Source organism: Xiphophorus hellerii, chromosome 18, assembly GCF_003331165.1.
Source record: "Xiphophorus hellerii strain 12219 chromosome 18, Xiphophorus_hellerii-4.1, whole genome shotgun sequence".
NCBI classification, from domain to species: domain Eukaryota; kingdom Metazoa; phylum Chordata; class Actinopteri; order Cyprinodontiformes; family Poeciliidae; genus Xiphophorus; species Xiphophorus hellerii.
In genome coordinates this window covers 2,761,840-2,903,801 of record NC_045689.1, presented here as the reverse complement: position 1 = coordinate 2,903,801, position 141,962 = coordinate 2,761,840, and the positions used below count along the sequence as shown (strand labels likewise).

At 37.5% G+C, this 141,962-nt stretch overlaps 9 protein-coding genes, 1 long non-coding RNA gene and 5 other non-coding genes across 15 annotated transcripts in view; 5 read left to right on the top strand and 10 right to left on the bottom strand.

The window, feature by feature from the left end:
• ppp1r13l (protein phosphatase 1, regulatory subunit 13 like) overlaps window positions 1-12,607 on the top strand; it is a 14,253-nt gene extending 1,646 nt beyond the window's left edge. The window contains 14 exon segments of the mRNA XM_032545636.1: window positions 2,021-2,104; window positions 2,222-2,269; window positions 2,272-2,342; window positions 2,785-2,833; window positions 2,836-3,396; window positions 4,221-4,313; window positions 4,431-4,519; window positions 5,613-5,985; window positions 6,405-6,868; window positions 8,319-8,447; window positions 9,992-10,125; window positions 10,207-10,373; window positions 11,626-11,819; window positions 12,572-12,607. Coding sequence (XP_032401527.1) covers window positions 2,021-2,104; window positions 2,222-2,269; window positions 2,272-2,342; window positions 2,785-2,833; window positions 2,836-3,396; window positions 4,221-4,313; window positions 4,431-4,519; window positions 5,613-5,985; window positions 6,405-6,868; window positions 8,319-8,447; window positions 9,992-10,125; window positions 10,207-10,373; window positions 11,626-11,819; window positions 12,572-12,607 — 2,492 coding nt within the window.
• A 22,500-nt stretch (window positions 12,608-35,107) lies between these two features.
• On the bottom strand, window positions 35,108-36,478 carry LOC116707626 (uncharacterized). The gene is made up of 2 exons (XR_004336533.1): window positions 36,358-36,478; window positions 35,108-36,260 (listed from the first exon to the last, which is right to left on the bottom strand). It is a non-coding gene; the product is annotated as an uncharacterized LOC116707626 (long non-coding RNA).
• Window positions 36,259-46,288, top strand: tmem91 (transmembrane protein 91). Its single transcript, XM_032544986.1, has 3 exons — window positions 36,259-36,805; window positions 43,670-43,816; window positions 45,759-46,288. Exons 1-3 carry the CDS (start codon window positions 36,398-36,400, stop codon window positions 45,912-45,914), a joined length of 711 nt encoding a protein of 236 aa, XP_032400877.1. The 5' UTR covers window positions 36,259-36,397; the 3' UTR covers window positions 45,915-46,288.
• Window positions 46,289-50,934: 4,646 nt separating this feature from the next.
• On the bottom strand, window positions 50,935-54,241 carry exosc5 (exosome component 5). Its single transcript, XM_032544984.1, has 6 exons — window positions 54,079-54,241; window positions 53,444-53,557; window positions 53,232-53,353; window positions 52,793-52,933; window positions 51,175-51,264; window positions 50,935-51,099 (listed from the first exon to the last, which is right to left on the bottom strand). Exons 1-6 carry the CDS (start codon window positions 54,224-54,226, stop codon window positions 51,004-51,006), a joined length of 711 nt encoding a protein of 236 aa, XP_032400875.1. The 5' UTR covers window positions 54,227-54,241; the 3' UTR covers window positions 50,935-51,003.
• Window positions 54,242-59,008: 4,767 nt separating this feature from the next.
• On the top strand, window positions 59,009-59,139 carry LOC116708384 (small nucleolar RNA SNORA18). The gene has a single exon (XR_004336671.1). It is a non-coding gene; the product is annotated as a small nucleolar RNA SNORA18 (small nucleolar RNA).
• Window positions 59,140-59,300: 161 nt separating this feature from the next.
• On the top strand, window positions 59,301-59,438 carry LOC116708382 (small nucleolar RNA SNORA8). The gene has a single exon (XR_004336669.1). It is a non-coding gene; the product is annotated as a small nucleolar RNA SNORA8 (small nucleolar RNA).
• Window positions 59,439-61,998: 2,560 nt separating this feature from the next.
• aamdc (adipogenesis associated, Mth938 domain containing) lies at window positions 61,999-66,427 on the top strand. Its single transcript, XM_032545023.1, has 4 exons — window positions 61,999-62,156; window positions 63,696-63,839; window positions 63,922-64,017; window positions 65,626-66,427. Exons 2-4 carry the CDS (start codon window positions 63,708-63,710, stop codon window positions 65,764-65,766), a joined length of 369 nt encoding a protein of 122 aa, XP_032400914.1. The 5' UTR covers window positions 61,999-62,156; window positions 63,696-63,707; the 3' UTR covers window positions 65,767-66,427.
• Window positions 65,847-83,340, bottom strand: ints4 (integrator complex subunit 4). The gene is made up of 24 exons (XM_032590943.1): window positions 83,216-83,340; window positions 81,770-81,964; window positions 81,556-81,673; window positions 78,912-79,018; window positions 78,713-78,827; window positions 78,313-78,398; window positions 78,167-78,217; window positions 77,596-77,684; window positions 76,288-76,408; window positions 76,134-76,205; window positions 75,879-76,053; window positions 74,449-74,654; window positions 74,235-74,377; window positions 73,108-73,223; window positions 72,254-72,387; window positions 71,127-71,293; window positions 69,763-69,856; window positions 69,587-69,667; window positions 69,384-69,514; window positions 69,255-69,314; window positions 68,966-69,125; window positions 68,743-68,886; window positions 66,796-66,916; window positions 65,847-66,723 (listed from the first exon to the last, which is right to left on the bottom strand). The coding sequence occupies exons 1-24, from the start codon at window positions 83,267-83,269 to the stop codon at window positions 66,533-66,535; spliced, it is 2,931 nt and encodes a 976-aa protein (XP_032446834.1). The 5' UTR covers window positions 83,270-83,340; the 3' UTR covers window positions 65,847-66,532.
• An 807-nt stretch (window positions 83,341-84,147) lies between these two features.
• Window positions 84,148-91,618, bottom strand: LOC116707555 (uncharacterized). The gene is made up of 3 exons (XM_032544944.1): window positions 91,453-91,618; window positions 89,695-90,190; window positions 84,148-85,421 (listed from the first exon to the last, which is right to left on the bottom strand). Exons 1-3 carry the CDS (start codon window positions 91,508-91,510, stop codon window positions 85,079-85,081), a joined length of 897 nt encoding a protein of 298 aa, XP_032400835.1. The 5' UTR covers window positions 91,511-91,618; the 3' UTR covers window positions 84,148-85,078.
• Window positions 91,619-97,739: 6,121 nt separating this feature from the next.
• On the bottom strand, window positions 97,740-104,115 carry kctd14 (potassium channel tetramerization domain containing 14). Its single transcript, XM_032544977.1, has 4 exons — window positions 103,379-104,115; window positions 100,421-100,645; window positions 99,073-99,207; window positions 97,740-98,170 (listed from the first exon to the last, which is right to left on the bottom strand). Exons 1-4 carry the CDS (start codon window positions 103,430-103,432, stop codon window positions 97,859-97,861), a joined length of 726 nt encoding a protein of 241 aa, XP_032400868.1. The 5' UTR covers window positions 103,433-104,115; the 3' UTR covers window positions 97,740-97,858.
• A 1,265-nt stretch (window positions 104,116-105,380) lies between these two features.
• On the bottom strand, window positions 105,381-114,541 carry rps3 (ribosomal protein S3). Its single transcript, XM_032544970.1, has 7 exons — window positions 114,437-114,541; window positions 113,103-113,233; window positions 112,188-112,281; window positions 110,729-110,823; window positions 109,145-109,332; window positions 106,819-107,022; window positions 105,381-105,456 (listed from the first exon to the last, which is right to left on the bottom strand). The coding sequence occupies exons 1-6, from the start codon at window positions 114,464-114,466 to the stop codon at window positions 106,823-106,825; spliced, it is 738 nt and encodes a 245-aa protein (XP_032400861.1). The 5' UTR covers window positions 114,467-114,541; the 3' UTR covers window positions 105,381-105,456; window positions 106,819-106,822.
• LOC116708381 (small nucleolar RNA SNORD15) lies at window positions 105,635-105,784 on the bottom strand. Its single transcript, XR_004336668.1, has one exon. It is a non-coding gene; the product is annotated as a small nucleolar RNA SNORD15 (small nucleolar RNA).
• Window positions 109,788-109,934, bottom strand: LOC116708379 (small nucleolar RNA SNORD15). Its single transcript, XR_004336666.1, has one exon. It is a non-coding gene; the product is annotated as a small nucleolar RNA SNORD15 (small nucleolar RNA).
• LOC116708380 (small nucleolar RNA SNORD15) lies at window positions 110,967-111,116 on the bottom strand. The gene has a single exon (XR_004336667.1). It is a non-coding gene; the product is annotated as a small nucleolar RNA SNORD15 (small nucleolar RNA).
• Window positions 114,542-115,665: 1,124 nt separating the features above from the next.
• Window positions 115,666-120,406, bottom strand: LOC116707586 (ras-related protein Rab-1B-like). The gene is made up of 6 exons (XM_032544997.1): window positions 120,176-120,406; window positions 119,280-119,352; window positions 118,138-118,233; window positions 117,954-118,049; window positions 117,038-117,169; window positions 115,666-116,043 (listed from the first exon to the last, which is right to left on the bottom strand). Exons 1-6 carry the CDS (start codon window positions 120,187-120,189, stop codon window positions 115,810-115,812), a joined length of 645 nt encoding a protein of 214 aa, XP_032400888.1. The 5' UTR covers window positions 120,190-120,406; the 3' UTR covers window positions 115,666-115,809.
• Window positions 120,407-141,962: the final 21,556 nt, after the last annotated feature.

Below are 141,962 nucleotides of genomic sequence, written 5' to 3'. Positions count from 1 at the left end.
TTCAGATTAAATAATCTACAGTGGAACTAGTACTTCTAAAAAAATTATTGAGTATTATTGACTTAAACAAGCTCCTATGTCTTGCTGAAAAGTTATGTGTAAGTTATCAGACTTGAAATAAGACAAAACTAAAACTTTTGCACTAGAAACTAGACCAGAAATACTTGACTGTTGTGTTTTTGCAGTGTGGTCTGTTGGTACTAAGGGGCTGAAAAAGTGCCAAGAAAACCACTACCAGTCTGAATCATTGATACAAGACAGGATGGACCCAAACTTCATGTTGTTTACACCAGATTCTGACCCAACTGTTTAAATTTACCACTTATTTTCCCAACCAACCGTTATCTGATTTCTGATGCCCCAGTTTTCTGTTTGCAGCAGAAAGAGGGAGAGTTCTGCTTATATCCTAGTTGGGTTATTTGTGGTACCATTGCCTGTTCTCTTACGTCAACAAGACTTTTTTTTCTTTATCTGAAGGTGTGTGTATGTGCATGACAATCCCACTAGATATGCAGGTCCTGAAATACTCCCATGATCCAGTCTGGCACTAAAAACAATCCAATGGATCCTTAAATATTCTTTACCATTCCGATGCTTACACTGCAAAAAAAACAACACAAAATCTTACCAGGTATTTTTGGTCTTGTTTCTACTGCAGTTATATTAGTACACTTTAAATAAGACGAAACTAGTTCACAAGTAACTTTTCAGCTAGAAATATCAGCTTGTTTTATGTGAATAATTCCTTAATATTAATAAAACAGTACTAGTTCCACATATAACGAAACATCATAGAACACAATTGTCGAGCTCCATTGTTACACATCAAAATGCTGATTAATGTTGAATTGACTTTTAATCAAAGCAACTCTAAACAGGTGGATTTCTCGTCTTGATTTAAAGGAAGTCGGTGTTTCGGCTGTTTTGCAGTTTTCTGGAAGTTTGTTCCAGATTTGTCGTGCATAGAAGCTGAATGCTGCTTCTCCCATGTTTGGTTCTGGGGATGCAGAGCAGAACCAGAACCAGAGACCTGAGAGGTCTGGAAGGTTGCTATGGCAACACTAGCAGATCTTTAAGCTGTTCAGTGATTTATAAACTAGCAACAGTATTTTAAAGTCTCTTCTCTGAGCTACAGGGAGCCAGTGGAGGGACTTTAGAACTGGGTGATGTGCTCTAACTTCCTGGTTTTAGTCAGAACTCCAGCAGCAGCCATTCTGGATCTGACTGATTTAAAAAAAAATTTTTTTAGGCAGATCTGTTGCAGGTAATCACATGTGACTAAGATGAACACAGGGATGAGTTTCTATAGATCTTGCTGATATATTAGTCCTCTAATCCTGGAAATGTTCTCCGGTGATAGAAGGCCGACTTTGTAACCGTCTTTATGTGACCCTGAATGTTCAGGTCAGAGTTCAGCCTGATCTCTAGTTCCAGCTGTAATAACTGAAAGCTGTTGCGTTGACTCTAGATCGATCCTCTTAGGTGCTTCCTTCATTCAACCTAAACACTTTTCTTTTATTTTCTTTTTCACACGGATCATTTAAGTAGCTAAGCATCAACAGGCTTCCTTCCTCCCAGTCTAGACAAACTCACATGCATGCTTCAGATTGCGTCGTCTGCAGCCATTTGTCATGCGTATGATGAGCTGCACGATGCACCTGTCCTGAAACTGCTAATGACACCGACCAATTATGCATGAGGTTCAGTCAGGACACCTGCGCCGCTGACTAAACTATGAGTCAGGGATGACAAACATACCAGTGAAACCAGCTGCCTCCGTGTTGTTGTGTCTTGTTTTTCACTTTTCAAACTACGAGGCCCTTCAGTTATTTTAGTGAAGTTGCAAGAGGTGACAGATTTGGGAGTGTAAGGCTGTGAAAGAAAAGGAAGGGCTGAACCCTGTAATTAGAAGATTCAGTGCCACCAACGTAAAAGTAACAGAAGGAAACTCGCAGATCAGAAGTTGCAAATTGTCGTTTTTGCAGGAAATTACCTTATTATCCCTTATTATGTGGCTAAATTTCGAGGTTTTGTTTTGCAGAAAGAGCGCCCTGCTGCCTCACAGCCATTGAAGCTCACAGACTTAGTTATGGGAACTTTCTGTGTAAGTTCCCACAAAACCCTTTAAATTCACATTTTTCACCCTTAAACTCAGTGTGTTGTAAACACGGCGGCGACATCCTGCACTAATTGCCTGTTTATTCATCTGGTTCACATTCAGTCCAGACCATCGACGGCGACCTGAACGCATCGCTTGCAGTCGCAGAAGAGTATCCAAGGAATTTAGCTCCCTGATGCAGGAGGCTTCCTCCACCGACCAAAACACTTCGTCTGACTTTAAGGTACGCGCCGTCAGCAAAACCCAGGAAAACAGAACGTTTCTGCAGTTCTGCTGGTACATGTTGTACTGAGAACGTCTTTCCTTCAAGGTTTTTCCATCAGAGAGGTGATTGTTTGCCTCTGGCTACTCTCTTCATACTTCCAGCTGAACTGGTTTGCAGTAAACAAAAGAAAATTACCTTATAAATGTTCCTCAACTTTGCAACCCAGTTTGAAAAAAACACATTTTAAATCAAGTAGCGATCAATAGAAATTTCACAGCGTGAAAATAAATTGATTTATTGCTTATTGCGACAGGCCTAATTGGTCTTTGAGGACAAACTTTAATTATCATGCCATTATCAATATAAATGAACAATATTATCATCTAGCGCAATAACATCTGGGACAGTTTATCGCCCAGAGAAACTGGCCTAATCAAATCTACCATTTCCTTTTCCTTAGACCAGTTCTTCCGTCTCCAGAGACAGACATCTTTCGTCTGGACCTTCCAGCCTCCCAGCTCCACGTATTCGTCGAGCAGCACCAATGGCAGCTCCAGCTCCAGCTCCAGCTCCAAACCGCTCTCTCCAAGCTCCACGTATTACACCAGTGACTCGGTCGTCTCCAGCAGCAGGAACGCTCCGTCACCCCCCGTCCACTCCAACAGCCCCCACTCCTCTCCTAAGATACACCGGGTGGTGCACAACACGCACCGGCGGACCGGATCAGACAGCTACATGTTTACGCCGCAGAGTCCCAAACAGCCGCCCCGCTCGCCCAGGCCCGACTCCCCGTCTTATTTTGAAAGGAGTCCACAAGGCCTGATTAGTCACAGGGAAAGAAGTCAACCCTCGAGCTGGACAGCCGGTTCTTTGGACCTGTCACCTCGCCCGGTTCCACAGCAGATGTCCCAAAACTTGCTGACTTCGTACGACAGCAACCAGAAGGGCCACAGGTCCCCTCAGCCAGATAAAGTCCCCTCCGCAGGGTTCCAGAGATCGTTCTCTCCTCTGTCTTTAAACTCTCAAACATCCAGCACCCTTCCTCGAAATTTTACCCAAGTCAGTCAAACTGGTAAGGAGACAAATTCTCTTTTTAAATGTTTCAGTTTACATCTTTGAATTTCTTTGCCATGTCACCTTTCAATTCAATTCAATTCAGTTTATTTACATATTGATCCCAAAGGGAAATGAAATAAATTAAATGTGCCACCAGTTTGGTTGTATTTCAGATATTTAAAACAAAAAACTAATGAATTACTATTGATATCAGCTGATATGATACCCTTATATCGTATGTTTCTCAGAAAGGCACTTCAAACATGTATTCCTATACATAGCTCTTATGTGATGTCACACTTCCAGGAACTTTGTAATTGACAGCCATCTTGGTAGGCAGTTGCTATGACTACATTAAACAAGCCACTAGTTTAGAACTAGTGCTTACCTCTTTCCCATCTAATTTACAAAACACTATAAGTACACTACAACTATCACTCCGTACACCTGTGTGTAATACTAGGATTTAAATCAGTGATATTACTGTAGTACTTGCTGCCAAACTAGCAAAATTAGCTTAGCTAAAGTAGCTTTTATCTGTACGGACATGTAGCCTATGTTTATGTTACCGCATGTTCTTACTCTGCCAGTCTTTTTAGTAGGTCTCGAAAGCTATGGTTCATCAATGTTATGCGCTGTGCTTGCCAACTAAGACGGTGCAGATCACTTCTAGTTCAGACTTGTGGGAACTATAAATGGATCTTGACAGTAGTATGCTTGATGAATTTCTTAAAGTAGATTAAAAAGTTTCTATCTAGGAAACCCAGCAGATTGTATCGAGTCATTGACTTGCATCATTCATCATTTCTGCATCATTGACTTTCATTTCTGTTTTCACAGAAGAGTCTGTGAAAAGACAAAAAGGTCCAGGCAAGTGGAACGAAACAGATCTGGATGTGTCCTACGAGAGGAAACCTCAACACACCTATGACAGTAGGATGATTTATTTTCCTCTTTTGTTGGATTTTTTATGTTTTACTCAGATTGTTCAGTCTCCCTCTGTGCCAATGTTGCCCCTGTCCTCTTTAACATGAAGTTTTTGTGCTGCAGCGACAGAATGGCGTCGATCACCTGCTCCGAACAGCAACTGGCGGGAATCCAACCTGGATAACCCTGCTCCAGCCTTAAACCCTAAAAAGGTGAGCGGTTATAACTGAAATGTTCTGAAACTTGTTGAACACTTGTTTTCTAGGGCTTTAACCTTTTTAACTCTCCTGCAGTCTTGAGAGAGGAGATTTTTACTTTGTGGAGGGTCACACTAACCCATGTGCGCCTTATGAGAGTTTTTTTTTTGTGTGTGTGGTTACGGGAACTGACAGTCTGACAGGACAGGACATTTGTGTGCTATATGGACTATAGCATACGACATTGCATGGTAGATGCAACCAAAACAAACATGCAAGGCTAGCACTAAACCAGGAAAAATGACTAGTAGTCTTTTGCTAAAGACAGAAGAGAAATCTTACAACCACTAAATCTGACGCTACTCCCAATTTGGTTTCCATTTCGTGCAGAAGGAAGCTGCACTCGGTGTCTTCTTCAGAGGTTTTTGTGTTGTTTCCTTCAGAGGTTCTGGATACAGCACCACCACAGGCGAGGAGGGGAACAGGTTCCCAAAACAGTTCATTTTGGATCATTTGACATAAACTGTATTTCCATTACATACATGTGCTTACAACTTTGTCAGTATTCTGCTAATGTTGAAAAAAACACAATTTTGCAATTGTGTTTTAATTACCTAAGAAATGCAATTAAAATCACAGATGAATACGTTTGTTCATGCAATAAGTCATTAAAAAAACATGTTGCATCGTCATCCTACTACGGCAGTAGCAACATCCGGTCGTTGACCACATGACTCAATGGAAAAAAGGGTTTCTGTTGCAGTTTTGCGAAATGAACTTAATTTGATGCAGACGAAAAACCATCTAATCCTACCGCAAAAACGTTTTGGAAATTGGAGTGTTTCCATTAAGCAAATTTATTTTTGTAATTCCAATTTACGCAATTTTATGATACAGTGCACTGTGAAAGAGAACTGCAGCAGCTGAAAATGTAACAAATTTTGCAATTTTGGTCACCAGTAGAACCGGATCTAACAGATTGTAAGGGATGAAAACATCCTTAGTGGTAATTTTACAACATTCCAAGCTCCAACTTATTTTTGCTTCTGTAGCAGTTTTCAAACATTTCATTGTAACAAGTATTTTTCTTTGTTTATTTTCTTCTCAGGATCCTCGCTCAGTTCCCCACCAGGGTTCCTACAGCTCTTTGCCCCGCGGAGCTCGTATAGCTGTTCCACCAGATGCCTCGTCCTCAGGACACTCCCCTTATGGCCCTCAGCCAATCGTCTCCCGTGTCAACATGCCTCCCTTATCTTCCTTGCCTCGCCAAAGTAGGCGCATACCAATCTCTGTCATCCTGCGCCTGCAAAATCCCCACTATGGACAAATGTCGGCCCTCCAAAATCAGCCAATGGAAGGACAAGGAGACTTTGCACATTACCGCATGCCTGAAGTGGCTCCGAGGAAGTTCTTTCAGTCCCCTGCCTATCCCTCACAGCCTTATCCACCTGAGCTGAGACAACCTGCTGTTTATAGTGACGGTAAAACACCTCTATATGTTGTTTCAGCCCAAGGCCTTTCCTGTGGGTCTCCCTAATATCTCAGTTTTAGAGCTCCTTATTGGTGCGGATTGGAAGTGGAGGCAGCTGGCCAGTGTCTCCAGAAGAACTTAAGATCCAGCTTAAGATGTACCACTGACTCTCACTCGATCTCTCTCTTTTTGTCACTCTCTCCCCTTTTTCCTCTCCTTGTCTTCTCTTATCCAACAGCCATGATTTTTGTTGATTAAATCAAATTTTAAGTCATTCCATGCATTGCTTCCCTTTATTTGTTATGGTTCTAGTGCCAGGCCATAACAAATTGGGGGCTCGTCCAGGATTTGAACTCGGGACCTCCTGCACTGTATGAATTTTGCATTTGCCTTGTCTTTGTGCTATAAATGTGGTTTCTGTGTTTCCAGCACTACATGCAGAGGATGTAGATGCAGAGATACAGCGCCTGGATATTCTCCACAATCCGCCAGCTTTGGAGACTCCTGCCGTGCCAAGGGCTGGTGGAGAGGTCGAACAGGTTGTGACCCCAGCTCCCCGACCCCTCAGCCCCACCAGGTTGCAACCAGTGGTGGCCCCGGAGGTCCAGAACCCTGAAATCCCGGATCGGGAGGAGCTGCTCCGCATCAGGGCTGAAATCCCCCGGGCGCTGAAGAGACGTGGCTCTGTGGACGTTTCTCGGTCCCCGAAGAAAACCTCGCAATACCAGCCAAACCAGTATAAAAACATCATCCACAAGCTATTTCATAGGAAAGAAAACCGCAACAAGGGGGAGAAAGGTAGCGACAGCTCCTCTGATGGGGAGGAACCCGCCATGCCTCCCAATCCTCCACCCACAACCCGGACGCCTCCAGTCATTCCACAGGATGAAAAAGTAAGTACCTGGTGTTGTTTTTGGCACAGTTTAATTCCAGCTCATTAATCACATTTCTATATCAAACAATGATAACAGAAGTGAATACACAACAGTTTTGGGGAAAAAAAGCTATCCACACAAACCCAGCCTCATGTGAAAAAGTAATTGTCCTCCAAACCTAATAACTGTTTATGCTTTCCCTGTTGCAACAACTGCTGTTTGGGATTTTTGAAAGAACTGGCAATCAATCTTTTACCGACCTATGAAGGAAATCCTAGCCCTCTCTTTGTGCAGTTGTTTTAATTCAGCAATCTTGGGCAGTCTTCAAGTCTGAACTGTTTAACGTGACAATGCATCATCTCATACGGATTTAAGTCTTTGGTTAGGCCACTCCAAAACCAAACCATTTTGTTTGTGGGCTTTGTTGAGTAGAAGTGGACTTACTAATGAGCTTCGGATCATTGACATGATTCAGAATGAACGCAAGAGTCCTTCACACCTGGACCATCAAACTATAAACTACATTTGAACACTATGGAGAGCAGATCGTCTAAAAATGTCAGCTGTTTTTGTAGTGGGTGAAGACTGTTTGCACATTTCCGTTTCCTCAAATTCTCTTTTTTTTCCCAAGACAAAAAGCAAATGGCATGTACAACAAACGAACAAATGAGGTGGAGAGAATACAATATTTGAGCAAACAACCAGGGATAATTAAACAAAAGCAAAAACAGACATGAATTGTTTTGAGTCTCCTCATGTTCTCCACCTGTGACGCAGTGCAGCAAATGACATTTATTCTGTACCCAGAATGCATTGGTGTAGAACTACAGGCTGTATTAAACTGTTTAAAAGCTACTGATGTATTTTGCCATCTGACCGTCAATTAGCCAAAGCTAGCAACAGAGTTGGCAATACTCAACAACTATAAAACTGAAACAATGAGTGAAAGGTCCTGAAGCGTACTGGTATTCTGCGTTTTAGCACATTATGGCATAGAGGCTATTAACACGGTTGAATTAAATGCTTTAGCATTAGCTTCTGCTAAATACCATGTTGTTTATAACTTTTTAGCATTTGTGGAGCTACAGTAAAGTTTATGATTAGTGCTGTAGAGTTAGTGCAACTAAAGTTTTAGTTAGCGGTGCTCACCACTAGCTAAGTTAGCTATTGTAGCAGTGTTTCTTGATCCATAGTAATCACTTTGTAACCTTTTGTCCAGACTGATGTGAATTATTTTGTTCCTCATCTGTTCTTTATTTTATGTAGATCAAACCGGTTCTTTTAGATTATTTCTTAATATCTTAGGATAGCTCTTTTCCCCTTCATAAATAAAATTATAATTTCAAAACTGTTTGGATTTTACTTATTATTTAAAATGTCTTAATCTGAAGAGCAAAAAAGGGAAGAAATATGTAGAGGTAAATACTTTTTCATGGTAGTTTCAATGTAAATTTGTTGCTCTTTTCAGTACAACTCCATCCTGAGGAAGCCGGGTCGCAAGAAATCTGGAAGGCGAGCTAGACTTAGCCCACTGGTTCTGCTGCTGGATGGAGCGTTGATGGGAGAAATGGACACAGTGATGCGAGGCGTGAAGGAGGTATTTCTACCCAAAACTCTTCAACGGGCACAGTTTTAGCTTCACCTGGTTCAAGTTCTGTAAGCACCTTCTGCTGTCCAATTATTAAATCAGTTAATCCAGAAAGTAGTGAACAGATTAGCCTTACACTGCACTGATGCTAAGTCAAGCAGAAAGATAATTGGTACTTATATGAAGACTGCACTTACTTACAACTGCAGTCTGGAATTCATAATTATCCTAACAGGCTTTTTTTTTTTTAGACGGTAGGAGGAAACGCTGGTTGAAAACAACCAGACCACAAATGCACAAATGGAGCACGCAATCTCCACAGAGACGAGCCCTGACTGGTCTCTGCAGCGTTGCCCTACATTCAAAATAATTTGCATTTGAATCCAAATTATTGCCCCACAATCAAATCAACTCAGAAAGGTCAGCAGATCATTAGGCGCACCTGAAAACACCCGCTTCTCATATAAAAAAATAAAACAAAGTGCTTTATCATTGTAGTGGCATCACTGCATCTCACACTAACAATTAACAATTGTTTAACTGTTAACAATTAAACAACTGTCGCCAGGGTGTCTCAAGACTCAGGCGACAGGGTGTGGTGCTAAATGAGGTAAAGCAGAATTTGGCTCTGGATTTGGGACTCGAAGAAACTTACAGCATTTGAATTGTGTTGTTCCCCCAATACGACTATTGGGGTTGAAACAAATAATTGGATTAATTGTCAACTAATTTAGCAATCGATTAGAGAGACTCAAAAAGGGGGCCATTTGATGAAAGAACAGACTCAAAGCAGTAGCTAAGACAAAACTATACAAAAAACTTTAATATTTCAGATAAGAAAGTTCTTTATAAATGTGCTACCCCCAGAACTCCTCAGGTGGCATAGATTCACCTGGTTAGAGTTCAGTAAAAATATTAATAATATAAAAAATCTAATGACATTTTTTGCTGTTCAATTATTTATTAGTTAATAAAAAAAAATAGTCTAATGCACTCAAAACGTATTTAAAACGGAAATATAAGAGAAAAATAGATTACTTGCTAATGAACTCTTTGTAATGCTACAGTCAAACGTCTTTGTTACTGAAAAACAGCAACACATTCCTAAGTCTCTTCCAAATACATAAATACTTACAAATATGACATTTTTCCAAGGTACGAGTGTGCACGTGCCTTTTACTTTCCTCCAACTGCCTAAATTCTTGTTGACATGGTTACAGGAGAAATATAGGTCAAAGATAGTTTGCTGCCAAGAGTGCTCACTCGGTCATGTTTCTGAAAATACAATATGACAAAGATCGTTTGAAATACAAATGTTACACTCTGATCAAATTTCAAACCCCCCAAACTCATACCCATTCTTAGCATGAATTTAGTCAAGCAAATAGCTAACCATGAGCTTAATTACAAGCTTACTGATGTAACTTATTTCCACTATAAACTAATTTACAGTGTTTGACTGAATGGCAACATCTTCTAAATGCAAAAAGTCGTGCGAGGATAAAGTTGGGTCCAGCAAGTGAATGGAACATTATGTTGAATCTCTTCTACAGATGAGTGACCCCAGCCAATCAAATGATGAGGGCATCACCGGTTTGCACAATGCCATCTGCGGCGGACATCGCGAAGTCACTGACTTCCTGGTCCGCATTGGAGCGAATGTCAGCGCCCCAGACAGCCATGGCTGGTAAATACTTTCCTCCTCCCCTCTTTGTTTCTCATGCTATCTGCACATCTGAACATTGCTGGTATGTCTTCCGACTCGCAGGACTCCGCTACATTGCGCTGCCTCCTGTAACGACCGTGAAATGTGCGAGTATTTGGTGAGGAACGGAGCTGCCGTCATGGCCTTCACTCACAGAGACGGAGCCACCGCCTCCCAGAAGTGTGATCCTTACCTTGTTGGGTTCGAGGAGTGCGAGAGCTATCTAAGAGGTGAGACAAATACACACACACACTCTTTACAACGGCTCAAAGGCCGTGTCAAAACTCTGAAATGTCGACATTAAACACATTTAAGGTCATATTTCCAATCTAATGGAGATATGGCACAGCAATGAAACTTCCTTGCCACATTGTAATGACAAACTTCAACATGTTTGACTGGAATTTTATGTGAGGTACCAACACAAAGTAGTGCATAATTGGGAAGTGAAACCAGAGAAACCATATAAACCCCCAAATTAACTTTCTTTTGCAGATAAACTGTCAAATTTTCTTTAAGACAGTAATATCACTATGAAGTGACAGTAATATATTGGTACACATAATCTGTGAAAAACAAACTCCTTTGCCTTCTTTCAATGGATTTGTGGTCCTCAAAAAAACGTGTTTCTCTGAACTCAGGTTGCCAGTTTCCTAGCAACCCCAGTGGAGTTCTGCCTGTTACCTAGCAACCCAAGCCGAGCTTAAGCACATTTGGTCAGATGCTTTTACTGCTCTGTACAATGGCTGCTGGAAAAGACAAATGTTGTTTTGTTGAATTACCATCTGGAAACCACTTCTTACATTCTTAGCAGTGTTTTTTATTAAATAAAGTAAAAATAAATAAACTTTATTTGACCTTACTAAATAAAGTTAACAAAGAATAAAAATAAATTGGGTTAATTGAAAGTAAGTACTTGCTTTCAATTAAGTACATTCTTAACTCACTTACTTAGTTACTTACTTGAGAGAAAGTAATTACTTACTTACTTTCAGTTAAGCCAATTTATTTTCAGGAATCCAATTTGCAAAGTTATATGATTAATGGAAACAAATCTCTTGTTGGTTGTGTAGGAGGCTCCACTTCTGTTTTTCAAAGATGTACGGTTGCATGACTGTGCATCTATTTGTAGCCATTTTAAGGTGCGAGTGTAAACATTGAGTCAGTGGGCATGGCCAGCATCAGCTTATCTGGATTTAAAGTGACAAAGGCCCTAAAATGGCTTAATCTGAAGGAAGCTCAAAATAGACATACTGGAGCAGAATAAAATCTCATAATCTAAAAATAATTTTTGTGCAAAACAAATGTAATGAACATGTTTTGTTTAGCCCATTGACCTATCCTAACCTGTTCAAGAAAGCTTAATAGGTCACATTTAAACTAATAATGAAGAGAAAAACATCTGAATACTATTACAGACTATAACTTTTTTTTTTTTCATGGTTGTATTTTTACGTCTCCTTTTTTGCTTTGTCATGCTAGCTAAGGAGGAGTCCATGGGGGTGGACAACAACGGAGTGCTGTACGCTCTGTGGAGCTACCAGGCTCAGACACCTGATGAGCTGAGCTTCAAGGAGGGAGACATGGTCACCATCCTGCAGAAAACGGACGGCTCCGACTGGTGGTGGGCCTCGCTCTGTGGCAGGGAGGGCTTTGTCCCAAACAACTTTTTTGGGGTAAGTTGAAAATCATTTTAAAAAAAAAATTTTTCCCATCTTTTTTTATCATTTTATTATGTAGTTGTTTTTTTTCCACACATGAACTATTGAACAAGACAACTTCTGGAAATTTACCATTTCTTAGCTTCATGAAATGGTAAATGTATTTATTTACATGCCTGTGTGATCTGGAGATGGACTAAAATACGCAGAATATTAAGTACGAGAGCAGAGCCTATTTGGAGACGTTCATGTTGCTTTTATATAAGCAAAAACCAACAGATAGCTCAAGAAAAATATCATTAATAAGGGGTGAGTGATATGGATTTTATCACAATATTTTGTGATACTACTGTGATAATGATCAAAGTGACAAAAAGAGCAGTTTTTTTGGTGAGAGGTAAATGTGCGGTTGTGTATGGCACCGCAATGTTAACCCCACAAACACAAATACTGCTCTTGAAAGACATTCCCATTTGTAATGTATGTTTTTAGGACAACAATCACGTAAAAAAAAAGTATGATTTGTATTAGTAAAACGCACACCTTTGTTGAACAAACACAAGCCTGAGAAAAAAAAAAGTTTTAAGAGTGTTTTAGACATTAATTGGAATTTATGACAACAATAAATTAAAATCTTATAAAAATGTTACAAAATTGATCCTGATAATATATGAAGTGCCTGATTGATTTAGTGAAATCTTGAACTGTAATCATTGTTTTGATTTTAATGCAGAAGTAAAACAAAGGTTTTCCCTTTTTTCTTGCAGCTTTTCCCAAAGGTTCGTCCAAAATCTCTCTGCTAAGGGATCTTCTGGACATGTATGGTGGCGAATCTGCTGCACCACGCCACAATGTTATTTTACTCAAATGTGAGAAAACTGCATTTCTGCAAGACATGGAACTTCTTCTGATGTTCTCGAAGGACACACGGAAAATGTTCGAAGAGGATACGTTGTTATTCATGCATGCCGTCTGGAGAAAATGTTTAATCTCTGCATTCAAGGTGACCACTCTGTCCAACTTTACGAAGGTTACAGAGCTGTCATCCTCCGAGTCGATCTGCTTTAGTCAGACTTCTGACTCACGTCCTGGTTAAAGATCAAACTGAGGCTGTTGGTGTTCAGTCCACTCATCGGTTAGGTCAGCGTAGGTGTCAAGAAACCCACAATAAGTCGGTTTAGACATGGTTCCAGTTTACACCCAAGATGCATCACCAAGTCAAAGAATGGAGTATGATGTTGAAGTTTGAAGTTTCCACATTATCCAGCTGTATATGTCATTTTTAGTAGTTTTGGCATTGGTCAAATATTAGATTAGAGCTACTTTGTGGATTTTTATGACCACATTCATGATAACACTGAATGAATGAGATGTGACTTTACATAGTATTATTAGAACTGATGAGTATTTGCTTAAGTCATTGCACAATGTTCTTTTGGTTGTTTTCATGTTGCCTTTAAATATGAATCATGTTGGGAAGGGACTGAGTTTACTATGAGTAAAGTGAAAGATTTTCTGATGCATGAGGGGATGCATGTGTGTGTTGGGTGTAATGTTTTTTTTTTTCTTTCTGTGCGCTGTTTTGCCTGTGAAATTTTACTCAAAGTGGAATAACATAACTAAATGTTTAGACGGTAAATATATAAGATCTGTTGTCAGTTTTCTCAATTAAATCATCTGTTACAGTGACACTTATTGGCACCACTAATAAAGATGTGTAAAAGCTTAAAAAATTTTTTTTTTAAATCTTCTGTTGTGCATGTGTCACATTATTTTGAGTTGACTGAGAAATGATTTCTCTAAAATAATGATCAAAGAAATCCAAGTTATGAAACCATGAATAACATCTATCTATAATATGACTTTAAATATAAAAAGAATTAAAACTATAAAGTCACAAAACTGGAGGTAACCAACTCAGTGGAAATTTGTATGGGGCAAGTTAAAAATATTTTTATTTTAGCTCTGCTGAAACCCTCAAATCAAACTTAGTATTTCTATTCTAACATTTTTAGATCTATTGTCGGTTAAGAGTTGAGTAATAATTAAAGAGGAGATATTATCCTTGAACAGGTAAGGATAGATCTATGGGTCATAAAAAACATTTCCACTACATTTTCTGCCTATTTTGAGATTTCAGAATAAGCTGTTTTAGAGCCTCTTGTCACTTTGAATCTAAATAAACTTTCTGGCCATGCCTGCCGCCCCCAACTCAACGTTTATAGTCGCTCGACAAAAATGGCTGAAAACAGACAAGCAAACTGGGCACCTCTGACTCGAGTCAGGGTCAGAAGCAGAATGGTAAGTCAACCTGTTTTTACAGCAGCCACTAAATTACACCGCAAAGCAAACTGACAAAATGTCCTGGAACTTGCTTGCGTTGCTAGGTGACGGACTGGGCCTGGGATGGCAGGGGTTGCTAGGTAACGGGGAAGTGCCAAACTGTTCTTTCCAGACACCAGAAGACATTTACTTCTTGCCAGAAAACCACTAAATCTCTTATATTTTTTTTAGCTTTTTTACTGTTTCTAGAAGCAGTTAGAACCCAAATGGATTTATGAAAATGTACAAAAAGTGAACTTACCTACACATACATACATATATATACAGTATATGTAAATGTTTAAAGGTGTGTGTGTCTTGCCCGGGTGACATGGTCAAGATTCATCGATTTGTTGCTGTTTTGAATCTGTTTTAATGGTTTTAAGGAAGTGACTCACTAGCTGGGATATCTCCTCTTGCATAATCAAAACCAAATATAACTTTGCCAATTAGTTTTCCCAATTCTGTGTGAAGAAATGGAAAATGGAAAAGAGAAATGATAATTTCATTATGAAGAATAATCTGTACTCTTGTAGTTTTAGTGGTTTAATGTTTGTTTTAAATCTCTGCAAAGCACAGGTTATATAAAAGTGCTAAACATAGTTTGGTCTCTCCCAAAGCAAAAACCATCTATGATAGTGTGGGAAGCTTTATTTGTTAACTTGACCTTCATGTTCCAAAGATCTTAGGCCAATGTGCCGTGCTGGACAAACAACACCACTCCATAGCCTCCATAAAGTGGTGTTGTTTGCTGGACAAACAACGCCACTCCATAAAGCCAAATGGACCATTTGTGGACCAAATTGCACAATGGTCCAGTGTGCAATTTCAATTGAAATTTTGCCAAAAAACACTGATAACTGGTCATCTTTGGGCCTTTTATCAGGGTAATGGTCCAAAACGTTTGCTAAATTAACAAATAAATAGGTCACCAGATACAAAAATGTACCTTCTTCCATGACTATCTCGGTCCAATGACCTACAAAGTGTTGACAGCAGGGGAGCCAATAGTGCTGGCAGGGTCATCCACCATGGAGAACTGAAACTGACCAACAAACCAGCAGATGGCACTGTATCATCGTATATAGATTTAGCAGAAACTGACATACCACTCCAGAGAAAATCATAACAGACTTCCATTTATCATCTCTCTGGGGCATCATAACCCATCGCTGTCAACCATTATTTTTAATTATCCGGTTTCTTCTTTGTCTTCTTCTTTGAAGCTCTGTTCACTCCTCTTTTCTGGTTTCTTTTGAGCACCCAGGCTACTGCTGAGACGTGACTAATGAATCACTTAGTAGCACTATTATGCCACAGCGTGCTCAATGGGCAATGAGTCTGTTTTAATCAAAACAGACTCATCAGGTTTGAGTGAAACCTTTTGATCTGCAGTCTTTCTCTGTAGTGCGCTGTTTTATAAAGACACCAGCGTTGCGTCTTCTTCATCCTAATCGCTGTTGAAGATCAGCGTCAGTGTGTGTTAGATTTACAATACACAGAGACAAAAGCATTTATAATTTAGACACAATCTGGAGGAATTATTGTGAATTCAGTCTCTTTGGGAGGAGCAAGTAGGGGGAATCATAAAATAGAAACAAAAGCTACTTAAAAAAGGGACCAAGCAAAACACTGTTATTTTTATCACATTAAGAAAAGCACAAAATCTGACCTTGGAGGTATTTATGCATCCACAGACATAAACATCCAACTATACTAAGACTCTTGAAAATCATCTTATAATCTCCCAGACTGCTTTTAGGATTGACCAAACATGTTTTCTAAGACAACATGTGTCAAACAGTTTGTAAAATGTAAATTATATCTAAAGTTAAAAGTTATTTTGATTTTCCTGAGAATAAAGTCCGTATACATATTTTGCACTTTGGTTTTGTGTTGTGAATAAATAAAGAGCACAAACTAAAGACAAAAGAACATCTAAGAGGGCTTAACAGTTGATAAAGTATGTAACCATTTATAACCTGAAATCAGTTCTCGTCACTGGCAATCAAAAGGTAAAACATAGCAAAGGAGAAATGAAGTAAAATTTGTATTTAGCCTCATATTCCCAAACTTTACCGCTAACATGACTGAGATTTACAACACCTCCCTTCAAACATGGCAGCCACTTGACCTGCAGGTCATCAAACTTGTATGTTTCTGTCCATTAAGTATAGAACAGATGTCTCTCTCTGTTATACGTGTTTAGATCAGTCCCGTCAGACCTGCAGCGCTAAAGCATCTCATGATGTGATCTCAGCAAAAGCAACGCTTCATTATTTAAAGACAACAAACAAGGATGTGTTTCTGTGGGCTTTGATGCTGGTCATGATGCAGAAGCTGGTCACTTCTGCTTTCCAACAGTTCAAACATGAACTCGACGTATTTCTTCGAGGAAGAAGCACTGTCGCCCAGGAACAAGTCGGCTCTGCATCAAGGACACATCCAAAGATCCGGGAGAAAAACTGGCAGTGGGAATACGAGGCCTGCAAAAAATGTTGACTCCACTTATGTTTGTGTCTTTTCCCTTTTCTGTTCCTGCCACTCTTTCACTCCTGCTCCTGCGGTGTGATGAATAATAGAGGAGTGCTTGTCCTCCCTCGCTCCCCTAGTTAATCAGAGCTCGGCTGGCTGCCCTCCTCACTTTAATAAATCATTCAGGCCTTCAGGACAAGTGCATCAGAGCAGGCGAAGCCAGGGCCATGCTGGTAACAGCTCTGCCATTTTCTCTCACAACATCCAGAATACAATTCCCACTTCACCACCAACCAGCTTTCATCCCGTCCTTCCTCGTTTCACCCCTTCTTCTCCTCTACGCCTCCTTTCCTCTTTGCCCTTTCTGCCTCGACGGATTCCTGTCTGGGATGACGTCACTTTAACACGTCCCCAGTGAACGCTGCAGCATCGGGTTACTAAAGGAATGTTTTAAAAAGCAGTTAAGGGATAAGAGAGAGTTCGGATTTATCACTCCATTTTCTGCTTGTCAAGTGAAATCTGATGGTGTGAAAAATTGTCTTTTTAAAGGCAGAAGCAACAATTTATAGTCCAAAATATCTTTTGAATGTTTTCCCCCCCACAAATTATGTTTCATAGTGTATTCAGATTCTGTGCAAAATCCCTAAGATAGCTTATTACAACAGCATATTACGGGGTAGTGTATTTCATTGGCATTTATTGTAATTGAGCCACACAAAGTGGTACCAGACTAGTCCAGACCGACCAAGACCAAAATCCAGATCTATCAAGACCCAACGCAGGACTAGACCTTCCAAGACCTAAGCAAGACGCACCAAGACCAGGACTGGACCAACCCAGACCAAAATCCAGATCTACCAAGACAAGTCAGGCAGAAACTGACTTCTCCTTTTTTCTATCTGCAATAGCCATAATACAGCATCATGATTTTTTAATAAATTAAATTGGGTTTTTAAGAGAGGGAACAACAACTATTAATCAATACTGGATGTTAAAGATTTGTTTTGCATCAGCAAAATATTTTTTTTTAAATTATACACTAAATGATATTACTACTTATATTTCCACATCAACAATTTAGTGATGGATATCTGATCAACAACATCCTCAACCCCAATAGAGAGATAAAAAAATGTAGGAGGTGACGGATCGATGGTCAGTTGGTTGGATTGGATGGATGGATAAATGATCAATAGATGGATAAACGGATGGATGATGGCTGGATGGATAAATGGATGGATTAATAAACAGATGGATGGATCTGGATGGAATGTCCATCTGCCATTAAATGAATGGATAAATGGCAGATGGATGGCTAAAAGAATGGATGGATGGATGGATGGATGGATGGATGGATGGATGGATGGATGGATGGATGGATGGATGGATGGATGGATGGTAATAAACAGTATCAGATCTTCCTGTTATCTTCTACCTATCTCTCTGTGTTCTGGAGGATCTCAGTCTTCTTTCTCATTGAGTCGTTCACTTACTCTTATCTGACTCTATTACCCCTATACCCCCCACCATCCGGTGTATCCATACCCTCTTCCCCATCTCCCTCCTGCTCCTCGGCAGAAAGATATTAATCACTTTAATTGCCAATAAGCCCGAGGATCCCCGTTCCATCCTCCGTCTCTTGTCCCTTCTCCCACAGTCTCCATCTTTGTCTCTTTCTCATTTCGTCCCCACTCTCCGTCTAATCCCCTTAACCGGCCTCTTAAGCACTTATTTCATTGCCGTCATCAGAATCTCCCAGAAATTCTTCATCAGTCCTCCCCCCACACACACACATATATCTCTATGAGTGTGTTACTGTGTGTCTTAACCTCATCGGTGTGTGTTCCCTGTTCTCCATGCCTGCTTTGGTATTTACAGGCTGTCTGCTCTGATTAGTGGCTCTCCCTGCGTCCCTTTCGAAGGTTTATAACAAGGTGCTGTTTCAGGTCGCCGCGAGGTCAATGAATAAAAGACGGGAAGGAGAGCAAATATGTTGCCAACTTTGCTGCAATGACGGAAAATAAATTACGGGCCACCAGAGAAAGTGAAGGAGAGAGAGAACAATGGGTTGTGGAGTGCAGAGGAGGGTTGTGAAATGGGGAAATTTTGTTATACAGACATTCCTGTGTTGTGGTAGTGCTCTTATTGAATGTTTTATCCATGATGCACATCAGTGGATGTGAAACATTAAGGATTTTTTCAAAAAGGAAGAGATGGAGCTTCAAAGCTCATGATAATCCTTTAGTATCTCCAGTACCTGGAGGTTGGGGTGTTGTACTCTTAAGTTCAAGCATAAAAGCCTGATAAAGATCATCAGATGGCAAAGGTGTCCATACAGACCTTTTGTATGTTATTGTTTACATACAGAAATTTTGCGCATGCGCACAATGCTGGGGGGCAAAATTCCTTTACATGCAGTGCATTACAGCCGCGCTGCCACAGTAAAACGATCCCATTAGCTAAATGAAACCTGGAGATGTAGATATTATTAATTCAGTGCAGCGCCCCACAGCAAAAGGGAAAAATAATGCAGAAAAATCTTTAAACAATAACTCAAAACCTCTCGCATTCTTCTTTTTTCTTGCTCTCTGTTGTTGGCTACGCTGCAGACTCGTTGCCATAGCAACAAACAACCGCACCACTAAATGTATCGGGATTCAACACCAAAAACACTCAAACCTTTCCCACACAAAGAACAGAACATTCAGTCTGTTACAGTTTTATGTTTTTAGCCTTGATTGATGTTTATGTTGCTCTTATTAATAAGTGATCGCTGTGGTAGATTAGCTACCTAAGCTAACACAGCGGTGGTAGATTAGCTACCTAAGCTAACACAGCGGTGGTAGATTAGCTACCTAAGCTAACACAGCGGTGGTTGATTAGCTACCTAAGCTAACACAGCGGTGGTTGATTAGCTCATTTTAGCACCTGCTCTGCTGATATGTTAGAGTTGGTGGTTTTTTTAAATTTTATTTTGTAACTGAACCAAAACACACCAAATTTCACATCACATCTACATGTTACGGTTGCCAAAAGTCAAGCTAGCATAACTGACCTCTTTTTCTTAAAACCTTTTCCTGACCTTGTTATCCATTTGTCACAGTGTTGACAACATCAAAGCACTGCGTCCCTTTGTCTTTCATATATCAGTCATGCATTTAAGATTTAGTGATCTATGTTAACTTACAAACAATGTCGATATGTTCTGCATTACTTTTATGGTCAATGACTGACAGAAACTCGACAATTCATTCACAAATAAATATTCTATGTCCACACAAACATAAAATAAAATTGCATACCTCGTGGCCTCTGGGGGTTATAAACAGGTGTTGCAGTAAATCTTCCTTTTACAGCACGTTTCTCCAAATCTCTATCACAATGACTAAAAGAAAAAATGCTGCCCTCTACCGAGTGTGGCGTGTGACTGAAAATATCGATCTAACCCAAACAACTAATTAAACATCGGTTCCGCCCTGGAAACTTTTGCAGAACCTTTAAATATGCATTTTAAAACAATAACATATATATCTACATATTACAATCAGACTCATGACATTCTTGAAAAAAAATCTAAGTTTGGAAAGTCGTAAATTTCCGACTAAAATTAAAATATTTTTAATTTTTGAAACTTAGAAATTTCCAAGTTTTTTTCTCCAGGTTTAATCTCAAAATTTCAGAGTTGTTTCTTTTAAATTTTGGACTTTTAGAGCTCAGATACAGTATGTCCTAATTTTTTCCAGAACATTTCTGAGATTAATCTCAAAATTTCTGATTTTTTTCTCTCTATCTACAATGGCCCTAATACACCATCATAGCAATCTCCACTCTTCTAATAAATAATAAATACATATTCTATTCTCATTCACTTTCTGTCTCCAGCTTCTTTGTTGAGCAACAAACACCCAATTTTTTGTTGTTGTTTTAAAACCATAATGAAACAAATTTTAAAACCTTTAGCTGAGGATATAGAGAAGTCCATCTTTCAATGATTACATATCACATCTATTCAATTTCTCTTGATCATACCTTAATAATTAATATAAGTAATTTCCCTGCTGGGATGAATAAAGTACTTCTATTCTATTCTATATATTCCCATTTTATGCATGTATTTATGTGGTAAGGAGTATTATTCATGCTAGCATGTCCATGTTTATGTGGGTCTTTTTCCCTTTCAGTGTTCCTCCTTTGCTTTTCTTTTTCTCGTGTAAGACAAATAATTTAGCCTTCTCTGTGAAGCAGAGAGATGAAACAGGCATTCATGAAAAGAAATAAAACAGTCATGAGCCCTAGGTTTACCCGGTGCATTGTCTTATTTCCGTAGAGGCGCACACACAAATCAGGCCTCATCAGCTGTGTGCAGGCAAGTCACAAGATTGAACAGCCGCATTTGCATTTTGCTTAGAGTGCTTGGCACACAAACAGAATCTCTTGTTAGCGAGTAACAAGAATAATAGATGACATCCTGCTAAAACATCGACACATCCCTTAGAGCCAGAGAGCTGTTTCACGGCATCAAAAACAACAGCGGGCACCAAGGATGCCTCAGCACGTGTAATTGGTGTCTGAGATGAATACATGAATGTTTTATTTCATATAAACACTTTTTAAAAAAAAGAAGGCAGTATGTTTTTGAGCGCTGAAGTGATAGTACCGCCACACGTCAGAGAGTATTGGCTTAGCAATGCTTTCCAAACTGAGCTACTTAACACCTCAGGCTCTCTGGTAATACCACACTCCTCCTCCTCTCCCTCCCTCGGCCTTCCTCACGGGGTGGGGGGTGCTGAGTTGGTCGTCCATGAAGGTTGCTGCCTCAAGGAAAATCACAAACCTGCTAAAAATACCAGCTGAAGCTCTATGTCGCTTCTCAAAAACAATACTATTCATTGAAAAAGTTGGACGGTCTCTGCCAGATGGGCTATTGTCTCATTTCATTGCTCATTGAGTTTTCGCCTGGAAGTCGTCTTAACACCCTGTTAGCTGATTATTCACAAATCTCCTTGTGAGGAAAGACGAGGATGTAAGAAGATAAGAGCCTTACTCTCTCCAGGTGAAGTCCCTCAACACCAAACACAGGATTCGTCTTGTTTGCTCGAGAAGTTGGAGAGTCCAGTGGATTTTATTCAAGTTTCAAGTTTATTTGGATAGCACACTTCAGCAACAAGGCAGTTCAAAGTGTTTTACAGGTAGATCCATTTATCACCAACTTAAACAATTTGCATAATTTATTTGCCTATCCATCCATCCATTCATCCATTCACTGTCTTCTACTTCCCAAACAAACCAAACTTTCCAGGCAAACGAACTAGAGTTTGATTAAAATGGACATAAGAGGGATGGTGTGAATGCACTCCATCGCTAAGGTTTTTTCACACCTGATATTCTGGTGGATTCGGTTTGATTGGCGACCAAAATTGCAACATTTGTTATATTTTCAGCTAGTGTGGTTCTCTTTCACAGTTTGTGTGAAACAAATCAAACCTTTTGAAAAACCTGTTCCCCTTCTCGCCTGTGGGGGCGCTGCACCAAGAACCACTGAAGGAAATGACACAAAAACACTGAAGAAAACGCTGAGCGAAAACGTAAACAAAAATGGAGAAGCGTCAGATTTTAGGATTTCTCTTTTGTCTTCGGCAAAAGTCTGCGAGCCAGACCAGACGCTAAACTCCCGCGTTCATTTTGGTTGTTTTTACCCAGAATGCCCTACGCTGTAGTCCACTTCCTGCTTTTGGAGCGATCTCCAGTCAGCGTGGTATTCACTCGAATGGGATCAGAGTTCAGTTCAGAATTCAACTGCGCATTCACACCTCACCAAACAAACCGTACTTTCTAGACAAATGTAAATAAATTAAGGATACATAAAAATATTAGTAGGTTTTCCCATTTTGTGTTAAAATTGAGGATTTAACATCTTAAAAATCTATTTCAGGTTGTGATAAAAGAGAAGAAACATTTCCCTCTTGCATTTTGTTTTCGTTAGACAATGTTCTGAAGATCATTTTTGGCCGGATGAAAACAAAGCATATGCTGATCTCACCCGATGCAATATCATTAGTGTCCTCTTTTTATTCCTCCCACCAAATCAATCCTCCTATCTTCCTCCCATCCCCCCATCGTTCAGCGTCAAACGGATGATTGGAGAGAGGAGGAGAAAAGGCTAAAGAAAGAAAAGAAAAAGATGGAAAACAGGCAGATGTACTCAGACTGAAACGCGGCGTAGTGATCTCATGATGTGATGAACTCAGAGGCCAAAGACAAACAGACCTCCGGTTAGGCAGCTTTGTGTCTCAGCCGACCAGATCCAACAAACCAAACAACAACCACAAAAAACAAACAGTTAAACCGTTTCTGCGGGAGGGATTGCAGCTAAGAGCACCTCATCAAATACTCGGCGTAAGCCTCTGTGGATTTCAGATTGCTGGTGTCCACCGACGCCTGAGCTTTATCCTCCGCTAAAGGAGGCGAAAGAAGCACCGGCCTGAAGCGGCGAGGGCTATTTCTGCGCCTTAAAGATCTTAACGTGGCCTGACCTTTGAGACTGAAGGCACGGGGCGAGGTGGACATGAAAGGGCTGACGCAGAGCGCAGTCATCCCTGCAGGGGGGGGGACACAGAAAGAGAGCAGAGAAAGTCAGCTTTCGTTTAGACACACCGCCTTCTTAATCTGTTTTTACTCTAGATATCATATTTATCCAAAACGCAGCAGACCACACATCTCTCTGCTGCTACTGCTAACAGTAAAGGTGACCTATTGTGTCTCTTTGAACGTGTTAGCATAAGTATTTGCTATACAAAACATGTTCATTACAATTTTTTTGCACAAAATCATTCTTAGATAATGAGATTAGAAGTGCAGCGATTGCAGTTTTCTGGCCAATCGCCGATTATGATCTATAAAAATCCTAACATACCGATTCCAATTTTAGCTGATACCAATTAATTTTGTCTGAAATGTCACTAAATATAGCAAGAAAGTCACTTAGTCGGCAACAGTGGGGTCACTATTAACTGCATACATGGAGACATGACCTGGTGGGCTGGTGTGCTAATCAAAGATCTCTAATGGGAGAAAAAAGAGGTCACTGGTTGATTTTTAGACCTTTGCTGAGGTAGACCTTTGTAACTGACAGCCATCTGGATATGGAGTTGCTATGACAACAGCAAACAAGGGAAGCTTAATACTAGCTCTCTCCTTGTTCCTAACTGATAAACAATAGATGTTACAACTACTACTTTATTACAATTTTTGAGTACTCTACCCACCTCTGTGTAATACTAAGATAAATATCTGTGATATTTACTGTAGTACTTACTGCCAAACTAGCAAAATTAGCTTAGCTAATGTAGCTTTTATATGCTAACTAACACGGACATGTAGCTTATGTGTTTGTTACTGCATGTACTTATTCTGCCAGTCACCTGTTCTTTGTTATTCACATGAAGAGTTCGTACGTCCTTTAAAAAACCGTTTAAACATCGATTTCTATGGATTTCAGGTTGTGATGCTCCTCCATGGACCTTACCAAGCTCCGTCCACAACCGACCCGCGTGACCGCAAGTCTCACAAACAAAGCCTGGCGGCGCATTGTTTCTATGTAAACATGACTGATTAGTGCATAATTTCTACCGGATTTTCACAATATATCAGCTACTAAATGGACAGAGGAACTAGCAAGTTCATGTCATCATCTGGGAGCAGGTTACTGGTTTCTCAGTCACAAGCTGGTTGCAAACCTGAGGCCAGCAGGTGTCAGTCAGTTATGGTAGATCTGAACTTTGACCTCAATATGAGAAGCTACAGACTGATAGGAGGAACCAAAGAGCTCTGTAAAGGTAAAGGCAAATCTTCTGAAGTTGGGATATAATTAATTTAATTTCACATAATTACCGCGGTAGAAGCCATTTGTTTGATAAAATTTTATGAAATATATTTGTTCTATTTGATGTTTGTTGTGAATGACGTAAACTCACAAACGAACGAGGTAATTAGTCCAACGTTTAGAAACTACAGCGGCTGTAATGCGCCACAGCAAAGGTAAACAAAGGTAAAATAACCTGAACAGGTGATCAACTCAAAACCACTCCTACCTTTTTACTCTTTCTCTCTCTCTGTAGTTTAAGCACACCTGTTACCGTGGCAACCGCCTGCGCCCCGCAAGACGAGCAAAGATTACGTTAAAAACATAACATTCAGTTCGTTACGATATCAAGTTTCCAGGCTTGATATTTATTTCTCGATTATTAATCAGCGCTTCCCTGAACACAGCGATGGTTGACTGACTAGCTGTACTTGGTGCTAACGTGGCTAACACGAGTAACAGTTTAGTCCAAAGCCTTTTCTGCTAAAATAAAACCTTTAGTGTATGTCAGATACAGACACGTTGCATATTGATCTGTTTAGCTAACGTAAGACTGTGTAGCAGACAGGCTTCAAGGTGTAGAAGTTGGATCAGTTCTGCCTTTATGCTGTACTTAGCTAACGGGAAGCTAAGTGCGTTTGTGAGACGGCCACGCACGTGACCACGTAGAATGGGCATCAGCCAATGAAAAGCGGCCTCTGTGGTAAGGTCCATGGTATTCGCACTCTTCGTGTTCACTAAGTAGAGAACTACGTCATCGTATGAGATTGGAGGCAGCTTGTTCACGTCTGACATGTTTAAATTCTCTGTATTTATACGAGTCGATCCTGACAGCAGTGGTTTTGTTTATATATATTTCTTTCGCACATTAAGTGTCTCCACATATTTCTTATTTATTTTTTGCTGGCCTTGAAGGCATGAGTCCGCTATGAATTGTTCTGCGCATGCCCACTAAAATGGGACTGATCATTTGTGGGCAGTTGAACAACTTATTGGCAAAAAACGGCAGTTTTTTTAGTTGTTTTTTTAATATAATTGCTCGGGCTGTTTTTAGGAGCGATAGAAACCCAAATGGAAGTAACAAAAACATGCAAAATGTCCCTTTAAACATTCTTACCGTCTTAACCCAAATCCAAATCTAAACCCAAAATCAAGCCCTGACCTCCATAATCCTCTTAGAGAAGCAAGAAAAGGCAAAATATCCTCAGTTTGCGTGTTTGCTATCATTAGTGGGACCGTTTAGTGATTAAAATACAACAAAAGCCCCATAAGGCGGTGAATGGCGGGCTTTAGGACCCAGGGCGTCCAACAGTAAAGAGGAGGAGACAGAGGAAAAGTCGGAGTGACAGGAGAAAGCTGACACAGTAACCGCAGCATTAAGGAACCACCTCTCCTTTCTGCGAAGAGGAGGAGGGATACAGCGCACCGGAGATGTTCATCTGGGGACGGAGAGCCTCCGACAAAGGACGGGTGAGCAGGTGTGACATCTCCATCATCCAAGCAGCCGAGGAGATGCCGATAAGTTTGACTTCCAGCTGCTCATTCGAGGCTCCCGCACCAACACGTGTACCTGTCCCGCACATAGACAGTTAAACTAAACGCATATTCAATACGAGGAAGGACATCTTTCACTCCTGTGGATGGTTTCAGCTGGGACCCGAAGGTGAGAACATTTATGCTGATTTACACCTAAAAGCTAAATTTAAAGAAATGGCATTCATGTTATTTAAGGATTTTTTTTTCAGCTTTGTATTTTACATTATTTTTTCTCCTACAACCTTCAAATAATCTGCAGCTTTTTAATTTTTTTTATTTATTTTTTGCTGTAGCAGTTTTTTTCCCCCCCTATTAAAAGCAAACAAGAAAGCAGAGCTGCAGATCATCCCCCTCATACTGCAAAGCTCCATTGTTTACTGGTCCACTTAATGGTTTACAACCAGCCTGGTGTGCAGTTTTAATAATTTGTAATCAGATAAAGGCAGAAAGCATTCCTATTAATCCCCAGGTGATAATTCAGGAGGTTTTTAAATCTTCAAGGCTTCATGCAGGGGGGGGGGGGAAATGGGAAAATGCAGCTTAAATAAAGGGACACGCAGTGTGTTTCTCTTGCCAGGAGTCCTGATTAAAAGCAGGGGCTTTCTCTGCCGTGGGTGGACACGCAGCAATCCACTCAGTCTGTGAGGAAAACAACAGGAAAAAAAACACAATAATTAAAGGAAAGAAGCTTTATAATCAGGTGAGATTAGAAATCATTAGGGGGTTTAAAAACTAGATGCAAACAAACAAGATAAAGGGAAAACTAAATAAGAGAAGGTACATAAAACTAAACAAAAAGGCGTAGTAATAAGCATAAAAATTATTATTTTATTTATTTATATATATATATATATATAATTTAGGGAATTAATTTGCTAAATTATCCTTATCCTACCTTTTTTTAATTATTTGGAGATGTTTTCCAAACTGCTTTTTTACTTTAGCAGCTTCATTAAGAGAATCACAGATTAAGAGTTTTATAGATTTAAAAATAAACATTTAATTTACAACAGAGGTGTCCAAACTTTTTGCCACATGGGCTAAAAAAACACAAGAAGTCAGAAAAGGCAACTCTAAAAGACGTTGAAACTGAATAAGACCAAATGGTAGTGGTAGCATCATGCTGTGGGGCTTTTCTGATGCTAACATGTGAAGAAAAGCTAGGCTAAGACCTTTGGACACCCTTGATTTACATTTTAAGTTAACAGACCTTAAAGTTTGCAATCAAAAGCAACAATTGTTTTTGTAACAAACGTCAAATAAATAATAAAAAAAGTTGGTATATTTTTTGGTAAAGAAAAAAAACATGAGCACTTTTCCTTTAATTGAAGCTGTTGAAACGTGCGGCACGTTCAGGTTGTTGTGCTGCAGTTTGGATGATGTGAACAGTCAGGATGACATCTGTGCAGCTACTGCAGGAATCGCTGTGGCAGTTTGGCGATGCTTGTCAGCTAACCTGACACTTTCACAGCTTTATTCACTCAGAAAAAAGTGTTTGTTTGCTTTTACAAGCAACAAACAAGCCGGATTCGCAGTCTTTATCACGGCTGTTGACAGTTTGAGACTTGATAATTATACTTCACCTCAAAGACCAAATGAAAACACACGCTCCATGGACATAAATAGCATTATTTTAGGCTTTTGTTGTTGATTTATTTGAACTACTATTTATTCTGCAGCAAATTCAGTGAATTTAAAATTTTATTTTCTCTAATTTGTCCAGAATCAGCTGTTTTATTTATTCTAAAAGCAGTTCTGATGCTTGTTTGGTATCAAACACTCAATAGTGTCCCATTTTTAACAATTTATTTATGGTGTAGTTCAGAAGTTAAAAACATTTTATATGTTTGTGTGGATAGTAATCATGTTGTTTTTTTTTTACACATTAATGTTGCATAACAATGTGCTACTTTGAGTATTTGATGCATGTCTTTTAATCATTTATGCTAGTTTTATGTATTTATTGTTAGTGACTTAGAAGTATTATTTATCATCTTTGTTGTATTGCAGCCTATTCTCTTCTAAGACAAATTTCCCTCCTGGCAGACTAATAAAACTATCTTCGCTTAGCTTACCTGATGTTAGCTTAGCTCTACTTATCTTAGCTTAGCTTAATTTCGCAATGTACCTGAGCTATTAGCAGTAATAAAGCCACGCAGAACAGGTCGGATTCTTTTCGAATGGGATCCAGGCCACTTTAGTATCCGATACGTATCCGATTCTAATGTGACCCAACGTCCAGGTCGCATTCATTCAAACTGAACGTCACTGTTACGCGACAAATGTCACTATTCTGTATCCTGATACGCGGCAAGGAGGAAGAAAAACAACAACCATGACGGATGATAATGAGGATTAAGTTGTTACTATGCTGCTCCGGTCGGAACTTGAAATGTGTAAGCTAAGCTCCACTGTTAGCCTCCATGTTTACTTCCTCAAACCCTGAGCACTTCTTCTTCTTTATGGCGGTTGGCAGAACGCTGAGAACGCTGACGCTACTGCGCCCTCTACTGCACATGCGGGACATTTTCAGGTCGTTTGCCCGTTCACACTGCAGAACACACAGGTCTCATATATTTGGAAATGTGAACGGCCACGGAAAAAAAATCTGATTTGACAAAAAAATCGGAATTGGGTCACTTCAGGCTGCAGTGTGAACACAACCTAATTGATTCCACCAACATAGCTTAGCTAGAGTTCAGTGAACTTATTGAATAATCATGTTTGTTGTGATATTATTATTTGTGATATGATTATTTGTCCAGCCTTATGTAAATTTTTGGTTCAATCCACAGTTTCTTTTTTCACAAAAAACCTTAATATTCCACAAAAACCAGAGTTTAGTGATACCTGGGAGTCCTTTCTGTTCAGTTTTTGGTGTAAACGGAAGTAACTGCTTCTCAATGTGTACAGGTATGAAACAACGCCGTATTTGCCAAACATTGAGGGCTGCGCCAGGGATGTTCAGTATGAACTTGGTTGTTGTTACACCTGTAGGGTCCTTTAGTGAGATGCTTTCAGTTCCTCCAAACTGCAGCAACACGTCTTCTAACACCACATTAGAGCTGAGCTGGCCTTTCTACTGGCATCCAATCTTTTCCAGGATTCAATTTAATGTTGAAATGCTTAATTTCTAATAATCCAGGAATCAGCCAATCCCTTTTCATGCTTATCCTTTGGCCAAAGCTTTAAAAATGACATAAGATGTTTTTTAGGTCCACGAAGAGAACGCGCTGCGAAGGCCTATTGTAATTATAGTGTTTATTTTCTTTTTTTGTTCTAATCCACACTCTTGCTTTTTGTCTTGTTGATGATGAAAAACAGTAAATCAGGTTTTTTATTAGGTATATAAACAAGATTGTAGTTGACTTGAAATTTGAGGTACCTAAACTATTAGGAGGTGTTTGCAGTTTATTGTCTCATAATAACAAAAATGGCTTAAAACAAAAAGAAGCTAAATAGTTGTATTTCCTTCCTGCTATTTATAGGTTTCTTTACACCATTTTGGGTGTAAAGTTTCAATCTGATGAGAAGAAGCTCAAAAATACCTAGCTAGTTAGCATGTGTATATTGGCAACTAGTTAGCGTTAGCCTCAACCACCTGGAGTCACAGAAAGCAACAAAGACGTTTGTGTGAGAGTCAAACTTTTGCCTGGCAGAAAAGTCCCATGACAAGATTAGATAGTCCAGTCACGACCAAATTTAAGACCTGTAATTAACGTAATTAAAGCCAACTTGCATTTCCTTAAGACATTTTAAGGCCTTAACTATTGTTACATGAATTTAAGACTTTTTAAGTTTATGCCAACTATCTGGATTAGCCGATACCTGGTGGAACTTCTCTCCAACGCTCCTTAAAAAAGTTGTAAATGGCTTAGTGGTTAAACGTTCTGAAAGCAGAATGTTGGAAAGAGCAGGAGCTTCTTAAAGAGACAGAAGCCCAATTTCAAATTAGGTTTTGTTTATGTTTGATATGTACAGCCTGTTTGTAACAACTGAAGGTAAAATAGTCACTTGATTGTGCTATAAGTTGGAGCGAAGGACGTTCATTTATCTTTTCATTTATCATTTACTCTGATTAATATTTTGTAATGCTGAGAATTTTGATTTATTGTTGTCAAAACTATCCGTATTGTCGGGATTGATAGTTTTAATATTTTCTCAACTGTTTGTTCAGTGAAAGCATCAATAAATACCATTAAATTTAAAAATATAAATAAATACAAATAATACTTCTTTATGTGGCTGGTGTCCTAAAGAAGCGTATTACAAATGGGAATGATTTTCAAGAGCAGTTGCTGTCGCAGCCATATAGTTACCTTAAAAAGTAAGTAGTTATTGTTGTCACTTTTATTGTTATCATAATACTATGAACATGGAAAATACAAAATACACGTCCTTTATTTATATATCAGTTGGCTCGGAACCCATGATAACTGCATACAGTTCAAGTTAAATTTTATCAAATTTATCAATGTATTCATTTTTCATTTTTATTCATGAATGTAGCACTTTTTGCCTTCCATACAAGCCAGTACATCTATAAATTTCATCCCTGGAGAGAATTTCAACACACACACACACACACACACACTCCACAAACAGCATAAGACCGTGAGCTGCAGCCAGTTCCTTCACACTGTATACTCTGTGTCTAACATACAAAACAACACGCTCCCTGCAGAGAGATGCTGGAACCATGTGCAACATATTGCAGATGGATGATTTCTTACTCCTCTGGCTTTTCTGCACATGAGCACCAGCTGTGTGTTTTTGGTTTGAGTTGGAAGTGCTTGAGAGTAAATGATGCAAGGCTGCAAATGACTGTAGCGTCTGATTCTACTATAATCTGGAAACAGAATGAGCTGCGTGTCAGAGGTCAGATTGGGTGTACGCCGCGGATTGATTAGAATTTTTGCACAGCGGGGTTCAAATAGTCAGCGCTGAGTGTGACTGTGTTTATCTGTTTTTATTTTTAACCATGCAGAGGAAATAACCGATCGTCTGCGGCTGTAAAATGACAGAAACCTCCTTACCAGGAGGTTCAGTGTTTATCGAGCCAAGCAGAGGAACTGCACTGAAATGGCAAATTAGCCTCAGCTTCATTTCTCCTGCAGTGAGCGCTCCACTTGACGGTGAATGTGTTTCCATAGGAACATGGTGTTACTTTGAGCTCTCGATGTTCCTGCCTGTTTCTTTCTTTCTTTCTTTTTTTTTGCTTATCTTTTCTGTTTGGTTTCCTTCGCACTCGTCAAGCAGAGGCAGAAAGAGAAAAGGGTTGGGAAATGAAATCAATAGGGCCATTTAATAAGCAGCAGGGCAACTCAGATTTTTTCCTCCTACTTTCCAAAAAAAATAAAAAAATTTAAAAAACCCAGCTTGGGTCTCCTCAGCCTGACATCTCTGTTAGTCAAGATGTCTTTTTATTAGAGCCTGCGAGGCGTGTGCAGCTCCTGCTTTTATCTGCATCCGCTCGATTTGTATCAGCCGAGGCTTTACAGCAGATAACTTCCAGGATGATTAGTTGGCGTGTTGCGCTGAGAGAGAGAGAGAAAAGACTGCAGAGTTGCTGAAAATCCTCATGAGAGACAGCAGTGTCACTGAAGATGTCAGGGAGATTTCTCTGCATTTCATTAAAGAAGTTTATTTCGGTGGATTATGTAGGAATAACTGTGTGTTTGAGAAAACTCCAAAACACGTTTTCAAACAATTAATCAATTTACGATTAACTATCAATTAGTTGTTTAGCTTAAAAGTTGTCCCAATTGATTAATAATTTCCGCTTAGTACAATAGCGTGTTAGGGAGATTGTAGATAGAGGAAAAGGGAGTACCCTCTGGCAAAAAAAGTCAGAAATTTGAAGATCAATCTGAGAAAAGTTCTAGAAAAACAAGGAAATTTCTGAGCTCCAGAAGTTGAAAAATCGCAAGAAAAAAAACCCCTGAAATTTTTAGATTAATGTCAGAAATTCTCTAGAAAAAAAAACGTTCCAGAAATTTCCTAAAGTCGAAAAACTCTGAAGTAAAATTTCTCCAAATCAATTTCTTTCAGTATAAAATTTATGTAACTTTAACAAAAACTGCCAGTGTTTGTCTGGTGAATTTATGGTTAAAACAATCTTGTTCTTGATTCACAGAAGTTATTCAGAATTTTTACTCTAGCAAGAGTAGCAATACTTCATAATAAAACCATTATGCAAAATCATTAGCAAAATTAAAAAGTGCAGCATAGTAAAAATACTCCTAAAAGGTTGTTTTATTCCAAAATGTTGCTCCAGTAAATGTAATTGAGTTTCTAACCAACTCGGAATCCAGCAAGTTATGAAAAATTTGGCCCTTTATGTACCCAAATTTTATTGTAGATTCAAAACTTGAATCTACAATAAAATGTATTGGGCCAATTTAGGCCAATTGTAGATAGAAATATAGAGTACATTTCTGCCAAAAACTCAGAAAGTTCGTAAATGGTCTGAAAAAATTCCTAGAAAACTTGGAAATTTTCTAGAAAGTTTTTCGAAAAAATGTTTTCAACATTTGAAAATCCATCCATCCATTTTCTAACACCCTGGTCCCTTGTGGGGTCAGGAGGAGCTGCTGCCTCTCCAGCTACGTTCCGGGTGAGAGGCGGGGTCACCTGGACAGGTCACCTGGACAGGTCACCTGGACAGGTCGCCAGTCTGTCGCAGGGCAACACAGAGACACACAGGACACACAACCATGCACACACACACTCACACCTAGGGAGAATTTAGAGAGACCAATTAACCTGACAGTCATGTTTCTGGACTGTGGGAGGAAGCCGGAGTACCCGGGGAGAACCCACCATGCACAGGGGGAACATGCAGACTCCATGCAGAAAGACCCCGGCCAGGAATCGAACCCAGGACCAGTTCTACCAACTGCGCCATTGTGCAGCCCCAAATCAGAAATTTAAAAAATAATTCTATAGTTTTTTTTCTACTCCTTTTTTCTTTCTACAATGTCTCCAATACGCTGTTGCAGATTTTGCATGTTTGTTGTATTAAAAGAAAGACATCTAGTTTTCAGTTTTTTGGGGCCTCGATTGCATACATTTATTTTCTGTATAATAAAGAGCAGGATTTGGGTCACTTTCTTTCAAAACTTGCCATATGTAGCCACATTAAGAAGGAATTAAAGCTGATTTGGGTGCAGCTTTTCAGTAAAAGTCTCTGGATAAACTTTTGCAAGTTGGTTATAAAAACACAAATACTTTCCATTGTACATTGTATTTTTATGTTTAAGAAAATTATGTTGCTAACAATTTTTACCCTGATTAAAAATGAAAAAGCCTCCATCTGCATCTTCAGGTTAAATTTGTATCATTTTTGAATTAAACAAAATCAGTCCAAGGGCCACAAATGGCCCCTGTGCCGTACTTTGAACACCTCTGCATGAATCAATAACGTGCATCCCTGCTCCAAATGCATCGTCTATGATTTTCAGGGTTGTCCTTGCAGGCTCCTCTCCACCCAACTGGATGTTTTACAAGCTTGAGTCAGAAATAGAGGCAGGCTGATAATACAGCTGACTGACGTCTTTTTACGGTGGCTGGGCAGAGAAGGAGCGCAGGCGGAGAGGGGTGGGTTGTAATAAAGCTGAGTGCATCTCTCCTGGAATGAGGCTGCAGGAGTCTGCATGCCTCACATGTTATTGTCTCTAAAAGAGAGGCGGACATGTTCGTTGTTGGAAAAGAAAAAAATATCACTCTAGGTGCTTCCCCTGCAGGAGGCGAGCGGAAAATAAAACCACACCGGCTAAAAATACCCAGTTACACCATTTCTTTCCTCCTTCTTCTGTGGTGTGTTGAAGCGCGTTATTGAATCCATCGTGTGAGCTGCTCTGAATACTGACTGATGAGCTATTATGTAGTTTGGTGAAATGACACTTCATTATGCAGATTGGAATGAAAAGACTCTCAAGACACAATGAAGTTTGCTTTTCCGTATTTTCTCATTAGATCGCTCACAGCAGTATTTCTCCTTCACAAGCTGCTGGTTTTTACATCTTTACGACCAGAAGTTCATTCATTAAAGTGTTACAGACTGGAAAACAAGCTAAAACACTTTATTTAAAGATTTAGGTAAACTAAAGTTTGTTTGTGGTGTGAATGCATAATCAAACCAAATTCTGGTCTGCCTATAAACCTCGGTTTGGGTTTGGTTGAAGTGAACTCTGCTGGATGGATATGTGAACGCCAAGCGGACCGAAGACTGCTCCAAAAACAGTAAGTGGACTACAGCGCAGGGCATTCTGGGTAAACACAACCAAAACAAATGCGCTAGTTTAGCGCTAGTTGGAGAAATGACTCGTCTTTTACCGAAGACAGAATGCAGAGACAGTTCAACCGCTAAAATCTGACGTCACTCCATTTTTGTTTACATTTTGTGAAGAAAGAAGTGTCTTCTTCAGACGTTTTTCCATCATTCCCTTCAATGGTTCTTGGTGCAGCATCCCCAGAGGCGAGGAGGGGAACAGGTTTTTAAAAAGGTTTGGTTCATTAGGCTCAGTGCACCAAAAAAAGAACCACAGCAGCTGAAAATGTAACAAATGTTGCAATTTTAGTCCCCAATTTCACAGATATAGGTGTGAAAGCATCCTCTATCTGAAGTCTACAATGTGTTTTATTGGGATTTTTTTGTTTTAAGTCATCTTAAAGTGGTTCATAACTGTGAAACAGAAAGTCTCTGAGAGAGTGAATACTTTGTAGAAGCAACTCTCACTGAATTTACAACTACAAGTCTTTTGGGTGTACATCTCCATTTTTCTCCCATAAATCTTTGCGTTATATCAAAGACTTGGATTGAGAGCATCTGGAAACATACATTTTCAAATTGAATGGCAGATTCCCAATTGGATTCAGGTCTGGACTTTGACTTGACCATTTTGAGTCACTCCACCTGTCCTGCTGGAAGGTGAACCTCCAACCCACTTTCAAATATTTTGCAGCTTTTTAAAATCTGCTAGCAGATTACAGCTGTTTGATTTTAGTGACTGTCTGAAAACCCTTTGTAACCCTACCATTAGTAACCATGGAGACGATGCCGTACCGTCATGTAGCCTAGCATGTATGGAAAAAACTGGTTAGCATCTCGTCTTTTGTACGTTTCTAATGTTGATCCGGTTTAAGGGGAAACGCTGTTTATGACACAGTGACATAAATCATGTGGTGTGAATTCAGACAAAGTCATTAATTTGATCAACACGTCAGGAGGGAGGAAGTATGGCTCTGTTTCTAAGCTAACCGTTTCCAGCTTTTGTAAATACCTCCGTCCAATAGCCCCAACCAGGCGTGTTACATTCACAGACAAATTAGCTCGACTCGAACAAGAAGAAGCCATGAAAAAACTGGCAAAGACAGCTTGGGAAAACAATTTCAGTCGATCAGTTCAATACTCCGGATCCTCACTTAAAAACGTAAAACATGGCGCCTTGAATGATTAAGTGGCGTAGTTGTCCGTAGTTCGGATTCTCACTTCCGACGTCCATCATGGCGCCTGGAAGTGACGTAGTTGCAAAGGGTGAATAGGAATCTAATCCAACTCATTTAGCTGCAGAAATGTTAGAAGTTCATCGAGTTGTGATAAAGTCTTAGAAATATGATACAACATTTCAGATTAAGGGTTTTTCTCAATTTCAGTTTTGTTATTTCATTAGTTTTAGTTAACTATAATAACATTGTCCCACCACTGATGGTAAATTTGTGATTACTTTCATGGGTTGTAATTGCTTCATAGTAAAACTAATTTCTTTATCTGTATCTATTGAAATTTGGTGTTAAAATGTGAAATCTAAATGTTTGTGGTGTTTTTGTCTTCACAGACGTCACCGTGTTTGTTGGGCAGCCGGACGGAGTCTTAAGGAACTGGGTTGTTTTTGTCACTCTGAAGCCATAAATCAAAACCAGACGACTTTTGTTTCCTGAAGAACATCAAGACAATGTTCACCGCTGGATTTTACTTCTGTAGCCTTATTTTTTCACACCTAAATGCTAAAATCTATTCCCAAAACTAATCCTGGTTGTTACGTCTTTATGAAGCGTCAGAAAGTAAAGCTAAGGAAATATTTTTTACTGTTTCTGCTGCAGCTAAAGAGAAACAAGGGCGTCTAATTTATCAATAACCATTATTGCCACTTTTTACTGTTTGAGAACAAAATTTGAGACCAAAGCTTCTCCAATAATCCAACACAACTTTCAGGTGCTGGGATGAATTCGTCATGTGCTTTTTTCCTCTGGACCCGGCGCTGAAACAAGAGAAAAATTAAAGAATAGGATTAAAGGTGGATTATCACAGCAGCTGCCTCTGCATAAGCCCATCGAGCCAGCCGGTTTGTAGATTACGTTTGCCTGTTGATGCGGCCTCTGGAGCGGTTCGTCTTTAATGGAGAACAGAGACGAGCTGGAGCACCCCCTGCTGGAAGAAAACGCCGCCAACAGGCTGCCGTCCGACCAGAACCAGCAGAACCAGGCGCCGGTCGGGCTTTTTAAGGGCATTCTGGTGAAGTGTGAGGAGGACCGAGCGTATCCTCCGCTGGGCTGGAGAGGCTACTGCGGCCATCCTCCGGAGCTGCTGGACGCCTGCGCCCTGCCGCGCAGCCTGGAGTCATTCTACCCGGCCGGGCCGCTCTGGGGCCAAGCGGACCTGCTCAGCAAGGAGTACCTGGAGACCACGTTTGTGGACATCCGGCCCGGTTCGGCCCTGGAGAGGAAGCTGCTGGCCGAGGCGCAGGACTTCCACAGCGCCCCCTACAGCATGGATGACGAGGACGACCTGCTTCCTGACTCTGACGTAAGAAAGAAAAAAACAAGTTTATCTGAAATCTGTAAGAAAATAGTTACGATGAGGAAACCTTCGGCAGTTTGGAGTGTAGCTGACCCCCCAGTCAACTTTTATTTAGCAGATAATTAATTAATGGAAAAGGATTAGGGACACTGAAAAAAAGAAATGAATTATTTTTAAAAAAATTTGACATTTCCCCCAGAATTCTCAGAAAATTCTGACATGTTTCGCAAAATTTTGACTTTTTTCTCAAAGTTGTTTTTTGTTTTCAAAATGTGACTTTTCCCCCCAAGATTCTCACTTTAATGTCAGAATTGTAACTTTAACCTTTTTTTCTCAAAATTTTGTCACCTTTTCAAAAATGTTTTTTTCTCAGAATTATCACGTTCACCTCAGAATTCAGACTTTTTTTTCTGAAAATTAGATTTTCTCATAATTTAGATTTAAATTTAAAAATTCTAACTTTAATTTTAGACCTTTTCTCAAATTGTTTTAATCAAAATTTAGACTTTTTTTCTCAGAATTTAGACTTTTTTCCTCTCATGGATTCTGACTTTCTTCTCAAAGTTCTTTTTTCTAAAATTGACAATTTTGTTTGAATTTTGACTTTAATCTTCAACAATCAGAGCCCTGAGAAAAGGTTAGCATTCGCAGATTAAATAATTCTGACTTTAATGTAATCAGAATTCTGATTACAAAAGTTTTTAATCTTAGCTAATCCTCTTCTATACTAAACAGGTTTTTTAGGGTTTTATCTTTATGTTTGTGTGTCTGATAAATTTGTTTAGTTCCACATTATTTTGCCTGAAATGGTAAATGGACTGAACTTTTCCAGTCATTTTGACCACTCAAAGCCAGTGGCGGCTGGTGCTAAAAAAAACTGAGGGGGGCGCACACAAACAAACAAATGAAAAACAAACAAAACAAATCTTAAAAAATAGCACTATTTGAACATGAATTTTGCCCTCCTTTCCTTCTGCCCTGCAAATTTCTCAATTACATTCTTGTTAAAGTCAGTCATCTCTGTGACTAGTCTTTTCTCCATTGACAACATGGCCAATGCATTCAGCCTGTCCTGAGTCATTGAGTTTCTCAGAAAAGTCTTGATTCTTTTCAGAGTTGAAAAGCACCTTTCAGCTATGCTAAGTTTCCCCCAAAAACTTAGCTTCATTGCATTGTCTAGGTGGCTGCGGCTGTTTTCGTGCCGTTTGCATTTTTCTGAAAGATGTTTTAAGTCTCTTACCCCAGTTGTTGTCCACATTGCCTCCGTGCCAGAACTTTGAAATAGCAAACACGGAAAGCAGTAAAATGCATTGCTTAATCAATCAATCAATCAATCAAATTTTATTTGTATAGCACATTTCAGCAGCAAGACATTTCAAAGTGCTTTACATCATTACAAACACAGAAACACAATGCAACATAGAATCAATATGCAAACGTAAACGTGAATCGACCTAACGAACTGCAGCTGCGCTAATAAGTCGAATCGGGGATTGTCCAATCACACAATGTTTTAAAAAAAATTAGCCAGTACTGACGCTCTACCAGTAATGACACAACAAAATGGGTGTGTCCGGGACGCAGAGCGCTGCGTCCTGTGGAAAACCTTAAACAACCAATTAAAAGTCAGCCTCAGATCACCTGCTTGCCAAAAGTTGATGCGCCTACATACACTCTCATTAGGACGGCGCCCTGCACATAGGAAGTGTGCACAATGTGAGCAATTAGAATTATGTATTTACTATTTTAATAAATTCTAACATGTCTATTGGACACACAGTATGAATAAATACATTTCTAAGTATTTTGCAGTTCAGAATAGAAATCATTTATTATCTAAACAATTTAAAGGGGGCGGCGCCCAAGCGCCCCCTACTGGCCAGCCGCCACTGCTCAAAGCGCTTTACACTAGAGTCACATTCACCTAGTCACACTCACAAACACACATTTATACACCGATACGCAGATCGATAGGCAATTTGGGGTTAAGTGCCTTGCCCAGAGGCACATCGACATGTGGCAGGAGGAATCGAACCTACAACCTTCCGATCGCAAGACGACTACTCTACCAAAGACCCACAGTCGCCCAGCACTGAAACCGCCTCAGTGCTGCCCTCCTCAGGTTGAACGGTGCATAAGCAGTTGAACTCTCCCGTTTTTCTTGTGTTGATGTGAAGAGCGGCCATTTTAAAATGCAAAGTCGGTCCTACATAACTGGTTGTTGCTCCCAGTTTTCCAGTGGGAAATCAGTTTGCGGAGGGCTTTCCAGTTCATTTTTTTTTACAAATTTACCAGTTCAGAGACTAAATAAATAAGAAAGTGGAAAAGAGATAGCGAACTTTGACTGAGTTTGTGTAGAAATAAAGCAACCATTAACATAAAATATACGATTTTAGTCGCTAACAGAAATAAATGTTTTACGGGCATAGCGGACCAAATTTAAGGATACATATTTAGTTTTTCACTGATTTCTGAAAGATGGCATGAAAGCAAGAGACCTTTATGTTCTCTGTAGAGCTACTGGCGGCTGAACAGGAACCTAAAATAGATATATGAGCAATGCATTCAAGGTAGGCAGCAATTCACCTGTTTCTGTCAGAAAGCCAGGTTATATAAAGCTGCTCTGGTGCTTTAGCACAGGTACCAACAGAAAAATAAATATAGTTTCTTTTTAGGAAACTATGAAACCATATGTGTTGGAAGTGTTGAATGCTCCTAGATTAGTTATTTATTTTAAGGGTTGTTTGAGTTTACATTCCCTGAGGTGAAAACTGCAGAAAACTTAAAGTTTTCTCTCATGAATCTGTAAAAAACATATTTATCCTCCGTGTTTGTGTCGTTTAAAACACTTTAATAAAAATTAATGTGCAATTTTAAATGCAATTTAGAATATGCAATATTTTGCCATATTGAGCACCAATCACAGCTAAGATTATTTAGCAGAAATACAGAAAATGTCCAAAAAAGTGAGTTTGCACTGTTTTACTTTTCCTGAGACAAACTTACTGTTCGTACCAAATGTAGTGAATTTTGCAATGTTTGAAAGTTGCAAAGTGAGCTGATGAGAAATATTGATTGTGAGGTCATCGTGGATGCTGAGCAACACAAAATCTCTAAAACGTAAGTGAGAATATGAAACAATACACATTTGGCTGTGATGGTGTAGTTGGGCCATTGGGAGAAAAAGGAGTAAATTTCTCCCAGAAAATTAAGAAAGTTTGAGACCAAACTCAGAAATTTTCAAAGAAAAACTTGGACATATCTGAGCTTGAGGAGTCAAAGATTTGCATGAAAATACTTGGAAATTTTTAGATTAATCTTAGATTTATTTCTAGAAATTTCACAGTTTCAAAAATTTCTAAAACTAAAAGTTGACATTTTTATTTATTCTTCTAGAGATTAATTAAATTGAAAAACAATTTATGAGTTTTTTTCACTAATTTTAAAGTTTTTAAACTGAAATTTCCATGATTTTTTTTCTAAAATAAAATTGAGGTCTTTTCATGCAAGCTGTCAACTTTTGGAGTTCAGAAATTTCCTTATCCATCCATCCATCCATCTTCTTCCGCTTATCCGAGGTCGGGTCGCGGGGGTAGCAGCTTCAGAAGGGAGGCCCAGACTTCCCTCTCCCCGGCCACTTCTTCTAGCTCCTCCGGGGGAATCCCGAGGCGTTCCCAGGCCAGCCGAGAGACATAGTCCCTCCAGCGTGTCCTGGGTCTTCCCCGGGGCCTCCTCCCGGTGGGACATGCCCGGAACACCTCACCAGGGAGGCGTCCAGGAGGCATCCTGACCAGATGCCCAATCAACCTCAACTGGCTCCTCTCGATGTGAAGGAGCAGCGGCTCTACTCTGAGTCCCTCCCGGATGACTGAGCTTCTCACCCTATCTCTAAGGGAGAGCCCAGCCACCCTACGGAGAAAACCCATTTCGGCCGCTTGTATCCGCGATCTCGTTCTTTCGGTCATGACCCAAAGCTCATGACCATAGATGAGGGTGGGAACGTAGATCGACCGGTAAATCGAGAGCTTCGCTTTTTGGCTCAGCTCTCTCTTCACCACGACGGACCGGTGCAGCGCCCGCTTGACAGCAGACGCTGCACCAATCCGCCTGTCGATCTCCCGCTCCCTTCTTCCCTCATTCGTGAACAAGATCCCGAGATACTTGAACTCCTCCACTTGGGGCAGGACACCCCCCTTGACCCGGAGAAGGCACTCTACCCTTTTTCCTTAATTTCCTTATTTTCAGATTAATCTCCAAACTTCAGTTTTTTTCTCGCCAGTTTTCTGAGTTCCAAACATCAAAAATTAGTGATAAAAAATTCTGAAATTTTCAGATTAATCTAAAATAAAAGCTGGAAATTTCAAAAGCTTAACAAGTCAAGAATATTCCGTTTAAAATTATTGTGTACAATTTTGCATCCCTATCCACCTGCTAGCATCACTTCCCCTTGCAGGCATCTGTGTTTAGTGAATGAGCCAGCAGTTCTCTGACAATTCATGCAAGACTCCCATTCACAAGTCAGCAACAAAAAACACAGTTAGCAACTGAAATCACTAGTGCTGAAACGATTAATCGAATTAATCATGATTAATCAATTATTGAAATAATCGTCAACTAATTTAGTAAATAATTAATTGTTGTTTTGAGTTTATAGACTCAAAAAAAAGGCCATTTCCTGAAAGAACAACACACTCAGAACAGTAATTGGCCAAAACTACAAAATGTATATATTTTGCTAAAAACATTGTCTCTAAATATGTTCTGCAGATGATTATTCCTAAAACAAATTATGACGTGTTCACTGCAGGAATGCTGAGTCATTGCATTTTTAGAAATAAAATGTCTACTTTTTTAATTTAAAAAATGTAATTAATAATTGATTTGCATCTTCTAATGTTTAAGAAAAGCTTAAATTGTTATAGAAAAATCTACAGAATAATTTGTTATCCGATTAATCAATGAATCTTCAGAATAATCATTAGTTGCAGCCTTAGAAAATAGAAAATGAGCAGCAGAAGAAGAAATAAAACACTGATTGAGGAAGGAGAGTTGGAAACAATTTTATGATTTTTATATCTAAATAAATAATTGAATGAGCTGATCTTTGTGGGTTTTTTAGTGTATTTATTGTATATTTGAAATATGCCTGTAATAGTCTCCTGAGTTAAATAGCTAATGTTCTTTTTTGGGGCCAGATATCCTAAGCTTATCCCTTTTTCGCTCCTTTTTATTTATTACATGAACTGTTCGTATTTATTGAAGTTCTCTTGTTGCTGTCCTGCTCATTGTTGTCCAGTTTGAACAGAAGTCTCATCATTGCACATGAGCTCCGCCGTAAAATCCTGCGCTGTGCTCAGTCCACTGCAGCAGGAGTTAGGTGCCTCCTGTGCGTGGCCGCAGATGAGGAATTTACATCCCACAGTGGGACGGACTTTCAGGCAGATGGCGATCTGTGAACAGCATCTTGAAAATCCCTAAATGCACCAGCTGTGTGTGGCAACAACGCAAATACCTGGATTAATGTTCAGAACGAACACAAAGCTCCATCAGGCAAATTAAATGAACAAAAAAAAAAAAAAACAGTAACTTGGACCTATAATTGGTTTGATAGAATCTGCAATATATTGTAGGAAGGAAATGATTAATCGAATTATTCAAATTCAATGAATTTTATATAGACCCTGGGTGCAATTAAAGGCGGCACGTAAAGCATACATAAAAGTAAAAAGATACAAAAATAAATACAAGATAAGATAGAATGCAATATGCATGATTATGATTAATCGTGATTAATCGATTACTGAAATGATCGTCAACTAATTTAGTAATCGATTAATCGTTAACTGGAGTATCCATCCAGACTAAAAAAACACCGTATGCTGGAAGAACAACACACTCTGAGCAGTAATTAACAAAAAACTATATAAAATAAATACACATTTTGCCCTTAAAATATAAAAATAACATTTCTTGTCTGTAAATATGTTCTGCAGATGCATCCTTCGCTACAAATAATCACTAAAGAAATGCTGTTTTTTGCACTGTAGGCAATAAAATGTCTATTTTGTTAGTAAAAAAAAAATCTATTTATTTGCATCTTTTATTGCATTTCTAATGTTTAAAAAGCTTAAATGGTTATAGAAAAATCAACAGATTGTCAATTTTGCAGTCCGATTAATTGATTAATCATCAGAATAATCGATTATTACGATAATCAGTAGCAGCTTAGAGCTTGATCACTGTAGCCTGATCAGAACAATGTCTGCCACATGCAGATGCATAAACACAAAGTTGGGCACACTTTGGACATAAATCATCAAATCATATTTTTGCATTTCAGGACTTAATTAATTTGTAGGAGCAACAAAAAGCATTTAATACGATTGGTAATGTGCTTTAAAAGCAGAAGGACATTCACTTGATGTGCAGCTTGTTCATGCAAAAAAATGAACTAAGCAGAGTAGCCTGGTCGGGTCGGGGGAGTCAGATCGAATATGTGGAGCTATGCGCAGACGTATGAGTCACGGTTAGCCTGCAGCCAGTGGAGTTTGTGCACATTCACAGCGTAACCCCATTAAGTCACAAGCTAGGTTTTCCGGTTGCTGTAAAAAAGAAACACGTGAGAATAATAAAAACAGAATATTTTTCCTGCTTTCATGAACTCAGAGTTAAAGCAGATTATCTTGCTGAGCTTTCAAATTTAATAACTTGAAGACTGGATGTAAATTTCTTTAAATAATCTTTTATTTATCTCAGAAATGAAAACCTGGTGTTTCCTCATTCCTGCTGTTCAGATCTGGATCTAAAAGAGAAAAATATCTGCAGAAACTGACCTGAAGTGACCCTGAAAGTTCTCTGTTTGGATCCCAGGACTCGTCTATTGACGACCTCAGCGATACGGACAGCGACGGAAACTTTCCCCTGATGATCCCGCAGGACCACCTGGGTCTGGCCTTTTTCTCCATGCTCTGCTGCTTCTGGCCGCTGGGCATCGCCGCCTTCTACCTTTCTCAAAAGGTACAAGCCTGAACTCACACAGTCCAACATGAGGCACGCCTGCCGCCGCTGCAGGACGCCTGCCGCCGCTGCAGGACGCCTGCCGCCGCTGCAGGACGCCTGCCGCCGCTGCAGGACGCCTGCCGCCGCTGCAGGACGCCTGCCGCCGCGGCAGGACGCCTGCCGCCGCTGCAGGACAATAGTCCCAATGTTTACATCAGCGGTGTCCCAATTTTCTGTCACACGGGCCAAAATCGTCAAGTGGAAAATACTCATGGGCCAAGAAAAAATAAACAACAAATTGAAGTAATAAATTCAAATCTAATTTAACAAATTTCTAGAATTAAATTTTATAGATTACGTCAATTAAATTCAAGTTACATTTATTTATATTTTATTTTTAATAAACTAGATAAATATTAATATGAAATTAATATTTAACTAATATTAATTTAATTAATATTTGATTTAATAAATTGACAAAATTAAAATGTAATTTATTTAAAAATTTTGATTTATTAAATAAATAAATAATATTTGAATGTAAACAATATTCAACATGAATTTATTAAGCATTAATTCAATAATAATATTTTTTAATACAATTTTAATAAATTACATTTTAATTTATTAAATGAAATATTAATTTCAATAAATATTTATTTTTAATATCTAATGAATTTCTTGAAATTAAAATTTAAACAAATTTAACTTCAATTTAATTTATTAATCTATCAAATAAATTATTAATTAAGTCGGTTCTACCCATTATGAAAGTTTGGTTATAAAAAGACGAATATTTTGTATAATTAACATTTTCCACTGTAATAATAATGTGACCCTGATTAAAAATAAAAAGCCTAATAAACAAATTTGCGTCATTCTTGAACGACAGTTGAGGCCACCAAAAAATCAGTTGACGTGCTGCAAATGGCCCACGGCCCTCACTTTGGACTCCCCTGGTTTAAATGTAACAGAGTTTTTATATATTTTGAGACAAACAAAAAAAAACACACATCGTAAAAACTCAAAGCTGAACAGTTTTCTTCAACATCTTGACTTTATTAGAGCAGAAACCAAAGTTAAAAAAACTGTGAAATTATTATTTTGCTGTGATGAAATCAGAATTTATAGTTCAACTTTGTTTTTTTTCCTAATTCCTGCCCTCCGTTTTCAGGAAAAATAACATTTAGCTGCTTATGATTTTTTTCCCATTTCTGATTGAATCCATAAAAATATCAAAGATAACAAAGCTTGATGTCTGGTAAATAATACGACTTAATATTATCACATTAGTTTCATAATACTACAACTTTATTCTTGTTTTATTTCAACTTTATTCTCGTACGAATTTATTCTTGCATTATTTCCACTTCATTTTGCCTTTATTTCTTAATATTAAATTTTTTTTCATACAACTTTATTTTTGTATTAGTTTGACTTTATTCACGTAATATTGCTCCATTATTCCAGCTTTATTCTTTCATTATTTTGACTATATTCTCGTACGACTTTATTCTGGTCATATTATGACTTTACTCTTGTATTATTTCAACTTTATTCTTGTAATACTACAAGTTTCTTCAGAAATAAAATACTAAGCAAAACATCCACTAAACCTTTCAGTGTCAACTGCAGTAAAAAACATTTTCTTATGATTTCTTAAGATTTAATCAGAAAAAGAGAGAAACCTGGGATGGATTTCCGATGTTGTGGATTGTTACCTAAACCAGGGTCAAACTCAGAGACAAGGACTGCAGGGAGAGAAGAGGACAAAAAACCCTGATGAATCCTGAACGCTGTTTATGATTCAGGGATGGAACATAATGTGGGATTAGCGAGTGATTGAACTGAGGGGAGGAGGAAAGCCATGCAGAACAAATACCCCTCTCTCTCGTTTTACTTTATTTTTTATTTTTTTTCCGAACCGCTAATCCTTATCCCACTGTCTTCTGCTTTCCAGACCAACAAGGCATCAGCTCAGGGGGATTTCCAGGGCGCCAACGCGGCGTCCCGCCAGGCCCTGTGGCTCTCCGTTCTCTCCATTGTGTTTGGCATCATAACGTACATCTGCGCCATCGCGGCGCTGATCTCCTACCTGTCTGCAAAGCCGTCATAAGAGCCGCGGCTCGCACATAGACGCAGACACACAGAGACACAAACACTCCATGAACATCAACACATCATCTGCAAAATAACGAATAAACGAAAAGATTTTAACCACGTCTCACTGGAATAGGACGACATGCAGCCCAGAGGACCTTCCTCCACGTTCAGGCTCGTCCTTCTCACTGACTGACAAATTTGTGTCACGCTTGTCATCACATGTGGAGCTTAAATTAAATTTAAAGGTGACCTATTATGCTTCCTAGAACAAGTTATGATTGGGTGTCCAAAACTGGCTAATTTAAATTACAAAAATTAATTACATTTAAATGCAAAAATGAGTTTATTGTGATTTTTCTTTTTCTTCAGTTAACTGCTCAATAAGTATTTTTTTAAATGAAAACCTTAAAAACCCAAAACATAAAATAGGCTACAGATTGTTGCTTTGTTAAAAAAAACAAAAAAAAACTGTTTACACATTTTTGTCTTCAACAGTTGTTTTATATTTTGTTGGCCAAATTTTTATCGTTATTGAACTCTGGTCAGGGGGCCGATCAAAATCATTTCAAGGCCACAAATGGCCCGCCAGCCACACTTTGGACATCCCTGGTTTATGGGCAATACAAAACATATTCATTAAATTTTTTAGCACAAATTCATTCTTAGATAACGAGAATTTGTCTAAAATACTCGTGTTGAGCGCCATTCAGAATGAGCTTTTTTAGGGCTTCTGTCACTTTAAATCCGAATAAATGGTTTATTTAGCCACGCCCACTAAACTCAACGTTTACACTCACACGTAGAAATGGCTGAAAACAGATGCACAATTATACAACATCTTTAAACTTCATACAAACGTATTTTATGAATGGTAAACCAATAGAAAAACACTTTTGCAGTGTGTACAGCGGTAAAGCCATAGATGTATATTACTGGATTGGACATTGCCTGTTAGCCGCTGAAGCTAATGAGGTGAACGTTCAGGCACCATTAATACACATTGAGTCATGTCCATAAAGCCATATTGTTTCAATTGCGGGACGAGCAGGAATCTGTCATAAAAATAACTGTATCTGTCGCCCCTGTTTCTTATCTAATTTCTATAAAATATGTCTTAAATTAAATCTGAGAAGGCTGCTGATGTATAATATGTACTGTCCCTGGATAAAGATCTGGAAACACTTTGGTTTTTGTCAAGATCCAAGAACATAAAAGCAAATTTCTCTTTTGTAATGGTCAATAATGTAGTTTTACATTATTACTGCTGTATGAGACGTAGTTTGTTAGATTTTAACAAACTACGGCTCCTATGGTTTATGAACTATTTTATCCTGTTTATTATTATGAATGTCAGTCATCACATTCTACGAACAAACGAGGACATAAGTCCAGTTTTTGTTGTTTATTGAGCTTTTAGAAATCACAGTGGCTCCTGGTAAAATCAGTGCTGCAGTTCCGTTGGCGTTGCTAGGTAACGGGGCTGGGCTGGGCTGGCGTTGCTAGGTAACGGCGCAGTTTTCTTTTATTGTGACTTAAAAATCTGTAAGTTATTGAAACGGCTCATTTTCCAGACACCAGAAAGCATTAACTTATTGCTAGACAACACAATAAGGTGATTTTTTTTGTTTGTTTGTTTTTTAAGCACTTTGGCAGGTTTTTTTTTAGAAGCATTTGAAACCCAAAATTTTGCATAATAGGTCCTCTTTAAGTAAATGCAGAATTTTCCACAATGTGAATGGATGACAGAAGATGCAGGAAGAGTCAAAGTTTGGAGGCGAATCCTGCTGGACTTTCCACATCCAGCGCCTGCCAGAAGCAAAGTTTCTTCCTTAATATCCCATCATGATTCACCTGTTGTTTACCTGCAGAAAGGACTGCCTTTTGCTGTGTTTTAAAGCCAAGTCTTATCTTTATGATGATAAAAACAGAGTGCCATTATATATGAAACTAAATGGAATCGACATATGAAGTGTGGATATTTTGAAACGCATCTGGAAGTTGGAGTGAAGAAAGTGCTGCTGGGAGGAAAAGTGCCAAAAATATCAAAGTGACCCGACTGAAGAAAATCTTCCTAAAATGTAAATTCACTTATATATTTTTTTCCTGCTAAAAAAGGACTAACCTACAAAGGGAAATGGTTTTGTCAGGCTGAAACCATGAACAAACAACAGCAGTGCACATGTTTAGATGTAAAAAATAATAATAAGGTAAGAAAAAAACTGGAAAAGCTAATGTGACGAGTCATTGTCTGCATGGCACTTTTGTGTTTTACAAACATGTTCATAGCTTTATCCGTTCTGTTATTGGGCCCAAAGTTCTTGAAAGAAAAACTTTGATAAACCCTAAAAAAATCTGACCATATTGGTTTAAGCATAGAAAATATCCCAGTAAAATAAAGGAAACGTTTCACATCACATTTCTGCAATAGGATGGTACCAGTGAAGTTTGGTTAGTAAAAAAAATACAGAAATTAGATCTGAGAATTTATCAGAATCCATAAAACGGATCAAATCAAAACCTGACCACATATTTTTGTCTTGATTTTAATGTTTGACGTCGTGTTTACAAATGCTAGCAAATATTGACGAGTGAAACTTTTATGCCACAGGATTGAAAAAAGACCAAAGACGACAGTTTTACAAACATTTAAAATGTGGTTTTCTAAAACGACTAGCTTAGCATTAATGTCTTCAGTCAGAGGCTGCATGAAGCCGGTGTGATACAGACCACTACAGGAGATCCTTCTTACCCACAGAAATCAACAGCAACGCTTTGAAGAAACTTGCATAATTTGAGCTACAACTTTTAATTTACCTTTGAGGTTAATAACGTATTTGTAAAACTGAAATGAAATGAATATACCAGCTTGTTTAGAACAACTGGTGTCGCAAACTCATCAACCTTAAAATAATGAGAAAAAACAGAATTAAAATTACCTAAATGAAGCTCTGAAATTAATCTGTTATATTAAACTGCAAAAATGTGATTATTTCTCAGGGCTGTTAATTAGGTTTGTTAATATCTTAGATTCGTATTTTTGCTTTGTAATATTTACATCTGCTTCCCAAATGCTGTTTTATACAAAGTAGTTTCGGGATCATTATAGACGGTAATAAAAACAGGAAGAAATTACTGACAAAAAAACTGAAATTCTCTTGAAAAAACAAGAAAATTTATGTGTTTAAAAAATGAAAAATTGGTTGTACAAAAACAGAAATTTCGGAGTTTGAAAAGTTGCAAATTTGCTAGAAAAAAAATTCACTAATTTTCTAGAACAATGAAATTTCAGATTTTGATAATTGCCTAGAAAAAAACTCATGCATTATGAGAATAAACTCAGAAATTTTCTATGAAATTTGCATAGTCACAAATTTGATAGAAAAATCAAGGAGATTTCTGAGTTGAAAAAGTTTAAAATTTGCTAGAAATAACTCACACATTTTGAGAATAATCTCAGAAATTTTCTGGAAAAGGAAAGATGTCCAATTCTAAGTTTGAAAAGTTGCAAATTTGCTAGACAAAAATTCACATTTACAAATTTTCTATAAAAACTTGGAAATTTCTGATTTTGAAAAATCTAAAATTTGCTTGGAAAAACACACATTTTGAGAATAATCTCAGAAATTTTCTAGAAAAAAAACATTGAAATTTCATGAGTTTGAAAAGTTGCAAATTTGTTTGAAAAATTTACAAATTTTCTAGAAAAACTTGGAAATTTCTGAGTTTCTAAATAAAAAAAATTTCGTCTTGTAAAACTACAAATATTTTCCAAGTTTTCTCAAAATTTTCTGAGATTAATCTCAACATTTCTGAATTTTCTGGTGAAAATTTACTCCTTTTATCTTCAATGGCCCTAATACGCTGTTGTAGTTTTATACTTTTTAAATGGTGCTGATAATTTTCTCACTGATGTTACTGACAGGAACCGGTAGGTAAAATCCTTTATCAAGCACTTAAATCACTGGTACCAAATTGTTGCAGAACTGAGTGCTACCAAAAAGCACTCCACACAAAATAAAATAAAAAAGACTGTGAGAGAAAAGCCAAAATTTTCTATTTTCCTGTACAGTTTTTATAGAGTCCACAGCTGACCTAAAGGCATCATAAACACCTTTTTTCTGTTGTTTTAGTTTATTAAGGCTGTTAATGTTGTCACCACACTGTGAGTCTTACCCTCAGCTCCACTGAAGTTCTTCACACGGCATCGCACTCCAACCGACCCAAATCGCCGTTTGTCTCCACACAACATCTACATCTACTAAAAAACAAAAACCGACCAACCCTTTGATGTTTTCGTGTCTTAGAACAAAGAAATAAATGTGCATCGGTTTGACGGAGCAGCTGCCACGGCTCAGGGTTTTACTCATTTTGTGTCGCTTCTTCTAATAATTACAAAAAGAGTGAAAGGGAGTCGATAAATTCATATGGTTTCAGTTGCTTTTTTCTTTTTCTGCTGTTTGCAAAACCCACTGTCACCACCAGGGGGAGCCCGAGAGTCAGGGTTTCCATGACGACGGGCTCACACAGGCGCCATGAAATTACATATATTTTAAAATAAAAGTTCCTCAAATGACTTTTGATTATTTGAAATTGTATTTTTGGTTATTTCATGGGAAATTACTTAATTTAATGATGCATTTAATAATTTATTGATACATTTAATTCATTAACCGAAGATTTGCCTGGTATATTTATTTAATTTTGTGACCCCCTGATACTCCATGCGTTCTCATCTTCTGATTTTATACTACTAAACCACATTAACGCTTTATTTAAACTCCACAAATATTTAAGCCTATAGATGTTGAGGGTGGTGGACAGTGGGCTAATCATTCAAACTGTGCTCGCAGGCCTCAGAAATCCTGGGACCGGCTCTGCTTCCATGTGTGAAATAACTGTGAATATTTAAGTGGAACATCAGTGAATAAATGCACATAACTAAGATCGGCCATTCCTCTACTTATTTCCTACCTAATTACTCAGACAGTGTGCCTGTCTCTGCACCTGAGCTAAAGGAAGACAGCACAGAGTTGGTTGCTAAATATTTTATTACATCACAATATTTATATATATAATTTTTTTTTTTTTAAATCCCGATTGGGTCAAAGGTTCTTGGAGTATCGGCGCCTGACGGAGTCTCTGTAGAACTGGAAGATCTTCTCTGACGCTTTCTGACTGACGGCTACGCACTGCTGCAGCTGTGGAAGACGGAAAGTCCAATCAGAACCGTCAGACGGGCAACAGGCGGGTCAGAAACGAAGAAAATGACCAACCTCATGAACTGAGAACGAGCCTTTGGTTGATGACATCATCACTCTGCGCTCTTTGCTGTCGATGGCGAAAGTCATCAAAGCTCGACTTTCCTGAAGAGAATTTTAAAAACATGAGTTTTGACTTTTGCAGACAAACATGTACAGAACCAGCAACTTTACAATAAACAATTAATCGGATTAATCGATTATTGTATTAATCATGAACTAATTTAACAATCGATTAATCGTTAACTGGAGTTTACAGACTAAAGAAAAGATAAGTTACAGAAAGAATAACACAATCAGAGCAGTAATTCAGCCAAAACTGTACAAAAAAATAAATACATTTTGAATTTAAAATAAAAAAAACTTTTATCTGGCTGGCAGTTTTAATGTGTTGTTGCGTTTTAGGCAATAGTATGTTTATTTTTTATTTAAAAAAGGAACTTAATTATTTATTTGCATCTTTTAAGGTATTTCTAATTTTGTATAAGAGGCTAAATTAAAAATCTTGAGAATGTGTAGATTTTTTTAATCCAATAATCACTGGAATAATCTATTATTAAAATAATCGTAAGTTGCAGCTCTATTTCCAAATCTGTTTTGCATAGGAGGTGTTTTAAACGCCGTGATTCTTATACATCCAGTTTTATCAGTCATTTCTACAGAAAATATCTTAGTTTACTTGAAATAAGACAAAAATAATTTATAAGTAACTTTTCAGCAAGACACAGAAGCTGGTTTTAAGTCAATAATTCCTTATTATTAATTTTAAAAAGTTCTCGTTATGATCTCATAACAGGAAAAATGTCTGGAATTATTCACTTAAAACAAGCTGCTAGTTCTTGCTGAAAAGTTACTTGTAAGTTAGTTTTGTTTTATTTCAAATGTACCGAGACGTTTTCACTAGAAGCTAAACAAAAAATCCAAAGGATTTTGTGTATTTTCAGTGTAACATATCCTGTGTAAACTTGTTGAAATAAGCAATAGATCAATTAATGGCATAATAAATTAAAATGAGATCAATAATTTTCATTGACATTATTTATCATTGACATTTTTTCTTTCCACCAAAAACTGCATGATAAAAGTCTTCAGTCTGATGTTTTGGTATCAACTATCGCTTTATTTAAGAACAGTTTTGTTTACAGAGGCGTCATAATTTATTTTATTTGTTGTTTTGTTTATTTAGTTTGGATATTTAAAACAGCTTCTAGTTCCAGTGTTAAATCTTCATTAGAATTTAAAGTCTATTCATCATTATTGCATTATTTTTAGTTAGTTTATCACTAGACTTTATCTGGCTTTTCTCTTTTGCACATTCAGATATAAACAAACCATTATATTACTTGAAATGGTTTCAAAACAACAATATTATTGTTTGTTTTGAAACAAACAATTATTGTTTGTTTTGGCGTTTTCTTGAGCTTTTAAAAACAATAACTTCTGGGACAATTTATCATCTAGCAAAGTTTGTTATCATGACTGACTCAATCCTGGAGTTAAAGAAGGCTTCTCCAGATTTTTTATTTATGAGAAGTTTAAAGAAGCAAAAGCACAAGAAATCCAGCTCCTCTCCAGGACACGAATAATCTGAGTTTGATTTATTTTTTATTGCTTTTCTGAGCTTCAGATTTACCTTCTCCTGAGATGCAGTCGGGTCTGTGATGATTTCACCGTCTGCGCTGATGGCGCAGGTCACGCCACAAAACAGGCAACTCATAGACAAGCCGGCATCCATCAGAGCCATGCAGGCTGCGTTCAGACAGCAGGACAGGAGCTGAGCATTTAGGTAAGGAATGAGGAACGGCACCAATCAGTCAGAAGGTTTACCAAATCCAAACCAGAGGAGGCTAGAGAACCCAAAAACTGTACTCAACTTAGAGTAGCACTTATTTTTACTCAAGTAAAAGTAGAAATACTTCATAATAAAATTACTCAAAGTGCAGCGTAGTCAAAATACTCCTAAAAACAAATGTTTTCAAAGAAGTTACTGATGTAAATGTAACTGACTAAATGTAACTGGCTGCTTCCCTGCTGTGTTCCAAACCAACAGAACCGTTTTCAGTGAAGGATACAGCGCCGTCGTCGTGCAGCACCTGCAGGACGAGCGTGAGCGACGAGCGAGGATGGAGAGATAAAAGCAGAGACGCCTCACACGTTTCCCGCACACATTGTTCCTGTGATCGCTCCCTCACACCTAGAAGTAAACATGAGTGTGAAGCAGCTGGTTTTTTAATTAAAAATAAATGTCTGTGCTTTTTATATTGACTGTTTTACTGTGACTTACCCGGCAGTCCCACTTTGGGATGAACCAGAACCTCCAGGGTTGCCCGGTCGTAGATTTCCTTGCTGATTTTGACCTCAGCAGGACCGTAGACTCCCGCCATCACACTGGTGTCTCCTGCAGAAACAGGCAGAATAAAGAAAATTAAAAGAAGAAAAAATTATGAATATACAAGTTTTCTCAAAGACTGTGGAAATAGTGCAAAATTATGTTGTAATACTTTGTAGCTTTAGCTTACATAGTGACAGTTGAGTTTAAAACTGCCCTTAGAAACAACTTCTTTCAACAATCCCAGTTTAGGATTCAGTCCAGAAACTAATCTGCAGCGTGTCAGAGATTATAAGGAAGTTTCATCACTGGAAATCTTAATTTTCAACACAAATTTGAGGCATTTGTTATTTGCCTCTGTTATTTTCATTATTCCAAAATTACTGAGTGTTACCGTATACATTTAAACAAGAGTGGTGAAGGCATATTGAAGAGAGAAAGTGAGATTTGCCCATAATCTGAATATTTACAACAGAATTACACTTTATGAACAAAGGCATGGATAGATAGTAACAATTGAATAATCTGTCGACCATTTTGCCTGTTTTTGAGCCTGAACGGGGAATTTTTTTAAAACTAATTATTGTTACCCTGAACGAAGGACGCCGATCCATCAGGACGGGACAGTAAGGTTTGTTCGCACCCGAACTCTCTGAGAGAAACAGTTGAAGAAGGAAAGACTTCCATCATGCCGCCTTCACGGTGGAGACGATGTTTGTCGCAGCTAAATGACGTCATCGTTTTTTCCCTTCAAAAAAGTGCTCTTTTAACTTCAAATGCGATGCTTTTAACATCATTAGTAAAATTAAATTATAATACTAATTACGAAACCCGTGTATTGACATTTATTTAAATCTGTAATTGTTTTTTCACGGATATTTTTGAAAGTTCAGAACGGAAGTTGAACGACTCGTCATTCTTTAATTTGACCACCAGATGGCAGTGTACACAAATTTTATTTTCTAATGAATCTTCGTTATTATTCCGATTCAGATTTTTTTCACAGGCAGATAGATAGAATAATAACAGCAATTATTATTATTATTATTATTTCAAAACTTTTTGCCTATGACTTCCTTTAAACGTCGTATCTATACGTCGAAGCAGTATTTGAACAAGTTTTGTACAACGGGACATGAGAACAAAAAAGGTCAAAACAATATAAAAAGAAAAGAAGAAAACCAAAAAAATGAGTTAAAAAGTTAGATTGTTAGCATTACAAGCACTTTTAATTGTTATAGTTTTTATATTGTTTGAATTTCAGATTGCATCGAGTTACAATTTACCACCAAAAATGTTTTGACACTTTAAAACTTTGCTCGAAACAAAATCTGACTGATAGCAGAAGAGTCTTTTATAAATTTTCAGTGAGCAAAGAAATTTACAGAAAGATTAGGACATATGTGCATCAATTTTATATTTGAAGAAAATATTTGGTTGAATAAATTGTGTGAATATATTTAAGAGAAACTTCTTTGAAATTATTAGTGATTATGAATTTGTGTGAAAGAAACTGCATTTTTACCCAGTCAAGATTCTGCATGAAACCCCCCGCAAAGAAATCAAACTTTCTAGAAATAAAGATCGGTTTTGTTTACCAACTAGGAAACTCCTCCTATTATGTTGTTGCCGAAAAGCGGCTTGAACTGACGTAACGCGCCCTTTAAATACTCCTGTCGCACATCGTGAGGTTCTCTTTTCTCCGTCCGCTGATCTATGGACGTTTCGGTCCAAATACGAGCAATGAGTGAGTATTAATTTACTTTTTAACCCAGATTTAGCGGACCTCACACAGACAGATTTGGACCCGCTGCTGTTAACGGCATGCAGGTTTGATAAACGGCTGAACTGTGTTTCAGACATCTTTGTTTTCCCGCTTTGAATTCTCTTACTTAGCATTAGCGGGCTAGTTAGCTGCTATATAGCTTTAAGCTAGCCTGAGTTTGTCTGATGTTGGGCTTGTTTTGAGGGACTTAATTAGTCAAATGACGCGTAGAGTGGTATGTTTACGAATAATGTTGAATGTTTGATGTTAGCTGTAGTTATCGCGATACTTAAACGGTTATTTTTCGGTTTTTTTCCGAACACGTGGCCCGGCTGGGAATCGAACCCGGATCTTGCGATTTCAAAAATACGCGGTAGTTTTAGCAACACTTTAGGGGACTTTAAAGCAAATTATCGACAACGAACGTTGGATTCGTCTCACGTTACATAGTTGTAAGAATTGGAGAAATAATTTAGCCACTTGAAATCAATATAAAACAAGTGCAGATCAGATTAATGTCAAATTATCTGTTGTAGATTAAATTAATTAAATTGGTGTTCTTACCCATGCAGAATATATTTTTTAAATGTTTTTGATGGATTGACCACAGCTTGCTCTCATTTATCTGGGATTCTCCAGCTCAGTGGACTGATCCCAGAGCAGCAGTGGAGAGAGAAAGTCAGGTTTTGCTTTCATCTCTGCAGTTCTGGTGGCAGAATGGTGACAATGAGGCCTGGCACACTTAAATCTGCAGTAATTCAATAAAACTTCATTTAGGACTGGGCAATCAAATCTATTTTTATCAGGTAAATTGGATTTGACCATTTTATAGCTTCTATTTATTTGGACTTTGAATTCAGGTCGACTCTATGACAAAATAAAGGGATCAGGCTAATTTTTTTAAATGAATGGAGTCATAATGTTACAAGAATACAGTCATAATATCAGGAAACTGAAGTAATTTTATGAAAACGGTAAAAATATTTTTAAGACGTTCTAGTAAAGTTTTCTTTATTCTGCTAATATTCTTATAATACAAAAATTCTCAGTTTTGCCTTAATTCTCTGTTGTATGACCCGCAGAAAGGATGATCGAAATAAATCCACATTTTGAAAATATTTTCTAGCTTTTGTAATTTCTTCTTTAGAATAAGGAGGAAATGGATTAAAATCATATTTGGTATAAAAAACAAACAAACCTGACATTTATCTTGAAGGCAAATCACCCAGCCGTAGTTTGAATATAAAGATGTTGGAAAGTCTCACTATTCTTGCAACATAATATACACAAAGCATGATCGATATTCACTGACTTGATTTATTTTTGTTTCTTTTTTTCCTAAAGGTAAAAGTTCAGAGCTGGACCGTAATGCCAGTGAACCTCCCAGTCACTTACTGGTCCACAGACTGGGGCATCTGGTATGTCAAAGGTTAAATCTGCAAAATCAACACTAAGCCTTTTCCATAAAAAGTAAAAATGTGTTTATCAGGTTCACTTACAGTCGTAAATATAAAAGATCCTTTCAAACTGATCAAAATGGAACAAATTTGGCCTTTAGATGGAGAATTTTAATTTGTAATCAGGGTAAAAGTTACCATCATAATTTTCTTAGTCAGTAAAATGTAAAGTACAACGCAAAGTATTTGTTTTTTATAACCAAGTTTTAAGCAAAGATAAGCTAGAGTTTATTGAGTCTTTTACTGGAAAATTGCACCAAAATCAGCGTTTATTCTTAAACTGCTAAATATAACAAGTGTTTTGAAAGAAAGTGATTCAAATATGTTTCTTTAGTCAAAATACATTTATTCAATAAAGCCCAAAAGAAACTGAAAACTAAACGATTTTTCTTTTAATGCATCGAACATGCAAATTCTGCTACAGCGAATTATTAGGCCATCGTAGAAAAAAAAAGTTTTACATTACTGTTAAGACTTAAAAATTTTGAGTAATCGTATAAATTTTCTAGAAAAAAAAATAGATGTGCTAGAAAAAAAATCTAATTTTTAAATTAACGTCAAGAATTTTCTACCAAAATAACTTTAATTTCTGAATTTTTTTATTTTTATTTAGATCACAAAATTTTAGTTTTTGGCAGAAATTTACTCCTTTTTTTATTATTTATTTACAGGGGCCTGTAAAAATCCCTTTCAAGTTTTGAAAATGTTGTTTTTAAGTTTGGACACCCCTGGATCAGGTCGTTGTTGTGCTGGTTCTGATCATGTTTAGACTCCGGGTCCAGTGGGTTTGCAGCACGGTGTGAGCTCTGGTCCTGTACGGTGGGCCGTGAGGCTCACACAGTGCGCAGAGCAACCTTTTCTCTTGCAACCCGCTGCTGTCAATCATCTGCAGCAGCGTTACTAATGAGAACTAACACCTCTGACCTTTAACCTGTCTGTTTGTTTGACTTAAATGACTAAAAGAAACTAAAGTTTCCTCTCTTGCACAGGTGCTGGGGATGACCTTTAACCCTTAACCTGTCGACCTCGAAGCCCTTAGATGTAATGTAATGGATAAGCCAGCTGGGTAAGTCCTGTTTGTAGGCAGTGGATGAATTTTCCAAGTGATGATGAATGGCGTAAAATGTTCAACTGCTCTGAAGCGTGAGTGAAATCAGCCTGACTGAACCTGAGGCATTGAAAACTAGACGTGGCGTTTACCGCTCTGCGTTCTCATTAATGATCGCTCTGCTTCCTGCAGGTTCAGCCATCGGCCATCTTTAATGAGGTGAGTGAAAAATTATGCGAAATAAAGATTAACGTCATTTCTCTTATAATCTCTGCACTACTTCAGATTATCCAGGCTGTTTAATTTGACACCTCAAAATCCTGAAGTTGATTAAAAAAATCTATTCAGACTGAATTTGGATCAGTGTTTATTTTTGGACTTGAGTGTATTTGTGCTTATAAACCACCTGATTCAGCAATCTGTCCAATGACTTCCTGTTAGTTGATGCGTTATTCCAGAACATGATTTGGGTGGGATAATATTTGGATATTTTAAAATTTTCAAACTGAAGCTTAATATTTTTATTTTAAGCTTTCAGGCAGATCTGAAATTGATCTTCAGCAGATATGTTTCCACCCAGTTCTCACGCGAACTGATTAGAATGTTGCTTAAAATAAAAATGCATTTTCCATCTACTGGTTTGGATAAAATCGAGCGTGATTCTTTTATTATTATTATTTTATTATTATTATTATTTCACAAGGCTGTAATAAACAAGATTCAGAAGTTGCAAACTAACATGGACAGCAAAAACAGTGTCAATCTTTAATTTCACTAACTAAAGGTGTCAAATAAGTTTAAAACATTTTTTGTATTGAACCGATATCAAAAAAATACTTTAAAGTTCAATTCAAAAGTACTTCATTGATCCCAAAGGGAAATTAAATCATCTCAAACTTCTGACCTTTCATTTGACTGTATTTTGTTCAAACACAATTTGGACAAAGTTTATAAGCATCTACAAATTACTGTAATATCAACGTGTCAAATGGTAAACGAAACAAAATTGTGTGAATTTTTCCTAAAGTGCCAATCGGAATATTTTTTTAAGGCAGAGCTGAGGAACTGAAACACAAAAATACAATTTCAGAATGAAATCTGAAACTAAAATATTGATCCGATACCAACTTGGTAAACCACCTTCAGCCAGAAAAAAATCTTCAGAAAAATTGAGGAAGTTGTTTTGAATTTTGCCGTTTTTTTCTAATGTGTATAAAATTTAAAAGCGTTCCTTTTTAGGTCTCGGCGTCTCTGAGGTCTATCCCGACGGGCCCTTCATGTAGGGCCAAGTCGTTGGAAATGCCTCAAAGAGGAAATCTGTGGTTTCGCTTTACCCAGGTGTTCTGCTGTGAGCATTATGGGATACAACTGCAGGACAACAACATGATCACAAGCTTCAGAAAGACGGATTATCGACCAGATTTAACAGAGATGTGTGTTTCAGGTCACAGGTCTGGCAGAAATGACTCGGACAGCGTCAGAATGCAAGATGGCGGCGGGATGATTTGGTAAGTTGGGCTGGAAAACGTTTGTTATGGAAGAAGCACTGCGTGGTATCTGCAGCCAGCTGCTGCATCAGCTGGTTAGTTCAAAGGTCAGTGCTAAAGAAACTCAGCTTCTGGCATCGTTGGTCTTCATGCTGCCTGTGTGTGGAGTCCTGGTATTTCAGCTGAAACAAGCTCATCGCCACAACGGTGAATTAGAGCCATTGTAGATTTTTTTTTTTAGAAATTACATTTCCAGCAAAAAGCTCTGAAGTTTGGAGAATAATCTCCGATTCTTTTTCCTATAAAAAAATTTTATATTCAAAATTCAGGTTTTTTTCTTACAAATTCTCAACTTTTGGAGTTCAGATTTTTTTTTTGTTTTTTGTTTTTTCCTGGAAAATTCTTGCGTTCAGTCAAAAATTTTATTAAAATCTTCAAATGTTGAGATTATTTCAGAAATTTAAGAAAGAAATTGGACACTGAGTTTTGAAGTATTTCTCTGAAAAATTGTTTGCTCAAACTCAGAAATTTCAGGGGATTATTAAGAAAATGTCTTATATTAATCTCAAAACTTGAGTCTTTTTTTTTCTTTACAAATTTCTGACTGTTTGAGCTCAAGATGTTCCAGAAAAAAATACAATTTGAGCTTCAAAAATTTAAAATTTGTGACAAAGTAATTTTGAGATGATCTCAAATGTTCTTGAAAGAATTTGATGGTATTAAAATTTCTAGGTCTTTTTTTTTTGGTGGAAATGTGCTACTCCCTTATAATGGCCCTTTACATCAATATGTTTAATTTTATGTTATTAAATTAATAATTTTGTTTTCCTTCTTGTTTAGCTCTTGGAGCTTGGCATCATCTAATAACTTTTCTGTAAGTATTTTTTTTCTGTCTGTGTTTTTCAGTGTTAAGCAGCACTGCGGTGTCTGCAGCCAGTTGTTTCATCAGCTGGTTTGTTTAAATAGCAGTGCAAGAAAAAAACTCAGCGTCAGGCATCGTTGGTCTCCCAGCTCCCCATGTTGGGAGTCCTGGAATAATGGCTGAAACAACCAAACGCTTGACTAGGAAAACCTGCATGCGAGGGTGCAAATGATCGATTAATAAGTTGATCTAAAGTTGATTTTAATCTTTCAATAAACTGAAGGATTTCATTAAATTAACATTTTGTGTAAAATATTGACTGAATAAACAGGGTTTTCTCAGATTATTAAACTCCATAGTAGCACATCGGTAGTTTTTGACGCTGCTTCGTCACGGACCTGAATGAGCGACATTAAGGTGAAACTTGAGGAGTCGAGTGTTTAATTCTAACAGAAACGCATAAAGGGCATTTTACATCGCATAACGGACTCTGTTCGGACCGTTACCCTTTTCCATTCTGCAATATTCCCGCCGCCATCTTTGTTGTTTTTTTTTAACGGTCGGCTCCGCTTTGAGAATGACCAGCGGCGCCCTCTGCTGGATGACGGCCAAACTACAACCCTGAAAGAATAACTAAGTGGACGTTATTAGTTAATCCATTTGGACTAATAAACCATTGATGGACAATTGTTTGCATCCCTCCTGTATGCTTTCTTTTAATGTTTTGGATAAGATTGTTCAGATATTTGATGTCTTATTTGTTTGTTTTCTCCAGGGTTCAACTGAAGCATATACAGTATGTGTAAAGTGAAATTTGAACAGGGATTCTGTGTCACAGGTGAGTTTCTGAAGTTGCATGTTTGTTACATTCTGTCCAGTTTGGTCATATACCAAGGCTTTCAGGATCCGGTGTTCCTGACTTGCTGTGGACTTGACCAGAAATCAAAAACCATCCCAGTGAGCCTCTGCAGCAGCGTTTGTAGAGGACTCACTGGGGACATGATGCCTGCAAACATGCAGGAAACCATCAGAACTGTAGAAACTCAAATGCTGAAGAGCTGAATTTTTATTTAATATTTTTCAGATGCAGATCAAAGCAGACGTGGAGCAGCTGAGGGGAGTTTCCTCTGATGCATCATCTTCTCCAGATTAAAACTAAATGAATATTTCTTGTATATAAACTTGAATAATTTGTAAGCAGATTTTTCTTTTGTACGAAAATAAATAAAATACCTAAGGATCCTCGAGTCTCATTTATGCATTCATTTCTGTTTTTAGCGGGAATGTAAAGTTAATTTTTATTTTGCTCTACAGTCTGAGTTTCAATTAAATGAATTAAAATAAAAACTTTAACCAATTTCAAAAGTGGCTGTATGACCTCACTAAATTAACTTTTTTTGTTGTTTGCTTAAGATGACTTAAACAATTGAATTGATGCTATATTAATATTCTGAACTGACGTGAATTGTAAAAATGAACGCATATGGAAGTTACCAAGGTGCTAAAAATGAGATATGGTTAAATATTTGAAATAGAGGTGTTACCATTTATATATCTTAACTTTGACATTTTAAATAAGTTAAACTGGGAATAATTTTTAGTTTGAATTTATGTGGTAAATCACTTTAGATTTATGTTAACTGTGCTATGCTAATTAGCTTGTGCTCTGCAACGGTTAAATTACATCATCGGTATGAGGTTAAACTTAACAGTCTTAGGTCCCTCTCTATTACGTTTTAATGATCTAATTAAGCTTAAGAGTTAATAGGATACCTGAGACTCAAGTTGCGACCAAAAGCCGAGACAGTGGCTCAGCTAAATGAACCCTAACGAAATAAAAATAGACATGCCATGTTTTCGGGTCTGTTGCAGTTGTCCCCCCATCCACCAGAGGGCGCAGCCTCCATTTAATAAAAAATATTCCACAAGGGTTGTGTTGGGGGTTTAACTCAATAACAAGATTTACGTGTTGTTTACAACTCAGGACGTCTTCACAGTTTACCTTTAACTCCAACTTCAGAGTCGAACTGTCGCTGTTGGTGTTAAACGGTGAGTTAAAGTTTTATTTACAACAGTTTCGGTTTCCTAGCAACTTTTTAGGCTGTTTGCTGTCATAGAAGAAGGTTGTCTTGTTTTTGCTCCCTAAAATCGCCTGTATTGGAGATCTGCGATATTTATAATCTAAAGAGCTATTTTCCCCCTTAATCCTAAAACAAGTTTACATGAAAATCTACACAACCTTTCGGAAAGATAACTCATGTTAAAAAAAGAGATCTTTTGTAAACTAAACGCTAATTCAGGTAAAACTTAATGATAGATAAACAAATACTGACTTTAGAGTGTTAATATTGCATCTTTTTGCTTTGGATCAATGAAAACATGAGACCCAGATAGACTCAGCTAAGGGAGGAGAGAATCAGTTCACTGTTTTCATTTCATTAATCTGGTTCTCTTGAAATAAATCTCACCTATTTCTGCTGTTTTAGTAATGAAAGGCAGTTATACTTAAATTCACAAAAGATTTTTGGGAGGATAATTTTTCATTTGATAGTATTTCTTCAATAGAAAGTAGTTTTTGCTTTGATATTTCATATAGCAATACTGATAAATTTCACTTTTTATGATATAGAATCTGAACTTTTAAATATTTTATATAATTTCTTAAATGTTTTGGTTAAAAACCATTAAAAAGGAAGCTATGCTAATTCTCATTCTTTTTAAAATATGCCAGCTATTTGGTTGTATAGTTATTGTGCTTAATTGTTTTCTATTGTGAAAGGTAAGTTTTTATGTAATAAGTGGGAAGGTAGGTATTACTTACATGTTCCAAAATAAAACATTTATTTAATAAGGACATCCATTTCAGCCTCATATTAAAAATATTCTAGGAGCTTTTATTGTCATTTTCATGTTCAAATTCTTTGCAGATTTGACATAAAAGCATTTCCTATTCCAGTTTAAATATCAAACCATTATTTAGTTTTATAACATTACAGTTCAAGGTTATTATGAGCCACTTTGGAGAGCCTAAATAGCAAATGTGAGCCTGAGAGGCGGGCAGAGTACTCAGAAATTATACTTAAGTAAGAATAGCACTACTCTTTAACCAAAATATAAAGTTATGTGGAAATTTTGGTTTTGCAAGAGACAAAACTATAAATAACATAATTAGAAAAATAACAAAATCAGACAAAAGAAAAAAATTCCAAATCAGTTTCTTTCCAAATGAAACATTTGAAGTTTAACAAAAACTGCAGGTGTGTGTCTGTCTGGTGAAGTTTTGGTTTAAAAATGTTTGTTTTTCATTCAGTGGGTAGAAAATCCAGAAATCTAACTCAACTAAGAGTAGAAATACTTCATAATGAAATTACTCAAGTTAAAAGTATGGCATAGTAAAAATACTCCTAAAAGTAAATTTTTTCCAACAAGTTACTCAAGTAATTGTAATTAGTTACTACCTAACTCTGGCGACCTCTGACCTAGACAGTTTTAAAAAAGCTCCTAAGAGTGTCTGTACCTTTTCTTTGGTTGAACTGTGTGTTTTCTGTTTGTTAGTTACATTATTGAATACTTGTTATTGTCTTCCAGCCTTGTTGAACTATGACCTCTCCAGAAATTGCCACCCTGTCCTGGGGCCTGATGAAGGTGAAGGGATGCTCCTCCAGCTACAAGGACTGTAAGGTCTGGCCCGGAGGCAGCCGGGCCTGGGACTGGAGGGAGACTGGGACTGATGTGAGTAAAACCAGAATAAATATAAACGCTGTTAGAGATTTTAAAATCTGTTCCTCTGAGGAACATTATGACTTCCTCCTAGCATTACCCAGGAGTGCAACCTGCTGACCTGGAGGAGGTGATGAAGAAGGGAATAGAGCTGCTGGTCATTGGGAGAGGAATGAGTGAAGCTCTACAGGTAAATTATATTCTTTAAAAAGTCAAGTGTAATGTTTGTGCAACACCAGAAATCTCAGTAACAAACTAAACTACAAGAGTTTATTGTGACGGACATTGCTGATCGTTCTGTGGGTACCATATAGTGTTTATGTGTAAGGGTCAGCTTAGTCGACCCCTCAGCCCCTAATCCCCCTCTAGAGGAGGCAGCAGACTAGCAACCACTGAACTGTAAGGGATACAGGATTGCAGAAATCCCAAAAGGGGATTGGTTCAACAATCTCAGCGCATGCTGCATCAGCTCACAGGTCAGATCGACTCGTATGAGGCGGAAGGACAAAGCCATCCGAATCAGGAAGTTTGGATCTACTGTAGGGCTGGAACGATTAATCAATTATTTAAAGAATCATTAACTAATTTAGTAATTGATTAATCGTACACAGAAAAAACAACATATTCCAAACAGCAATTAAGCCAAAACTGTACAAAAAATATTTACATTTTGCAAATAAGATGAAAAGATGTTTATCTGTAACTATGTTCTACCCAGAACTCCTGTAGTAGCATCGTTTTAGCTTTACCTGGTTCAAATTCTGTAATAAATAAACATATAAATCCAAATATTAATAGGTTAATTGAAAAAAAGTCACCAGGTTAGCCCAAAATTGGGCTAACCTAATATTGATGTTAGATGTGTTTTTTTAGCTGCAGATGGATCCTTTGCTGCAATGATCAAGCTTTCACTAAAGGATACTATGTTATGTCATTTTAGGCAATAAAATGTATTTTCATCTTTAAAAAATAAATTGAATTTGTTTGCATTTTTATGCATTTATACATGTGGATAAAATAAGCTTAAATGGTTAAGTGAGAATACATCTTATTTTTCCCCATCAGATTACTCAATTAATCATCGTAATAATCAATAGAATAATTGATTACTAAAATCAGGTATTAGCTAGCCTGAGTCAGCAGTGGTGGGATTGTGATGATTTAGTTACACAGGCTTCTTTCATAATCATAATTTTCAGCCATTGTTTACATCCTGACAGCGTGTCTGGCTTCTTCAACTGCAGAATTATGAAGCGGTTCGCCCGTCAATGACGACTCGAATCCGACGTCATGACGTTCTGGCACAAATTGTGTTTTTTTTTTTGGAAGTGAAAAGGTCGTAATTGGGCTAAATACGTTACTTTCGCTACCTTTTCTAGCTGTATTTAAAATTAAAATTGCCTGAAAAAATTATTTCGATAAAACGATTTCCCAACTGCTAAGCCAAATCAAACTGTAGTCATTGTGACCTACGTTTTGTACTCCTGGCCTGCAGAGGGCAGCATTGAGTTGCCTTGGTAACAGAGCAAGCCGAATAAAGATGGCGGTTCAGCTATAAATACACCGGTCTTGTCTCGTCCATGCTCCAGACGTTACATACAAACATAATCGGACACAAAATCACCCCGTTTTTCATCCAGCCAACATACAATAGTTAGAAAGCCTCTCGGTGTCCCGTTGTGATACTAAATGATGTTGTGATCGGTTCACTGCTGCAATATTTGAGCCACAATCCCATCTGTTCTGTAGCATAATGTACCGTAGTTCCTGTTTAGACGTGCACGTTTTTTCTCCACAGGTTCCTTCTTCGACTCTGGATTTCGTGAAGCAGCAAGGCATTGAAGTCCGAGTCCTCCAGACTCAGAAGGCCGTCGCTGAATACAACAAGCTGGCTGTTCAGGGAGCCAAAGTGGGCGGCGTTTTCCACTCAACCTGCTGATTCCGCCTCCCTGGACGCGATTAAACATGTTTAACGGAGCCCTGTTCCCTGGCCCTAATACTGCATCTCAGACCTGGATAGAAGGTTAAATCAGTTTTTATTTACACCGAGTTTACCGGAGTAAAGTTGGCCCTCCAACCTTCTTCAACGTAAGCAAAATTGGTGCCAAATGGTTGTGCCACTACCATTTTAAAACTATTAATAAATAATTAAAGAAGTCATCAAAGGTCAACTTGCCAGTCCACATTTACAAAATCAAACAAATATGATTTTCAGGGGGGCAAGTTGATCTCTGGTGACTTCTGGAAACTTTTATCTTAAAATCGATAACAGCACAGACGATTGACACCAGTCGTTAAATCTGAAGAAGTGGGAGAACTAACTTAAGTCAGTTAACTCTACTGCACTTAAATACAGTTGAGTTTTGAAGCTCTGAAGATCATTAAACTTTAGCTGAGATGCCTCAAACTTCAAAATCAAAACATGAACTTTTATAGAAATGCATTTCTAACAGCCTTCAGCACCAACAGTGTCTAAAACATTCGAAATGGTGCTTATGTGTTTTATTAAATCAGTGAAATGCTGTGAAACGCTGATATGAAAGTGTATTTCTGCCTGTTTGATTACATGAAAACCAATAAAATCAATATGCTTTCCAAAAGTTTGTGGAGTGAAAAACAAAATTCCATCCAAATAAAAATAATTCCATCTGCGCTTTAAAAATCCAGTCAGATCTGAAGCAGTGTCTCGTAGATTTGGGGTCCGGTTATCTTCGTGCAGGTTTGGGCATGATGTAGACTTTGACAGGCTTGCTGAACGGGATCGTTCCTTCGACGGCGGCCTCTGCTGGTGGGAGGCCGTCGATGCTGTCGCTCCATCCAGACTTGTTGGATGAAGACGGAGAGGATGAAGAGGAGCTGTAGGCCAGCAGGAGGCGCACCTCGACTTGTGAAGGCTCTGGGGAAAGTCAAGGCCATCATGTTAGCTGAAGGTCAGCGTGAGGAGCTTTAAGCGGTTGGTTGTACTGACCCGTCCAGGCGGTGTGAGAGAGGTAAACCTGGGTGATGAGCCGGTGTCTGGTCGGTCCCGGCTTTCTGAAGTCTGCCGGTTTGGGATGGATCACATGACTTTGGCCGTCTGGATACAGGACCTGTGAGTAATGTTTGAAAGAACCGTTAAAGGTTTAAATATGCAAAATCAGACAGAGCCACACTAAAAAAATTGTGCTGAAACTTGACATCAACAAACCTCCAGGTGACCGATTCTATGAGTAGAGCTAAAACAATCAATCGTGATTAAATCGATCATTGAAATAATCGTCAACTAATTTAGTAACTGGAGTATGCAGACTCAAAAATTATACATTTTACATTTTAAAAAATCCTTTGTCTGTAATATGTTTTACCTAGAACTCCTCTAAACGTATAGTTTTAGCTTCATCTGGTTCAAATTTCATAAATAAAAAAAAATCTATTAATCACCTTTTGCTGTCCAAACTGGTTAATGCAAAAATTATTTAACAGATACATAAACTGGTGTTAAGTCAACCAGAAATGGATGAGCTTTTCTCATTAGTGAAAGTATTTTTAGCTGCAGATGATCAACTGTTCACTAAAGAAATGCTTTTATTGCATAAAATGTTTATTTTCTTGTTCAAAAAATGAACTGAATTGTTTACTTGCATCTTTAAAACATTTCATTTAATTTTTTATCCAATTAATTGTCAGAATAGATAGAAATCCTGGTCATCTGTTAAAAAAAATATTTGGAAATATAAAACTTAGTAGATATTTATAAGACAGCCCACATCACATTTTGCAAAGTCAACAAAAACATGTAAGTGATTTTATTAAATATAGCATATTTTCAGAGGGAAAAAAGCCCCATGTTTTCACAAAAAGCATCAAATGTGGCTGCACTTTTTCCTCATTTGCCTGTAACTTGGCGTGAATCACAACTCAAGCTACTAGAATTAGTTTGCCCTCCCGGCGTTTGGCAGGTTTGTAAGTAAGCTGATGCCAGAGTGAGTCAGCGTCTCATCAAGGTCCATTTTAGCTGAAGCTTTTAACACATGCTGCAGAAGAAGTTTGGTGTTAAAGGGGCAGAACTTGTGTTTTCCAGGCACACGGTGGCATATTAGTTGTTATAAAAATGCTATATATATCACATATGACTTAAAAGAAACCTGGCTTTGTAATTTAACAACTTGAAATTGGACCTCTGGCTCTTTAAAAACTCCTGCTCTTTCTGAAATTCCACCTTCAGGAAGTCCTCACAACATGGCTCCTCTATCAACCCCTTAACGGTTTTTACCAGCGTTTCACTGAGAAGTAGCTCCTGTAATGAGCTCAGCTGATTCACAGTTTCACCAGGTGTTTGCTAATTGCTGCTGGCTAGTCTGAAGGAGCTGAGTGAGGAGGAGCTGCGTCTCGAAGGCGGGGCTAGGTCCACCCAAGTGTTTTGCACAGCTGAATGGCTGCCATGGAGATTAAAAGGTTTCTCAAACATGCATGAAAGAATCAAAACAACACTTCAGGGAGTAACATTATAACATGATGTAAAGCTAAAAAAAACTATCCTGTCTTTTAGTTCCTTTAATAGGAACAAGTTGTTTACTATCAACAGGAAACTAGTACTTTACAAAAAGTACTAGTTCCACTGGCAGATTATTTCATGTAAAATGTGGGGAAAATGTCATCAGTGAAATAATCTGCCAGTGGAACTTGTACTTATTTTTTATTTATCAATATCAAGGAATTATTCACTTAAAACAAGCTCCTATATCTTGCTGAAAAGTTACTTGTAAGTTAGTTTTGTCTTATTTTAAGAGAACTAAAATATTTGCACTAGAAACTAGAGAAAAATACTTCTCTAGTTCTTTTTGCAGTGAATCGCTAATATTTGCACCCAGAACATTCTGGTAAAACAAAGTATGAAACAATCAGCAGCATTCTTTAAATTTAAGGTAAAGCTCACCTGAACTTTGACCTTATCCTGGGGATCCTGGACGTGCTCCAGCGTGGCGTCGATGTCCAGCGCCACCACCAGGCCGGACGTGAACCTCAGCGGGTTGTCCGACTCGCCTGTTGGCTCGATGATGGTGGCTGTGGCGCGATGGATCTGTTACACAAATATGAAAACATGTTGATATTAGATCTGCTTTGTGTTGTAGAAACTGTCTGATTGGTTATTATTTTACCTGTTCAGGTAGCCTGAGCTGCAGCAGGCCGCTCTGTCTCAGTGTCGTCTGGAGAATCTTCACCAGCTCCACAGGTTTACAAGACAAGAGCCGCGGCATGATCTCCAAAAGTTTGTCCACAAAGCTGTCCTGGAGGTGGGGTAGCTCTGTCAGGAACATCCTGAGGGAGCAGAAAGGCGGCAAGCCACTGAGTTACTACAGCTAGCAATCTATAATAGCCTCTCAGAAGCTCTAAAAACACAGATTAATGGCTAATTATACAATAAAATACATTAACAGACTAAATTACCTCTGAAAAGACTCGATCTCCTGCAAGAACTTCTCACAGCTGCTGATGAGAAGATCCAACCTAAGGAGAAGTGACAGCTGGGTGAAACCTCTGCACAAACAGCTGAGCGCTGTGTGTTTCTGTACCGACCCTGGTCTGGTTCGGGCCGTCAGGACCAGCTGCAAGGCTTTGGCCTGAAGGCGAACATGGTGTATGGTCGCCACCTCCCTGCTTTCCAAACTGCTGTACAGAAACTCCAGCTTGTAGGTTTCCTCTAAAATCTACAGAAAAACAAACTAATTAACTGTTTTAAGGCTATCATATGTATTTCAATCTTAAGTTTGTGTGTTTACCTGCTGAGCTGCAGCTGTAGCAGTGACGTTTTGTTTCAGGCAGAGAGGGACGGCCATGTTCCACAGCTTCTCCTGCAGGGCCTGAACAAAAAGAAATTATTTTTTAAAGAGTTTTACTCTGAAATTAGTTCTCTTGCAGGAAATCCAGGTAATAATAAAAGTGAAGTGCATGCTACCTTCATGAGCAGCAGCTGACAGCGCAGGTATGTAGCACAGAAATCAGCCGCTCCAGCAAGCTCAGTCTGCAGCTCACCCAGCCGCTGCAGATCTCTGTTGAAATAAAAACGACAAGGTCACAATAATCCATGCACATTATCAATTAATAAGTTCGTTTAATGATTGATTTTATCAACTAAAAATTAACTGATGAGAAGCCATTTTCTTAAAATTTGGGTTTTCTATTGGGACAACCGTCTTTCCGTAACATGACGGGCCTTTCTTGTAATATGATGAATTTTAAAAAAATAAGCACATCATCATATTTTAAAAATATATTTATTTGTTAGCAGGGTTAAATACTGACTCAAATAGAAAATCGTTTGCTGAATAGAAAAAGATACAAATAATCAAATGTGAAACACTTAATACTGCATTCATGCAGAAGTACCGTCTGTGGTTACTCTTGAAAGGAATGTTAACAGTTTTGTCCAGGAAGTCCAATAAGTCCTGACAGCCCTCAAAATCAACCGTTTTTATCGTCATCATGTTTGTTTTCCATCGTGTTAAATTTATTCTGTTGTGCCCTCCGCTCTCTAGCATCACATCATCACCGCGGTAGTAAATCAGCTAATTTTAGCTGGAAAGTTGACTCTGCTCCATCTTGCAGCTCGACTGAATGAGAGGTGATGACACAGGAAACTTATTGAGTGTTTATATTTCACATCAGAGGCGCATAAAATGCCTTTTCCATCATAACCGGACACTGTTTGGATCGTTTTACTTTACGTGATCCCGCCGCCATCTTTGTGTCTGTCTCGACGGCTCCGCTTTAAAGAATGACCAGCTGCTCCCTCTGCTGGATGGCGGCCAGACTACATCTAAGCGGCCGTTATAAATTAATCGAATGGAGCTAATTTGAATCTAAAACTATTAATCTAAGCATTTTTAAGTGAATCTCAAAGATTGTCTATGGGGTAAAATTTAACTCCATTCAAGACTATAGATGATTATTTTGTATGTTTGTTAAAGTCCTCTAAATAACTGAGGTTAATAAATCTTAACTTTGTCCTGTTTAAATGCATCTGTGCAAACAGGAAGTAAAAGCAATAATCTAATCATTGGAACAAAAATTCAGATGAGCTCCTTTACTGACATGTTTCCAAGAACATTTGAGCAACTCCAGACCATAACACTGCCTCACTTTTTATTGGTGCTGCATTTTATGATTCATAAAATCATGAATCTTTAGACATTTCAGCAGTTTCCTCCTCAACAGAGTGATGCTAAGACTTTTTTTTTTCAAAAGCATTTTCAGAGTTTGACCAAATTTTTTAACATTGAACTTTATTCCCTCTTGTCCTACTTCCAGTGCGATGTTTACCGTATTGTGAAGTTCAACAAGTCCTGCGCTCCAGGTGTTTCCAAGTTCTGGATGGTGCTGACCCTGTTGAGACTCTGCTGGAGGAAGAGTTTGGCCGACTCCACCGAACCAGAACCGCATCCTGAGTCCACGGAGTCTAGACTGTAAACCTGCTTCCTGCTGGGCAACTGAAGCAAACAGTTACAGGAAATGGCTCATTTAGTATAAGTTCTAGTTCCACATAGGACTGACACAATCAATCAGATTAGTCATGATTAATCTACAACTAATTTAGTAATCAATTAATCACTAACCAGAGTATACAGACAAAATAAAAAAAACACTTGCTGAAAGAACACCACATCCAGAGCATTAATTAAGCCAAAACTGTACAAAACATACATACATTTTGCATTGAAAATAAAAAAACAAACCTTTTTTCTGTAAATATGTTCTACCCAAAACTCCTCAAGAATCATACTTTTAGCTTCAAAATGTTAAATTAATAAGCATACGTTAAAGGAATCCTGTTATATCATTTTAGGCAATTAAATGTTGATTTGATTATGTTAAAAATTAATTGGATTGTTTTTTCATTTGCATTTTTATGCATTTCTAATCATGTTTTAAAAAACATGAGCACTTAAATGAAAAATCTGCAGAATGTGTTCATTTTGTTTATCTGTTTAGTAAATTAATCATCAATTAGCAATTAATCGATTTTTCTAACGATTAAGTGATTAATCAATTAGTAAAACTTTGCTCCAGTTGCTCAACAGAGTTAAAATATAATCTCTTGAAAAATGCCTGCAAACTGTTTTTTGAGGGTAAAATCCTGTATTTCCTTATTTATTTCCAGTGTGAAACAACAAAACTACTTTAAATTTTCTGCAGGATGTGCTAAACATTATTTGCTAAAAAATTTTAATGAAAATAAGTAAACATTCTGGAAGGTGAGTGTCATTTTCACCTCCGTTATAAAAATAAGATGATTAAATGAGATGTTCTAAGGCAGCTTATTCTTGATTTATGGGAACTAAAGGTTCACACCTACCAAAGTCTTTAAAAAGTTTTAAATAAAACGTAATGCGAGGTGATTTGCATGAAAATAGAGAGAAACTGTTAGGCTGTTTGTCGTCATTTCTCACCCTGAGTGGGGGAACGAGGTGCGACAGGCTGTCCCTCAGGTAGGCGTAGTGCCTGAAGGTGTGGTCGGAGAACAGCGCCGGCATGGTGGGACACGACTTGGCGGCGTTGAACACCAAAACCAGAACCGCGATGTCTGAGATCAATCACATGAGTCAAGAGGGACAAACAGATTTCACTCAGATCGACTCTGCGACATAAACCCTGTGGCATAAAAAACACTGTAACAGCTCTGCAGAGGCAGAAAAATTAAAATATTGAGGAAAGTATTCAAAAACTAAACTTTCTTCTCATAAAAAAGTACATTTTGAATATTACCACACTGGTTTCTGTTCCTCTGTGCTTTTTATTCACATTAAAGGGGCAGAGTTATGCGTTTTCTGAGCCATTTCATATCACATATGACTTAAAAGAAATTTTACTTCCTGTTTTATCACCTAGAAATTAGGCCTCTGTCTCTTTAAGAAACTCTGCCGTCAGAAAGTCCCAACATGGCTCCTTTCTAAATCCTTTAACGTTTTGACCAGCGTGGTACTGAGAAGTAGATTTCATAATGAGCTCAGCTGATGCACAGTCCCACCAGGTGTTTACTAATTTCTGCTGGCTAGTCTGAAGGAGCTGAGTGGGGGAATGCTACTCTGTGAGGCCTGAAGGCGGGGCTAGGTCCATCCAGGTGTTTTGCACTGCTGAATGGTTGCCATGGAGATGAAAGGATTTCTCAAACATGAATGAAAGAATCAAAGAAACACTCCAGGTGTGTTTTTGATAAAGACATTATAACACGATGAAAAGCTAAAAAAAGTCAATTTTACATATAACTGCCCCTTTAAATAAATTTCTGTGGTATGAAAGATACAGGCTGGGTCGTCCATGTCAGGCTCCGGTGTGTCGAAGTACGGGTGAGTGCTGAGCAGCTCAGGAACCAGCGGCAACACCAGTGTTGGGTGGCGAGATCCAAGAAACTTCAAACATCTGTGTGAAGGAAAGCAGATTAAAAACAAATCAAGGACAAAGTTAATGCAAACTTAACTTAAGTTTGTAACAATACTGGATACATAATGGAGTTAATTTAATAATAATTAGTAAATAAACTGCTGGACTATTTTCCAGAAATAATAGGATGCTCTCTGAAACGCTGCAGAATTTACAGGCCATTATTTTACAACAACTTATAAAAATTACTCTGTAAAGATTTACTTTAGCCAAGATTTGAAGGTTACTTTTTTCAAATTTCCAAATTACTTTTGTAGTTAGTTACTGATTCAGGTAAGTTTTATTAAACTGCAATATGTAACTTTTATTAATAAAGATATTGTTACATATTTGTTGAAACTGTTGTGACAGTATGGCATAAGACTGAGAATCTGAGAAAAAATAAATGCATAAAAATAAAAAAATCAAGCAAATCTTCTCTAGAAACAACCAATCTGTGCCAGAGGCCGGGTTTAGTACTGTCAATCACCCATCCTTGTGGTGCTGCTCAACCCCCCCCCCCACAGTCGATCATGAATGCTCAGGCTAGCTAGTATAGCCACCGATAACGCAGAATAAACGGTTTTCCTGTAGCAACAAGTTGCTTCTCTGCCATTAGCACATTTAGCAGCGAGTACATGAGATTGATTGACAGCGCTAAGACCCTCCTGGTTGTTTCAGGTGAGGAGTGGTGCATTTCCTCAGAGGGCAATAGTAGCTCAGGGAGGAGGTGGAGGAGATTGATCTATTCACAGATTATCTGTCTCAGAAACTGTCACAACATGGTGACACTTTTCACAAATACGCCAAAAATAGATTCTTTATAAAAGTTACAGACTGCAGCTTTAAAGGAGTGTCATGTAAAATAAACTTTATAAATAACCTTAAACTTTCTGGAAAGTAACCACAAAATGACTGTTTGCTTCACTAATTTAAGGAAATAGAATATTTTTTACTAAACCTTCCAGTTGTACTGAATGTTTTGGATAAAAATAAGTAATAAAGTCTTACTTCCAGACGGAGTTGCGGTCGGTGGGATATTTGTTGAGGTTCTTCAGCAGCTCCAACAGCGCCAGCTGGATGCACTCCTTGGTGGAGACGTTGGTGTAACAGAGCAGCTCATGGAGAGCTTCCCTGATGTCCCGAGACGAGTCCTGGAGACAAACGTCAACTTTATCAGCATCTTTACTCGCAGCTAAAAACAAAGCGTTCAGGTTGTCCCGACCTCCAGGACGGCCAGCACGGTGTCCAGCTGGTCCTCCCTGAGCGTTATGTGGGTCGAGATTTCTCTCAGCACGTGGATGGACTGCAGCCTGACTTCCTCGATCTCATCGTTAAACATGTCGACCAGGAAATCGAGGCACTTTTCGGCAAAGCTGGGAGACGAGCGGGCGAGCTGGCAGAGAGCCTCCACTGCAGCGATTCGAACCTCTGAGGTGGAAATGAAGAGAAAACACGAGTCTGAGTCAAATGTGTTCCAGCACAAAGCAAAAAGACTCAAAGTGAGAAGAGGATCAGTGAAAAATATTACTGAATTGGCTCCAAAATATTAGAATAAACTGGAGACCGTTCCAAAATCAGGAAGTGGACTACAGCGCAGGGCATTCTGGGTAAATACAACCAAAACAAACACGCTATTGTAGCGCAAGTGGGAGAAATGGCTCGTTGTCTTTTGCTAAAAACAAAACAGAAATCCTATCCCTAAACACTGCATTGTTGCATTTTGTGAAGAAGGAAGTTGAACTCAGTTTCTTCTTCAGAGGTTTATGGTGCAGCGCCACCACAGGCGAGGAGGGGAACAGGTTTTTCAAAAAGTTTGGTTCGTTTGACTCAGTGCAGAGTGAAAGAGAAACGCAGCAGCTGAAAATGTAACAAATGTTGGAATTTTGGACCCCAATCGAAGCGAGTCTACTGGACGATCAGTAGGTGTGAAATCAGTCTTAAAGGAGACCCATTATGTTTCCTTGGACAGGTTAGGACAGGTCTACGGGTTATACGAAACATGTTTATTACATTTTTTGCACAAAATTATTATTAGAGAATTAGATTTTATTCTGCTTAGTTCTGCCTATTTTGAGCTGTTTTAGGGTGTCTTGTCACTTTAAATCCAAATAATCTGCTGCTGGCAATGCCCCAAACTCAAACTTTACACTCACAATTGTAAATGGCTGCAAACAGATGCGTAATTGTACAACCATACATCTTTGAAAAGTAGAAGTGAGGCCTCCTGCACAACCAAAAAGAAAGTAGCAAGAGGTTTCTGGATGGTAGGTTAACAAAAAACACTTGTCTTTTCCAGCAGCCATTGTACAGAGCATACAGGGTAAAACCAGCTGACCAAACATGCTGAAGCTTAGTTTGGGTTGCTAGGTAACAGACTTGTCCGGCTGGGGTTGCTGCATAACACTGCAGTCCCCGCCGAATGCAACTTAATTGGGAAATTTTTGAAAAGGTTCATTATCCAGACACCAAAAAACATTCACTTATTGCCACCAAAAACCGTCTGGGTGTTTTCTTAAGCAGTAGAAACCGAAATGGAAGTACAAAAATGTGCAAAATTAGAATTTTGGATAATAGGCCCCCTTTAAAATTCAAATCTAGAACCAAAAAGGGGCCAAATTTACACACAAAAACACAAACTGATTTGACAGATACCAAACATCTCATCCTCGAGGCCGTGGACGAAAGCACCGCAGGCCCCCGAGGCGATGAGGTTGACAGTGTTGGTGTCCAGTTTCTCTTTGGGGGCATCATCGGCCCACTTCCTGCCAGAGGAGAACTCTCCGGATGCGAAGAGCTCTTTGGCTCGTTCGTGAGCCGTGCGCTTCCTCTGAACACAGAAAGGTCAAAGGAAACAAACACATCAGATTTATTCTGGTGAAAGCAGAAAACAAACCTGAACATACTCACTCTGAGATCCGACATGAGCTTCTTATCCAGAGTTTGCTCCAGAAAGTGATGGCTGACCTGCAGCATGGAGCCCTGGGTCGCCAACATTAAACATCCGCCGTTAAAATTCACGGATCCAACATATGTAATGACTGATTCATTTTGATTTCCTCACCAGGGTTTTAGCAGCCTGCACCCGAACCATCCAGGAACCGTCGCTCACCATGTGACTGATCTTCCCAAATGCATCGTCAACCAGTCGGATCTCCTCATTGGACGATGGGATGGGCACAATGCTGACAAGCAGAGCAGGAAATACATTAAATATTTCCCCTGATTTGAAGAGTTCAACTCAAACTCAATTAAATTTGACAAATCTTCTCATCTGTACCTCAATTTCCCTCCTTTTATTAAATAATCCTTGATTATCTAAAATTTCCACTGCTGTTGATTTAGATCAGTGTCAAACTTATTTTAATTTGCCACATCAAGATCATAAATGTTCTTAAACATATTCTTGTGCCAGAATATATTGAGAGAACTCATTAATAAACTGTTAAAATATTAACACTGAGCAGTCACTTCTTGATTTCATGATAGTTTTTGTAGTGATTCCACAAAATCACTGATTCTGTGGAAAATATTTGACAATTTTCCAAAAAGTATGACTGTCAATATGACTTTTTGGACTATAACTTGACATCAGGGCAGGCTGAGGCAACAGTGTCGTAAAAGTAACAAATACCGCTGGTTGTGACTTAGCAAAACTTAAACCCAATGTTTGCAGATAATTTATAATAAACTCACATTTTTAAAGTACTAACTGACTGACTGCGTTATGCATTAGCGAGAAAAATTACTTGGATCTGTGGATTTCACAAGAATTTTCTAAATCATGAAATATTGGAGGGACTGATGTAATTTGACAATAAATAAATAAAAACTGATTTGATTTCACTGAACAACACTCATCTTGAAGCACACTCCTGTTATTTTGAAGGCTCTTCACCACAAAAGCACAAAATCCTACCAAGTATTTTTGTCTAGTTTTAAAGTGCAAATATGTTAGTACACCTGAAATACGCAGCGTTTCAGCAAAATATAGGCGCTTGTTTTAAGTAAATAACTCCTTAATATTCATGAAAAAGTTAAAGTTTCATTGGCAAATTATTTAATTTATAACACGAGGAAAATGTCTTGTTTTAGGGGAAATAATCTGCTAGTGGAACTAGAACTTTTTTTATTCAATATTAAGGAATTATTTACTTAAAGCTCCCATATGTTGCTGAAAAGTTACTTGTCAGTTTGATTTTTCTTATTTCAAGTGTAATAAGATATTTACAGTAGAAACCAGACCAAAAACACTCCCTCTGGAGTCTACAGGACCACATAAAAAGCTACAAAATGCCAGATTTGGCCCCTGCACCTCGAGTTTGACACCTGTGATTTAGAGCAAGCCTTATGGTTTCGCTGTGATCTTTACCTTTCTGAGTAGAGCTGGCTGAGCACCCAGACCATCTGAACAGCGGCAGAGCGGACCTGTTCATAGTCGTCAGACAGCAACCTGCAGGCCTGGAAACATGAAAAACATCAACATTATCCTTCCACAGCAGCTGATCGATTTTTAAAGTTTCCAATTAAATCTGAGAGAAGAGAGTCAAAGTGCATCACATTTGGATTCAACAGATTCCAACCATTTGTCCTTCATTTTCTTTTATAGTCAATTTTCAAAGATTTCTGTAGGTTTTCTTTCCAGACATTTTATCATTTTCCTTTGTCTAACTTGATGTTTCCTTAAAAACCTGGAGATTTTATTGGTTCCTGCTCCAACTGTTGGACCCAGCCAGTTCGAGTAGCTACACCTTCCTAACAGAGTTTTATAAATCCATCAATCAGCCACCTGTTAACTGCTGAATTAGATGTGTGTCTTATAAATGCGAATTATTAGTTGATTCTAATAAAGCCCTTGTAGTTTTTTTATTGATTGTGCAACAGGACTCATTTAAACGTCTAAATATTGCTGTTTTGTTTATGTTTTGTTTATCCGTGAGCACCTGTTCATAAATGATCTGATGAATCTTCATTCCTCTCTCATGAAGTTGCAGCTGGAAAATAAGTTAAAAAAAAAAACGTAATTAAAAAAAAGCAGTAATTTAACGGTGAAACTGAACAGAGAGTTTATTTCTGTGGCTGGTTGTACCATGGCTTTGAGCGCTGCAGTGCGCACTCTGGGGTCCTGGTCTGAGAAGTAGGTACTGATGATACTCTGGACGTCCCGGACTCCTCCTGCAGATCCACACAGCCGACACTTAAAAACATTTAGCAACAATCCAAACACAAACACGCCCGTAACACTTTCTACGTTACGATTTTCAAGGTTTGTGTCACAGCAGCAGAAATAAAATATACTAAATTTATGATGCTGGTCAGAGTTGCTGCAAATTATTCATGAGAGCATTTTCATACGATTATTTCATTTTTAAAGAATAAAGAGAAAAATTCATCAAGAATTAACATCTGATGTAACGAACTGAATACTCAAAATATGGAGGGATGTATGGTCGGATGTACGGTCGGATGTACGGTCGAATGTTTCAGACCTAGCGATGAGCTCGGTCCCTCGCCGTCTTTGGTCAGAAGCGTTTCCACGGTTCCCAGGAACCCCAGCAGCTGCAGACATTTGTTCCTCACCCCGAAGTTCGTATCGGAGAGAAGCTGAAGAGGAGAAACAGGAAGACGTTCAAGATGGCGCCGCGGCGTCCCCATGGCGACGCCCAGATTTTACCCAGGCGGTCTCACCTTGCAGGCCACCTTGACGAGCCGCCGCCTGACAGCCGGACTCTCTGGCAGCTGGCCTCCGATCGCCAGCAGGGAGTCCAGCAGCTGAGCCAGAACCTGATGGGATTCTGGAGACATTTCAGAAACCGTCATCAGAACTGCAGCTGCAAATAGTTACATTTACTGGAGTAACTGTTTTGGAAAAAGAATTGCTTTTAGGAGTATTTTTACTTTTACTTAAGTAATTTTATTATGAAGTATTTCTACTCTTACTTGAGTTAAATTTCTGGATTTTCTACCCACTGAATGAAAAACAAACATTTTAACCAAAACTTCACCAGACACAGACACACACCTAGGCCTGTTGTGATAAACAATAAATCAATTAAGGGGAAAATCAGGGCAAAAAATCATGTAGTGTGAACTATTGCATCAGGTAGTCGATGTGCCCATCTTCTCCATTTAAATCTAATTATTACTGAAAGGCAACATAATATACAGACTTCATAATCTGCACTCTTTTGGTTGAATGCAGTATTTATTTCCACTTTTACTTTATGTTGTTTAGTTTTTATTCAAGTACATTTTTTATTAATGGAGACTGAGAATCCATTTTATTTTTGTTTTTGGTTGTTTTATTTTGTTTATCAGTTCCAGTGTTAAGTGTTCAAAATAAAGTGTATCTATCTTTGGCAGGAAATCGCATGCATTATTACATCATTTCCATTAAATCAGTGTAAAAAGGTCTTCAAACAATATTATCGTTTATCGCAATAATTTTTGAGACAATTAATCGCTCAGCAATATTTGTTATCGTGACAGGCCTACTCACACCTGCAGTTTCTGTTAAAGTTTCACCAGTTTTTATTGAAAGACTGATTTGGAAAAAAAAGTATATTTTGCCTGATTTTTTTAATTTTGTGATTATGTTATTTTTATGAATTATTTTCATTTGGGTCTTTAAATATGGAAGATGATTAATAACACTGGAAATAAATAATCAGACTTTAAGATCAGATTTTTTACTTTTATCTCAAATTTCTGACTTTAATCTCAAGTTTCTGACTTTAATCTCAGATTTCTGACAATGTTCTCAGAAATTATGACTAATCGACTAAGATCAAAAGTCAGGATTATGGTTAAAAAAAAGTCAATTCTTTTATTCTTTTTTATTCCAGTGGCGCTAATCCTCTTCCATATTTCAAATACCAAACTCTCCACATAACTTTGTATTTTGACCTCCTGATTATGTAATTTTTAAATATTAAATGACTGATGTTTTGATCTAGGGGAGGGGGATATGAGAAAAATCTAATATCCTGATATATTTTTTGCTATATCACGATACACAATATATATCACGATATTCTTAAATGAGCTCCAATGTTATTTTAAACTATAGATCCCTTGCAGCATGATGTCACCCACGCACGTTTCAGCCCCCTATTTCCTGCTAGACTAAAATGTAAGCTCATATAAAAGGGATGCAGTGTTTTGCTATGAACTGTCTACACTATGACTAGATAACAAGGTGAGAAATAAGTTTTAACTAAGAAAAAAAAGCAAGGGAGAGGGAAGTAGGTCAATTATGCTTGACTTTGACAAACTTAACTAATAGATGTGCTGTGGAATAATGTGTGTTTTGGACAGACCATCAGTAAAGCAGGTGTTTAAATTAGCTAATCAACCACCGTTGTGTTAGCTTAGCTAATAGCAGCGGCGACGATCTACCACAGTGATCACTTAATAATAAAAGTAAAATACACATCAAGCCTAAAACCCCCAAACTGTAACGAACTGAATGTTCTGCTCTATGTGGAAAATGTTTGAGAGTTTTTGGTGCTGAATCCTGATACATAAAGTTGCATTGTTGTCAGTTGCTATGGCAACGAGTCTGCATGTATCGTAAAGCCGACACGAGCGAGAGAGAAAAAAAAGGATGAGTAGTTTTGAGTTATTTTTAGCATTGCACAGCACTAAATGAATCATATCTGCGTCTCCAGGTTTCACTTTAACGGACTAGTTCTACCGCGGCAGCACAGCTATGAACGGCATGTGAAAGAATAGTCTGATTAGGCGGTGAAATAAATTTGTGGTACAACCTTTTGTGGCAAGTTTTATAACATGTTTCGCAAATTACCTCATTTTGTTCGACATCCTCCATATAAAATCCAAACCACTGCCAGATTATTGATCCAGCTGTTTCTCTTCGGAACTAGACTAGATCATCTGATTCGTCTTCAGTTACCGTCTCATTCAGCCGCTCGCCTCAAACTCTCGCCGTCACCATGATTGTTTGTTTTCTCCGTGCGCAGCGTGATTTATTAGAAAATTTTCAGGTTGGGAGGGGGGACGAAGTGATGCATTCATAGGGTGTCGGATAAACCATACTCGCAGTGAATTTGACGGTGAAAGTTTATTATTTGAACGACAATTTATACTCGATAGTTGCGATATAGCCATTTGAACTATCGTAAATTGAAAATATCGCAATACATCGAGTATACTTGATACATCGCCCAGTCCTATTTTGATCAGTTACTCAGTAATTTTGGACCCAATATTTTTTTACTCTTACATGAGTAATCTCTTGGAATTTTTACTTTTACTCCAGGTAGAACATGTTGAAGTATTGCTACTCTTACTGGAGTGGAACGGGTCTTACTCTCATTTCCAAGCGTATTAATGACGTCGTCTACGACGCAGTCAGGGCTGAAGCCGTTTGTTTTGGACAGCAAACCCAGAAGAGATGCGATTTTCAGCCTCACTGAGTTATCAGTCTCCTAAACGGGAAACAAAACAGGGAATTATTACCACCAACAACTGTAAACAAATCCAAAACCTTGTGACTATATGTGGATCTGTGGTGTTAGCTTCACCTTGTAGTAATGCTCCAGCAGGATCTGGATCACACCCTCCACGCTCTCCGCCTCCACCGGTTTGCGTGCGAACTCCAGGAGGTACTGCAGCGCGTCGGTGGCGTTGGCGGCTTTGCAGAGGTCGATGTGCAGCGCTGCGGATTTACTGGGCTTGGACAGGCGCAGCTTCTTCACTGGAGCTTCTTCAAGAGGAATCTGCAGGAATTATTATTATTTTTGTTTACTGAATTAATATCTTAACCAACTATATAACATCAAATAACCAAACAAACATATTACAGGATGTAATTATCCACACTGATGCAGAATCTGTAGAAACTAGCCATCAAGCTTGAAATCTGTGTGCTGAACTTTCAGAGCCACATGAAGACAGTTACAAAGTCGGCCTTCTACCACCTGAAGAACATTTCCAGGATTAAAATCCAAAAGTCCCAGCAAGATCTAGAGAAACTCATCCATGCATTTAATTAGTCGCATTGATTACTGCAACAGTGTCTTCACAGGTCTGAATAAAAAGTCAATCAGACTTCTGGTTATAGCCTACGCCGCATCCCCCGAACCAGAAGCAACATTCAGTTTTTATGGTCCTTTGCTGTAGAACAAACGCCCAGAAAACTAAAAAACTGCCGAAACATTGAGTCCCTTTTAAATCACAGCTAAAAAACATTTGTTTAAAGCCAAATTTGATAAACGGTAACATCATGAAGTGTATTCTGTTTTTAAACATGTCATTGTTTCCATTATTTTGCCACTGTAATTTAATGTTTTTTGCTGGTTTGTTATTTTATTTTCCTTCTAATTACGCAAAGCATTTTAAACTCAATCAATATTTCATTTAAACTGATGGAACTCTGGTTATTTTGCAAAGAGTAAAGTGCAAATATGTATGAAGTTGTAGTGATATATACGCCACAAAACCTGCAGGTATAATCCCACAAAATCTGACTCTACGATATTAACTCAGTGGGGCTGAATAGAAATGCAAGTCATGTTTTACAGTTTAATTAGCTAAACATGTGAAAAGTCATGCTTTTTTTTTATTACTTCGCTTCAAAACGTCACATTAAAACGTATCTTCTTATCTGCTTTCAACGACCGATAAATTTAACCTGTCAGAACAGATTATACGCGTTATTTCTGTCAGTTTGTATTTATAAACTACCTGCTAGTTGGCGTTAAGGAAGGCTAACTGGCTCAGTCCGGAACTCAGGGTATAATTGTAACATTATCGACTGAAATCAATTCCAAATATTATATTTGAAACGATTAAAGCGATCCCAACGAGCACAGTAACCGTTATAAACTGGGTTTTGACTGAGTCTGCTTGAATGTTGCTATGCTACATTAGCTAACCAGCTAGTTATTCTGTCGGTATATTTCCCCGTTTTCCGGTTTGTTTTACAACTGAACAAGAAGCGAGAAAAACAAACAACATCTTGTGTTTACCTGAACAACTTTGGAAAATTCCTCATAAACTCGTTTTTTCAAATGTGCTGCCATGTTCCAGCAAAAGCAGCTAGCTGATTTTTCACACCAACAACACAGAATTGTCCCTTTCAGCTTTCCGTAGGAACTCACAATACCAGAGTCAAAGAGAAGGATGGAGAGGAACGTCAATGTGACGTTCACGTTCCTTTTGTAAATTACGCTTTCACTTTATGTACATATTTATGTCGATTTATATCTATTAATAAATTGTTATTTAAAGATTATTTAATGTTTATTGAAAGAAATAGGTGTAGCCATTTTTATCAAGTTTATCAACTTTTCTAACAAATATTTGTTTTAATTAACCAATTCCACACTAAAATTTAAATAACCAAAAATTATGTGGAAGAACTAATAACAAAACCATTGTTCCAATTAAGTATTTATTTATTTCAAATTATTTTATGGCAAATTCTCATTAAATCAGCTAAAATAAAACAAATTAAATGAATCAAACAAGAAAATAACATAATAGTCATTATTTAAAATAATATGTTTAGAGTCTAACTTATTTCAACATTATGATCTACAGGATATGTATTAGTTTAAGCTGTTATAACAGGACATAAATATTATTTAAATACTTGACTCTCAAATATTCTGAGACCTTCACTAAACAGCTGGAGTTACAATGTAATTCAATTATACACAATGTATTGATTTACTGAATTAAACTTGTAATTGATTTTATTTAGAGGTAGAGTAAGAATGCAAATGCACAGCATGGTTTTTATGATTTTTATTATTATTATTACTTTTATTTCTACTTTTTGTTGGTCTGCCACATAAAATCCAGATGAAATACATTAAAGTTTGTGATTGTAGCATAGAAAATATGAAAAAGCTTCTGGAGTATAACTACTTTTGCAAGCCAGTGCAGAGTTTCCCTAGTGGCAACTGACACTGAAAAAAAGATTCACCGTTGTGGACTTTCTCAAACATTAATGCAGGAGCAACAAAGTAGCACTGTCAAGTAAACAGTTTGATATGAGAACCAAGAGGAGGTGACACTAAAGGAGAGTTATTGGAAATGAGAACAGCGTGATTTTAAATAAATTAAAGCTGCATGGAGAAAAAAGAAACCGTGAAATATCTGCAACTCTTTTGCAAGGTTAACATTTTAATAAGAAAGCATTTTCCTCTAAGCTAATCTAACTGAAGCACAGTATGTGTCAAATATCTGCAAAATCTTACCAAGTACTTTTGTTTAGTTTCTGGTGCAAATATTTTATTACACTTGAAATAAGACTAAACAAATGTACAAGTAACTTTTCAGTAAGATATAGGAGTTTGTTTTAAGGGAATAATTCTTGAATGTTTACAAAAAGTACAAATTCTACTGGCAGATTATTTTTACAACGTGGGAAAAATGTCTTGTTATGCGTAGCTGTGTTTAGATTGACCATAAGATTGCGCAAATTGGAATTACAAAAAAATATTCACTTATTGGAAACTTACCAATTTCAAAAATGTTTTTGCTAGAATGAGGTGGTTTTACGGTTGAATCGAAATGTGATCAACAGCCAGATGTTACTACTGGCGGAAAAGACAAAGAAAATTACAGGAAGTGGTAAGAGGATAATGGTGTGACATGTTTCTTAATGACTTATCGTGTGGACAAACTTAAAGAAACATGATTTTAATTGCATTTATTAAACGTAAATTGTGAAATTGTGTTTTTTTCTACAAAAATACTTGATAAGATTGTGTTTTTACAGTGTATCAAGGGATAATTGTTCATTTTCTTCATTTTAGGTGGACTGTCAAACACCCATTCTGCTTTTTACAGTTTCTTTGCAGCAAATGGTTCAGCACAGTCAGTCAGTAAACATCCTGCAGCTCGATGACAGCAGCTGAGGTCGTTGCTCTCTTGTGGTCTGATTTCCATGTGAAGAATCCCACGATGCACACCAGGAGCGGCAGAACCACACACAGAACGATCCGGCTGATGGGCAGCTCTGCGGGACACTCCTCTGTGACCGGCGGCTTCACAGTCTGGTCCGTGTCGGTGTTTTGAAACAGAAAGGAGGATCTGAAGTCCAGAAATGTAACTTTCTTGTTCTCTGTGGTGTCCACCTGACATCTCCACTTCCTGTTGTTGTCCTCCGCTTGCAGCTTAATGAGTAGAGTGACGTTGCACCGAGTGTTTTCAGTCAGCTTGTACCTGCATGGAGACAAAATACATATTTTATATTCTGTATAATAAGGTCTTCAGCATAGTATCTTATCATCCAACACTTCGTCAAAGTCAGTTTCATTCAGGCCATATCAAAAATCTGAAGGTTCTTAAAGGGCCGATTGTGCCAGAATGTATTTAAAAATCCATTAAGCTAAATTATTAAAATATTAATACATTTTGTGATTTCTTCTGTGGTTTTTTTGCAATCAAAATCAGAGATCTTGTGGTGCTAATTTAGAAATGTTTGAAAGGAATTTTATGATATTTTTGTTAATGTATGATGTGTCAAGAGAAACCGAGATCATCCCACTTCCCGGTGCTGGAGATTTAAGTTGAACAGTAATAATAAATAAAGTTATCTTTAAAATTAATCACACAAGTGACATCTAGGCCCAACAGTAGACTTAAACATCAATCAAATAAATCTGGTTGTGTGTGTTGTTTTGTCTCCTGCAAACTTTGCTTTAATTCTATGTCTTTTTTCTATCTAATCATAAGAAAACAGTCAGTCAGAGAAAGTCATGAAACAGGAAAAGCAGGTTTCCTGGAAAAAGAGGAAGTAAGTTTCCAGCCTGCAGATTTATAATAGTTGAGACTATTCCTTATTTTAATGCATGAAAGTTTTAAAGAATTAAATCTAAACATTTTCAGTAATTGGATAAGATTCAAAGTAAAAATACTTACAATATATTAATATTAGTTTACTTATAATAATACTTACATTTGTGGGAACACTTACAAGAAAAACAAGTAACTGTAACTTTGGTATCAAATAATTAGAATCATGGATTATTCTTGGGTTTTTTTTAGAAAACATCTGTAATAACTCACATTAAGATTATAATAAGAGTAACTAATAAGTTATGGTTATAAAATTATAAACAAATGCTAAATCAGAGAAGCTAAAGAAGTTATAAATGTGATTTTGACATTGAACTTGAAATGGTGTAAAAAGGTGTAACTGCAATTAAACATCACTGATATGTTGGAGGTAGATGGTAGGTGAAAGGTGAAAGGTTAAGGGAAAAAGGGGAACTAACAGGAGAGCAGAGATGATCAACGCCTTATTTAGAAACAGATTGTTGAACAACGTAAACGTTTCAGAGAAAAGGTTGTGCAGGCAAGGGACATAGGAGGACCATTGATCAACCCTGAGACATTAGCACAGACATCAGGACATGATGTCTCTTAAGACAGTGATGGATATGACATCATCTGTCCAAGCAGTCAGCCAATTAAACAAGCACAGCAACAGTGCTAGCCAATGCAAACGCAAAGAAAATCTAAAAGGTGTTGTGGACATTCAGTTAATGAGTCACCTTGAAGTTCTTTGATGGGGGCGTGCCGTGGTGGCGTAGGGGTTAGCGCGACCCGTATTTGGAGGCCTTGAGTCGCCGTCGCGGGTTCGACTCCCGGACCCGACGACATTTGCCGCATGTCTTCCCCCCTCTCCTTCCCTGTTTCCTGTCAGCCCACTATCACATAAGGGACACTAGAGCCCACAAAAGACCCCCTGGAGGGGTAAAAAAATAAAAAAAGTTCTTTGATGGCTGTAAAATAGCTCTGATGTTTGATTCTGGAGAGGAAGAGGTGGAAAATGTTTTATAGGTTGCTGGTAGCCCATATGTGAAACATCATCCTTGGGACTCACTGAGTCACTAAAACCAACCTGGTTCAGTAACAAGTGCAAGTTGTAATAAAGAGAACGAGCGACCGTTACCAGGTGAGCTCTGTGAAACTGGTTGGCTGCAGGCTGATCAGTCTGGCTAATTCAGAGGGGGAAGAAGGTTGGGACACCTGGATGGAGGCCGTCAGAAACCAGGCGAATCTTTTCTCAAAACCAGCTTAAACAGAGTTTACTTCAGTTCTGGACAGGATAAATCCCAGCAGATTTAGGAAACTCAATTAACCCGTTAGACAGAGGGCTGGTAGCACATCTTACCCAAACACTTTTTCCACGTCATACGGGTCACGTGAGCAACAGTCGGACTTTACTGTGGGCAAAAACAACAACGGAGACAACAGGAAGTGGTAGGAGGATGATAGTGTTTGTTTTGTTTTGTTTTTCGGACAGTGTGCAGTTCACAGCATCACATAGTTAAAAAAAAGGTTGAGTACTAGTCAGACGTGTTTAATCCATACAGCATTTGTAAAGTTGCCGACTACAATTTCCCCTAAACGCTGCATACGTAACCCCTCCCAGTGTGGCGGCCATTTTATCTGCTGGTCGATAGATGATGAGCGCTGGCGTCGTGGCTGAATTATAAATATATCTCACAAACTGTTTACATGCTTTGCTGCCATAATTTTTAACGACTTATCTCGTGAACAAGCTTGTTTACGTGTGATTTTAATTTCGTTTCTTATTTAATGGAAACATCACAATTACGAAATTGTGGGGAGGTTTTCTCGACATTAGCAGAATATAGACAAAGATTTGCATACACCTATAGTGGAAATGCAATTAGCACTTGATGGCGCATAAAGGAGGTAATATAATCATTTGGATGAGGTTTATCGGAGCAGAGAGCATCTATAACACGGGGAAACGTCGCTCTAGAGTGAAATTAGAGGCATCTGTCCGTCAGCGGAAGCTCGGCCCAAACTGGGTCATCAACAGGAAAATTATGGTTTCACACAAATAAAGACAAGTAGAATAAACCTGTTTATGTAGAGGTGTTGAACAGTGAAGTGAATGCATTACATTAGCAGCACCTGGCAGCTACATTCCCTCTTTTCACACTTTAAACCGCAAAGTACTTCTGATGAAACTGAAACAACTAAATTTCTCTCAACAAGCATTGATCTAGTTCAAGTCCAACCTTGACTGTAGACATTGGTGTGTTAAAATAAATGGTGTCATACCTGCAATACAGAAACGTAATCTAGGTGTACCACAAGGGTCGATACTGGGAACTCTGCTCTTCTGTTTTTATATATAAACCATTTACCTTAAATGTGCTGCCAACCCTATGCAGACGATACAGCAATTTATCTAGCAGCAGATATTCCTTATCAGGCTGCAGAAACATGAACTCAGCATGTTGGTTGTAATAACTACTAAACATTACTATGAATCAAAAGAAAATCAAGGAAATATCCAAGTTCAAATATCTGGGCGTTATTTTAGATTGAGTACTTAAATTTGATGCTTCTGCTAGGAAAATGTCTAAGATTGTCAAGATTAATATAAATTGTTTCTGTCTGATGAGAACCTGTATTTCCACCAAAACAGCTCAAATGACATTTTCATGTATTTCAAACTGCTCTGTCAGTTACAGCTAATCTTCAAAATATATTGTTTAACCATTAATGGCATACAAGCAAACCTTAGCAGTATTTCATCAGAAATCAATATTTTTCTCATTTTTTCTTTTATTAAAACTACATTTAAGCATATGTCTGGTCTTTCCCCTGAAGTAATTAAAAAAACTGGAGACTGGCTGAAAGAACAACATTATGAACATTGAACATTTTATGCTAATTATGTATTTTTATGTATTTTACTTGTGGAATGTAACTTTTAATTTTGCTTTTGTAGATCAAAAAGCCAAAAGTTTAGGAAAATAAGTAAATAAATTAACAAATAAATAAATAAAATCTTAAATAAGCACCAATAATAATTATCTGAGTTTTTCTATAATATTACTATTTATTACTATTATAATAGTTAAAAACTCTTTCTCCAACAAAACATATAATGAAGCTTTTATCCATTCCAAGCTGTCAGTTATTCCACAGAAAATAACTGCCTAATTTTTGTTTTTCACCTTGCCCACATTTCTTTGTTTTATATTATTCTGGTCTAATATTCTAATGATCTAATAAATTAGATTTAGTGTTTTTATTTGCTTTGAATGGAAAATTGTCAGGATTAACAAAAAGAAACTTGTGAAAACATCAGATTATGTGCAATTAATCTAGAGCTGCAACTGAATTATTGTAGTAATTGAGAACTACAGGTAATGCATCAGCAGCTAAAAAGTACTTCAAACATCAACATGTGAAAAACTCTTGCTGTTTAATATAACATGAGTTCATGTAGAGCTGATCTGTTAATTATTGTTTGGATTAACCGATTAATCACTGGAATGCAGAAAGTTTTGGCTTATTTTAAATAAATTAATTCCTTAATATTGATTTTTAAAAAGTATTAGTTCTAGTAGCTGATTGTTTCACCTATAAAAAGACTTTTTCCCATGTTGTTCTTAATCAATATTAACTTAAATCAAGATTATGTATCTTCCTGGAAAGTTACTTGTCAGCCAGTTTGGTCCTGCTCTCGCCTCTGGGCAGCTGCTCTCCGTCCTCATCCAGCCAGTTGACCCTGAACACGTTGGAGTACGGCTTGCAGCTGCCCGCGTCGTAGTAGGTGAAGAGGATGCAGGTGAGGAAGAGGTTCCCTCCAGGCCGGAGCTCCGTGATCGGCGAACCCGAGCGGACGCTCAGCAGCGACAGGTAGACGTCGGTGACCGCCTCCTTGTTCTCCAGACACACGTACGAACCCGCGTCTCCCACGGTGAGGTCGCTGAGGACGAGGGAGCAGTTGGACGTGACTGTGGTTCTGTTGGATTTGTCCGAGTCGCGGTTGACCCGGCCTCCGGTCACCTCCTCGCTGTAACGGACCAGGCCGCCTCTGAAGAAGGTCCAGGTGATGGAGGAGCAGCCGGCTGAGGTCGGTCTGGTGCAGGGCAGCAGGGCGGCGTCTCCGATTCTGCTGTAAACAAACACCGAGTCCTTCACACTCCTCACACCTGGAGGCAAAACGGGGAGCAGCATTACGCCAGGAGTTTCTCCTCTTAAAGGAAGGTAACTTAAGTTAATGATCTTAGAAAATAAAGTACATTAAATTGGAAAATTAATTTACTGAAGTAACTCAATTCATTAAGTGCACTGCAAAAACAGAAAATCTTACTATAGATTTGACAAAAATATCTTGTCCAATATCTTCTGCAAGACATTTGTGCACTTGAAATAAGACAAAACTAACTTAGAAATATGTAGGAGCCAATCATTTCCAATATGTAAGTCAATAATTTCTTAATATTGATTTTAAAAAGTTCTAGTTCCACTGGCAGATTATTTAACTTATAACATGGGAAAATGTATAATTATAAATGAAATAATCTGCCAATTCACCTAGTACTTTAAAAAAAAATCAATATTAAGAAATTATTTACAGAAAACAAGCTTCTATATCTTGCTAAAATGTGACTTGTAAGTAATTTGTAAGATATTTGCAGTAGAAACTAAAACAAAAATACTACCGTAATTAGGATTTTGTGTTTTTGCAGTATGAAACATGTTGAGCACTGAAAAAAAACACAAAATCATAAGTATTTTTGTCTTGCTTCTCCTGCAAATGTACAATTGAGTTTTAGAGCCATATACAGTATGTCACAGTATTTCAAGAATAAAGTCATAATATTGTGACTTTATTCTGTTATTTTGTCTTAGTATGGCCCTAATACTTTGGCATGCAAATATCTTAATACACAAAACTAACTTTTCAGCAAGATTTCAGGAGCTTGTTTTAAGTTAATAATTCCTTAATATTTGTAAGTTCTGGCAGATTATTTCAATGATGACATTTTTCCACGTTATAAGTGACCATATCTGCCATCAAAACATGTATTTTTAACAATATTGAGGCATTATTGGCTTAAAACAAGCTCCTATATCTTGTGGAAGAGTTACTTGTAAGATAGTTTTGTCTTATTTCTAGTGCAATAAGATATTTGCACTAGAAACTAGAGCAACTATACTTGGCAAGAGTTTGTGTTTTTGTAGCGTATATACTGACACACAGATTGGCGCCTTTATTGCTATTAATTATAATAAAAACACAACATTTAATGCTATAATAACATATTACAACAAATATAATAAAAATACATCTGTACATTTAGGGTGTAACAGAAGTTTAGTCCATTTGGAAAACCTTTAAAAACTCTTGAAAACACACCAACCCCAACCATAAGACCTGATCAGATGAGACCAAAATGAAGAATTGTACCTGTTTGGAGCAGACATGTGAGCGGCAGGAGTCGGACAAAGATCTGTAACCCCATCATGTTCCTGATTCCACGTCTGCACCGCCGCTCTAGTCGCTTCTCAGCTACTCTGCAGCAAACACTCTTGAGAAAGCAGTTTTGCACTTCCTGTGTGAACCTGAAGCGAACGGGATGGCAGCATCGTCTGCAGCCTGCCGGCCAGCAGGGCAGCAGCATCCTCTCTGAGACACACACAGACACACACACACACCCCCACACACAGACACACACTCACACACACACACACACACATGTTTTAGCTCAGGGTTTGAGACACACGCTGCAAAAACACAAAATATCACCAAATATTTTCACTCTAGTTTCTGGTTCAGATAGCTTAGTACACTTGAAATGAGACAAAACTAACTTCCAGGTAACTTTTCAGAAAGATATAACAGCTTGTTTTAAGTCGATAATATCTTAATATTCATGAAAAAGTAAAATATTCCACTGCACCGTTACCTAGCAACCCCAGCCAAGCCCAGCCCCGTTACCTAGCAACCAAGAAACTGCAACTATCTTAAGTGAAATTATTTGCCAGTTAATTTAATACTCTATAAAAATCTATACAAAGAAATGACTTACTAAATAGTACTACTGAAAAGTTAGTTGTAAGTTAGTTTTGTCATATTTCAAGTGTACTAACATATTTGCACTAGAAACTAGAAAAATATTGTGTGTTTTTGCAGTGCAGTGAGCAAAGTATCATCTTACTATTCTAAGCAAATCTCTGCCCAGAGTCCATTGAATGCAAATATATTAAAATAAAATCAATAAATGTTTGTCAGCATCAATTTGGCTTTGAAGAAATCATTTTCACACCTTTATTTTTCTTAATTTTACCTTTAATCCTACTCCTCCTAACAGTAGGATAAAGGTAAAATGATACTTTTGATTTGTATATTTGCTTTGTTTTATGTCACATTTAACTGTCAGATGGCCCAACTTATCTTTGGGGATTCAAGATTATCCATAATTTGTATGTTTCTCTTTAAAAATCATTTTTATTTTCTTCCAAATGTACATAAATGTCTGCATATTGAGAGCAAACTCAAATTCCTTGTGTTTGTGAAAAACTGTCCAATAAAACTGATTCTGATTCACGTTTTTAATCACTCTCCTTATTATTGTGTAAAAGTCAGAGGGAAATATTCCACCAGACATTACATCTGATGTTTTCTCCCTTTACTTCTTAGTTTTACCTCCTTCTTTTATTCTTTTAACTTCGAAATAAAAGCAGAACATCGAGTTCTGAAGTTTTTATGCACTGTTGAATTAAACTGAGAAAATTCCCAGTTTGGTATTTGGGAAATAAATACACGTCTCTTCAACTCAACATTCTTAACTTTTGTAACTTTCTGATGTAACAACCACAGGCTTAAATGTGTCTAACTGGAATTTCATAAGAGACAACAACTGTGAAGCAGGAAGATGATAGTTTTTTTTAAACTATATGAATTAAAGTAAATAAACACCAGTAGCAACACATCATCCTGAACTCACCATTCCCACATTGAAACACGGTTGTGGCTCCATTATGCTGTGGGAACACTTTCCTTCGGCATAAACAGGAATTTACTGAAATAAAACCTGTTCAAAAATGTATTTTTAAAGGACTACAACCCGGAATTTACAATCAGAGCAAAATCCAGCAAAAGAATCTGTAGCAAGACTTGAACATTTCTGTTTTCAGACCCTTTTCATTCAGTTTGATTAAACTTGAGCTATTTTACGAAAACAGAAGAAAAGATTTAGTTTCTAGATGAACAAAATCTGGAAATGCAACCCTAAATATCTGCAGCTGTAACTACAGTGAAGGAGCATTTTTTTAAAAATTGATTCAGAAGGGCTGAAAACAAAAGCATGCCACACTTTCCAGTTTTTATTTGTACAAACACCTTTGAATCTTTTTTTTCTTCTTCCACTTTTCAATCATGCACTACTTTGTGGAAGCCCATCACCTTAAATCCCAGGTAAATAACTGAGTGTATTAAACCTTTTGTTATGAATTGTGATATTAATCATATTGCATCTCCTGTACTTTTCCACATCTGACTCGTCTGAAACGTCTTTGTTATCAGTGAAGATTAGATCTTATCAAACAGATTCTATTGATATTGGACAGAATCTAGTTTTATATGTTAGGATGTTCACATTTCTCTAACACACCGGCACTTTACAGTGATCATGACACTTATTTTGAATATTTTACTTTAGTTTATCTGCTTTCTTACAATAAAACAGACAATAAAAGAGAGATATAAGAACTGTTTTCAGCTGTTGACCTTCGGTTGTCTTTGTTATAGCCCAGTGATGTTACAGGATGTTGGTAGAACTGGCATTTATTATACTCAAATAAAAAATAAAAAAATCTTCTGATCTCTTTTGTTGTTGTTACTCAAGTGTCACTTCTGGTCTGAGGTGTGAAATGCTGTCGTTTGCATCTTTTCTGCCTCCATTCTTCCTTTGTTCTAGGAAGCATAATTGTGACACGTTGTGGTGAAAACACTGTATGTAGCCGGCACCACACCTGCTCTGTGGAAACTTGATTTGACCTATAATATTGGGTGTATGGTAAAAAAAAAAAACTATATTCTGCAAAAGCTGACTGTGCTGCATTTGAACTGTATTAATGCTGATTTGCAGGATTTTCCATCATATTTTAGCATCATTTGCATGTTTAGCTTTGACCGTACCATGAGGCATCACCTTTAGCCCTGGGTTGGTGCAAACATTTTTAAAATTATATTTTTAAAAAAAGCATGGTGCCAGATAAAGAAGGATGAGAAAAATCATGATGTGTTTTATAGGTAGGAATTATTCATCAAAATGTAGAATATTTGTAATATTTGTACCCGAGTTGAACTCAAGTATGAGTGGCACTTATTTTTACTCAAGTTAAAGTAAAAAATATTTTGTAAAAACTCTAAAGTACTGAGTAGCTGATCAAATTAGCAATCATTTAATATTAAAAAATTTTAACGTCATCAGACAGACCAAAATATAAAGTTACGTGGAAATTTTGGTATTTTAAGGACCAAAATGACAATAATTTATATTAACACAATCAGGCAAAATAAAATGTTTCCAGATCAGTTTCTTTCAATAAAAAACTGATGAAACTTCAACAGAATCTGCAGGTGTGTGTCTGTGTCTGATGAATTTTTGGTTAAAACATGTTTTGTTTTTCATTCAGTGGGAAGAAAATCTAGAAATTTTTACATGTACTTCAAAATAAAATTACTCAAATAAAAGTAAAACTAAAAAATACTCCTAAAAGTAAATTGTTTTTCAACAAAAGTTACTGAAGTAAATGTAACTAGTTATTACCCAACTCTCTATATATAAACATATAAATATATAAATGTAACCCGTCTGAACGAAGTTCTCATGTAACATTTATTCTTTATCAGAAATTTTGTTAAACTGAACAGGCTAAGTAGCACAAAGCTATCCGCCATCGTTTTTGTTCTTATTTGCCTGTTTAAATGATTCTTTGTATTATTAATTTTAAAGTTTGACTTCTAAAAGTCCAACCAGGGACCGGATCTGCAATGCTTGAGGACCAATAAAAACAAATGTTAATTTTTACAACGTTGTTTTATGTCATGTCACTGCTAAACTAGAAACTAGAATTTGTGTTATTTTAACAGCCAAGTTAGAAGCTTTTTGAGAATCTGAATATTTTCCAACAAGCTTTGGATTCAGAATGCCGTATCGATGGTTTCCATACAAAATGTTTGGATTGAGGTGTTTTTATGACAGCAGATGTGTCAAAAATGTGGGCAGGGGGCCATTTGTGGCCCTTGGACTGATTTTTTATGGCCTCCAAACTGCAGTTTGAGAACGATAAAACCCTGTAACGTCTAGCACAGGCATGAGACGCAGATGGAGACATTTTATTTTTAAATTAACGTAATTTTAAGCACAACACAAAGTATTCGTATGTTTTTATAACCAAGCTTTGAGTATAGAACTATGTCTCTGCTGAAACCTTTACTGAAAAGGCCATTTTGCTGCAACCAAAACAGTTATTTATTTATTTAACAATGACTTTATCAAATGTTTTGAAAAAAGTTAAGCAAATCCTGTTTTTATCACTACAAATAAATTTATTCAATGAAATCCAAACAACTAGATTTATTTTTGTGTTAAACTTGATTTAATACAGCTAATGTGGAAAATCCTTTCAAGTTTTGGATCCATTATGAGAGAAAAAAAGACATTATTTGATGGGCTTTTTTTTTTTCCTGGCTCACAAAAACTTTTGACTTTGCGATTTTTGCCCACATGACAAAACGTTTGGACACCGCTCTCTGAAGAGAAAGTAGTTCCTGCTTTAAAAATGGTATTTATCTGTTTCATGTATTCAAATTAAGTTTGTCAAACTTACTTTACTTATGTGTGTTTAGCTTGACACCTTAATAAAGTTAATATATCTGCTTGGATCAACTTAATTTGATTACATGTAACACATTTACAGAATCTTTTGAGTGAAAATGCTCTTGTTTATTTTTGTTGTTGTTTTTTTACAAACAGTCCAGGATGTTATACTGATGGCATTTTGACTGGAAAGTAAAACTTTCATTATGACACTTATTCTTAATCTTTTAAGTCAAAGTGTGTCTGCATGTTTTGTTAAAACTTGTGCATTCATTATTAACTGTTTCTAAAAAAATTAAATCAGCAGAACAGACACCATGATATATTTATTTCCTCCACTGAAACGTTTGAATCAACTTTACATTCAGACTCTGTGATTTCCCCTTTCACCTAACAGGACATGCTGTCTTGTTCTAGAATAAAGGCGGTGCATTCAAGGCCCCGTTGGACACCAGCAGATTTCTGCCCCCCCCACCTCACCTCATCCTGACAGGATGTGGTTTGGCAGCTTTTAAATGTTACGTGGCCGACGCCGGGGCAGCTGCTCTGCTTACGGTTCATCTTTTGCCTCTTCACACATTTCGGTTCGTCTGTGAGTGAGCTGCGGATTGCCCAGTGTCGGGGGTTTGACGCAGTATTGTCTGCAGGCAGTGAAATCCCCTCAGAAAGCTGTGAAAATGTTCAAAGCGCTGAAATAAACACTTGTGTGACGTCAGCGACACAGTTAGAAGAGGATGATGTAGGCCTGACGTTAAAACGACAGACATGAAACACTTCGCACGAATATTGCCCAACTTAAAAGTGACCTGTTATGCTTCCTTGGAAATTAGGACAAATCTATGGCCTTCACAAAACATGTTCATCACATTTTTGTGCAAAAATATTTTTAGTTGTTTCAGGGCCTCTTGTCACTTTAAAGCCAAATAAGCTGCTTATCTAGCCGCTCTCTTTTGAAAACTCAACATTTACACTTGCACATGAAAATAACTGCACAATTATACAACCGTACATCTTTGAAAAGCAGAAGTGGAGCCTCCTGCGCAACCAACTAGAACGCAGAAAGTCGTTTCTGAATGATAAGTCGACAACAAAACAATTGTCTTGGTCAGTGGTAAACCAGCTGGCCAAATGTGCTGGATCTCAGCTTAGGTTGCTAGGTAACAGCGCAGTTCTGTTGCTATATAACTTCTATAAAGAATATATATTTTTAAATATCTGTTGAAACTGTCACTATATATTGAGAGTATAAGAAAGATTATTTGTCAAAAAAAATCAAGCTACTTTGCTTTCTCCCAGTGCTAACTAGAAACAACCAATCAGAGCAAGGAGGTGGGTCTTAGCGCTGTCAATCATCTTGTTCTCTGCTACAGTACAGCTCCCCATCAGCAGATCTTGTTGTGAATGTTAAGGCTAGTTAGCATAGCCACCGATGATGGTGGATAAACAGTTTTCCTGCAAGTTGTTTCTCCGCCAATAATACATTTAGCAGCACGTTCAAGAGGATGATTGACAACGCTAAGACCTTCCTCCTGGCTCTGATTGGTTGTTTATGGTCGGGAGCAGTGCATTTCTTCGGATGCTAATAATAGCTCAGAAAGAAGGTGGAGGAGATCGATCTTTTAGCACATTATCTGTGTCACATCATATTGTCAAGACATGGTGATAGTTTTAACAAATATTTAAAAATCATATATTTTATGATTTTCTTTTATGATTTTATGACTGCCACTTTAACAATCAGGAGGTTTTTTTTAATGGTTTAATTCCCAGACACCAAAAAAACATTAGCTTATTCCCAAAAAACGCCACTTTGGAGACAAAAATTACAGTAAAAAAAGAAAAAAAAAAAATTTGATAACAAATCCCCTTTAAAAAAAAGATTGATGTATTTTATTTTGATTGAATATTATTCCTTCAGAAAACCAGAAGGTGCAGCTCATTATAATTAATTAATAAAGTGCAGTCGTTTAGTTCCCGGGCGCCTCGTCACCACCAGGTGAAGGTGAGTTTGTAGAAGAAGTCGTAGCTCTTGGACAGGAAGCTGCGCTCGGGCGCGTGCGCCTCGATGCTAACGTTGTAGCCGCGACGCTCGATGTCCATCTTCACGCAGTCCAGCAGGTCTCTGACGGACGGGTCGGCCTTCCACGGCCCGAACGTCACCGCAGACTCCGTGCCCGCCTCCAGGCTGTTTACGGCGTTGTCATAGAAACCCAGGTCGTCCTCCGTCCGCATGACGCAGATGAGGATGGTGGAGCGGCGCGCGGCCACGGCCTCCGCTCTGGCAATACGGATCAGAACCTAACAGAAGATTTTAACATTTCTAAGGGCTTCTTGCTAATGAGTAGATAATTGTAAGTTAATTTTATTAGTCGTATAAAAATCTGACTTAGTTCTTTTATTAATTAAATGCACTAGAATAGAAACTCTTTAGTTGTCATAACAGTTGCCATGGCAACAATAAACAAGCTACCAGCCTAGAACTAGCGCTGTCATGCTCCTAATTTATAAACAGTTTTAAAAAAGGGGGGAATTTGTACTTAATTGATTCAAGTTTTGGGGAAATTGCTGCAGATGAAGCTAAGTGTGTCTTGGTTTTTATTCATACTATTTTTGGTACTTTACTACCAAACTTTACTGTTGTTTTTATTATTATTTGTCTATATCAAACTTAATTTTGTTTCTTGTTTTATCACTCACTGTGATGTTAGGAACCACTTTGATTGACTGAGGTTGTTGTAAATGTAAACTTTCATTGACTATATATGTAGGAGCCATTTATCCTTTTCTGTGTTTATCGCCACCAGGGGGCGATTTTCATTTTGAGTTCTGTGTGTCTGATGGGGGATGGGTATTTAAGGTCAATGGTGATTCTGTTCAGGTGTTGTTAGTGGGAAGAGGCAACAGTTTTCCACTGTGTTTGGTTTAGGTTTTTGATGTCGGATTTACGTGTAACTACATGGAAGTAGCAATCAATGGACATTGTTCTGTTCAATAAATGACCTTTTTATAAGTCAAACTAAAGATCGACATGGTAAATCTCTACTGAACGCACGTAAGAACAACGCCTTCAAGCACAACAACCAGTAGCCTAAAATACAGGATTTTAGCCGCTACAATATAAGAAAAAAAAAAGAAGTAAAGATGAGACGGTTCTGGGATGAAAGGAGCAGAGAAAGCGGTAAAAACAGGAAGCTGCTAACCTCGATGTTTTCTTTGTAGTGCGGGACCCTGGAGAGGAACTGCTGTCTCCCCACCAGCTCCCCAAACAGCTCAGGCGTCTCCTCCAGACGTTTGATCAGTTCCTTGATGTTGTAGTGGACCGCTTCTGTATACACCTGAACACACAATGCAGGGCTGGAGCTAACGGTTGTATTAGTTATTGATTAATTTATCGATTATTCTGATGATTTTGCAGATTTTTCATTTAAAAGGCCAGAATTATGTGTTTTCCAGGCACATAGTTCCATTTTATAGCTCAATCGAGTAACTATGTTAGCTTCTGTTGTAATTGAACACCTTGAAATTGGACCTCTGTCTCTTTAAAAACGCCGCCTTCGGGAGGTCATCACAACATGGCTCCTCTATTAACCTCTTAACAACATTTTTACCAGCGTTGCACTGAGAAGTAGCTCCTATAATGAGCTCAGCTGATGTTCAGTTCCACCAGGTGTTTGCTAATTGCTGCTGGCTAGTCTGAAGGAGCTGAGTGAGAGAAGGCTGCTCTGGTTGAAAACTGCAGCTCTGGGGAGGCGTTTTGTACAGCTGAATGGTTGCCATGGAGATTAAAGGATTTCTCAAACATGCACAAAAGAATCAGTGCAACACTCCAGGTGTGTTTTTGATAAAGTTATAACATTATAACATGATGTAAAGCTCAAAAAAGTCAGTTTTTACATAATAAAATGGCACATTTTGCAGATTCGCATTAACATTCATGCTTAATTTATATAATATCAGAAATATATTTAGAAAATGCAGTTAAACATAATTCAGTTCTTTTTGTTTTACATAAGTAAATAAACATTTTATTGCCTGAAATGCAATAACATTGCATTCTTCTCATGAACGCTTGATCATTTGTAGTAAAAGATGCGTCTGCAGCTAAGAGATACTTCTAACATCAACATTTGAAAAGCTCAACCTTTTCTGCTTCACTTATCAATACAGTGTACGGTTGGTTTATTGATTATTTTTGGGTTGACCAATTAATAACTAGCAAAATGTGCTTGATAGCAAATTACAGATTTTGATCCAGATGAAGGTAGAAACTGTCACTCGAGGAGATCTGGGTAGAAAATATCTACAGAAAAAGAAGTTTTGTTTTTTTATCTTAAATGCAAAATGTTTATATTTTTGGAACATTTTTGACTCAATTGCTGCTCTGAGTTTGTTGTTCTTTCAACAGTTACCCTTTTTTGAGTCTGTATACTCCAGCTAACGATTAATGAATTACTGAATCAGTTGATGATTATTAAAATAACAGATTAATTTGATTAATCGTTGCAGCCCTATTGCAGAGTGATTTAAGAACAACGCTGTGCCTCAGACCTCCTGGATGTTTTCCGTCGGCAGCTTCTCCGACCTCAGGAACTCCAGAACGGCTCCGAAGTGGGAACCGTCGCGGTCGATGAAGAAGCGTCCCTGAGCGTCGGTGCTGACTTTGGGCTGAGAGCCGAACAGCTCCGCCACCTTGGAGTCCGGGTGTCTTCTGAGCGTGCTCAGTGTGGTGCTGAACAGGTGACCCCCGACATTTAGCTGAACCACAGGAGAGCGCTGAGGTAGGAAAACAATCACAAAGAGTTTTAAAACAACCAAATGGAATAAATTCAGTATCTTGAAGACAGGGATCTGGATTTATGATGCATTGAACCAGGTTAAAATGAACATTTTACAACTTTTTATACTTTTCTTTATACGTCTCAGCTGCTTCTAAAAACATCCCAACGTTTTCTTTTCGTTTTCTCCTTACAACAGGTTCTAGATGATATTGCAATAAAAGTATCAGAGTAAGTGCTAATATCTAACTTTACTTTAAATAAGACATAACTAACTTACAAGTAGCTTTTCAACAAGATATAAGAGCTTGTTTTAAGTCACAATTTCTTAATATTGAGGAAAAAGTTTTAGTTACAGTGGCAGATTATTTAACTTTGAACATGGGTGGCAGATTATTATAAGTGAAATAATCTGCCAGTGGAACTAGTACCGTACTTATTTTTCTGCGAAGTTACTTGTGAGCTAACTTTGTCTTATTTCAGTAAAGAAATAACAGAGACGTCCAAACTATTTAGACTATTTTTAATTATATTAACGGAGTAATACCGCCATCTACTGGTAGTTTTGGTTGGAATCTCTTTCCTGCTGGTAGTCGTGCAGTCCAGTCTCCTGCTATTTTTTATTTTTCCACTGAAGGATACCATAAAAACAACCACGAACACCCAATTATCAGATACATTTTCAGCTATTTTCTTGCACCATATTGTTAAGAAAGCATAAACAAGTTTTCACTCAGGACTTTAAATCGACATTTCTTATCACTAGCTGCATTTCCAAAATGTATTGATATTCTGCTAATATTTAAAAAATACAATTTTGCAACGAGTACAGTTAAAGTCACACATGAAAACGTTTGTTCACGTGACAAATCATTAAAAAATATACAATCAATCAATCAATCAATCTTTATTTCAGACACAAAAGAGGTCCATAGTAAAACAAAAAGAAAAGAAGAAAAAAAACAAAAAGGAATATGACAGTCACTGAGCCACAAATAAATGATGACGCCAATGTTTCCACAATCTTGAGAAAAATCTCGCTGTACTAAAAACAGGGTTTACTAAAATTGCTATTATATTATTGTATGACACGGGTAATCTACACATACATTTATACATGAGATTCCTGAGCGCAGCTGCACATGTGGGAACAGCGTTATGTGCAAACATGTGGCTGGCACTGCTCCATCTAGGCACTTTGAGTAGGAGCCTCAGGCCATCATTGTATGCCACATAAAGTTTGTGCAGGCTACTTTTTTTATATCTTCGCCATAGATGGGCTGTGTAAAATGAAGTACAAAAAACTTTAAAAAGAGCTACCTTCACAGAAGATGAACACATACCAAACTTTCTGATCAAAATATTAGCCTGTGCATACATCATGCAATACTGCCTACGAATGTCACGATCATCAGATAGGTCATCAGTTATGTAATGTCCCAGATATTTAATTTCATTGTATATATTGAGGACAATGCCAGATAAAAAGAAGTCAGGGGTTATCAGATGCTTATCTGCTCTACTTCTAACAATCATGACATTGCTTTTCTTAGCGTTATATTTGACATCAAAATCACATCCATATTGGGAGCAGACCCTTAGTATACCATGCCATCATCCTCAAATTACTTCCTGTCATCTTCTTCATGTTTTCTGCCAGCAGTAACATCCAGTTGTTGATTATGTGACTCATGATACAAAAAGTGTTTCCACTGATGGGTGTTTATTAAGCTAATTCCAATTTTTGTAGTTTTAAGGTCAATGGAAAGGCAACTACTATGACTGTACACAAAATAAACCAGTTTACTTGCAAGCACGTTTATTGCAAGGGAACACAATAAGAAAAAACAAGTTCATGATGTTCTGCAGTAAGTGGCCATAAAGTAAAAATATTTATTAGATAAATTCTAGATTTAAATAATAATTTGTACCTTTTTTGTTGATGTAAATGTAGATTATTTTATGTTTGTTGCTGTTCTTAAAAATTTTCTATGTGTAAATATATTTTTGGAATTGAGGCACATGTGGCTTTCCATACAGCTAGGTGGTTCAAATCATCCTTAGACCCGTTTTAGGTCTTTAACGAGTTTAATAAACAACAACAAAGTGAAATACTTTGAATGATTTTGTGCTCTTCAGTTTAATTATTTTAGACCATAAAGACCAGATTTGGAAAACCCATAGACGGTGTTTGTCTTTTAGCTCTGTAAATCTGTAAAACTGCGTAAAGTCAGTTATAAATATTGATCTCTGTCAAACTTGAATCTGCAAAGAAACAGCACATTTTTACCTTCAGTGCAGGATTATCAACTAAAAATGAACCATAGCAAGTAGTTAATTTGATCAATTTAGGCAACAAAAGTCATTTAACTTGAGTATTATTAGTAGCTTATTCGTGCTTGAGTTGCAGTAAAGCCTCACATAAGTCGACAAATTTGTTCTCAGCTGATTTCCATACAGCTAGGTGAGACAACACCAACTCAAAGTCAGATATTATCAGCTTAGTAAATCACCAAACAAACTTATCAATAACTGGTAATCTACACTACAAATACTGTAAAATCTGCACCCAACCGCGTCACTTTGCACAAACTAATATAGATATTGAGACCCGAATGCGATCCGATCTGAACTTCCACACACCTGTTCCTCGGACAGGTGAAACTTCCCCGCAGTTTTCAGCTTCAACCCGAAAACAACAAGAATCAACGCGATGAGTCAGATTTCTTACCGAGAGCACAGATGAAGGTTGTCTACCAGTTGATTTGTAGTCCGGCAGACTCATCTTGCGTCCTCTGAAAGTCCAGGTGGGACCGAGGAGTCGAGCAGGTAGCAGCTAGGGGGCGTGGCCTAACCCGGATCCAACCATAGACGTTGGAACGCTGGGAAGATGTCTCACTCTGCTGCATTTTTAGAAACCTGTCTAATGAGTATCTCAGAGGACAAATGAAAATTACTTTAGCAACCAGTGTTACTAAGATTTACTCATAAATCTAAATAAATATTTTATATAACAAAAAGACTCGGAGCAGACAGGATACACAAAAATTACACTTGAATGGATGCTAAGTTCTTTTTACATTTTATTTACTAGTGTTAATTTGTGATTAAAAGCTAAATTTTCTATCATTACTAAAATATGGAGCACTATATTTCACAAGATGATCAAATTAACGCACTTCAGTATAAAATGTCACTTAAAGGTATATTTTTCATTGCTATATTTCAAGTGTACAATGAAAACTATGAGTGTTCATCATAAATTTAAACAGCAATCAGATTTCCCCACTCAGGCCCTTCAAACTAGCAGCAGGAGCAATTAGCAAATACCTGATGGAGCTGCACAGCTACCTGTTAGTTCAACGCTAAGAGCGGTTGTAAAAGACATAAAGGGGAGTAATGACTTCCTGAAGGCAAAGATGGGAAGAGCAGGAATTTCTTAGAGAGACAGAGGCCTCTAAAGTTATATTTCATATATACAGCAATTTTTTAATAATAAGTGAAGGCAGCCTGGAAAATATATACTGCTGAAAAAAATAAAGGGAACACTTTAAGTGTTAAACACCTGTTTAAGTGTTCCCTTTATTTTTTTGAGCAGTGTATAATACAACCCGTTTAAATATTAATAATTTCCTTTTACTTTGTCCTGGGATGTTTCTGCATGTCCTCTGTATTCTCTCCAGGTAATCTGGCTTTCATTCAGTCCATAGTATGACATCTACAATTCTGTAAAGACTGTTAAAAATACTAATTACTTAATTATTCCTGATCAGTTTAGTAAATTATGCTTATATGCTGTTCCATGGAGTGTAGATGCATTAATCTCCGTCAAGAAGTTCACAGGTATCACCATGGATTTTGTTCAGAAGCTATTTTACCAACTTAATGGTGTAACAAATTAAAACCAAGTGAAGCATCTCAACTCTCCTCTCAAACGCTTTTCTGTTTAGCCCAACTGTTTACCTCCAGCCGCACCCACATGCTCTTTAGTTTTTAACTTCTTCAGAGCAGAGCAGCTGTACTGAAGTAGATTATCAAAATGCCACCTCAGATGATTCTTTACATCCCTACCACTAACTAATATAGGACGAGTTGTGTCTGAACATATTTTCAGCGCTACATGACGTGCGAGTCTTTTCATATTTTTTACTTGTAGACCTGAGAAGTAGAGCTACACAATAAATCAACAGAACATATCGCGATAACAGAATATCCACTGAACTCCGACCCAGAACCACGCAGCAACTTTGGGGATATTTGCAAAGAAAAGGCTTTAACCGCTTAACTTCTCAGGGCCAGCTAAGCTAACTCACTCTTTGGTTACCTAGCGACTCACTCGTGCTTTGGTTACCTAGCAACAGCCTGTCGAGTAACTTGCGCAGCAGCAGTTGAACTTCTCCCCACAACTGCTTAAAATGATCGGCTTTGTTTTTTATTTTCTTTTTAAATCAGCCATCACTGTTGCGTTTGGCTGTTTAATAATTGTAGTAAATGTGGATAAAATGTAATTTTGTTTTTGTGTAAAGATGTGGAAAACAAAGAAAAAAATGGCGGAGTGAAAACTGGATAAACAGACAAATGCCACCAGTTTGGCAGCATTTCACATATTTAAAACAAACAAAAACCTACTGAATAATTATTGATGTCAGCTGATATGAAATGCTTATAATGTGATGAGTTTTCAGCCCCTCTGAAATGCTGAAGTTTTGAAAGAAAGACCAAAACTCAAAAAGTGTATTTTCCAGATTTTATTGTTTTGTACACAAAAATGCCAGAGACTTCAACCCATCCAGTAGAACGGTTAAAAACCTGCAAAAGCAAAAGAGTATAAATTAAAACCCAGTTTCACTTAACATTTTACATCAAATAAAATAATTAACAGTTCAGTAAATTCTGAACTTCTCAGCTTTTCTACAGATTTGAGCAGAAATGTCTCAATTTTTGCACATTTTCAACACACGGTGACCATTTCTTGTGCGTTTTAAACCCTTCTCAGACAAATGCCTCGATGTCTTCAACTGAAATGACCTCGCTGGTCTGACGGACCGGAGCAGAACCACAGAACGTGAAACTGAACCGGTCACGACCAGAACCAGACAGAGACCAGTTCCGACTCGTCATCGTCTCATCAAGGAAGGGACGTAAACAAATACTAAGAAAAATACAAACATTTTCCTTAAAAATCAGTTTTAATTTGGGCTACTAATTGGACTTTTTCTGTCTGAAACCGATTTACGGATTTGTTTGTGTTTCCACTTGTCAATTTAGCTTTTCAGAAATTTTTTATTGTCTCCAAAGGTCTGAAACAGAAGAAAATCTCTATTTATGCATAATTTAAAAAACTAAAAACGGTTAATACTGTCGCTTGATGTGTTTTCAGAGAGACAAGCTGATATTTTAGTTGCGCTACATATTGATAGAGCATCTTTAAATATTTCATTAATTTTGAATCTAAATGCATTTCTTCAACTCTACCTGTAGGGCTGATGGGATGAGAGCGCCTCCTAGTGGAGACTTTTAATACTATCTTTAATTTCCAAGTTCAGCTGATTTAACTTCAGGGCCCAAATGATTAATCGCAATGAATCGATTATTGAAATAACCGTTAATTAATTTAGTATTTGATTATAGATGCATATATATTTTACATTCAAGACTAAAAACAAACATCTCTGTAATTATGTTTTAACCAAAACTCATCAAGTGGCGTAGTTTTAGCTTCATCTGGTTCAGACTAAAGGAATGCTTTTATTGCATTTTAGAGAATAAAATGGTTATTTTCTTCTTTAAAAATTAATTTAATTTTATGTTTTAATGCATTTCTAATATTATATCCAAAATTAAGTGGTTAAATAAAAAATTCTGCAGAATGTGTCATTTTCCTACCAGATTGTCAATAGATGATAGTTGTTAATGCAGTCCTGATCAACTCGATTTTGTCATATTTTCCCTCTGTAAAATCATTAAATGTTGCCATATTATTGCAGTGGGAGCCATTTTTCAGTCGCCTGACACTGAGAAGACCCAGAAATCATGCAGGACACTTTTATTGTTTCTGCATAAACTAAAAGGTTACTTGTAGCTCCCAAATGTTTGTTTTCTTCTTGAACAATAAAGAAAATCAAAGAATTTAATGATTAAAACTGCAAAGAATCCTCCGACTCTTCTTACCCTCTTATGCGGTGGGTACAGCGACTCCCTGGGGCATGACGGGCACCTCGGGCTTGGCCCCCTTCTGCTCTGACGTGGGTGTGGTGGGCAGGTTCTCCTCCTTGGGCTCCACGATGCTGACGTGGTCGGGCAGCGGCTTCTTGGGGCCGATCTTACCGCTGGGATCCCAGGGCAGCATGATCTTCACCTTGATGCCCAGCACACCTAAGAAACAACAGAAAAAACAATGATTCAGGGTTTGCTAGTCTCACTGAAACCAACAACAACCCATTTGTACTTTTCCCGCAGTAAAATTCAACCAATTTCAAGGCAAGGAAACTTTTCCAGCACTACTAAAAACAATACAAATGAACTAAAAGAAGAGTTTCAATTCACCATTATATCTCATTTACTGTTATTCATAAAGTCTTGTGGTAATATTCTACATTTTATAGCAGTAGCAATAAATTAAAATAAAACAAATTTTATGTTTTGAAATGTGTCTTTCACACGCCTGATACACCTGACTGGTCCGAGAACAAAACACTAATTCAACTAATTTCAATAATGTTGTTTAATGTAGGGCTGAAACGATTCCTCGAATAATTTAAGTCCCTCGATTATTAAAATTCCTCGATGAAAATTGACCTGCCTCGAAGCTTCGTTAATTTATGTTTTATTATTTAGCGCACCGTGTTTCGGCCGGGACATTGCAGAGTCGGAGCTCTGACTGCAGGTATTTATACAGGTGAGCGGATAGACTGACCACGGTGGGCGGCTGAGTGGTTGATGGTTACAGTGTACCGTGTAGCTTTACGGACGAAGCACACAATAAATTTCATATCATCTCGGTCTGAACAAATGGGTGGCGGAAATCATCGTGGCGGTTCATGGCTGGTAGACGAGTTTCTGAGTGTGACGAACGAAGGTGCCGTAAAAATCCCGTATTGCTCCCCCCGTTCTTACGTTCGTCCCCTGGTCTACCAATCGTCTCTCCCCCCCTGACGTACGTTCGTCTGTCCCCTGGTCCATTTCTTCCTCTCCACCCCCATCTTACGTTCGTTCGTTCGCCTGCCCCCCCCACTCCAGCCGACATTTCCCATATTGTCAAACCCAAAGCTTGACAGCTATGGGGGAAGGTGAGAATTTATCTATTAAACTGACTGAAGATGAAAACATAAACCAAAAGCTGGAGCAAAGACATTCTTTATAAGAGTATTTGTGAGCCTGCCTCTTTAATATTAAATTAAATATAATTTCAGATCTTTGTATAACTTTTCTTCATGTTAACTTAGAAAGTGAGCTATTATTGTTACAGGTTAATTTTATAAACTACCAAAAAGTAACTGTTAGGGAAACTCAAATACAAAAAACTGGACTGGTATTGATATCTGATAGTAACACTGCTGTTATGCAAGATTTACCAATATTTTATTAATTTTTTTATCCGATTAATCGTAAGAATAATCGATAGATTACTCGATTATCAAAATATTCGTTTACAGCAGCCCTAGTTTAATGTATAAAATACAAGCTAATCTTTATTCCAATAACAAATCAATAAGTCATTGATTCATTAGGAATAATAAATACTCACTATAATCCAAACACATCCTAAGGCAAATTACCTTCCTGCTGAAATTCAATGTTTTCTTGCAAACAGAAATATTTTTTGTAATTCTAATTGACCTAAAAGAGAAACGTTTAGTTTAACTTCAGAGAGCAAGAAGAAAATATGTCTTTAAAATAACTAAAATAACCTTAAAATAACTTTCCACAATAATGTTTTCCAAATGTTAGATTGTAATTCATTACAAAACTCTGCAGTTTATTTAAATTCTACACTAAATGGCAGCTGTTTATGGCATTTCTTACGTCAAAGTAATTTAGATTTTTTTATTTCTATTCTTTGGTTTTTTTTTACTGATTTTTGTATTATTCACTTTTTTATTATTTATTATTCAAATTCAAAATTACTGTATTGACTGAGAGGAAATAAATGTTTTTATTAAAAATACATTTTAATAATATTAAAAATACATATTTTTCATAATAGTTATTATAATTGGATGAGTTTTGTATGTCCTCTTTGTTCCTGAAAACACACATCTTGAAGTTAATGCTTAATATGTTTATGCTTGACATTATTACGCCCCGGTATGTTTGTATGAAAAACCGTCAATTAAAATATTAATTAGTGAACCTTGCAGTTTGAATATCAACAACTTTCAAGGACCTTATGCAGAAATCAAGCACTTTCCAAACCTTGAAAACACCAAAGTGAAATCATCTGGTTTATTTCATCAGTCTGGGCGTTTGGAGGGACAGGAAATGGGCCGGTACTCACCCTGCCTCAGCAGGACATGGCGAACCGCCGTGTCGACGTAATAGTTGACGGGGTCTCCGCTGTGGATCATCAGGCCGTCCACGAACTTCATGGACTTTGCCCTCTGACCCCTCAGCTTCCCAGAGACCACGACCTCGCAGCCCTTGGCGCCGCTCTCCATGATGAATCTCAGAACGCCGTAGCAAGCCCTGAAAGCGAATAAACCAGAGAAAAATCTATTTTATAACAACTAGGTCTAAAAAAAGCATGAAAATTTAATCAATTTCAGGAATTTTATTGCAAATTTGAAATAACAGCAGCCAGGTTTGAATCTCTAACTGAATTAGCAACAACCCAAAAGTATTAGTTTTAATTTAACAACTCCAGCAAATTATCGGATTAATCAATTAATGAAATGATCATCAACTAATTTAGTAATCCATTTTATGTAGAGTCAAACAAGGTCATTTCCTAAAAGAACAACATATTCAGAACAGTAAATAATCCAAAACTGTGCAAAAATATATAGATTTTCAGGCATCAAAACAATAATAATTTTTTATGTTCATCTTTTTGATGCATTTCTAATGTATAAAAATCTGCAGTCAGATTTTTTTACCCAATTAATTGTCAGAATAATTGATTACTGAAATAATATTTGAACCCTTCTCAGACAAATGCCTCGATGTCTTCAACCGAAAAAGCCTCGCTGTTCTGCTGGGCCAGAGCAGAACCACAGAACGTGGATCAGAACCAGCCACCAGAACCAGACAGAGACCGGTTCCGACTCGTCATCGTCTCATCACTGAAGGGACTGAAGCTGAGCAAACAGTTAACAATTAAAACATTTAGAGGATAAAAACCTGTAGCTCGGCAGAACAGCCTCATCTGATCCAAAACCCGGTTAACCGGATTCTAGAAAGCGACTATAAGGTGCAGTTCATTGATAAAAAGTCTCCTGTAAACGGATATTTTGGTTCATCTCATAAAGTAGCACGTTTAAAGTTGTCAAATTGTCGGTTTTTAGATCCGATCGGAGTCGGCATAAAATAAAATTCAGTTCCAACTGAGTTTATCAGTTCCAAAACCAGAGAAATTAGTATTTTTAATCAGCACCTCCAGCCTGAACCTCTGCGTCCCGGACAATGTTTTCACACCAAATAGTTGTAAACTACTGAAGGAAACGACAAAAACCTCTAAAGAAGACACTGAGCTCAACTTTCCTCTTCAGAAAATGTTAAAGATGGAATAGAGTCAGATTTTAACAGATGCAGGATTTCTCTTTTGTCTTCTGCAAAATAATTTCTGGTTTGTTTTGGTTGTTTTACCCAGAATGCCCTGCGCTGTAATCCACTTCCTACTTTTGGATGCATGTATTCGAACCATGCCAGTGTTTACGTCAATGTTTTTAGGCGGACCAGAGTTCGCTTGTTTGATTCGCGTTCACACCTCCCCAAACAAACCAGACGTTTTAGTCAAGTGAACTGTAGTTGGATTAAAGAGATCTAAACATGGCTGATGTGAATGCAGCCTAAATCAACAACCACAAAGCTAAAAGTCGGGTTTGTCTGAGCATCTCTTGTTGGTTATTTAAGCTCTGCTTACCTTCGCACTGCCAGGCCTCCCAGCAGCTTGTAGCGCAGAGACTCAGCCTGGGCGATGGCACAAAGACCACGGGTGGCAACTTTCTCAGCATACAACTGAAAAAAGAAACAGTTCAAACGTAGTTAAGCAACACAAGTAAACTACATAAAATTTAAAAAATCTACATCGAGGTTGCAGTAGTTAAATTAAATGCACAGATTTATGTAAATAAGCTCATACTTGTGAAACTGGTTTCTACCCTTCTCAGACAAATGCCTCAGTGTCTTCATGTGAAAAGGAACCCTGGATCTGAGGAACTGGAGCAGAACCACAGAACGTGGTTCTGAACCGGCAACCTGCAGAACCAAAGAGGTTCCTGTTCCGTCTCGTCATCGAATCATCACAGAAGGGGAATCAGAGATTAGAAAAATATGAAACTTTAGATGCTTTAAAGGGACAGTGTTGTGTGTTTTCCAGGCACATTGTGCCACTTTACAGCACAATCAAGTAACTATGTTACCTTCAGCTGTTACATCAAATATGACTTTGAAATCTAAAGCCTTGAAATTGGACATCTGTCTCTTTAAAACCTCCTGCTCTTTATGAAACTCCTCCTTCAGGAAGTCATCACTACATGACTCCTCTATTAAACCTTTAACAAAGTTATTTTTTTACCAGGGTTTCACTGAGAAGTAGCTCCTCTGAGCTCAGCAGTTCCACCAGGTGTGTACGAGTAATTTCTCCATTTTCAGTTGAATCTTAGAATTTAGATTATTTAGTTTATTTTTCCTTATTTTCTGATTAATTTACAATTAGAATTTTTGTTTAACTTATTTAAAATAAGTTCTTTGGTTAGTAATTCACTTAATTAGTTAATTAATTTCAGTTTTTGAAGTGTGTGTTTCACGGTATAAATAGGTACGTTTTAAGCAGCTCATTATGCATGCGGGTGGTCATATGGTTTTTTACCAGTCATCAGGCAGCCAGTCAATCAGCTTATAACTTGTTTTGACTGAACTATGGAATAAAACAAATAACTGCATTTTGAGTTTTTGTATCTTTTTGGACTGCGTGAGCCAGAATCCAAGGTGCATCAGGAGACTATTTGAGTTGAATTCACCTTTTGCTTTGATCACATTTAAGTCTTAAGTTCTTTGATTTTTGGACAAATAGTCACTACAAGGTGTTTGCTAACTGCTACAGGCTAGTCTGAAGGAGCTGAGGGGGAATATCGGCGGAGGACTGCTCTGTGAGGCGGAAAATCAGAAACTGTAAACGAGATAAGAGGAGGAGTTGTGCCTCGAAGGCGGGGCTAGGTCCACCGAGGCGTTTTTCACAGCTGAATGGTTGCCATGGAGTATAAATGATTTCTCAAACATGCAAGAAAAAAATTAAGCGTGTTGGGCATCCAGGACAGTAATTCTGGAGGACTGGACTCGGTCATCCCTGACCTCAATGAAGGTCGTTCTGCTCGGCTCACCTCCACGCTGCCCTCAGGGAAGCCGAACCGCTTCTGGACCACAGCGGTCAGCTCTCTGATCCGACGGCCCTTCTCTCCCAGAACATTCTGGGTCCTGAAAACAGAGAAAAAATGTTTCAAAATGTGCCGTAGACAGAAGTAACCAAACATCCTCTTGGTCCAGTACAAGGTTCAAGACGGACTGTTTTCTACTGGACTGGGACACCTGCATCATTTATGCTGCATTAAATGTGTATTTAGAGGCTAAAAAACAACAATTGTGATTGAAATTAGATGATTTCTTCTTGGTTATCAGCAGGTAAATTACAAAAAAAGTATAGATTGGTCAACTAAATGGTCTCTCTACAAATCCGAAATGACTCGTAATCTCTGATGATACAACACCGAAGAATATTATGAATTTCTAAAATAATCTGCTCAAACAAATTCAGTAATACAGTAGATTATAAAAGGAAGTATCAACAGGCAGCAACAACAAATAATCCTGTCACAACAAGCAATTAATCACATTACAGATTAAAATAAGCTCCATTCTGATTATTAATATTTCTTGAAAGGCAGTTTTGTTTAGAGACATCATAATCCATTTTATTTATGATTTCAGTTGTGTGTTGTTTCCTTTTTATTTATTTTTGGTTGTTTTTCATTTTGGATGTATAAGCAGTCTCTAGTTGCAGTGTGGAGTGTCATGTACAAAATTAAAGTTTATTAATCCTTATGAAGGAAAACTTGGAATATTATGCCACCATCATTACCAATAAACTTGAAATTGGTCTCAACACAACAATATTACTGTTTATAACAATCACTAACTAGACAATTTATCGGCTAGTAAAATTTGTAATGGTGACAGGCCCAACAACTGACAGCAAACCAAAGGAAGAGTTATAGGTACCCTGAAGGACAGTTAATCACCTTGTGGCCAGGATGATGATCTCAGTCCTGGTTGGGGTCACGCGCACCTCCACGCCGGAGTAGCCGTCCTCAGCTAGCTCACGAGTCAGGAACTCGTTCAGCTCGGCCTTGAAGATACCGTCTGCGACGAACTAACGGAGAAAAAGGCAGCTTTTTAAAAACATAATTACGTCAAGTCAGACAATAATGGATCCTGAATAATATGAAATTCTGGAAGTGTGCCTGCACGATCATTTTAAAGGGTAAATTGTCTGCAGAGGTTAGATTTTTAAGACCATAAATTTAATGGTGATCATAGAGGTGGGATCAGAGGGTCCAAACAAATCATTTCAATATTAAACACACACAAAGAACCAGCTACTCTGCAGCTGAACCTCTTTATTGCAACAAATCACTGCTCTATAGCAAAAAAAACTATCGAATCAATTTTTAAGAATTCAAGCTACTGTCAGTGGCTTAATTTAAAAAGACTTCCATGAACAGTCTTTTTAAGACAATAGGATTTCAATTATGAAATCCTACTGTAAACCATATAAAGTTCATATTAATTTTAGTTGGTGCAAATCAGCCTCACAAATCCTCTCTAAAACTTTACAATTGCATTTTACCATTTTTATTAAACACGATTATGGCTTCTGACTTACATTATTAGGAATACAGGATGTAAGACATTTTATTCCAGCAATCTGACACCTTAAGAGTAAAAACACTGCACAAATATTAAAAAGCACACTAAAACAATAGCAGTTGGGTATTATTTTGTTTTTAATTGGCAAGTATTAGCCATAAACACACAATAACAGGCTCCACCAGTCAGCTTTGCTTTTAAGAATCCCAAGTTATGCTTGGTAAACAAATCCAACTTAATGTAAACTATGTATTTCTCTTATCTATTTGGCATAAGCTCAGTATCTTTACTTCAAAGTGTACCTTATGTATATACAGACATTTCCTGTAAAATGTAAGACGACGGTGTTTCACTAAATAGCCAATAGCTTTTTTTTATTTTAATTATTCCGCCATTAAACTAACTGGCCTGACGGTCAGAAAAGCGCATTAAAATATAATGATGCTGTCTGAACACACATCTTGGAACAGAAACTGGGAGTTATTTCATAACTTCTCTGCGGCCCCGGCGAAATGAGCCATGCTAGCTGTCTAAATGAGGACGCAGCACCTCCGCAGCATCTGGAACAATCCTCCCCGTATCGGACCTGGACCGATCCGTTTGACACCAGAACCAGCGGGAAATACGTCTGTTTCACTCAGTCTGGGTCCATTTTAACAAAATATCGCTGCCTGTGCGAGTAGAGAGGAGAAGAAACGCCGCTAACCTTCCTCTTCTTGGAGATTTGCACCGCCATCTTCCAATAGGCCGTAGACAGGAAAGGACCCAGGAAGGACGCGGAAATGCTTTTGTAGTGAACGGACAAACTTCCGGTGACGTTCTATTCAAGTCAACGCTGGGGAATGTAGTTTTCAGCCGTTTCAGGGTTGACTCGGATAAAATTGAAATCGCCGTGAAATGTGAGCAGTTTAATTTTTTTACGCTTTAATAAAAAAACAACAACAACAACAAAACATGGCCTCCGTGGAGTTGGTGGTAAAAATTTTTCAAAACACAACAGAAATATACAAACAACGTCAACAGCAAGGCATTTAGGCACTCTTTTCTTTTAAGTTGTAAGTATGTTAGCAACATATTTGCTTGTTGAAGCCAATCTATTTTTTTTAAATTTCAGTAATGATTCACGTATTAATTTTACAACTTAATCAAAAATAAGCTAAACAGCAGGTACACAAATAACTGTTTATTAACCAAAGTCTCCACTAGATGGAATCACTTCTGCGTGTCAACTACTTGAAGAGTCAGAAAAAAAAGGATTTTTGAAGTGGGGTTTTGTTGGAAGATTATAAAAAGCTACTGTGCCATGATATCTATTTATTTAATGCATTATTTTTATTAGTAGCTTTCTGTAATATATTTTCAGTTTAACTTGTTGCAGGTGCTACAATTAAAAATAACGCATCCTTGATTACTTACATCAGCCCCCATACAGAGAGCAACCCTAACCCTAACCCAGAGTAATCAATGCCTTCAGTAAATTATTTTGCTACAAATATTTCTGTATGAAGCTTTAGACAAGAGTTATCTAATCATTTCCTATCATAACTGAACAATTTTGTTTTAGTTCTGAAACAAACCCTGATTGATGTAATTGTTGACAAGAATAAACAAACTAAGTCACAACAAAGACTAGTACATTAAATACAATTAAAAACAACTTACAGAAGTGATGGCAAATTGTTTCTTATGTCTTTTTATGTCTTATTTTGTAAAGCGCTTTGCGGTTTCTGACCTGTAAAAGGTGCTATATTACTTACTTGCAAATGATTTAAAACAAAACGTTACCCACTCAAAAGAAAACTTGAACAACTTTAATCACTTTCCAGTTTTTTAAAGCATTAATTTTTATTAGTAATTGCTTTCTACGATAGATTTCCAGTTTAACTTGTTGCAGGTATTATCATTAAAAATAAAGCATCATTGCTTATTTATCTCTATTTTTATTAAGACCGTTTTGTTACAATAAATAATGTTCAAAACATATTTTCTAATCAAACAGTTCCAGGCGTTAATTTTAACAGAAAATATAACAATAATTGCATCTGGTACAATCTGGGAATGAGTTGATCTAATTGATCCTCAGCAGCAGTTATTGGCCTCCTGTGTCTGTTTGTCCCCGCCGAGCCAGACGGGGGCGCTGTTGATCTTGGTGGTCTGACCTCTGGCCTGTGTGGACTCCCCCGGCATGCCGCCTCCCTCGCTGGCGAGCCGCTTGTGGATCTTGGCGGCCATGGTGAGGAAGGCCTTCTCCACGTTGTCAGCGCTCTTGGCGCTGGTTTCTAGGAAGGGGATCTTCAGAGAAGACGCCAGATCCTGATGATGATGTGGAAAAGAACAAACATGTTGCAAATTTAGGGTAATAGCAAATTAAAACCCCAAAACAAACCATAAGCAAGTGCCTTCCATAACATTGTTATTTGTGTTAATTTTGACCAGCGTTTCACTAAGAAGTAGCTCCTATAAGGAGCTCAGCTGATGCACAGTTCCACCAGCTGTTTGCTAATTGCTGCTGGCTAGAAGCTTTGAAATTGCAGCTACAAGGAGGAGATGCAATTTCCAAGCTTCTTGAAGGCGGAGCTATGTCCACCCAGGTGTTTTGCACAGATGAATGGTTGCCATGGAGATTAAGTGATTTCTTAAACGTGCATAAAATAATAAAACCAACACTCTAGTTACGTTTTTGATGAGGGAATAACATTATAGCATGAAATAAAATTTAAAAAGTCCATTTTACATAATACTACCCTTTAAAAATGTTCTGATATTTCAAAAAGTTTATGATGCCCTTCCCTTAATCAAGATTTCCAGAACTTTTGGAGGAGAAACAGGCCCAGAGCATAACAGGTCCTCCACTATGCATACATAACCTCTTACTTCTTTGTTTCCATAATTACAATTTTCAAAGATTGTTTAGGTTTGGATTTACAGTGTCTGACTCCTTTTGGTGCAGAATTATGACGCATGTCTCACATCGATGACGTAAAAAGTCTGATGAAATGTGATATGACCGTTCTGACTGCAAACACTTTGTAAAACAATCAGATACTTCGGATTTAATACGACACATGGAAATCACACAGACAGCAGAAACATTGGTTTCTCCCTCTGAAGGACACTGAAACTTCCCATATAATCTCAACAGATTAAAACAAGTGAATTATACTGTCAAATTATTATTATACTTCCAGAGTTCCCAAAAAGAGTGGAGGGTGCAGAAAATGTAACTGAACAGTTGAAAATGTCAAAATTCTGGATTAATTCAATATTTTTTTGTGTGTGAATGTTCTAAATGTTTTTCTCTTGTTACCTGAGCCGTAGCAGCATCCACCACTTTCTTACTGACCAGGTCCGATTTGTTTCCCACCAGCAGTCTGGAGACGTTTTCGCAGGCATACCGATCTATTTCGTCCAACCACTGCTTCACATTGTTGAAGGATTCCTGAGGAAACACCCAGAGATTCAATGTTAATATTACAACTTCCTGGTTTTTCTTTTCACTGAATATTTGGAGAAAAAAAACAACTCAATGGTGTCGTATTATGTCCATTGTGGACAGAAAAAAGAGGAGTACATTTCCGTCAAAAAAAAAAACTTTCTGAAAGAAAAAATTTGTTTGAAAAGTCAAAAATTTTCAAGGAAAAGATGCCGAAATTTTTAGATTAATCTAAAAAAAACTTTCTAGAAAAAAACGTGGAAATTTCTGAGTTTAAAAAGTTTAACATTTTTGACTTTTGGATATTTTCTGAGTTTCGAAAGTCTGTTGAAACTGTTGAAACTCAGATTTTCTAGAGAAAAACTTCAAAATGTCTGAGATCAAAAAGTTGAAAATTAAAAAAACAATCACAGAGAGGTTTTTTTTTGGTCAATCTTAGACATTTTTTTAGAAAAGAAAAATGGAAATATTGTGAGATTCCAAAGTTAAGAATTTTTGACATTTGAAAGTCAGAAATTGAAAAATTTTTCTGGAAAATTTCTGAGATTAACCTGTCTTTTTTTCAAGAAAATTTGTGACTTTTCAAACTCTTAAATTTCTGTTGTTTTTTGTTTACAAAGGTTCTTAAATTAAGTGAAACATTTCTGAGAACTTTCCAGCAATTTTTGACTTTTCAAACTGAGAAATTTCCTTGTTTTTTTCTAGAAAATTTCTGAGAATTGTTTTGGCAAAAATACCTTTTTTCTATCTTCAATGGCCCCAATACACCATCGTAAAAACACTCACTGACCTGTTCGGTCACATCGTAAACAATGATGATACCGTGTGCTCCTCTGTAGTAGCTGGAGGTGATTGTTCGAAACCTCTCTTGTCCTGCAGTGTCCCACTGAAGTCATTCACACAGAACATTAGCAGACTTGTTTTAATAGATATTTTTTAAAAGACAAAGAGCAGCTGGAATGTAATAAACTCACAATCTGCAGCTTCACAGTTTTCCCATCCATGTCGATGGTCCTGATTTTGAAGTCAACCCCAATGGTGGAGATGTAGCTCTCAGTGTAGGTGTCATCCTGCACCAAGTTTAAAGTGGAAGAGTTGCTTTTCTGTCAATAAGGCCTTGTACACATGTAGCTATGATCAATAGCTTATTAGGGCAATTGCAGCTAAAATTTTTAAAAAGATTTTCACCAAAAACTCTGAAATTTTGAGATAAATTTCAGAAAATGTCTAGAAAAAAATAAGGAAATGATCAGAATTCAAAAAGTTGTGAATTCATGAGAAAAAAACTCAAAATTGTTTTGACTAATCTCATAAACTTTATAGAAAACGTGGAAATTTCTGAGCTGGAAAATGTTCAAATGTTTTCTAGAAAATTTCTAGGATTAATCACAAAATTTGAGTGTTTTTCCTTCAAGTTTTATTTTTGCTTTTGGAGTCCAGATATTTCCAAGTTCTTTTAAAAATTCTGAGATTAATCAAAAGTTTTCTGACTTTTTCTTGGCAGAAATCATAGTACGTAACTGTGTCTTTATAAAACCGAATATCTCCACCATATCTTTTTAAACAATTAATTGTACACAGTGAATCTGTTTCAGAAAAGTTTTGATTCACTTTACACCTGCACAAATACAATCATGAATGGTGTTTTGAACATGCCAAACCCATAGGGGGCAGTGTGGCGCCAAGCTAAAACCTACGTCCGCCAATCAGATAGCTTCAAAACAACCGCAACTTCCTGTTAGGAATTAAAGATGGCGACAGGACGTTCGTGTGGATGGACGGGTATATTGGATGAACTACTTCGAAAGTAACAAAATTAGTATATAAAGTTATTAAATCCCATAATAATCTCGACTGGGAATCATGTCAAAACATGTATGTGGATATATTTGTACATTATTTGTTGCAGAATGTTATGCACAGGACCCTAAATCTCCGTTTGAACACTGAAACACAAATACTGAGTTTTCTCAAATCTCCACTTAGGTCGGAGTTTTTATAAATGATTTTAGTTATATTTAGCTGAGTTTTCATGTTGATGAAAGGTCAAAAAGCATAGAAATGTATGTGTTTTCTCAGATATCCGGCTGTGTGTGGACTAGGCCTAAGACCGTACTGCAAAGCGCAGCAGCAGGCACGACTTTCCGACTCCAGAGTCACCGATGAGGAGAAGCTTGAACAGGTAATCACTGAAGAGACACACAGGCATTAAAAAACATTAAAACATAGGTGTGAGATATAAACATTCCTTTTTTTTTAACCAAATTCCCATAAAAGATACAATTCATGCCCAGAAATACAGAGCATCCAGAAAGTATTAACAGTCTTTGTTTTCTCCACCTTTTACTGTTACAACATTGTTCTTCTATTATTATTATTTCCTTTATAACATGAAAAAATATCTAGTTGTAAGTGAAATAACCTGTCAGTGGAACTAGTACTTTTTTTATCTTTATCTTGCTAAAAAGTTACTTGTAAGTTAACTTGTCATATTTCAAGTGCATTAAGACATTTGCACTAGAAACTAGACCAAACACATTTGGTAAGATTTTGTGTTTTTGCAGTGCAGGCATCATGTTTGGAAGAACTTATGATGTGTGAAAAATGTCTTGTTGTAAGTGAAATAATCTGCCAATGAAACTAGAACTTTTTCATCTACATTAAGGAATTATTCATTTATAACAAGCCCCTATGTCTTGCTGAAAAGTTATTTGTAAATTACTTTTATCTTATTTCAAGTTTACTAAGATATTTGCACTAAAAACTAGACAAAAACACTACTCCTGATCCAAGGATGAACTCACATTGACGTTGGATAAAAAATAATTAAGCTGCATTCATAAACGATGGTAAACTATCTGCACTTCCTAAAAATTGCCCAAATTAGCAGCTAAAAACAATTTTTAACAATCCACATCTGTAGTTTCTGACGTGTCTTCCAGTCTATATGTCACCTGAATGTTTTCACCTAACTTTACCAGTAACACATCACATTCAGAGAGGAAAACTTACTATTCAGGATTCATGATCGGTGAGGTTCTTCACACAATTAGACTCAAAAAGAAACGAATCCTGAAACTAATCCTGAATGGACAGAAGGCCAGGGAGTCTCTGGGAATGTTGTTTTCTGGTCCCAGAAGCCTGTTTGTGGAAGTCGGATGCTGTTCTCCGGAGGACAGCAAGCAGAAAACGCTGTCTGTGTCTGACTTATGAGCTGACTGCTTCATTATTTATTAATAAAGTTCAGCTCAGGTTACACCAGGGACAGCACCTGGAACCAGGACACCCAGCTTAACTCGCACCATCATTTTATTTTCTTCCTAAACCAGAACACAGTTAAGCTAGCTGCTTCAGATATTCAGTAAGCAAAGCTTCTGCGCAGCTGTTGTTGTTTATGTGAAGAGCAGCTTTGCTTCAGCTTGTCGACCTGACAATATGTGCAGGGCGACATCATACGACAGCCGACCAATTGTAACGCAGGCACAAAAAAAGCAGGAAGAGGGCAAGAAACGTAGATCCTCAAACAGTTCTTACTGAGTTTCTGCAAATCACTTTATGGGATCCAAGGTATTATTTCTGTACTGAGATTAAATTATTCAATATGCTGCTAGGTAAGCAATCAGACGCTTGGTGCAGGCCTTTTCTCTTTATTGTCTAAATATTTTTAAAGCTTTTAACCAATAAGCCTTAAAGGTGTAGTGCCTTAAAGCCACCAGTTGATCATGCGTGCAGAAAAAAAGTGCAGATTTTAAGGGTGTTTTCTCTCCTGATTTTATGATAGACTTGATTTGGTTGCGAACCAAAATGTGTTACATTTCCAGGTCTGCACTGTATCAAATGAATCAACCCCTTTGAAAACCTCTTCCCCTGCTCACCTGTAGGGGCGCTGCACCAAGAGCCACTGAAGGAAATGACATGAAAACCTCTGAAGAGGACACTGATGTCTACTTTCTTCTTCATGGAATTTAAACAAAAATGGAGTGACGTCAGATTTTAGCTGTTGTAGGATTACTCTTTTGTCTTTAGTAAAATACCATGAACCATTTTTCTTTTCAGGTTGTTTTTACCCAGAATGCCCTGCACTGTAGTCCACTTTCTGCTTTTGGAGCGGTCTCCGGTCCGCTTGGCGTTCACATATCCATTCAAACCGCACCAGAGTTCACTTCAACCGAACCGACACTGAGGTTTGCTTTTTTTGGTCCCATAAAAGTAACATTGTGGAGGCGTGGACAGTTAGTCTGGCTTAGAAATAAAACACCAAATGGAACAAACTGGAAGAAAAAAATAATTCAAACTGGGGGGATTTTACTGCTAAAAACTCCAGTTTGTGTTTCTATAAAAACAAAAATTACCAAGCAGCTGAGGACCCAAACAAACAGCAGGCTGCCATAAATGTTCGCTCTAACAAATAACTTGTCTAAAAACTCTTCTTAATGAAATCAACAGAGAGGGAATTATATTCATCAGTCGATGCATGACTTTTAAACTTCTGCTAATTTGTCTTCACTTTTTGTCTTTATTGTGTTAATTTCTCATATATTTAATATTAAGTGTTTTTCCTATCGTTTATTGTTGTTTTGTACTTAGTTTATTATTGAACAAATGTATTGTTTTGTTCAAATCTGATCAGTCGCTTTTCTTTATTACATCTTCCTGCATCTCTTTATTTCCAAATATTAATTCCTTTGTTTTTTTTTTTATCCTTGTTCTTTCTTTTTTCCCCTCAGTTTTCTGAATTTTCTCTTTCTGTATTTTTTATTTATTCATTTTTTTGTATCCTCCATCAAATCTCCCTTACTTTTTCCATATTCATGTGTTGCTTTCTGTTTCTTTCTTAACTCCTCCTCTCTTGTTTTCTGCTCTTTTCTTCATCTATTCTTCCATCATTTCTCCTCTTCTTTTGGAGAACTGGCCAGGGGAACAAAATGAAAGTGATTTACTTTAATTCAGCGCCGGCTCCCATGTGTGACCCTCCTGGTCACGGGAACGAGCAGCGAGCAGAGGATTGAGAAGACATGCGATGGCTGAGCAGCTGTGACGGGGTCAGAGGTCAGCAGTCCTGACAACGGTTGCTGGGACAGAGGCAGCGCCGGCAGTGGTTGCGGGGACAAGCCGATCCCGATGCGGCACAGAGGTGGGAAAACTGGGGGAAGGGGAAGGAATATAGGAACGGATCGAAACAAAGAGTGAAGGTTAGAAAGCAAGGAGAAGGTCTGGGAACGTCAGGAAAAAACAAAAACAAAACGAAACTCAAAGAGGAACAAAACACGCAAAGGAAGAATCCAAAAAGAGCCATTTGCATATTGGCTAATGCAGCAGAAAACAGACAACAGTGGTATAAAATCATTATTTTAAGATAACTAACAACAGAAATTGATGTTTAGGCTTTTTGATTTCATCTTGTAAACTTTAGCAGCAGTACAGCATCAGTCCCAATCCCTCAATTGGCAGTTTTTCATTTGATATGAAATCTACAACATCAAAATCTCTGACTTTTCTGACATCTTTTGATCTTTTACACAAAAGTGCAAATAATTTTCATTATTATAATCCAGAAAAATGGGTAATTTTGTAGAAAGCTTACTTTAGATTGATGAAACAAGGTAGACAGTTACTTTCACCTGCAGAAATAAGGTTGCCACTTGCCTGACTCCTTAACCTGACTCGCTGCTCCAAATCATGAAAATGGCCGCCACTTTTAGATGGGACGCCATCAAAAAAACAGTCAAGCATCAGCTCTGAAACCGATTTTTATCCCAACATCTGTCATTCTTCTCTGCTTCTTCTTCTTTAAAGCCCAACAAAGGCTTTTGTTTCTGGATGTGTTTTTCATGCCTGCTTCGGTTACAAAGTCAAAACTTAACTGCGGTAATATGCTGACAAAAAGAAACGGGGGTTCATTTTTGAAGTCAATCAATCAATAAATCAATCAAATTTTATTTGTACAGCACATTTCAGCAGCGAGGCATTTCAAAGTGCTTTACGTCTTATCAAACACAGAAACACAAAGTCATCAAGTCGGGGTTCTTGCTTTTGCGTCCATAAAAGGTTTACCTGTTACACTCCTACTGTGTTATATGGAACGAAATACCTTTTGCTATTTTTATTCCCACTCACAATCACGCAGTTTAAAACAGCATTTTAATGAGTTTCTGGCACGAGGCTCCATAAACTCTTTCACTCCGTAAACTCTTTCACAGAATTTCGCTCAGGGACTCCGTCGTCCCTCACGGATTTTTGTGCAATTCTATGGTACCTGTTAGTGTCTAGAATTTACAGGGTTTGTGGTACGCGCAGTGACCCTCAGTCACTCACCGTTTTTCTTCTGGCACCAGGCTCCGTACACCTCTCATGGAATTTCGCTCTGGGACTCCGCCATCCCTCACGGATTTTTGTGCAGTTGCAACATAGAATCAATAATCAAAACACAGCATTAAGTCAGGTTCCATCAATAAATTTGTAATTGATTACATTTCAAATACAATTCTAAACAGGTGGGGTTTTAGTCGAGATTTAAAAGAACTCAGTGTTTCAGCTATTTTACAGTTTTCTGGAAGTTTGTTCCAAATTTGTGGTGCATAGATGCTAAATGCTGCTTCTCCTCGTTTATTTCTGGTTCTGGGGATGCAGAGCAGAACCAGAACCGGAACCTGAGAGGTCTGGAAGGTTGATACAACAACAGCAGATCTTTAATGTGTTGTGGTGCTAAGCCGTTCAGTGATTTATAAACTAACAACAGGATTTTAAAGTCTATTCTTTGAGCTACAGGGAGCCAGTGGAGGGACTTTAAAACTGGTGTTATGTGCTCTATCTTCCTGGTTTTAGTGAGAACACCAGCAGCAGCATTCTCAAGTCATATTTGTAACATGTTATTCATCCATATATAAATGTTAAACTTTCAAACAAACTAATTAGCAAGCTAAAAATGTAGCTTCAAACTCAGTTAGTAAGCTAAACATTTATCCTCAAACTAAATATTTAGCTCCAAATAAAATCTGTACTTAGCAAGCTAAATATTTAGCCTCTAACTTGGTTAGCAGGCTAAATATTTAGCTTCCAAAAAAATATTTAACTCCAAACAAAATATGTAGTTAGCAAGCTAATATTTAGCCTCAAACTAAATATTTAGCTCACCTTTCATTGCTTTTTTGTGCATATTCATTTTAAGGCAGAATGCTTTGAGTCTTCTGTTCTGTTCTGAGTCTTCAATGTTCTCCATTGGTAAAAGGATGTTTCTCCTTTTACCAATGGAGAATTTTAATTCCTGTTATAATTTTGTAACGATATTGTCGGCTCCAATTGCTGAATAACTTTAACATTGATCCATAGACGGCGGCGTCCATTGTGACTTCTACTTTCTTCTTCTTCTTCTGTCCAACTGAAACAAAGATTTGGTAATACCCTAACAATGTTATTTACTTTTTAAGGTATGTTTTACAAGGCCTTGATGGTTAGTTGTTCAAAACATAGCCATTCCATATTCTTCCTTGGTGATGCAACAAACAAAAATGTAAAAGTTTGTACTTACTTGAAGGAGTGAATCTTGTTTGCTTAATAAATGTGTGTGTGATCTTGAACAGCTGGACGTCTCGAACAGAGCGAGGAGTGTGAGAGTGTGTTTGTGTTTGTGCACAGGTCAGTGGATGGAGTTAAACCGGTCATTGTTCCCCCTCAGTGAGCGTCCCAGGAGACTGGAGCGAGCTCAGATAAATAGCTGCTTTTCACTATTCACCCTCATTTTACCACGATCCCTGGCTCCTGCATGTGAATCTGTTTGGAAAACCTGTGTGTGTGTGTGTGTGTGTGTGGGTGTGTGGGTGTGTGTGTGTGGGTGTGCGTGCGTGTGTGTCTGCATTTAGATATGGTTTAGGGCAGGCAGGTACTCACATTTCTTTACAGAACCAGAATAAAACATTTCCTAGAAAATTAAACATGGAGTTTTTGTTTTTTCTTAGCTCTTTTTCTAGTTTGTAGAAAAAGAGCAAAAATGATATGCACTGTAAAAACACAAAGTCTCACCAAGTATGTTTGCTCTAGTGTGTAGTGCAAATGGACAAAACTAACTTACAAGTAACTTTTCAGCAAGTTCCTACATTAAATCAATAATTCTTGAATATTGATGAAGTTCTAGTTCCACTGGCAGATTATTTTGCTTATAACATTAGAAAATTTCTTGTTATAAGTAAATGCATCTGCCAATGGAACCAGTTCTACTTTTAAGTAAACATTAAGAAATTGTTGTCTTAAAATAAGCTCCTAAATATTGCTTAAAAGTTATTTGTATGTTAGTTTTGTCTTACTTCAAATGTACTAAGATATGTGCACTAGAAACTAGACAAAAATTTCTTGGTAAGATTCAGTGTTTTTTTCAGTCGTCATTAAAACATTATGGACTGAGTTCATTTATGACATACATGCAGTTTGAAGTTTAGATGGGAAAACCCAGATGATGCTTCTGTTCCCAGGATCGTGTTTTGCACAATTAAGCTCTGACGACATAGCAGCTATAAAACTTCAAAGAAGGAAATTGGTTAAACTGATTGGATCATTCTTTTATTTTCAACTTTCAAGAGTTTATTCCATTTACTGACCTTTAATGTGAACTGTCTGTGAATGTCTGTTTTAATGTACAGATTTAGAATCTGAAGCGCAAACAGTCTGGAAAAATAAAGACAAAGAAGACATAAGTGAAAGTTTTATAAAAACATTACAAATTAAATAAACATTTTTACCTTTTTGTGCAAAACAGGCCTTGGAAACTACAGACAATACTGATTTTCTGTCGTCCTTACCTGTCCACCATTAACCTTTAACCATGAGCTTTAAAGTTAAGACATAATATCGAATACTTCAAAAACACAAAATCTTTCCAAGTACTTTTGTCTAGTTTTTAGTGCAGATATCTTAATACACTTAAAATAAGATCAAACTAACTTAAAACTAACTTGTCAGCAAGATATAGGAGCGTGTGTTAAGTAAATCTTTCCTTAATATTGATGAAAAAGTACTAGTTCCACTGGCAGACTATTTCACTTATAACAACACATCTTTCTCATGTTATAAATGAAATAATCTGCCAGTGGAACTAGGACTGGGTTGCTAGGCAACGGGCTTGGCTTGGCGGGGGTTGCTAGGTAACGGCAGAGTGCCAGTTCATGTGAAACTACCAGTCAAACTAGAACTTTTTCTTCAATATTAAGCAATCATTGACTTAAAACAACATATCTTGCTGAAAAGTTACTTGTAAGTTAGTTTTGTCTTATTTCAAGTCTACTAAGATATTTGCACTGGAAACTAAAAGTACTTGGTAAGAGGTTGTCTTATTGCAGTGAACCTTTTGTTTTGCTTAAAAATATCACTGCTAATTATGTTCAGAAAGTTAATGTCAACATTATCGCTACCTAGTGGCCCACAATGGTTACTACTGCTTCTGTTAGGATTTCTTGCTTTCATTTAAAGAATATCCTGAAATGGATGTTGTTTCCCTTTTTTACACCTCTATATTTTATTTTTATGCTTCTTCCTTGTTTCCTGCCTCTTTGTATGTTTATGTCAGTGGATTTTTATCCCTTTTATTGCGTCGTTCCCCGTCTTGATGAGTGTGAGCACCCCATTTTCGCGCCCTTCTGCCTCTCGTCTCATTGACAGCTGGTCCTTAGCGTTTTCCCGCCAACCGACCAGCTGTCCATGCCAGCCAGAGGTATTTGAGAACTGTGTGCGCTTTTTACATAAGAGGCAGTTCCTTTCTGTCGGTCTCCATATCTGCCCTCCTTTCACGCGCTCACTTCACAGACAGGAAGGAACATGACACTCGCATAAAAAGACCCACTCTACAGCTACAGCAGGAGAGAATGGATACACAATGCGAGCACGCTCTGAACACGCTGAACACACCCACAGACAACAGCACCAAGCTGGACTGTACACTCCTGCACCTGCTTGTTGTGACTCGCAGAGTTTTTTCCCCCTCCATGTTTCTAATCCTGCAGAACGGAGCAAGAATCAGCTGTCGTCATGTTTTCTTTTGGGGGAAAAAAATAACGATATTCTCTGAATAAACCTGAAAGAAAGTTGACACCATCACAACACTGAAAATGTTTCTGTTCTGGAGGTGGAGGAAAGAATTTGTGTCAAAACGCCAGAGTTTTTTTGTGTATTTAAAAGAAATGAAACGCCGATGCAGTCATTTTTATTATGCTGTATTGCTACTCTTACTTGAGTTAAATTTCTGTATATTGTATCCACTGAATGGAAAAATAAACATGTTTTAACCAAAAATTCACCAAACACAGACACACACCTGCAGTTTTTGTTAAAGTTTTATGAGTTTTTTTTATTAAAGAAAACTGATTTGGAAACATTTTATTTTGCTTGACATTGTTATTTTTTGTTTGCCATGTGAATTATTGTCATTTTGGTCCTTAAAATACAAAAATTTCTATTTAACTTTAAATTTTGGTCCGTCTGATTGTCATTTTAAATATTAAACAATTGATAATTTGATCAGTTACTTCAGTATACTTTTTACCAAATATGTTTTTTTACTCTTGAGTAATTTCTTGGACAGCTACTTTTTACTTGAGTAAAAATATGTTGAAGTAGTGCTACTATTGAGTACAAATCTGGAGTGGAGTACCCACCTCTGCACATAATAAATCTGTAATTTTGCAGTCAGCCTGTTAGCTACTAACATGCGATACTCTGTCACAAACGATGTAACGCTGCTGTCACTGTTCTGCCATGTACACTGGTGTTTTCTAAAAGTGCTAAAACTCAGAGCCACACCTGAAGAATCAAAGGAGATAGAGTACATTTACACCAGACCTGTTTAGTCCGCTTTAATCCTACTGAAGTTCGTTTGTCTACAAAGTCTGGTTTGTTTGGTGAGGTGTGAATGTGCAACTGAATTCTGATGTGGACCAAAAAAGTGAACCCTGGTCCACCTCCAACCCTTTGGTTCGCATGGTTTGGTTTGTTTGAAGTGAACTCTGCATGTGTGAACATCAAGGGGACCGGAGATCACTTCAAAAGCAGGAAGTGGACTACAGCGCAAGGCATTCTGGGTAAGTACAACCAAAACAAATATGCTAGCATAGCGCTAGCAGTAGAAACGGCCTGTGGGCCAAAGACAGAGAAATCCTTCTATTGCTAAAATCTGGCGCCACTCCATTTTTGTTTACATTTCATGAAGAAGAAAGTAGGCCTCAGAGTCTTCTTCACACGTTTTCATGATGTTCCCTTCAGAAGTTCTTGGTGCAGCGCCCCCACAGGTGAGGAGGGGAACAGGTTTTTCAAAACGTTTGGTTTGTTTGACAATGCAGAGTGAAAGTGAACCGCAGCAGCTGAGAACGTAATAAATGTAGCAATTTTGGTCCCGAAAGCTTCCAAACAAAACGCTTTGGAAATAAGTTAGAGCTGAATTTTAGAAGCATTTACATTAGGGGTGTTTTCACACCCGACAGTCCGCTAGACTTTATTCGGTTGGGGACCGAAATAGCAAGATTTGCTACATTTGCAGCTGCTGTGTTTCGCCTTCACACTGCGCTGTATCAAACAAACCAGACTAATTGTCAAACCTGTTCCTCTCCTCACCTGTGGTGGCGCTGCACTACAAAAAACGAAAGAAAACGACACAAAAATCTCTTAAGAAGACACTAATTGCAGCTTCCTTCTTAACTAAATGTAAGCAGTGGCGTCACATTTTAGCAGTTGTATAATTTCTTTTTTGACTTTGGTAAAATAAAACGAGTTATCTCTCCGGGAGTGACAAACTCACATTTGTTTTGGTTGTATTTACGCAGAACGCAACCAAGATTTGGCCAGACTTTTTTTATATTTTAATTTAACCTGAACAATTCAGAATCTTTTTCCAATTCCTTGCTGCTTTTTGGGAATTTATCACCAATAAGAATAGACGAGTATCATAGTTGACTATTCACTGAATTACAAATCTCAAATATTCCCATATTTTTTTCCCATATTACTTATTGATCATTATCAAAACAAGAACTTTTGTCTCCAAATATATTCAAACAAACAAAACCCCAAGTAGCTGCAGGCATTAAATGCCACCGTTAAAAAAAATAAAAATATCCTAAATTTGTGAAGTTCTCTGCTAAGTTTTCATGTTCCCATACAGGAACACACAAACACAGATACAGTCAACTGTAAACCACATCCACACTTCCGGCTGTACACTCCAACTGACGGCAGCTGTGTTCGTTAACCCTTCTTCGCTCAAACATTACCACACAGCCAACCACACACACACACACACACACACACACCCAGAGTAAGCCTTGTGACACCCGTTACTCGGATTATCAATGTGAGCCAAAGGATGCGGTCAAAGCGCCTCAGTTGCTTATCGACCCCGGGGGGGCTACACGGTTAGCTCTGTTAGCTCTAATGCTAACCATGTTCTGTGCATACAATGTGGCTTGTGTTTTCGTGTTTGTTTTAAAGTCTGCCACAGACACACCAACACACACTCCTACCTCTGTTAGTCATGTTTCTCCTCCAGGAGTAATTATGTCAGCGTGTGTTTGGTCTGGAGATCTGCCGACAGGAGACGCATGTAGCCGGGAAACGGCTAACGTACATTGACTGGTTTTTGTATTTAGACCCAGTGTAGTTTGTGTCCGAGTTGTCATTACATTGCATTTACTACAGAGAGAGGACTTACAGTGGCCCGATTTCTGGTAAAAAATGTAAATTAAACTTTATCTTATAGAGGTTTCATGACGGCATAATAAGGCCATTGTAAATAGATAAAAAGAGTAAATTTCTGCATGAAAACTGGAAAAGTTCAGATTTTTTTTCCTACTTCATTTTTGATTTTTCAAACTCAGAAATATCTTGTTTTTCTAGAAGATTTCTGAGATTTCTTTGGTGGAAATCTGCCCTTTTTTAGACAGAAAAAAGACATGAGTAAATATCCTTCCTCAAACTCAGAAATGTTATGATTAATCTCAGGAAAAAAAAAACCTGTAAGATTCAAAAGTTGCAAATTTGTTTGGTAGAGGAAACTTATACATTTTTAAACTAATTTCTGGAATGTTTTTGGAAAAAACTTCTGAATTTCTGAGTTTCAAAAGTTTTAAATTGTCCACTTTTTAAAAAAAATTTCTGTCTTCAAAATTTTCCACATTTAAAACTCAGAAATGCTCTTTTTTTTTTCTAGAAAATTTATGAGATTAATCTTACATTTTTTCTAGAAAATTTGCGGTAGTTCAAACTCAGACATTTTAATGTTTTTTTCTAGAAAAAACATGAAATTGAGTATAACCAAAAAGATCTGAATTTTTAAGTCAACTTTTCAAACTCCTTGTTTTTCTGGAAACTTCCAGAGATTTTTTGGCGGAAATTTACCCCTTCATGTCTATCGAGAGTACAACATCATAGAGGTTTAGATCATTAATATAATTTTCTTCCAATCATTTACGTTGGGTTTGATCATGGAGGCGATTTGTCTGAAACTGAACTGATAAGGATTGCTGTTCTGTGTCCTCTATGTTTTTCTTTGGAGGTTTTCCAGCCACATCCAAGAATTCCCTAGAGGGAAAATGGCCGCCTCCTGCCTGGGAACGTAAATTAATCTTTCATGCACTGCTAATGTTTAGCTGTCAAGCAATGCAGTCAAGTACAGTTTATTATTAAAATTGGTTGAAAAGTTTTTCCAAAGGTAACCAAGCAGCTTACATTTAGTCACTGACTTCCAGTATCCACTCCCATTCATTTCCAGTACAAGTCAATGGTTTTATCCAGTGCTGTGTGACTCATATGTCAGTGGTTATTCGCTACAGTCCCCAAATGTTAAATATTCCCATGATCCTCACTGGGAGGGACCAAGCTGGATTTTTAAACAGGGTGCAGTGACTCTGAATAGCATCATGGCAGCTGAATGGACGACTGGACAATGAAGCTGTGTTTAAAAATATAAAAGAGAGAACTTTTAACCCCCTGACCTCCATATTATTCTCATTGATGCCCAGCATTCCTATAATGCCAGACCAAATGCTGTGTAACACCCTGCAAGAGAGAACTGAAAGAATCCAAAGAGCTTTGAGAAGTAGAGGTTTAAGAAACCAGCATTTAATATTTACATGGAAACTTTTTAGATTTTTTGCTAATGTTGAATTTATGTTGTTTAAAACTTTGTTAAAAATAACTGAAATGATCAGTTTTAGTATAGCTTAATCTAAGATCATCTCTAGGCTCGGTTAGATTGCTGGATTTGTAACACTTTCACACTTCTCTGTGTCAAACAAACCAACCCATTTGAAAAACTTGTTCCCCTCCTCGCTTGTGGTGGTGCTGCACTAAGAACCACTGAAGGAAACAGCACAAATAACTGAAGAAGACAATAACTCATTCTTCACAAAGTGTAAACAAATCTCACATTTCACCAGTTGTAGAATTTCTCTTTTGTCTTTGGTAAAAACCATTTCTCCTGCTAGCACTGCACTTAAAGATTTGTTTTGGTTGAATGCTATGCTCTATAATCCACTTCCTGCTTCTGGAGCGGTCTTTGGTCCTCTTGGCGTTCACATATGCATTTGAACCGCATCAGAGTTCACTTCAGCCGAACTGAGATCGAGGTTTGTAGCCAAAGGAACCAGAGTTCAATTAAAGTGGACTAAATAGAGCTGGTGTGAATTTACCCTAAAATAAGAGCTTCCCATTCTCCTCCTTTCACGATGCTCCGATCGATGTTTTTTCAGTGGAGACAGAACTAGTGTGATAAACCACACATAGGCAGAAAGATGTCTGTATTGTCCTGCAGAAACAACCACAAACCTTTTGTGATAAGAGTTGCTGTCTTGGTCTCCATTTGTCTAGAAAGTCTGGTCTGTTCGGGGAGGTGTGAACGCACAACTGAAATCTGATGCGGCTCTAAAAAGTGAACTCTGGTTTGCCTACAAACCTATGTATTGGTTTGGTTGAAGTGAACTCTGGTGCAGTTTGAATGCATATGTGAACACTAAGTGGTCCGAAGAACACAATGCAGCAGAAAGTGTCGAGGCATTCTGGATAAATACAACCAAAACAAATGCTAGCGCTAGCAGGAGAAATGGCTTGTTGTCTTTTACCAAAGAAAAAAGACAAATCCTACAACTGCTAAAATCTGATGCTATGTTTTTGTTAACATTTTGCAAACAAGAAAGTTGAACTCAATGTCTTCTTCAGACAGAGGACACCGAGTTCATGTTGAGACCGATGGCCTCACGTTGAGTTCATGTTGTGTTCTTCAGTGGTTCTTGGTGTAGCACCACCACAGGTGAGGAGGGGAACTCGTTTTTCAACGGGTTTGGTTCCTTTGACAGTGCAGTGAAAAAGAGAATGGCAGCACCTGAAAATGTAGCAAATGTTGCAATTTTGGTCCCTAATTGAACACACTGTTCAAAATCTGAAGTTTTCTAAAGTATTCAAAGCATTTTTAAGCTAACTCAGTCAGTTAAGTTGGAGTATATTTGCTGTACAGTCTTAGAGATTAAAATGAATCAAATGGATTGAACTCTTCAACATTCAAAATAAATTGGAGCAAGTTTGTTCGATTCAGTTGTGTTGGAGAAGAAATGCATCTGAAAATTGCAGGATTGTACCAAATTTACTCTGTTTCCAAGTATCTGTTCTGGCACCACTAGGGTTCTTTTCAGGAATCTTATTTAGAAAATCCTCATGGATCATAATCTGTTTGTAAGACATTTACTCTACAATATGTTTGGCATGTAAATTATATTTTCCCAAATCAAATTAAATCACTTCTGCTGCAGGGAAAGTCAAACAGAGGGAACTTCCACGTTTCCAAGTATCAAAACTAAAGTGACAGTGTTGTGCTGTAACAGATGCATGCATTTTACACAGATGATTGGAAACACACAGCTTGATTCTATTCATGAAAACTGAGCAAATACCCAAGGACACAGTGCAGTTTTGAAGATTTCATAGCTGCAGACATTGAATGCTTTTTTTCTGGTTCCATTAAAGAATATTTTCCTCGTAAATGCTGTCATGTGAGCCGCAGAGTATGATGTTGTTTCTCGGACGTCAAAAACTTTAAAACCTCGGATTAAGTTACTGATAAAGGGCTGCAGCTGAAGACAAGGCGCAAACATCCATCAGTGGCCCATTAAAATAACACGGCAGTAGCTGCTGACGGGACGGTTCTGGTTTAGCACCGCGCTACACCTCCGCTCTGTTACTTCATGCTGCAACAAAGGGCCGAGACTGTCTGCAGCCAACAAGTTCCAGTTTGTCTCCCTCACACATTCGCCGTACCTAACAGCCAGCAGTTGTGGCAGTTGACAGTTTGGCATTGAAGGTTTGCATGTGTGTGCGTCAGAGAGGACGACATTTGTCCTCTCGGACATTTGTCAGTCTGCACATCTTCATCAGAATGTGCTGCACCAACGTTTGGTGCACATGTTTGCAGATCCTGCATCAAGATTTGGTCCAGTCGCTATTTTTAGTCACGTTTATGAAGTTTTATTTGTAATCTGCGACTAAGTGTAATGTGTTGATTTTTGATTCAATGCAGAAAGTAAAGATGTGTTCAGTGTAGCAATACGGCCTGCCACAATAAGCGATTAATCAAATTAAATGAATGGTTTTTGAAGGGCAATGTTGTTTACAAAGACTTCATAATACATTTTATTTATGGTTTTGATTGTGTGTGGGTTTTATTTTGGATATTGAAAATATCTTCCAGTTTGAGAGTTTATTGTTCTTTGCAAAATTAAAGTTTAGTTCTGAGAGTGTATTATCATAACATTACCATTATATTACTTGAAAATGGTTTTAAAAAAAAACAATATTGTCATTTATTGCGATAATTTCTGGGACAATTTATCGTTTAGCAAAATTTGTTGCCACGACAGGCAAGCAAATGCTTCTAACTAAATATTCAGTGCATTAATATGCTTTATTTTTCATATTTTGTCACAATTACAAATTTACTGGATGATAAATTGATTGGTCGTTCATACTATTAATTAAACCGATTTCTGTGTGGACGGTTTACAATCTTAAAGCGACCTGCATAAGTAGAAGAAGAAAGTGTCACTCAACGCATTGTTTTCAGAAGGAATAATGGCCGCCGTCATATTTCAGATCCACAGACAAGATCATAACAAGACGAAGGAAGCTGATTTGTTTTGTTTATTTATTTTGGATATTTAAAATGTCTTCCACTTCCAGTGTTAAATGTTCATTAGAACTTAAAGTTTATTCATTTTTCAGAATGTATTCTTGCATTATTATCCAATTTTTACTATTACTTGAAAATGGTCTCAAGACAACAATACTATCATTTATTGCTATAATTTCTGGGACATTTTATCCAGTGAATTTCTTTTCATGACAGGCCTAACTAATAGCAACGGCCTTTTGTGGAGCATTGACTGCAACTTCTGTCGATAACTGTATGGACAGAAGTTGATACAGAGGTTGACAGAGGTGGTCTCAATCCACCACCAGTGGTGTTGGATTGAGATGTTTGTAGTTTTCAACCATTGTTTACATCCAGATTTACCATGTTTGGCTTCTTCTGGTGCAAAAATATGATGCATGTCTCACATCAATGACATAAAAGTTGCATAAAATGTAACCTAGTCTTTGAAAACAATCACATAAATATCCATATTTTCTTGTCTGCCCACATCCGACTCAATTTAAGTCCTTATCATCCAACAGAAACAAATTTTAGCCATAATTAGTGGACAAACTATATGTAGTCAATAATTTTCAATAAAAACTTAAAGAAATAATAACTCAGCCTAGAAATAGACGACTGTGCATTAAATCATGGCTTTAATCCGATAGCTTTATTATTATACACATCCTTCACTCAGTCGTATTGGAAATTAGCAGAAGCTAAGCCACATGTTGAGCATGTGGTGAGTATAAAGAACAGCCATTTGGCATTACTGTGAAAAATAATCTTTTTATCATTGTCATGGGACAAATAGGACGCTGCAGACTTCTAAGGCGATTTCCAAAAGATGTGATAATGTAATATATGGATTATGTTTGACGAAAGGGAGTCTTTATTTTGCATAAACCCTCGGGGTGTACTGTCCAGTTGCATCATAGTGAGCAGCTGGGACCGAACATGTGTGAATTAGTGTGCGACACGTTGCCAGATTCCAGAAAACAGGAAACGGACTGGCGGGAAATTTACAGCAGCGGGAGGTCCAGTCCTTTGTGAAAACATAATCCAGTGGCAGAACACTCATTCCCCAGCCCCCAAACACACACACACACACACACACGCACACCCACACACACGCACACACACGTCTTTCTTTGGAGATAATGTCGTTGTAGGAAGCAGGAGCAGCTGTTCCTGTTCTCCGTGAGACTGAGGCGAACAGAGGAAGTCAGGGATTCCTTCTTAGGGAAAGAAAAAGAGAGAGTCGGATGAAAGAGTGCCATAATGCGTCGGCTGCATGGCGGGGAGGGGTCAGGGGTCAAGTTCAGCTGGTCAACTGAAAACATTTAAGACGGTCCGCTGGAGGACCAAAGTAAGACGAGAATGTTCTGGACTTCATTGGCATCATAGTTATTACTATTTATTTAATGTTTTATCACATTTTTAAAATTTAAAATTCAATATGATTCAGGAGGATTATAAGCCACAAAGAGTATAAATAAGAGCAATAAATCAATTAATCGCATAATAAATTAAAGCAATATCAATAATAGTTTTTCTCTTTGTACCAGAAACTGGATGACAAAAGTCTTAAATCTGATGTTTTGGTCTCAATTAGCTCATTTGTTTTGAAGTCAATTTTGTTTACAGAGTTTACAGAATTTTGTTTTGGAGCTTCAAAATGTTTTCCAGTTCCAAAGTTAAATGTTTATTAGAATTTAAAGGTTATTGATCTTTGAGAATGTGTTCTTGTATTATTAAGCCATCACCATTATATTAGTTGAAAATGGCCTCAAAACAACAATATCATCATTTATTGCAATAACTGCTGGTACGATTTATCATCCAGCAAAATGAATTATTGTGACAGGCTGGTAACCAGTGTTTTGTTTGTTTATGACCAGTTGTAACCATTCACTTTATCAGCTTTATTTAATTTTATTGAAATGAGCCAGAACACAAATTTATGACAATGATTCAACAGTCTGGCATTAATTTCCGCCTTTATTAACATTTATTCTATGTTCTTCATTCTTCATCATTCTTCACGGCCTTTCTCTTTTTTTTCAGCCGTTAAAACATTTTGCTCCTATCAGGGCAGCAAATATTTCCTGACACTTTATACAGCTCATAAATCAGCACCTTAAATCTAGATTGAGTTGCTCCATATTTTAGCAGCACTAATGTTTAACGTTGAAAAGTTCATTACAGAAAGAGGAACTGTTAACGACAGAACAAATACAGCTGAAGCCAGATGTTTACATACACCGAATAAAAAGATGCAAACTCTCACTGCCTGAAGCTCAATCAGACTAAACGTTTACGGCGGGAGATGATAAATTTTATTGTTTTATTTTGAGTTTTTTACATATGTATTTCACTTATTTGGCATGACATTCTGGTTCACACTCCAAGGCCAAAAAAGTACAAAAGAAGAAGAAGAAAAAGAAGACATCTGCACAAAGAGTAAAATACAAAAATAAACTAAAAAACAAACCACGAAGAAATTAAGTAACAAAGCAAGACTGTGTGTAGAATAAGAAGGGAAATAATTAAGATACAAACTTTATTTGTACTCAAATAATAGTAGCACTACTTCAACATATTTTACTCAAGTAAAAGTAAAAAGTATTTGCTAAAACATCTAGTCAAGCACTGAGTAACTGATCAAATGATAAATTATGTAATATTTTAAAATTAAATAATCAGATGGACCAAAATATAAAAAGTTAAGTGGAAATTTTGGTATTTTAAGGATGAAAATGACAAAACTTACAAAAAATAACAAACTAATTGTTTCCAAATCAGTTTCTTTAAATAAAACCCTGATGAAGCTTTAACAAAAACTGCAGCTGTGTGTCTGTTGAATTTTAGGTTAAAACATGTTTGCTTTTCTTTCAGTGGGTAGAAAATCCAGAACTTTTACTCAAGTAAGAGTAGAAATACTTCATAATAAAATTACTCAAGTAAAAGTAAATTTTTTCCAAAAAAGTTACTGAAGTAAATCTAACTAGTTACTATCCAACTCTTGCTAAATGGCTGGATACAAGATCTAAATAGGTTGAACCAGAGAAAAATAAATTTTCTGCTTCTGATTTGTTCAGATCACATTTCATGAAAAATATAAAACCACATAAAAACCTGTGTTGTAGTTTAGCATTTGATTTTCCCTCCATGTTTACACGAAGCTATTCAGTCTCTGTAAAATACGCATTTCTTGAAAGAACTGAGATAAAAATCAATGAAGGTGGAGGAGAAAATTCAGCCGAGATAGACCGGTTGAGCAGGCTGCGAGAACGGCTTGGAAACAGCAACCTAACGACCAATTCAGACGCAAAGCGGTTTGAAATGGAAATGACCCAAAAGAATCAGCTTCCATGACAAAGGGCAGCCAGGGAGAGATAAAGATGGATGTTTTTTTATATGTAGTAACTACTACTCAGTGGTAGTTGTTATTGTGTCTTGTCTCTATGCTGTAACTGCAAAATAATTTCCCTGCTGGGATGAATAAAGTACTTCTGTTCTATTCTATTCTATATTCTATTCTATATTCTATATTCTATATTCTATATTCTATATTCTATTCTAAACGACTTCGTTTTGAGCCGCAGCATCACATCTAGCAGGACGGACGTCACAGACGATGCATTTCTGGAAACTACTTCCTGTTTTGTTTTATTAGAAGCTGTTTGCAGATTCATTGTTCAAATAAATGCAGAATGTTTTGGTTTAGATTACGGGTGAGGAAGGAAATTTTCCATCTCTTCCCAAAGGTGCTGATAGGATATTTAGCAATATTTTCCCGACTTTTGTTTGTTTTGTCAGAATAATCAACATCCTGTTAGTTGATTAGAAGACAGGCTAATAATAAAAAGTGGATACATTTTGTCTTATTGTTCATGAACAACACAAACTAGAAAACGTCTATAATGCCAATAGGTTGCTGGAAAACTGTAGAAACATGTTTAGTAAATAATTATTTGAAACTATGTGCAAAAGTCTGGAAAAATACTGAACTTGATTTAATTGTTTTTATGGCCTCTATGGAAAAGAATAGAATCCGTCCATCTGTCCGTCCGTCCATCCGTCAATCAATCAATCTGTTGATAAATTAATGGAGAATTCCGGAAAATTTGGTTTTTGAAGTAAGGCCGTCACTGCTTGTAATGTTTAATGTTTTCATATTTCAAGCTCCATGTCAGTTATTCCAATATAAATTGACTTTTTTAGTCTTCTGGCTGAACGCCATAGTTATCTGCATACTTATTATACAATAAGTAAATATATTTACACTGTTTTAATGACTGGCAGACTGTAAAATTCCCCTTTTCTTCACTGGAGATGATCCATTTTTTATTGATTTAAACGGCACAAGCCTCTCTTGTTATCAGATGGCCTGAATCCAGTCATTAGCTGTTCAACTGCAGAGGAGGCGGCAGCTTCATATCTGTTGAAACCCGACAGCAGAAAGGCCACGTGAAGCGGAGGAAGAGCTTTGGTGCTGGACTTAAGCCTCAGAGGACAGTTAGTTCAGATCCTGCGAGCTCGTTTTGTCCGAAGCGCTTCGCCGTTGTGTGTTCGGGGACATATGGACGAGCCCTGGGACAATGGCGCTCTTGTCATGCTGGGCTCAACAAAGAGGCCAAGAAAGGCTCAGACTGGGCTCAGTCACCAGGCTTATGTGCATGTTTGTGAAGATGAGAGAGACTATTTTTTGCAGCTACATTTTAAACGTTTTTTTAATTATTATTATTTTGCATGAAAACACTATTATTTTTTTTAAAGAATCAGTTTATAGATACTGTAAGTCAAGCATTTGTTACATCCCTTCTGTTCTGCTGTGAACAGACTGCGGACCATAAACCTTAACAACCCCACAGTGGGATATTGTGTTGTATCTGCCCCTATAAAGCTGCCCCTCCCTCGTCTTCGTCTCCACCCAAAGTGCCCCGCTAACTGCCGTGGGAAGTGACATTTCACAGTCACAGCCAAAGTTAAAGTAAACCACCATCGTCACGTGACAAACAAAGTGCAGACTTAAGGTGGAGGAAATGTCCTTCTGCTGTTGCTCCTCAAACATCTCACTCAGCCTCACTGACAGCTTTTTCAAAGGCTTTCCTATGGAGGAAAAACCTACAACACTATATAGCATTTCATATCAGTCAGTATTATTAATTTTTGATTCATATTTTACTTTTAATTTCTGAAATACCTCCAAACTGGTGGTGTGACCTTTCCTGTTTTATCCAGTTTTCACTCCACGCCATTGTTTGCTGTTTTTAAACAAAACCTTGAACTGCTGCTGCGCAAGTTACTCAACAGGTTGTTGCTAGGTAACCAAAGAAAGAGTGAGTTGCTAGGTAACCAAAGAGTGAGTGAGTTGATTCTACCAACGTAGCTGTCAGGAGTTTCAACAGCTAATGTTTTTCCTTTGCCTCTGTTTGTAGTTTCTGTCCGTTGCTCTGATAGAGAGGCAGTAACACCAAGAAGCCCCACCTACAAAGTTATTTATATTAATCTCCTTGGCAGCTAGACGGCCGTAGAGACATAACTGCACTAAACTTCCAGCGCCCGTCTGTGGACTCGTTCTTCCAGCTCCGGGCGTCTTGTTGCAGGTGGTAACTCCTTAGATCATGTCTGTCAGTCTGTGTAAGGACCTTTCAAGATAGTAGAAAGGCGCAATAAACACATAGCCCACCAAACAAAAAGGGTGGTCTGATTGGTGTCCTTAATGTCTGGAAGTAGATGATCAGACATTTACAGCTGGACTGTCCAGCTGTGAGTAGATGAGACCATAGTGAGGCACTTTCTCATGCTAGTAACATGCTAATGTGCGCCACTAAACGCAATACAATCCAGGAGGTCAATTGTCAAGTACTCTGCACTCGATTAACAATACAGAGACATGATGTGTTGCAACGAAAAGTTGTCTCAGGAAATCGTTCAGAGAGACTTTAGCAGAAATTCTCACCACTCGCTTACAATATCACGCCTCTGAAAAGATTCAGAAATAAATGGAAGGCTTTAAGCATGACCGTACAAACCTGGCAATAAAATCTAACCTGAACCTTCAGATCTCAGTAATTTACATTTAGAATTATTTTTTTCCAAGAAGTTTATAGTTATGATTGGGTTTTTATTGCTGTTGTGTTTTTTCTTATGTGTATTATTAAGGCAACATAATTTTATTTGTGGAGAACATTTCAGCAACAAGGCAATTTGTCTGCTTGGTGCATGAATGGGTTCATCATCAACTGGTGACATTGTAATGCAGAGCAGCATATCATCTGCATAGTTATGGTGACTTATCTGAACTGTGTATGTAATTGAGTCACTCGCGTCTTTGACAAATAAAACAAGGGGGAGGACGGTAATGGAGGTAAAAAAAATAATCTCCAATTATAGAACCACTGGTTAAATGATCCAAACTAGTTGAAAAATCTGTTCCCCTCCTTGCCTGTGGTGGCGCTGCACCAAGAAGACACAGAGCACAACTTCCTTCTTCACAAAATGTAAACAAAAACAGAGTAGCGTCAGATTTGAGCGGTTTTAGGATTTCTCTTCCGTCTTTGGTAAAAAAAATCAAAAAAACGAGCCATTTCTCCTGCTAGCATCAGACTTGCGGGTTTGTTTTGGTTGTATTTACCCAGAATGCCCTGCATCCAAAAGCTTCCTGCTTTTTCTCCAGGCCACTTGGTGTTCACATTTGTATTCAAACCACACCAAAGTTCATTTTAACCGAACCGAGACCAAGGTTTGTAGGTGGACCAGAGTTCACATTCACACCTCCCCAAACGAACCAGACTTTCCAGGCAAATGAACTGGAGTTAGATTAAAACGATTTAAACAAGTCTGGCGACCCATAGACTTGTTTATAAGACCAAACATTTGTTTGCATTACCTTCCAAATAAAAGCCTTTTTCTGTCCTACCTTCACAAATGTAAATGTGTTGTGTTGGCTAAGTGCTCCTGAGATTTAAGCCTGACCCGTTTTCTCTGATGAGATTAAGCTCTTTGAGTCTGATGTGAAGCAATCCATGAATGTGCTGAAAAGCAGCTGATCTCTACTGTCAAGTACGGTGGAGATCCTGTGATCCTGTGGGCCTGTTCCTCCTGCCAAGAAAGATCTCTTTGAAACATGCGCCTCTTATAAAAGAAAAATCGTTTACTCATCTTTACATGGGCCAGAGCTGGACAGAGAACCCAAAAATTGAGTAGAACTGGCTCAACATATTTTTACTCAAGTTAAAGTAAAAAGTAGCCGTCCAGGAAATGACTAAAGTCAGAGTAAAAAAGTCTAATCAAGTACTGAGTAACTGATGAAATTATTAATCGTTTAATATTTTAAAATTACATAATCTGACAGACCAAAATATAAAGTTGAAATTTTGGTATTTTAAGGACCAAAATGACAATAAGTAACAAAAAAATAACAAAATCTGGCAAAATAAAATGTTTCCAAATCAGTTTCTTTCAATATAAAACTTATGAAACTTTAACAAAAACTGCAGGTGTGAGTCTGCCTGGGATTTAAAACATGTTTTTCATTCAGTGGGCAGAAAATCCAGAAATTTTACTCAAGTAAGAGCAGAAATACTTCATAATAAAATTACTCAAAGTACAGCGTAATAATAATACTCCTGAAAG

What these genes read in the sequence shown, in the direction of transcription:
- LOC116707586 (XM_032544997.1), bottom strand. An exon ending in TTTACGATGTGACCGAACAG is followed by an intron (nt 117,170 to 117,953) that starts GTCAGTGAGTGT and finishes GTGTTTCCTCAG; the next exon opens with GAATCCTTCAACAATGTGAA. An exon ending in TGGATGCTGCTACGGCTCAG is followed by an intron (nt 116,044 to 117,037) that starts GTAACAAGAGAA and finishes CATCATCATCAG; the next exon opens with GATCTGGCGTCTTCTCTGAA.
- tmem91 (XM_032544986.1), top strand. Translation starts at nt 36,398, where the DNA reads ATGGAGAACAGAGACGAGCTGGAGCACCCCCTGCTGGAAGAAAACGCC. An exon ending in ACCTGCTTCCTGACTCTGAC is followed by an intron (nt 36,806 to 43,669) that starts GTAAGAAAGAAA and finishes TTTGGATCCCAG; the next exon opens with GACTCGTCTATTGACGACCT. An exon ending in CCTTCTACCTTTCTCAAAAG is followed by an intron (nt 43,817 to 45,758) that starts GTACAAGCCTGA and finishes TCTGCTTTCCAG; the next exon opens with ACCAACAAGGCATCAGCTCA.
- kctd14 (XM_032544977.1), bottom strand. Translation starts at nt 103,432, where the DNA reads ATGAGTCTGCCGGACTACAAATCAACTGGTAGACAACCTTCATCTGTG. An exon ending in AACCTTCATCTGTGCTCTCG is followed by an intron (nt 100,646 to 103,378) that starts GTAAGAAATCTG and finishes TTCCTACCTCAG; the next exon opens with CGCTCTCCTGTGGTTCAGCT. An exon ending in ACTACAAAGAAAACATCGAG is followed by an intron (nt 98,171 to 99,072) that starts GTTAGCAGCTTC and finishes ATCTTCTGTTAG; the next exon opens with GTTCTGATCCGTATTGCCAG.
- ints4 (XM_032590943.1), bottom strand. Translation starts at nt 83,269, where the DNA reads ATGGCAGCACATTTGAAAAAACGAGTTTATGAGGAATTTTCCAAAGTT. An exon ending in TAATACGCTTGGAAATGAGA is followed by an intron (nt 79,019 to 81,555) that starts GTAAGACCCGTT and finishes AAATGTCTCCAG; the next exon opens with AATCCCATCAGGTTCTGGCT. An exon ending in TGCAGGCTGCTAAAACCCTG is followed by an intron (nt 76,206 to 76,287) that starts GTGAGGAAATCA and finishes TTGGCGACCCAG; the next exon opens with GGCTCCATGCTGCAGGTCAG.
- LOC116707555 (XM_032544944.1), bottom strand. Translation starts at nt 91,510, where the DNA reads ATGATGGGGTTACAGATCTTTGTCCGACTCCTGCCGCTCACATGTCTG. An exon ending in CACATGTCTGCTCCAAACAG is followed by an intron (nt 90,191 to 91,452) that starts GTACAATTCTTC and finishes TTTTGCCTCCAG; the next exon opens with GTGTGAGGAGTGTGAAGGAC. An exon ending in AGGACCAAACTGGCTGACAA is followed by an intron (nt 85,422 to 89,694) that starts GTAACTTTCCAG and finishes GTCTCCATGCAG; the next exon opens with GTACAAGCTGACTGAAAACA.
- exosc5 (XM_032544984.1), bottom strand. Translation starts at nt 54,226, where the DNA reads ATGACGTCATTTAGCTGCGACAAACATCGTCTCCACCGTGAAGGCGGC. An exon ending in ATCGGCGTCCTTCGTTCAGG is followed by an intron (nt 53,558 to 54,078) that starts GTAACAATAATT and finishes CTGTTTCTGCAG; the next exon opens with GAGACACCAGTGTGATGGCG. An exon ending in CGACTGCATCTCAGGAGAAG is followed by an intron (nt 51,265 to 52,792) that starts GTAAATCTGAAG and finishes AATTCTCTTCAG; the next exon opens with GAAAGTCGAGCTTTGATGAC.
- rps3 (XM_032544970.1), bottom strand. Translation starts at nt 114,466, where the DNA reads ATGGCGGTGCAAATCTCCAAGAAGAGGAAG. An exon ending in GGAGGCCTGGCAGTGCGAAG is followed by an intron (nt 109,333 to 110,728) that starts GTAAGCAGAGCT and finishes ATTCGCTTTCAG; the next exon opens with GGCTTGCTACGGCGTTCTGA. An exon ending in CCATGTCCTGCTGAGGCAGG is followed by an intron (nt 107,023 to 109,144) that starts GTGAGTACCGGC and finishes GTTGTTTCTTAG; the next exon opens with GTGTGCTGGGCATCAAGGTG.
- aamdc (XM_032545023.1), top strand. Translation starts at nt 63,708, where the DNA reads ATGACCTCTCCAGAAATTGCCACCCTGTCCTGGGGCCTGATGAAGGTG. An exon ending in GGAGGGAGACTGGGACTGAT is followed by an intron (nt 63,840 to 63,921) that starts GTGAGTAAAACC and finishes ACTTCCTCCTAG; the next exon opens with CATTACCCAGGAGTGCAACC. An exon ending in GAATGAGTGAAGCTCTACAG is followed by an intron (nt 64,018 to 65,625) that starts GTAAATTATATT and finishes TTTTCTCCACAG; the next exon opens with GTTCCTTCTTCGACTCTGGA.